The sequence below is a fragment of the Diadema setosum genome, chromosome 19, assembly GCF_964275005.1.
Source record: "Diadema setosum chromosome 19, eeDiaSeto1, whole genome shotgun sequence".
Classification (NCBI taxonomy): Eukaryota; Metazoa; Echinodermata; class Echinoidea; order Diadematoida; family Diadematidae; genus Diadema; species Diadema setosum.
Window position 1 is genome coordinate 1121315 of NC_092703.1, and position 144179 is coordinate 1265493.

The window sequence follows — 144179 nt, forward strand, 5'->3', positions numbered from 1 at the left end:
TGTATAAACAAATTTCATTTGTTTATATATCCTGTTGTGACAACAAGGAAACACAATAAAATTTCAGAAATATATATAAAGAAACACACACACACATATACAAAAAATAATAAGCATAAAGCCAAATACACGTATTGCTTCTGCTACTTCTATCATGACTGCTCAATAATCATATATTGATAACTCAAACAAACATGACAAAATACTGTCCTCACTACTAACCTAGTCAGCTTTGTTTTTTTTTCCTCTTATGTAATGACTGCAGCAAAAGAGAGTGGCAGTTTTATCAGCAGTCTTGCAATCAGAATGGTAAGAAGGAAAAGTTCCTTGGATTCTTACACCTCATTCTATAAGACGAACTTACACTGTGGCTATTTGCTGAGCTGTTGATACTTTGTATGAGAAATACGTAAGAGGACCTCTTTTTCACAAAAAAAAAAATATTAGAATAAGAACACAAGGCCACGGCAAGTGTTCGGCAATTACAAATCAACCCACATTCTCTTTTTCAAGTCGCTGGACCCGGTTACTATTCATGTTTCAAACAGAAAGAGCATACAAAAACAAACAAACAACAAATAAACAAACAAAATTGTTACTATAGAGTATCGTGTGCGTTGTCATGTTCTCATATCAGACGATACACATGCGACTGAAATTTTCTTATGTGATTTTGAAACTCGAGCAAAAAGAAATCGGGTCACAGCCTTAAGCCTGTATTTTTTTATTATTATTGTTGTTATTATTGCTATTTACATCTAGAGCGCAATGATTTTTTCTCTTATTAATGAAGTACAGCACAAATACGATTATATGAGACTGTCTCATTTCCAGGAACGACGAAGTAGGTAGATGTATTATACACAAAAAACACTCACTTACACCTACGCACACTCATACATACCGACATGTAAACATGCATGCCGATCATACTCTTTCTTTACTTGCACATACAGACATCAATAGAGACATACATAAACACATGTATGCATACATTATTATTACCTGAAATAAAAACTTGATTAGAAATGCCTCCACATACATGTATAATGTTAATGACAATTAATCTTATTTACGTGGTAAAAAAAAAATCAAACAATTTTGCCCATATAAAAAACAAAAATGGTTTGCGCCTCAGATTCGATGTGTATCTCTGTCCCTGTCTCTGTCTGTCTGTCTTTCTCTCTCTCTCTCTCTCTCTCTCTCTCTCTCTATATATATATATATATATTATAAGCCTATGATAATCCTTGTTATCACGAAGGAGTTTAAAGGAACCCATGCGTTTGTTCTAATGATATTCATTGTAGATATGCATTGTCTGCTGTCAAACATTTGTACAAAGGGGCACAACACCTTTTCATTGCATGCCGTCATGTTTAAAAACAGATCATGTCCGATACAGCTAATGGGGAGGGGCGTCATTCACCAAATCTCATCGGTCCGTGGCGCCGGGCCCCGCACCGGGTCAGAGTATAGACCAGTATATAGGTGGATGACTCTCCCCTGGTTCTAGCAACAGATGGGGAACTGCCACGTTCGCGGCTAAAAGCTACGATCCATCAATGGCTGAGCTAGGCTGAGGCAGCGGGTTGGGTTCGAGTTATACCCTCGCTTAATACTTCACACGTCTTTGTTTCCACTGATTTCGGTCTCAATTCACCTTTTCCTTTCGTCATGCTTTTTTCCTCCCTCCCTTTAGCATCTCCCTTAAACCATGCCCCACCCCGTTCTCCGCTTCGATGCGTTTCGGGTAACGATGCAAGTATACGTTTGGTTGTGATCGCACCATACACTAACGGACATTGTGCTGAGCATTGTATATATAATCATACATACTTACTTAAACAAATACACACATGGAACAGATTATTCTCAATCATGTCAAATACACAAGGCAATGCAGGACACACATGTTTTGATGTAGTCACATTCAAACATCAAATAATCTCATTCAAGTTATGTTGTTATGTTGATAATATTTCCTTAATTTCATTGCATAAAAACATGATGCATACTGATTGGGTCTGTCTTTTGTTGACATTATAACATCGGAACCCCTATAAAATCAATGATAAACAGACACAGAGGGAGTATTATTGTAATTGACTTCCATTCTCTAAAATCATGTCAACATTCAAACAGCAAATTTACTTTATCTAAGACTTATCAGGTGACAGAAACATCATTTTATGAGGCAAATATTTCGTCATTAGTAGTCTTGTTCTCAGCCATGATATGGATTATCATAAAATCATATAATATATAATTATACAATATTAAACATGTACGTTCTACAAATTCCACCAATAAGGACTTAATGTGCAAAAAGGGACGTGAAAATGCAGGAGTGTTATTTTGTATGCCTGTTTCCATTTGCTAACCTGTAATCAGTGTATTGTACAGGCGTGTAACTGAGGTAATTACGTGTGAACACCTGGGACAGGGAAACCTTCAAAACAAAACAAAACAACAACAGAAACACATCTTGGAATAAAGAGGATTTTGATTCGTCTACAAAAATGTGAACAGGGACTTTGAGACAATGATGGTAATTATGTTTACTGATTGGTTTTCGAATGTGAAGCGGTGACGGTTGGGCGAGAAGAATGTTACGAACGCGAATGTGAATGTCTACTACGTGATATGATGGTAGCCACGCTGTAGAAGATTTCCTTTCAGATGTGAACACAAACCATAGCTTTGTCTTCCTATAGGAACAGTGGTCGCAATTACTGGCAGCTATAGCATGATGAGGTTGATTGCCTAATTAGGAATATATTAACCCAGTTGTCTCTATGGACCGCACAAAGTCTTAGCACAAAATCAAGGCAAGGCGGAACCGGGAGATATCGCTTCCTTTACATTCAGGGAGTGTGGAAGTAAGAACGAACAAGAATCAAAGCCATTCGTACACATGTGCGACGGAATTACGCACCAACAGACGTTACCACACATGATGCCATTAATGGATGACGCCAAAAGTAAAGATAAGATGTGTGTATCTGGTGAATAGGGTAGGCCACAGACATAAATGATAAACAGACAATGATACAGAAAACCAACCTCATAAGCCATATCAACATGCATGTAGGATTAATATCATGATATAGAGTGTATAGATGTTCGTTATGTGTGTATAAATAAACATTATTATATCATACTGACACCCTTATATAAACAACATTGTAGTGATGACAGTGTTACATCTCCAAAAGCTACAGGGAACTGCTAGGGTTTTTTGAATTAACACGTTCTAACTCATCAAAGGCGAGGAACACAAAAACAGCCAACTTGATACAGGTAAAAAAAGCATGTGTATACGAAAATGTCAAAATCTTCTTACACCCATAATTCATATTTGAAAATTTGAAAAAGAATTGGAAATGTTGTCTTGGAAAATGCCATACACCTCCAGATGATTATTCCTGAACTAAAACACTTTTTTTTTTCAGGCCTGGACATCATTTTCATTAATTGTTTGTGTGTGCGTACATACAGAATACATGCATACATACAAACATACACATACATGTGTGTGCGTACATACAGAATACATGCATACATACAAACATACACATACACATACACACACATCATACGCACATACATACATAAACACATACATGCAGTATGAAGCCTACGTTAGTGAACAGAGAGTAGGGACAGTCATTAATCGGATCTCAATAGGGAGACACAAGGAAAAGGTAGAGGCGGTACCACATAAGACGAAAAGGAAGGTTGTTTAACAAGATTTGCTGTTAAGTCGGCAACAGTTGAGCAACGATATTTGGTATTTACCCCCACGATTACGTAATGACCGTGATTAATGACAGTGGGCTGGGTTCGGATAAACAACTCTCGGCCATCTATTGAATTATACATAATTAATTGCGATTGATTCTCGCTGGATCTTCTCATTTAAGTTCGGAGGGACTCGCTGGTCTCCTCCTCCTACACATGATGAGATCTTTTCACGCAGCCTATTGATCTCAGCATCATGGTTTACTAGTTTCCGGGAAAATACTAGTTCCGTTTATCTATTGTTGTGTACAAGACAGTGTTTCCGAATCTTTAAACATTTCATCATGGGACGATACTTTCAGTTCCTCTGTGGTATCAACAACGTAGTCAATAAAACAAATAAACAGACAGGTTAAACAAGTCAATAAATACAGTTGATGTTTTGTGGCATTATAGCTTCTTGATATAGCGAGGAAATGCCTCGTTGGTTGAAAAACAAAACAAAGGAATCCATTTGCAAGCACTACACGTGTATTCTGGACACCTTGCTGGAAGTGTTAAAACACCAACAGCCGAATTTGGGTGGCAGCTGATGTTTGCTTCCAAATGTGAATCTATTTGTGCGTCATACCAGGACATAATACCAACAATTTTCAGTATAAAAAAGAAACATTTCTCCATAGACTTTCACCACTCTTCCATAACGTTTAGTTCATTAAAGTTCCATATGCAGGGTCAATCATCTTTCGATAGAGCCCATCATAAAAAACTTCAGTTGGTATAATATTGAGTCATACATGATGAACATAATGGAGTAAGGGGAATTATGTAAAAAAAAATTGGGATACTTAATTACACCTAATTTTGCACTTGTGCAAGACCATAAAAATTATTCACGATAACGAAATTATATTTAAAATATTCAACATGTTTGGTTAAAATCAGCAGTTTAAAACAAGCAAACAATTCGTTTGAAGGAATTATCAAATGACATTTCGCGATTGATCAAGCACAACCCTTTTGTAGTTAAGTGCACCATTTTGCCTGTACACTCTGTAGATCATTTGGCTCACATCACAAAACAACTTTCAAAGTCATTTCGAACATACATTTTGTATTGTGGTGATTTTTGCGTCCTGAAAGCTTGGAAGGAGTCAGCATATGTAAAGGGAATTTTCCCTTTTGAATGAAACGAGAACTGAATGAAATAGAATTGGTTTTGATTCATTTAAGAAAAACAAAAACCCGTTGCGGTAGATGCAACGTGGTATTCACTCATTTAATCTCCTTTAGGCGTATAGAAAATAGGTGTTTCAAGGAAATTCTACAGTAAATGACGAAGTGAAAACAACACAAGACCCATGGGTTTACGTGGGTATAGTTTTCTGTATGATCATTCGTAAATAATGGAATATAACACGATAAACCACCAGGCATTCCAGCAAGTAAATTAAAAGAAAGATATATATTCATATCTTAGGTAGATGTTTGCTTTACGCGTTTTTTTTTTTTTGTGACAACATGCATGTACACTATTCTTCTGCTACTCTTTTTTTTTTTCTCAATCTCTCCTTGCTCGAAATGGCACAATGGGCTGTTCTTAATACTCTCTGGAGACCAAATTACGTCTGTGGAAATCTTGTTACGAGACCGCTATAGCTCCATCGTAGTCAGCGTGATATCTCGCCTGGAGGGAGCTCCGCCCTACCGACAGAACGACTGTGGAAAACGGACCGGTTGAAAACATCTATCTTTGATTTGGTTGTCTCTCTATTGTCCCTTTGTGTGTGTGTGTGTGTGTGTGTGTGGAGGGGGATGGGGATGGGGGAGAGTTAGAATGGAGGGTGGGACAGGGCTGTTAGATGGGGACTAAGGGGCCGAAGAGTCGGAGAGTTGTGAGGTTTGACAAACGCCTCCATGAAGACGAGAACGGTATGGCTTAAACCGCCATTCCACAGAGAATCTCCTCCGTCACTCGTCAGATGCAAAGTTTTTTGCTTCCGGCCACCCACAAAAATGCATAATGGATCACAGGCTGATGAACCCGATTAGTGTTGGTCGACTATCAGGTCAGTGTCAGACATGTCCGGCGTGATCTGGATCATGTGATCAAATGCCCCATAACTGACCATCGGAAACTCATCTGATCCCCAAATGTAACAATTTCGGGGTTCCGATGAAACTTCCAGGGATCTCCAGGAAACCTCCAGATACTCGCACCAAGGTTCCCCCAGGGTAATACCAATGCCAGAAGAGCCCCTTAGAGCCGAGACTCAAGTTAACCTGTCCGATGACTGTTTAATCGTCGGAAACTCAGCAGACTGTCATATGACGTCGGCTGGAAACGCTCGATAGTCTCACAAGACAAGTGTAACACATCTGATGGACTCGACACTAACCGGACTGCCTTAACACTTATCGGACTGACTCGACACTTATCCAACAATGACTCGACTTGCGACTGGAAATGGCGTCCTATGGTTAACTAATACCCCGTTCCACAGATTTTTTCCTCAACTGTCACTCGTATGAAGTTATTATTAAAGTTTGTTGCTTCCGGCCACCCAGCGAAGTGTATCGGATGACAGTTCAAGGAATCGTACATGTGTTGGTTGACGATCAGGTCAGTGTCAGACATGCCGGCGTGATCCAATGAGGCAAGATAGTTGCCATCGGACGCCATTTCCAGTCGCAAGTCCAGTCAGTGTTGGATAAGTCGAGACAGTCTGATAAGTGTCGGGTCAATCCGATGTGTGTTTAACTTGTGTCGTTGTGTCGTGCGACTATCGGGGGTACCGACAATCTGTTGAGCTGCCGAAGACAACAGTTGTCTTCGGCAGCTGAACAGGTTGTCGGTACCCACGATAGTCGCAAGGCACAACAACACAAGTGTAACACACATCGGTGAGCCTTGTTACGACATTCTGGATCTTGTTAGATCAGATTTCAGTCTACACTTGTATATATATATATATATATATATATATATATATATATATATATATATATATGTATATATATATATATATATATATATATATATATATATATATGTATATTATATATACATATATATCGGAATTATTGGGGGACTTGGAATTGCCCCTGCAACTATATAAATGAAATCTGCCCTATGAATCGGACTCTTTGGACAACACTGCCGAGTAGTGTGCCCTGCTCTTCGTATGGAAAATATCATAACCTAAAAATCATCTTAGTGATGTCATGTGGATATCAAATTTGAACATTATCATTCAATTCCACGAGATTGACTATTTTTGTCCTGAAGGTTGTGCAAGCAACAACGACAAAATGAGCATAAAAGCATACTGTGTCATTAGTGTTAATTAAACCAGCGTGCCAGGCTCAACAGGGACGTAATCATGGATTAAACATTTTACCCAATGATTGACCCAATTACACACAGGATTGGAGCCCGAGACCCTCTGTTCCAACTCCAAAGTTAATCAACCACACGCCATGGTGCACCCACCTCAAGGAACTGAAGACAAAGTTTGGTTTTGTCTGACTTTTGCAAGGCCATCGTATCGTGGCATTCTTGACGAAGTTCAAATTTTGGATGCCCTCCTCCTGTTGTCAGTCAAATCAGGGAGAGATTAGCACGCAGCTCGCCTTTCGCTGATGACGCCAACATAATGACATCCATTTGGATGACAATGGGGGACGGGCTGATAGAATAACAAGGATAAGCGGCACATTGATAAAACCCCCGTGACCCAAAAGGCTCCTGCAGTGGCATTGCTCATTGAGGATGCTGTGCGATGAGTTGGCAACATTCGTATTGATAACATGTTCAGGAATGCCTGAAGAGAAACTTTTTTCTTTCTTTTTGTCCCTCATGAGTCCCTCATTCTGGAGTTGGATGATTATAGGGGTTAACAGTCTTATTGTTTAAAACGCATTCCAGAATAACGTATAGGAACGAGTTTGTTTCTGGGGAGAGGTTGATAATTATTAGAATGTCGATCACAGATGAATATATTACAACACGCAATTATTCTGTCTTACATGGGAATGGTACTCACTTAAAAAAGAAAGTTAATTGGTGTGACTACCACCAGTCGTTTAGTTGGCCAACGCATCCAAAATAGAGAACACAATGCCTTACCACGCAATGTGTTTATGTTTGTCGCATTATATCAAGTATTATGAGCGACAAAATAATTGCTCTTGCTGCATATTCGTGCTTGCCAAACTAACAGCTATTCCCATAGCCCTTGATAGGCCTTAAAGTAACAAGATAAAACTAAGAATTGAGTTGAATACAAACATGCTTATAGTTTTATCTTTCACAAATTCCTCTGAGAAATGTGACGTTCTCTGCCCTTGCTCTTAGATAAAATTTGATATTAGACAATGTTGGAACCATCCAAGGGACTGCGACTCTAATGATATTGTTTACTGACACAGGACAAGAATTTCTTTTTTTCGCAGACAAAGTCACTGTCATGTGATGAAGGTAAATACTCTAACGGAGCCCTGTTGTTATTCAGCAAGAATAATTGAAAACCTCTTTTACATTTGTTATAAGCTACTAACATATCTAACGATCTTTTGATTTTGTTAATCAATGGGTCGAGGTAGTAGATACTTCTTATTTGAATACTTATTTTTGTGTTGTGAAGAATATGAGTTTGTTGTGTATTTTTTGAAAAAATACATCATGAAATTATGCTTTAAGGATTGTCATATCTGTCGTATCAAATCAGCTACTTATACGAAGTAGGGACCGTTGTGTAGAACAGAAGAAGAACTTTACAACAGATAACGAAAGACACTAAAACAGTAACAACATGAACCTCATTTTGTAATATAAAATGCCCAAGAGAACAATATCCCATGTGGGATAAAAAAAAACAACAACAACAAAGCTAACATAGGCAACAAAGCACTGCGACAGGTAACCCAAAATTGTCAGTGATTCATAGCATACAATAAGAATAACTGGAGTGCAGGGGTACAGCCTCAGATATGTGACATTAGGTGCCTATGCACTCTGCACCCGAAGAATGTACCACCATTTGTAATGATGTCACTGACAGCATAATCTGGTAAGCTGTTCCAGACACGTAAAATACTGATGTGTGTATGAAAGTCCTGCCAGTAGAGGTGGGAAGAACATAGATCAATTTAAATGAACATTAGAAAATTATGACCTATCTAAGGGAAAATGTATTCAGTAGATAGCATTGGTTGAGGTGTGGATATTCAGCTTTTAACTTTTGTTTTTGCGAGATACTTAGAATCCACTTTATGAATTGTTAAAGAGCATACAATTGTAAAAGGAACTTAAAGTTTATTTGATGAAAATGGATTTTGAAAAAAAATTAAAAAAAGAGATTCTAATAAATGGTGGGTCCCACCTCTTATCAGGATCGCTTTATTTTGGATATCTCAGCTTTTTCAAAACCAATTTTCATCAAATGAACTTTGAGTTCCTCATAGAATTATATGCTTTTTCCTATTTCATAACAGAATTCTCATTATCTTCAAAAATTACCATGAAAAGAAGTTAGAAACCTGAAATTCGACCTCAACCGAAACTGTAGCATCCCTTTAAAGCACGGAAAATGGAACAAGATTTTTCGTTAATCAATATCATTATTATCACTGTTCATGACTAGCCTTAGGCACCAATGAGACGAGAGATTTAGCAGGAGAAAGAGATACAGAGAGAATAAACTGATTATAAAGACAAACTCAATGGTTTGCCATGGCTGCGCGAACTAGGGCGGACGTTCGGTCTAATCTGCTATTACAGTAATTTCATTCCCTCGCTCTAATTTCTTCCTGTAGGTTTCAGGGAAACCGTTTTCTTGGCGATACCCTCTTCCAAGCGCTTGTCCATTTAATCGTTAAACGGAGACCTATACCACGCTAGATTTTCCCGTCAGAAGCCAACAACCCTTACATTTCTCCTGTACCGAGAGAATGAAAAAAAAAGGAGAGAAAACAGCTTTTTGCAATGAAAGTAATAACGTCATGGAAACGTGGTTAAGTGTAATATCAAGTGGAGAAGAAACGAAGTGATTTAAGAAATCAACATGGTCACTTGATGAAAAGGTTATTGAACATACTGTTTATCTTAAATATAGAAACAGTGAAAGAAGTTTTTAAACAATAGAAATGTTCTAAGTAGTTTTAGAGAAAGATACATTAGACAGCCTACAAAAGTTATTTATTTGTAATGATTTTAGTATCAATGATTTCAATTAAAACGTTTGGTTTAAGCGCCAGAGAAAATATGTAATTGGTGGTTATAACTGTCACTTCTTCCGCTAAACAGCATCTATGTTTAAATTCAGTTCCGTATTTCAAAGCACCTTCCCATTTCCTGGTTTGTCTGCTTTTCTTTCAGTTATGTATTTTTCATTTTTCTATTTCTCTGCCTGCAATGATGATGTTAATTCATTTTTTTTTTCATTTAATTTCCTTCTCATTTCCCTTTCTCATACGCTCACACACGCACTATCAAACATAGACGGCGGTAATTACTCTCTATATTTCTATCTGTTTCTCCCTCTTCTCTCTGTCCATCTCTCTCTATTTTTGTCCGCCTCTTCACGTTCCTTACGCTGGACTGATTTCTTATTCCGGGGGCGTTGTAAGCCGTCAATGTGATGAGATGAGCCCATTAATGTTCATCTTTACCTTCTTCCAATCGCCCGTTGATGATTCCCCTGATGACCCGGTGTCTTGTCGGCAAGAGCCCAAAGTACCGTGGGCACGGAGTTCAGACATCGGCTTTTTAATGGAAGCCTCACCGCACCCACGTGACCCGACCTAGGCAACCATTCCGGCACGTGACATCGACAACCACACGTCATCATTGTCTTTACAGGAAATAATACAGTCCCCTAATGTACACATAGTGCTGTACTATGTGCATGTGTGTGACTCCGCTCCTTCTCTCACTCTCTCTCCGTCTCTCTTTCTTTCTCTCCTTTTCTCTCCTCATTTCTCTGCCCTCCTCCCACTTTCCGTACCATCTCACTTGGGTCCAGCCTGCCCTATGAAGCGCACGCAGTCTTCATGAGCGTAATCAAAGTCAAGCAATGTTTACTCGACACTGGTAGTAGCAGAACGGCGTTTTCGCTTCTGTTTTTTCTTTCTTTCGGTTTTATTATCTAAACCCGGAAATTAAAGGCAAAAACTCAAAACAAGGGGGGGGGGGGCTGGATATAAGGATTTTGGGAAGAAGATGGTGATGTTGTTGATGTTACGTACCAAACATATCAAACTCGTACCGTTTAATGATCATTGTTCACAACCTATGAAACTCATTACAAGATGACCTGACTTGAAGAGTCGAACTAAATTAGGACGTACTATTGAAACTGATTGACAAATTGCCCTACATCGACGTAAATAAGCACTGAACTTATCAGTGTTTGAGTAGTAGCCATGATAAAAATCATGGACGCACAAGCTCTAGCAGGATTCGAACCCACGACCTCCTGATCACCGGACAGGCATCATCTCCACTAGACCACCGAACTTTCGCCCGACAGCAAGTGTTGGTTCTAATCCTTATATCATGCAGCGGGTACTGCGTAATCATTATTTCATGAATTTGAATAATTTTGATGAATTTGAATAATCAATGTATTTAACCTCTTCTTCAGTAGCAGTGAATGCACTTATGACATTTTGTTTTAGCAATGACACGTCGTCTGCTGCTGTTAGATTCGTCAACTTAATTACGTCAGTAAAAACTTCGCCGATTTTTCACGAATTCATCCGAATCCGAATTGTCTTAGCCATGATAGCTCTAGAGATATTTGTACCTACACTGTACCTACATTACGAACTCATACTTGAGATTTTTATTTTGTTTGTTTTTATTATTAAAAAGCAAAAACAAAAACAAAAACCGGCATTAAGAGCTGAGTGGGATCGTTTCTAATGTCATTATGAATTGAATGCACAAAATCGCAGGTTTCTAAAAATAATCTTCTTGTTGCTCCATCACCCTTCTTTAACAAGAGTCACTCATCGTTATTGCTAAGGACACATCCTATTGATATTCTCTTGTATGACCGCTTTCATGTCATGCGTAACTCCCTTAAACCATGATCAGGAATAATGCTGATACGGTTGAAAAGTGCTGATATGCATACTTGATTTTTATTTTAACAGAACATATTTAGAAGGCAAACGCTATTTCGCTTGAATCTGTCACATTTAACAGAATACTATATCAATTTCTCTCTTTCATCAAATTTTCACGTCCTGTTTATTTCTTCATGTGTTTTTCTTCTCTTTCGCCTTCATATACCAGCTACGTACGTCTTGCATTCCATATATATGATATTCATATATACCACAATGTTTTTAATGTTGTTTTTTTTTCCATCGTGTCATAATGATTAAGACGGTGAATAAACTGGGATATTAGAAGAATGTTCTTGAGGCATTGTTTCTCATAAAGTGCAGTTTTCCATCACATGCAAGCATCGTTTCCTGATAAAAGATTCCAAGAAAAATAATAGTAGAGATTTTATGAAATGATGGAACTAAACTTTAATAGCAAAGCATGGAATTTGATTTTTTTTTTTGTGTGTGTATTGAAGAATGATATACGTCACAGACACTCGTGCAAATTAATTGAGGTAAGACGAAGTGATAGTCTGCAATGACCTCGGCACAAATCTTAGTTCACTAAGTTTATTTTTTTTTTACTGCACGAGATAGGAAAGTGTGCTTCGTATTAACTAATGTAGCAGAGACAATGCCATGACAGCAATGGCGGTTGTCAATAAAGGATAACAAATAGTTTTTGACCGAAAACACAATTATTCTGATATTCTTGTGTTTAAACCAAATGGAAGCATGTAAGCCCACGACATCTTCACCTCGTTTGATTTGCATATTTGATTACCAGCAATGAAGACATTATTGGAGAAATTCCTCCTTTCTGTTTAGCTGATTTAGATACCTTTATATGTTTATTTATTCTTTCAAAGTGAACTTCCTGCGGATGCACTTTAAGGAGTTGAATACGAGCTACCAAAGTAGCAGAGAAGCAAAGGATAACGGTGATAAGGGTGAGAAAATGATGACAATGACTCCAATTTCAAATTAGCTTTTCCATTAGATATTTTTCAATCATTTATTTCATCAGCAACTGCTTCTCTTGGCAACACCGTTGTCTGCAAGTCATTACAGCCAGTTAACTTTGCCGTCGTTCTTTTCTTTTTTTTTTTGCTTCTAAAACCAACACGACGTACTTCAGGGCTACGTGGTTCATCAGAACGTGGTTTTGAAGTTCTCAAAAAGCAGGACGCTATGAAAACTACATGTCGAATTAATGCCATATTGACGTCAGATTAGGGGAAAGAGAGACCTAAAAGCAAAGGGGGAAAAAGACAAGAAAAGACAACGGGCCGACACAAGGGACCTGCCTGTCATAGAAGAGAGTGCATGGAGAATTCACTAATAATGGCCGTACTAACGAGATACAACATGAACACGTGCGGTCTTGACGATAGACTAATGAGCTGTAACCGATGCTCATCAGTAGTTGATGTTATCCAAAACGTGCGAGTGACGCGCGACCGACGCACCTCGTTCAAACCCAATGCGATCGCCAGTTTATCATGTTAGACCGTTCCCTTGCGACCAATTTCGGTGTTTCCTTTTTGGCTGTGTTACAGCCATGTAAATAAAGAAGATAACGCGAGGAGAAGGAAACGAAAGGGGGAAGGTTTAATGGGTAGATTCGGCTTATGAAGAACAATTCTCTTTTCCCAGAATCACCAAAGTATGGGCTCACACGTACTGTGGTTCACCCCTTCTGATTTTAAAGCTAGATACCATGAAAAAAATTATCATTTCTGGTTTACTCTCTCTCCCTCCCTCTTTCTCCCTCTCACACACACATACACATACACACACACACTCTATCCCACTATATATATATAATATATACATACAATAATATTCATTCATTCATTTATCTATCTAATCTGTCCATAGTATATAATATAATCCATTTAGCTTGATATCTAGCTGTCTATAGCTTTCTATGCCCCTCTTTAAGACACTTTTCTTTCATTTTCTCCTTTCTCATGTTTCTTATTCACATCGAACCCCTTTATCATTTCAAATTCTTTTTAGGAGCAAAAATCGAAAATAACAAGCCATCTATCGACATCTCCGCTCATCATAATAATCAGAACTCTTCGAAAAACAGCCGTTTTCTGAAATTTTCACCATAGCATGCCTAAACTTTTGAATTCTCCCTGTCCCATATTGAAAATGGATGCATTTTGGTAATATATGAAAGAGCAAACGATTTCAAACCACTTTGGCAGCTGCTCAAATGCGCGCAATTGTGGATAAGATGTTAAAGGTTAACGTGCAAGACGTCATGGTAACCGGCTGTAGTGGATGTAACGATTGATGCAAAGACGAATACTAAACAGGACCCCTTTATTTCTTTCTCTGTAGCTTTATTTTGTAAATCTAATTTTGTTGTCGAGCATTGAATAAACATTAGCATATGGTAAGAAGACACAAGCAATTTTAATAGCCAACCTACACTCAGTAAACTTTTAATTGACAATCTAGTAGCAGATGACTAATATAAAAAAAACCAAAAAAACCGAGGTCAACATAGCAACACCCCTGTGGAAAAAGAAGAAGAAACCAGAAAGGATAGTTCTAGATAGAAAACCACTATCAAATGCGCATCGGCTTTCGGCAATCCAAAACTGTCCACTCAGGTACCAAGTGTTGGTAATGCGCGGGAAATGGAATCTTGAATGAAAGGATGGTCTTCAGTTGCACTTCCCTGGTTGTACAGACGTTCAACAAGACCAATAGTCAAAAGAGCTGTTACTTCTTGCGTAATGTTTTACATTTTAATGTGTTTGCTTTAAAGCGTTGTATTGTGTAGAAAAAAATGATAACAATACACCATCCTCGAAGACCTTAGTGAAGAATTCAGTCATTCAGCGCAAAGACAGAAGAGCAGGGTGCGTAATCTGGTGAAGTAGTCCATCACAAAAACACAACACTGGACCCCATGGGAGACCAGCGAGTGCAGCTGAATAAGGACATTCAGCCATCTTGTCAGAGAGGGAAAATGAAAACAAAAAAGAAACAAACAGACAGAAAACAAACAAACAAACAAACAAACAAACAAACAAACAAACAAACAAACAAGCAAACAAACAAACAAACAAACACATAAAAGATAGTCCGAGGGAATCTTATGATGAATGGAAACGAAGGGGTTAATTTGTGTAACTTGTGTGAAAAGAGTGTCTTGTACAGTCCATGATCAGAAAAGCTACGTGATCGCAGGTCTTTGCAATTATAGATGAAGGGGAAGAAAGATGAAACTCGTCTAATAAGCTGTCACTCCTTTTTTTTTCTCTGTCTTTTTTTCTCCTCCCTGATTAACAGTCGACATAAATTGATTTTAACATCCCGTGTAATTGAGCGTAATTCGTCGATGCCTTAAACAATCCAAACCTGTTTGACAAAATGATTAGAAAGCCGAGCGTCGCCTTCGTTGGGTACCCCCTCCTCGAAGGCTAACTTCCGGATGCCATGTCTCTCCTCCTACTTGTAGACTGTTTACAGAACCCCGTATTTTTCCAAAGATAGTTGGAAATGGGGTTCTGGATGGTTAGTGTGCCGCCTTCGTATTGCGCTCTCCTCAACCTGCCAAGAGCGATTTAGCTTGGACTATGAGGGGAGGGTGGGGTCAGTGGGGAGGAATTTTTATGACCTGTAAAAGAAGAATAAGAGAGATGGCGGGGGAGGGGGAGAGGGGAGGGAGCGAGAGAAAGAAGGGGGTAGGGTTATGGGCTTCCAGGTGTGCTTATGTCATTAACCTAACATCAATTCAACTGATGTTCTCTACATCATTAGTATTTTTTGTGGTGACCTTATACTAATTTCAGACCGTTTGAATTGACATTGTCTGTAAAATTTAATGATTATAATTAGAATTACCATTCTTGATATTTCTACCACTATAACCATTCTCTTTCTTGCATAAGATGAACTAGATTCACCAGATCCCCACCCATCATTGCCGTGACGTAATGATAATCACGTGATTTCTGTATTATTGTTCATGGCCGCTTGACAAGCCTCATGTATTTAAATTCCAACCCAACCCCCGTTGGGAAGCTATGTCTGCAAAAACCATCGCCATCACGTCCATTTTATTCCAATTCTTTAAACTGTTTCACTCTAAGACGTAGAGCATGGTCTCTGTCAGTGAGTCTTTCTCCCTCCCCCCACCCTCTCTCTCATCCAACCCCTCTCCCTTTCTTACTCTATTCTGTCACACTTTCCCTCTGCCTGTCAGTGTTCCATCTCTTCCTTTTCATGTTCTCTTCACCTTCTCTGCTCGGCCCGGATGATGGTGTAGCGGCAAGACAAGGTCTCGTCGACTCCCGTCAGTGTTGCCACGCGAACATAACCCTCGCATGGCGCAGGTTTTTCACTCTCTGTTGTCACATCGCTTCACCGCTGTTGACATTTGCAACTTAATAAGAATGGCTGGACGAAATTAATATCTCCTCTACCATTCTCTCTTTTCAGCCCGCCTAGCTAACGCCACTTCAGAGCGTGCCGTTCCACGACCGCTGCGGAAGCGCCGAGTTTGTCTTTGTAATACGGAGCTGCCGAGAGGCTGTTTGCTGTGGTACCGTCTCTATGTCACTTGCGATGACTTCTCGCTCAATCTCTTTGTTTTCTATCAGGTGGATGTGATTTTTATAAGAGATAATGACATATGTGCGTTGTGTGATGTATGTCGGATGCGTCCTTCCTTAGTTCGGTATGTCGATTGTTTTTTGTCATTATCATCTTTGTAAAAACGTCTAGTCCAATCCACTATAAGCTTATTTCTGTGTTATCGAATTGAGTTTACTTAAAAAAGAACCCTTTTTTGGTTTCTTTCTTAATAATCCACCAATATGGAGCTACCTCGTGGTCGTATGCGTTTCACCTGACCAGAGAAGCACCCCAATTTACTTTTAGAGCTCGATTTAGCACCCCCCCCCCTTCATATATAGGAATGCCATGCCATATTCTGTGACATAAATCTGGATATATAGCGCCGCCTGGCGACAGGAATTGACTAATAATGTATGGTGTGTGCTGGCTGACAACGAGCGTGTAATTCCATTACTCTTTGATTCCACCATCAGTGTATTCAAAAATAGAATGAGAAAAGGAGGAAAGGCGGCAAGGTAGAGGGCGAAAGAGAGAGAGAGAAAAAAAAAGAAATTTCTTTCTCCAGATACTAGCAAAAAGCTTAAAAAGCCGTCGGGCAGTCGAAAAAGTGACAGCGTGCCCTAGCCGTAGGATTCAACATGCCCTTTTCGACTCGGCTTTCAGCTAAAGTAGCTTTCTTGCTGTCGTCTTCGCCGATTCCCTCGCAGCAACTAATTCCCCTCACGAACTGACCCGGGGAAGGGCTGGCGTGGCTTCGATCGAGGAGGAGCGGGGACGATGCCGTGTGCACTTGTGCCCTCTCCCGTCTGCCCGTCAGACAAATCTTACATCATTCCTTGTCAAGAGAGAGAAGTCCATGTCAAGGGTAGGGGCAAACAAACTTTGACTATGTCCAACCTGCCAACAGCACACGGGACGCAGTTGGTCGTCAATGAAAGGATACTACGCCGCTTTTCTGCGTGTGTGTGTGTGTGCGTGTGTGCGTGTGTGGGTGCGTGTGTGTGTGTGTGTGTGTGTGCACGTGAGTGCGTGTATGTATGTGTGTTCTATAAGGTGTCAAATACTGTTAACAGCAGATTAGATATTTATATATACATAAACCAACACAAACACACTTTTCCCTTGCATAATACGCTATATTTGTTTGTTTTCCTTTAATAATATAACATAATGCCATAACACAAAAATATTTCAGTTATGCCTAGGATGTTCACAAAAAGAACAATAAAAATTAGAATTAGATTTTTTTGAAGTGTGTATCAGCAATTGTGGTCTTGAAATTACATTGGTAGAGAGAGTGACAATATTGATTTAACTAATCTGTCTTAGCACATACTCACCTCTCCAACTTGATAATCCCTTTCTTTCATTTAAAAAAAATCATAAACAAGTCAAACATTCCATGTCCATAGTTACACAGAAATAAACTGAATAACTCAAAGGACTTGATGAATATCCAACACATCAAGGCAAAGAAGTGAACGAAATAACAGCAACAAGAAAATGACACACGTAATACACATGCACCATATCAAACACAAACATTATCACACACGGATGCGCCAAAATATACGCACGTGCAAACATTTTGAATGCACGCATCTATTCATGCGTAAATGTTCCCAGTTATTTAAAAAAAAGGAATTGAAGCAATAAATTGCATAATTCGCTTTCATCAGTTTTGCAGGAGTTGCTATGTCCGGTAAAACTTTGAAAATTCATTTGAACAATCCTTCCTAATTGCAGTATTGTTTTTATCAAATTTATTCGAATTGCTTTACAATATTGGATCGTACTTTTTAAGTAAGTAGTATAGAGAAATAAACTGGAATTTCCCCACAAACGCATTTCCTCTGATTCATAGAAAAAAATGATGAAAACCTAATTTTTACCAGCAAAAATGTCAATCATGATAAAGATGGAAGATTGTTAACTACGATAAAAACAAACAATCAATTGATTAAGATGTGGGGGGAAAAAAAGTTTGGTGTAGGAACCGTTTGTAAGGTGTGATAATGTAGACTACTAGACTGTGTTGTATAATATTTAGTGGGCAACTTAAAGGGTTCATTTCTGTCGGCTTTTTCTTTATTACTTCAATTTCAGAAGTATTTTCCAACTTGTAGGTCCATAATACAACACTTGTCAACTTGTATGAATTGATAGTTGTTGTTTTTTCGTTATTTCCTTCAGAAAGTCCGTGCGTATCACGAATGGAACCATTAAATGAACGGATTATTATTTTGAGAGGATCCTAAATTGGTCACAGTTAATGCACAGACCTATGAAGGTGTTGAAATGTATGTCTCTTGCTCCAAGGAGTATTTTCCTACTTACATTATTCTTTTATCTAACTTCGGATTAAATGAATTTGATTTGATTTGATTTGATTTGATTTGATTTGATTTGATTTATTTCTGTTTAATTCCGTTACATCAGATATGATTGTGTACAAGTCATTCATGACAAACAGTATATCGACGCATAGTTTTTAATACAAAATAAAACAAATACAAACAGCTTAGGGAACTTAAACAGAAGGGTCTCCAAAATAAGCCGAAGCTTGACGGTATGGAGACCCTACACTTAGCTACTCTGGATAGAATAAGGGATAGAGAAAGGGGGAAGGGTAGGGGGACAAGGGAAAATTACAGAGTGTATGTGTACCACTCCAACTACTTTACAGTAATGATATCAAATAAGTCTGCTATTAAAGTTAACACGTTCAGTTGCCTTTGCCGTAGTAATTTAGAATGGATTTCTGTATATTCATCATTATACATAATTTCAAGTTAACCCTTTCTGTACAATGGACCTTGGTCAGTGTGTACAACCATGTCATGGTACAACACTTGGGGGTTTCTGTGCAAATCCGCACACAAATGATATAAAACGCATGACTATAAAACTAGTCTATACAATTTCTGCCTCGTCCACGTGGCATGTTCCTTGCCATGGCAAATTGCATTGTGCTGAATGTTATTGACCATGCGTACTTTGATAAGGAGGGAAATGAGATGTTTTAAATATTTCTTTTCAGAATTAAACTTTCTCGAAATGCGTGGAATTTAGAGCTAGTTCTGGACATTAAAAAGGCCAAATTGTAATCGCCTTGATATTGCGGGAAGTAAAGTGGTGGGAAGGGGGGGGGGAGGGTCAAATATTGATTGGTGCTCTTGGTGATGCGATGAATTTATGTAATCCATTCTTTAGTGTGTAACTTAATTTTCACTCCTTTTTTGTGGTCGACAACCGCAAATTGCATTATATTCCAGTCCCGTCACCTTTCGTGTCGTTCCGCCTGAACTCTCCCCACGCCTCCAACTAAACTCTGGCAGTATTCATTATGGCATGCGAGTAAGCAAAACGTGTCCATTGGGTTCCTTCTTTGTTGTGGTCAACTCCAAGGCTAGCCACTAATAAACACTCCCATCCTTCCAGTTGACTCGACTTATCGCCATATTGGTTGGCCAATAATGTGAATTCCTTTTCAATTGGAGCTCTGCCTATGGAGGACATTTGGACGATGTGCTATATGCAAAGATGCAAATGATGAAAACAATACTGGAACCAAAATTGCTGCTAATCGACGTTCATTGTAAGACAGAAGGCCTGTGGTGGTGTACATGCAGCTAAGGGGTACGACATCTGTAAACCTCTCCCCTGCGTCTCGGCTTCCCCTATCCTTGGCCATCACGTCACGTCGTACGGGCGCAAAATAGAGCTAACTCGACATGCTTTACTGATCATAATAGGATGGTTAATGTGGCCATCTATCATTGGATGACATGTTTTCTTTCTCGCTCACTGACGGAGCTCCAACAGATTAGGACGGACAGAGAGAAAAGGCGGGAAATGAAAGAAAATAGAAAGCCACAATATGTGTGTGTGTGAGAGAGAGAGAGAGAGAGAGAGAGAGAGAGAGAGAAAGAGAGAGATAGACAGAAAGAGAAAGAGAGAAAAAGAGAAAGGACTGTATAAAGAGCTAGACAGATAGGGAGAGAGAAAGATAAAATGAGATAGATAGATAGATAGAGAGAGAGAGAGAGAGAGAAAAGAGATAAAAGGAGTAAGGGTTAGATAGAGGGACAGAGAGAGAGAGAGAGAGAGAGAGAGAGAGAAGAGAGAGAGGGAGAGGGAGAGAGAGAAAGGGGGGGGGGGGGAGAAAATGTACAGAGCCGCAAAGCAGCCCATAGCTCAGAAGCTGCTAAGTAGGAAGACTGCCCAAAGGCGTGTGCGCACGGCTTGTCGTGGCGTGGTGCCGTGACTTCGATTGGTTACTTTGCACCTTCAGAAGTTAACCGTGGTAATTGCAATACCATAGGTGTACACAGGCGTTTCTAGATGTTTGCCAACACAAAAAGAGAGCCAAATCTGATCAGTTCTGACGATACTGTCTTAAGTAGGCGTTAAATCTAGACAAACATGGGATTCTCTCGTTTAATATGCGTACTAATCAATCTTTGCCATTAGAATTTCTATTTTCCCTCGTCATACAATAATACTTTAGGTTAGTTTTCTTGTACTGCACCATATCCTTAGTGATAAAGCACTATAACCTGTCACATACTTGAAACGGTAGAAACTAGCGTTTATTATATCAAACTGTTCGCTTTTTTCTTTTTCTTTTTTTACTTGATAAAGACTTAAGTGGTATCTTTGGCTGTATGGCGATGTTACCCTTCTAATTATCGCATTTTCATATCCTGTTATCAGAAAATTGGCATAATAGCAAACACCGCTGACTGCTAAAGGTTCGATCCTTTTATCTAAGGATTGAACGAGAAACAATTTTTGTCCCAGGCAGACAAGCCCACAGACCAAACTCGCTGGATTTCTACTGGCAGTGTGTTGGTGTCTCAAACAGAAGACGTAAACAGACTGCTGTGTGATTATCAAAATTAATCATCAAATTCGTTGAAAACGTGTTGGAAAAAATGTGCGCATCCGGGCTTTACATTGAAAAGGCACGAATTATTGGTGGCGATGCAACAATGCGTTTGCTGCAGCATCCGAAAAAAAAAAACAAAACTTAAACCGCATGAGTGGGAACGCTCCTCACGACCCCAAGCGACGTACCTTGAAAATCGTCCCCCCGTCCATTCAGTACTGACACACCATGCGGTAACACGGAGTGACGCGGCACGCGACCCTCGCGCGAGCTCACAACCTGATGCTGTCCAATGAAAAGGTGTCCGGCCAGAGGAAAAGTGGCTTAAGGTAGGCCTTCATGTTTGATAAAGGAATTGGTCCCTCGTGTGTGACGTAGAACTGTCAATTTCTCTTTCCTGTAAACACAAGAACCATATTTTGACCCCTTACCTGGTTATAGTGCTATATTATATATTACGTGTTTTAGTATTGTCGCAAGATTTTCTAAATATGTTTTAATGTCGTTTATAGAAGTATGCAGAAATCATAATACTAGCTACGCATTGAAGACTTACTATCTTACCATGTTCATTGTTATAATGTTACGTTAGTGTGACATTAAATTATCCTCAACTCAAGACGTTGAGAGTAATCCCACTGAACTGAAATGGATTAAAGGTTCAAAAGTTATTCTGCTTTAAGCGAAATGACTGTAAATCTAAGCTCTCTCTACTTTGCATCTATTAAATACGGCCCGTACTTGTACTTTTTGGTCATCCCTACCTGCAGGCTTGTGGGCAGGACAATAAAATCGAGGTGGGACCAATTTTCGGCTCACATCCCTGTACGCATTCACGAGTGATCTCGTCTAGCCCGCTGCCCGTCACCGCAGCCACCTTGCTCGCCCATCACATCTCAGGAATCAAATTGAAAATGGCGCCCTTTGCAACTGTTACGAACTGTCAGCATCACACCCCCCCTTTTTTTTACACCATACTCGAAGTAATTGAGAAAAGAGCAATTCTCTTAATATACCATCCATTTACCACCTATGAAATGCGTTATACAACAGAAAGCAATTACATCGGCGCAGTCCTATAGCCTCTGTATTAATTTTGATCACACTTTCCATCCGCAGGGTTTTGAAATAGATTCATTTGACCGTTCTAATATAGACACCATGTGTTCGTGAAATAAAACATCTGAGTTTATCATTCTTAATGATTTATCTTTCCCTTAAAATCAAGAGGCAAAGGGATTCAAGAGGCAAAAAGAACAAACTAATTGAGATCTAATTGGAGAACCATATTACAAATGAAATTATCTGATCACAAATCCAGCAGAATTATTCTATGTTTTTAGAGAATCCCGGTGTTAAGCTCTTGTTTACCAAATGCTTATATCCCTTGTGATATGAGATTATAATCATTCCAGCTGCCACCAACACCAAAAATAATTCGACAACGAATATATCAATGTTACTTCTCGTATATACGTCTACTAGATATGCTAATAATTAAGTCAAATACCAATAACAATATCAATGATCGTGAAGCTAGTAACATTACAAATCATTATTCGCAAATAGCTATGCTAGATTTCCAGGTGTCCATATAAGGGGGATATAGTGTTCCAAACAACCACAGAAATTTGTAAATTCATTGCAGAGCATAACAACTTCAAAGCAACAGAGGTAGGCAAATATATCCAAACATCGACGACTCATGAATTCTGTTTCCCTTCGCAAAGACGCATATTGTCTGAAGAACAAAATCGTAATTTTGACGTTGTTTGTTTTGTTTTTGTTGTTGTTGTTGTTTTTTGAGGGGGCGCTGTGGCATAGTGGATAATACTCCCGACTCCCTATCGGGGGACCCGAGTTCGATTCCCGCCAGGTACTTACGTCCTTGGACAAGATGATTTTACCTACTATGTCCCTCTCGACCCAGGTGTATAAATGGGTACCTGGCAACGCTAGGGTAATGATAAAGGCAGGGCCCACTGGTAGAGCAGTGGCAACACTGAAGAGGCTACCCTCGATAACTAACACCTTATTATTTTTATTATTATTATTATTATTATTATTATTATTATTATTATTATTATTATTATTATTATTATCATCGTCATCATTATATCATTTTCATCCAAGGTTATGCCAGTCATTCGATAATAATGTGTAGCTGCAGAGTACATGCCACCCCCTATACCCGCAATACATACAAACACTAACAAACTTTAATACCAAGGCACACAAATACATAGTGGAGAATGAAATGTTCATGAGCAAAAGAATCGAAGATTATGTTAACGACGATCTAATCTCTTGGACCTGAACGAATTAAATGTTATGGAATAGATTTTTTTGCTCTCCTACAAGAATGGGTGTGCGTATGGATGATATGGGCTTCACTATGTTCATATCTTCCCAAGACGAAATGCCACATTTCAGTCATTCATAAATACAAGCGGAAAAAAAAATCGAGATAACTACTACATCATGTCGTATTTTAAGAATTGCTTTTTCCTAGGTCATAAATCGGATTCCCTAAGGATTTAAACATAATGAAACATTTACACACATCTTCATGTTTACTGTATCTAATCTATCTTTCTTTTATCTATCTATCTATCTATCTCTCTCTCTCTCTCTATCTCTCTGTCTATCTATATATCTATCTATTTATTTATATATTGATCTATCTGTCTATCTATCTATTTATCTCTTTATCTATCTATCTATCTATCTATTTATCTATATATTGATCTATCAATTTATCTATCTATCTATCTATCTATCTATTTATCTCTCTCTATCTGTCTATCTATTGATCTATCTCTCTATCTATCTATCTAATTATCTATCTATCTATCTATCTCTCATCCTCTTTTGTAGTCACCTCGTCTGACAGTCAGTTTTATAAGAGCTTGATTCATTGACAAATGTATTTTCTACACATGTATTCACCTGGCTTTAAAAACGTGTCTTTTAATGATACGTCGAGAAAATGACGTTCTAAGCTCGCAACAAATGAAAGGAAAGAAAAAAAATCTTCCACTGGGTTCCCTGCTGTCTGTCAAGCGAAATGACAAATAAACATTCATTGGATAGGATTGTAGTTGTTTTTGACACGTAATCACCTAGCTAAAACAAAGACTCGGACAACTTAACTTAGGAGAACGAAGTGTCCCTTCCCTCACCTGTAATACAGGATCCACGCATCGTCTACTTTCACATTTATCTCCCTATCGTGTCTGCGAATTGTGTCCCCCTGATTTTTCCGGTGGCTTAATGGCAACCAAAAACCTTATTTAAACATCGATTCGGGATTACAGTGAAACGGAGCTGTATCCCAGGTTTGTGTTCCTGAATTCCAAAGTGGGATATTGTGTGATTTTTTAGTCCTAGTAAGGTTGAAGTTTCCGATTTCAACATCAGCCAGCACAGTCCCGCTCGCATGATAAGATGAGGTGTGTTTCGTGACGGTACGACAAGTTTGGGTGATACTGATACCTCTTTCATGTATAAACATTGGCTGAACTGAGTAACCATTATTTAAACTGAAATGGTGAGGGGAAAAACTCACCACGAAATGCAGTGGCACACAAACACGTAAAGCATTTTCTTCTCTTTTTTTTAACTTCAACAAGACCATCAAGACATATGAACGTAGTGTATCAAAAGATATAAGACATTTCTTTCTTTTTTTTTCATTGCCCGCAAAATTAGTGACATGTAATTGGCAAAATACTGTTATATGTTATAATGTTAAATATGTGGGTTGCAACTGTCTCCTGAATTATCACTGCGTTATTCTCAATCAAAAAAGAGAACATAATGCTTAGTAAGTTTTGTTACTCTGTGACTTTTACATAAATATGAAACCGACAAAATTCTCGATTTGCTTGTTTTCTCTATGAGGCAAACTTCAGTGTCTATGTAGTGGTAAAGGTATAACTTGTATCACTCCCATAATACCTATTCAATACCTTTACAGATCCCTGTGTCAATCTTCACGTTTGTAGATCCACGTAAGGTAGTTCTTTGTTTTTTTGTTGTTGTTTTTTGCGAACCCTTAAATCAATCGACCTCGAAATACAAGTTTGATGTCAAAGAACCTTTTTGGAGTAATCACTGAGTGCTCTGCATTTTGTAAGATTTCATAATACAGGATGCCTTTCTAATCCAGTTTCATTTACGAAATGTGGTCATAAGAAAATGGAACACGTTGCAATGGATGTTATAGATATATCAAAACATGCTACCTGTGAATTATTTAGAACAAATTAAAACGGATACAAATAAAGGCAATTGTTTAATAGTGGATTTGCTTAAGGAACCATCGTAATGGAGTTTTCAGGATTCCCGCATTCAAAAATGAATGACATCTGGGAAATGAACTTTATGGTTCATGGTGACTCCAGTGAATGTACAGGGAATCTCGGTCGTGTTAAGATTAAAGTCGAATGACACATTTCTCTTTAGTTTCTCACAAACTGCTTGAGTCACCCAGTGTTCTAGTGATGGTGGGCACAGGGGTCGGAGATGGGGTGACACGTGTCACATGACTTGTAACAGCATTTCTGCCTCTAGTAATTTGATCTGATATCTCTTTCTCTTCTCCTCTCGAAGACAAAACCAGCTTTTTTTTCTCTCTCTGTCCCGCGCTTTGGGACCAGAAACAACAAAACACAAAGCGACAGAACTCTTTGCTTTAAATTAAAAAAAAATCCCTCTTTATCTTCGCTTTTGTGGTACCTTTTTCGACAAAGTGTCTGTTTTTCTGTCTTTTTGTCGCGTTAAAAAAAGTTTCTTTCCTCGAAAGTGTACATGACATCACGGGGTAGTTTATATAACCCACCCCTTCGATATGACACTCCACGCCGAACCTGCGCATGACTCGAGGCTAAAAAGGCGGCTCGCTTTCCACACCGTCGCTCGCATCTGTCAGAAACGCAATCGCCTGATGACGACGACGACGGTGAAAGAAGAAACTGGGAGGGCGAAGAAAGAGGAGAAGAAAAGAGAAGACGATAAGAAAGAGATAGAAGGACACACAAGAGTGACAGAGGGAAAATTGTGCGAAGTTCCTGGTGCTATTTCCGTTCTTTTTCTCAAACTAATTCCCGGCGTAATAGATAAATGAAACTCTGCCTGCCGATCATGTACTGTCATCATTGGCGCTTCAATCTCGGCTGCCTGCAACACCGTTAGTAGCGAGATTAGTGTTACGTTACGCACAGAAGTACTCTTCATGTCAACCCACTTTAATGGCGGAGTTCTTCGCCTTTTCTCGTCTCTTCTCTCCCTCTTTTATCTCGCTCTCTCTCTCTTCTTGCTTTATTTTTTTCTTTATCTCTCGCGGAAAATCAGTGAACCACCGAGTGCAGCTGAATATAGCGGCAAAATAATTTAGCCATGTATCGCCTTTTCGCGATCGGCTGTCATGATATCTCGTTGATAGTAGTCAACCGCACATCAAACGTGCATTAAGCCCCAGGCTAAACTGGGTATCCGCTGACGCACCGCGCTACTGCGCCTTCCCTGCGTGGTCCGGCCTCTTAATTGAAGATACGCCGGGATTTCTTTCGTTGCATACCATATGGGATTAATGCCTACGCGTGCGCAGAGAGGACGAGCGCACCGGGCGCACGCGTACAAAGTGGTAAGCTACGCGCAATGACGACCGCGCGAGTGTGTCACGCTCGTCGATTCCCTTTCGCCGCTAGTTGGATGTGTCATCTTTAGAAAGGGTGCAGTGACTGAGAACTTTCCAGGACGACTCGAATGATGTCTCAAGGTGTAAGTTACACTGGCACTCGATGCTGTCTAGGCGATTGAGCGACACTTCAACCCGTTAAATAGGTCAACGCATCTTCAGCTCCCATTGATCGGCCAAAATGATTAACGAAAGCCGTTCAAACATCCTCTTTGCTTACATTTCGTAACACGCGCCGTAGAACATTCCTTAATTTTGTTTCGGAAACAGCATTTATCGAATTCCCACAAAACCCGCTACAGTATAAGCACAACAGTGATAAATTCGTTTATAATTATTGTGTGGAAGATTTAGGCCCATAATGTCATAGAAAATTGTGGATACAACGGTAGCTGTTGTAACAAGATGATCACTGTTCAACTTCTATGGTTGAAATAGTATAGAGATTGATAGATGGATATATCAATACATAATGGAAAGATATGTAGATAGAAAGATGAAGAGATGTAGATAAAGATATCATATGGATAGAGAGATAACAAAAAGTAAATGACAGTGTTGGATCGGATTCTAACAACCATACTTTGTGTATGGTACGTAAGAAAATTGTAACAGGTAGGCCTACTTCAAATTTCTTGGTGGAATTCATGCAATGTGTATACACCAATTTTACTTGGAACAATACTAGTGTTGTTCCATACCGTAAGCTACAATCAAATAGATAATTCTTGGTTTCTTGGTTTCTAAGAATGATCCAGGACTCTTCAGGAGACTGACCTGGTTCAAAATTTCCCCTAGCACAATATTAGTTCTTACCACTATGTCCCAGTTTGACCCTCGCTGTGCGTGGTGTAAAAATAGCTTCTAGTACCTGTCACTCTTTTGATAATGGTATTGCTATAAGGCTGTACATGAGAGAGGCCATATGGGGACCATATCAGTATCAATCGACACCATTATCGTCCTTATCATCATCATCATCATCATCACCACCACCAACAACAACACCACCACCACCACATCATCGTCATCATCATCATCATCATCATCATCATCATCATCATCGTCATTATCATCGTCATCATCATCATCGTCAACTTCATCATCACCATCAGCATCATCATCATCATCACCACCACCACCACATCATCGTCATCATCGTCATCATCATCATCATCGTCATTATCATCGTCATCATCACCATCGTCAACTTCATCATCACCATCATCATCATCATCACCACCACCACATCATTGTCATCATCATCATCACATCATCATCGTCATTATCATCGTCATCATCATCATCATCATTAACATCATTAACATCATCATCACCATCATCACCATCATCACCATCATCACCATCACAATCATCAAGAACGTCGTCCTCTATTTTTCCTTCAGTGTCACCCTTTTCTATTCATTATCATCTCCTTCCCCTCAATCGCCATCACCATTAAAATCGTCATATCGTCATCATCGTCGTAATGATTAGTATCGTCTTTTATCATTGCCATTAGTTCTCTCGTTTCCTCCATATTTTCCTCTCCTGCCTCCCATCTTCGACTTTTATCTCTTCTTCCTCTCCCCTAACTCCTCTCGATCCTTCCTTCTTTCCATTCCTCAAACCTCCAGCCAGAGCCTTTCCTATCCACCAGGATACAGTGGGTCAAAGGTCACGCACTTAAAGGTGAACTGCGCTGCGGTGTCGCAGTTCATCTCGAGAAGTTCAGATCTGTTCCTTTATTTTTCACTACCCAACGTGCCGAAATAATAAGTAAACCAGTAAACAAACAAACACAGGCATTCCTCCCAAGAACCATAACAATGGTCAAAATCAGGAACTTGGGCGGCATATTTGATTTTTTTCCTGATGTAGCTTGAAGGAAAAATAGCTAAACATGTGTCTGTTTTACAGGTAGAGAGAAAAAAAAAAAATCTGCTGTTATATGCATACTGACAAAAACAAGGGGATTGTAACAAGAAATATGGGTGTATGCCCCTTGGTTATTTTGTGCTTCTCGCGTGAACTCGCCGAATCAGGCGAGAAGAATTATGTAAGGGGGCAAAAAGAGAGCAGAGGGCAAAAGCAGAGTGGGGAAAAATCCGGAACCGTTCGTTTCTACAGCTTCGAGGTAGATTGAGGAGAGGGAAAAGAAGAAACACTGAGAATTTCTCGCCTTCGTGTCTCTCACATTTCGATGATTGTTTACGGACAGCTTCCCCGTGACCTTCCAGAGAAATGGGGACCCATCGTACCTTTGTGAGCTTGGGGCCATGTTTGAAGTGTACCTCACATCACCTATACGGAAGAACGTAAATGTAGTATAAAGGGAGGGTGGGGGAGAAAGGGGTGTAAGCCTTGCACTAGATAAAGTCTTACTAGTCTTGGACTGACAGTGCAACGTGTATCAGATCTAGACTTGCATATCTTATTGCTATATAGGCTTATATCAATGCGAACTGCAAATCAATATCTACAGTAGATAATATATGCTCGAATATACATTGCAGATGTATAATAAAAAGCTCACTCACATTCAATGCCTGTATCACTCTCTCATTATCTATCTATCTATCTATCTATCTATCTATCTATCTATCTATCTATCTATCTATCTATCTATCTATCTATCTATCGGTATCGATCTACCTAACAATATGTAAATGAATAAATATGTATATGTCTACATACACAACTAATCGGAATTATATGTTTAGAAAGAGAAGAGAGGGAAGTGAAATAACCTATGGAAGAAAAGGAGGTGTCAAAAAATAACATTAATGCTCGTAATGGCACTTCATTCCAGCACAAACCTTGATTTTCTACCCATTCGTGCGATCTAGCCGGAAACAAATGTCTTATCTTGTCAGTGTTGCGACTAAGAGTACCCCTCCCCCTCCCCCCCCCCCCCCCCCCCTCGCCTCATGACCTCCTCTTCAGGGCTGCGATGGGGGCGCGCAGCCCAATACCTATTTCGATCATGCCACAGAAAATAACGCTGCTTCCCTTCAGGCGGTTTCCTTTTCCCGGCGTCCAATCTCCCTTCTTGTTCCAACCGCAACATGCTGCTCGCCACTCGTTTGAATCAACCTTAAGGTTTAGGAGAAAACATAGGCAGTGGAGGAGAGATTCTTGAGAGTGCGGTATTCTGAAATTTTTGCAAACGGTGGCGTTGAAACCTGCCGATTTCTCCTCACTTCGCTGTGTTTGCTTAGTTGTCCACGACATGCCGTGGTGTTGTTTGTGCTCGATCGTGTGTCGGGTGTTTGCTTTTAGCTTCTATTTGTTCATTTTGGATTTTTCCTTTCAGTGCGCAGAAAGCGCTGCTCACGACAAGGTTAAACGAGTTCACAAATAGAACACGTCTACTCTATTTGAAAGTTTAACAAGTACGTCTATTAATGTATCCTTTCTATCCGTCATCAGTACCCGCAGTGAAAGGTTATCTCTCGTGTGTTTACTCATATCACACGTTGGCAGTGTTAATAATATATGATTTAATACAATCTCGAAGAACTCTGCCTCTTTCTGCTCTTGTTTGGGGAATATTAGGCAGTTTTCATTTTACAAAATAACAGTAACAATGCAAATTGCTATGATCCAGAACACCCTAAGTCAGAATCCATGAAACGCTTCTCGTACAAAACAATACTTTTTTCAATATGACAAATGTAATTTCATGAACGTTTCAATTAAAAAAAAAGTTTTGTTGCAGAATTAGCGACAGATAAATTCAGTGACATATGCCATGTGACTTAAAGCAATCTAAATTCCTCATGAATTCTTAAAAGATGCAAAACAAAGATATCTTATATAACAGTAATAATTATATGTAGCAATATATTGGCAAACTGCAAACCCATAATTTGAAACAATAGCCCACTCCTCTGAACCTCTAAATCCGATATGAGGTGTAATATAATCTGCCATCACTGAGCGTACCTATCTATCTGTGACTGCATGCAATACCATTTTGACCTTAGACGCAACACTAACGCTGCGTGATACAAACTAGTTGCTCAGGTTCTCTCAAATTTATCGCAGAGGGCAGCTAACCTGGAACGAAAATCAGGCGACGGCGTTGACTGATGACCATGGACGCAGTGTTTGTAGGTACATTGTATGAATGTGAGTGTGTATGGATGTACATAAGGGAAGGTGAGTGTGTGTATGCTCAACGGAGCATGCACCAATTTGGACCTCGTTACTGGTGTGTTCGTTATAGGGAACAAGGAATTAATATGTGACAGAACTTATTCTAAATCTTAACCAGAATTTTTTGATAGTTAATCTGAAAGAAAGTACGATAGAAATGTGCTGGAACGAATATACTAGTGACATATGACAACTGAAGTAATCAATTCATAATGATATTGTACCGCTCTATGATGGATGTTTCAGCTAGACTTAGGTGTAGAGTTTTCTTTGATTCCATTTATAGCCGCCGATTGGGGAGAAAAAAATCATGACAAAGTGAAACAAATAAAACAAGCAAAACCTACTTGCAAATATGAATTTTTGAGTAAAAACAATTATCCACCGTAATGTTATGATTGAATTCAGCAACGGTATGTTTATAAATAGCTGACATGATTATTTTTTTTTTTTTACTGTAACTTACAATAATTTATTTACTGCTTAATTTTCATAATTACTCTAGTAAGTAAAATCTTATTAATCATATAATTTGTATTATGTATGTATGTATTTATAATATTTATTATTATACATTGTTAAATGGGATATGATTCCTTTTCTTATTATGATTATCATAGTTATAATCACTTTTTATCTTTAAAATTATCATTCACTATTTCATTACTTGCTATTACTTCTAGTTTAATATCAATCATATTATGGCACTTTCTCCAGAGCTGTGTACTCTTTTTTTTTTCTTCAGGTTTTCATTTTCCCCGTCACCAGAGCTACCATCACTCCCTTATCTCTCCTATTCATTCTCACTTTTTCCCCCGGCGAGTCATACTGCAGTAGATGGCGTCTCACCGCTAGGCTTTACCTGTCATCCACGGCTCCATTATGATGGATGAGGGGAGAAGATCTCGACCCCACATTCCTTTGTCCGAAAAACCCACCCCCTTCCTACACCCTTCCACCTCCGCCACACTCATCGTCCATTTTCTCCTGGCGTATTACGTTTTCAGATGTCGAGGCGCTGACAATAATATTTGTGAATAATACGTTCACAAACGGGGGCTGGGATAAGGCGACAAAATAATGGGAATTCGCACCCCGAATGTCAGGTAACAACGTAATTGAACTTTAGCAGATTAAATTGCAGTCTCCGCTCGTATTGTGAAATGTGTGAATGGTTGTCTGCAATATGCCGCGTATATATCGTAAATGCCGAAAATAACGGTCGGGCGTTATAAACTGAAGTTTTAAGCGAATTAAATGACCTTGGTTCGTTTGTATGAATGTGATACGAATGCATTATCTGCCGTTCAAGGTTTTGCATTGAACCTTGCATATTAAACATGTTCTTTGGGAATTAATTCTTCCAAGCAATCTAGCAATTTTGAAAGCCCATAAATCATTTTTGTGTCTGTTTATACTAGGTCAATTTTGTTGTGGCACCATCTGGCTTCTACAAGAAAAAAAAACCCCTAACTAAATGACAAGTAGTGACATCAAATATAAGCCATAATCTCCCGAACAATGATGAAATAGTTCCAATTATTTCAGCCACATGAAGACTGCATCGCTGGCGTTTGAAAGGAAAAATAACTCAGACAAACCTAAAAACACACGGTTATGCAAAATGAAGAGACAGTCTTTGGTTTGTTTGTTTGTTTGTTTTTTTAGTGTTTATCACCTGTGTTCTCTATATCGACTTTACACCATTGTTCTTTTATACACCATTCTTCTTTTTACATGCTAATGATATATAAATGCGTAATACAAGTGTAATAGATTACAAAGTGTATCAATAGGCCTACATGAAGATGATGAATCTATAAATTCATGTAAATGCACTCTGTGTGCGCGCGTGTGTATGTATGTGTAGCGTAATAGTAATGATGATGATAAAGGTTTTGAATGCGAAGAATCATCAACTTTCGATGACCACTGGATCAAAAAGGAAACTTAATATCAACACAGATTTTTTTTTTTCTTCTGCATCCCTTTTTTAATGTGTATACAATTATTCTCATTTCAGTGTATATGATATTCTTATCATTACGTATTGGACCGATAAATACGTTACTATCATTATCAAAGTTCAGAGGTATTTCACTCTTTTTTGAAGAAACATTTTGGAATTTCATGGCATCATAATTACCATATGTTTTAACCTGACCTGTTTTGTTCACAAACCTCATTTTTTTGCACTCTGCATCTATACAACAAAACTGATTTTATTTTACTACTCTAATGTGTGTGTGTGTGTTTTTTTTTTTTTTTTTTTTTTTTTTTTTTTTACTTCTTTCCCATCTCTACAGGCGGCTTTGGAAAATGAAATGGGACAATTGCTAATAATACATCTTCGGAAAGCGTATAGGTAATGTCGCGACAGTCATGAAGTATCATATTTGGCGGCTTTCTGAAGATTTTGTGGGACGGGTATATAATTTCAGAAGCACGTGGAGTGGCTATCTATACTGTTCAGAGTATTTATAGGCATATAAGTTACAAATGTCTTTCCGTGCCTGTCTGACCTTGGATAGTTTTCGTACTCGGCACGCATTGGAAATCTGGGACGGTATTGACAAAGGTCAGTTTACATGATTACCCCGTGCCATTGACACCGCATGTTTAACTTGTGTATTTACTTTTATTTGATCTGACTTCTTAAAGTTCTTTGTAAATGTTTCCGAAATATATTGGGGAAATGCAATATTGCAATGAATATGTATGACGACAATTTAATACAGTTGTCAACACAGACCGCCAGAACACCTTGAGATTTCCGTCTACACGTTTTACGTCAACATGCAGTATTTAAGGACTAGTGTAATGTAGCAGACAAGAACGTAAGTGTGGTCGCGCGTGTGAAAGTGTGCTTGTGTTTGTGCGTATGTGCGTTTGTGTGCGAGCTCGTGTGCATGTCTTATTGTTGAGGTAGTGCTGCTATTAAAAAAAGAAAAACAGGCAGAAGACTGAGAGAGAGAGTGTGTGTATGTATGTGTGCGTGTGTGTTCAAGAAAGAAAGGGAGAGGGAGGGGGAAATTTTGAGGCAGGGAGGTATTGACCTTTGTGCCAACTATTACATAGTAAATTATGTTTTACCTTTCGTGTACTTTAGATGCCTGTAATTGGCACAGAAAACCCCATAGCACTGTATACACTGTCCAAAGTCCTCGGCACAGAAGAGGTTAAACACAATTCATGAAGAAGACATGAGCTACTGATTTATTTTATCTTTTCTTGAAAAAAAATCTCCCCGTATAGCTCATATTTTAATATTATTCTCATTTTGCCTAAGCACGAACTCTGCCAACATCAAAACGAGAATGATGTACTGTACGTTTCTTATTACTATACACCAATAGCTGGCAGTGGAGTTTGTGAATATCTTTATTATAGATACATGCAAAAGTGGCCTGCGAAAATCACACACACACACAAGAGGCACTAGGCATACAGCAATGATAACGTAACACCTGCTTAAAGTGGTTGCTGTTGCTTTTCACAATAGGCCCTACTAAATTCAAATGAGACAGCTTCGAAAAAAAAAAAACAACAACAACACGGGGATACTGAAAATAAAGCACGCATACACACACTAGCAAGCACTATAAAACTGAACATAAGAACTTGAAGAATTCACACAAAAAGTGTGATACTCAGTTTCATTAAAATAACTTTTGTTTATATTGGTTCAAAATCCTCATTTTTATTACTTGTAAAGGGTATTTGTTTGTGTGATTGGGGCATAATGATTTCAGCTCGGTTTCCTTTTCTTTTTTTTATACTTAAAGAATTATCAAGTGCCAAGAAGGTACATATGGATGACTAGGCAGAAATAAAAAATTAAACACGGCATTTTTCTTTAATGGCTAAATAGTGCTGAACCTTTCTTCATCACATTAATTCTTAATGTGCCTTTCGCTTCACACACACACACACACACACACACTCTTGTCTTTTTTTCTTCTCTTTCTATCTCACTCTGTCTGCCTGTCTGTCTGTATGTCTGTCGGTCTGTGTGTTCACATTTCTTGCACTCTGTTTGCAACTTCCAACACGCGCGCACGCGCACAGGCGTGAGCACACACTGGAGCACACACGCACTCTGATCAGAGGCACCTAAAATCCGTCACGCTGGCAGCTCACTGCCGTGCCGCACGTATCGCGCGCTGAGCCCTCTGTCTCTATGCAAACAGTAAGGCGTAGTAAGCACACTGTGACGACAGAGAAAAGGTGCTAGCCCAAACACAACCCATGTCAATATGTGACGGCTATTAATGCAATATTTGCTTGCATTTTCCACCCCCTCCCATTTTTTTTTTCTCTTCTCCGTTCCTCGTTTTTGCAATGTCCCATACTACTTCCCTCCTTTGCCTTGACTTTACTACTGGATGCTGTCTAAACACAGATTGGTTCTAACCTGCCTATATTTATCCACATGGATTTCCGCCCGAGCGAGCTGGGCGCTATTGATCTATGTCACTTCCATGATCGGCCAAGTGTTTACCCCTGTGCCCTCCCAACAAACACGGCCAATCTCTAGATGGTGATTCAATTGCTTCCGATGATACCCTATTTCTGCCAAACGCCTTGCCGAAGATTCTCGAGTGCTAAACGTAATAGGTATCCACGAGTCCTTTCACCCGCGAAACATATAAAATTATCGTACCCGGAAGTAGAATGTCAAAGGTCATATTTGTACGTTTCTTTCGTTTTCAAGCTACACGTGTATACATTATAATTTGGAGAGGATTTCCACAGGATGTAAAAAGGTAAACACCCGTAACGCTTTTCGGAAATCATTACGAAAGTATCTCTTATCAAATAATGTATAAATGATTCCCTATTGAAAACCTGGAAATATGTACATAAAACATTGCTTATGTGAATATTGTAAAAACGTTATATAATCTATATCATTGAAAGGACTGGCCTCGACTAGCTTGCACGCTATTGCCGGTTCTTTCTTTTCTCTCTCTCCTTTTTTTTTTCTTTTTTTTTTGGCCAAAACTGTACTTTAACTATTGACTGTTTTGACTTTGGACTATGCTGACATTGGCAATGTGTATATTTTTATAAGTACGAATATGAACATCTCAGCAGTTTTTACTTGTAGATTTGAAGAGCTTATATCCCTACAGGACGTATAGCAGAAGGTTGACATTCCTGCATTTAAAATATTTTAGCTTAGAATCATATAATAATAATCTATGATCATTGCCTCACTACTCCCACTGCAGAACATAACCTACGAAAATTCACTGATAATGACCTGCGCATATCTTACCTCGTGTACTTGATTATGCCAAATAAGAAATTGATGTTGCAACAGCAAAAGAAGTTATGTTCGCTTATTGCGATCTAATTTCTTACCCCAGCGAACGTTTTTTTTTGGATATCTCATTTTTGTTTGTCTATTCTTCTAAAGAGTTCAGAGTTTAATCTAAATACTGTAATCTGTGAAGGCTTATATCGTGCTAAATGCTTCATTATTTCTCACTGAGTTATCGTCACTCAGTTAATGATTCTCATCGTCTTCTGCAAAGCAGCGGTGGATCAATCTGAAACGCCACAATGGGAAATCCCCCTAAAGTGTATAGACCCGTTAGGTTTGGACGCTCTTTCAGTATGCCTAACAATAGTTGATTTATGTACTGACATAGCAATGCACCTGTCTCATTACATAACCCATTGATCACCTTTTCTTATATTAGATCCCCCTCCCAGGTATGGTCGACATAAGTCACAGTGTTTTGAAACCGAATATTGTAGTTCTTTATCCAAACTGGCTGCTTTCCTTATATTGCAAAATATTACACCAATAATAATAACAAAAACAATAATGATAATAATAATGATAATGATAATAATAATAATAATAATAATAATAATAATAATAATAATAATAATAATAATAATAATAATAATAATAATAATAATAATAATAACAATAATAATAATAATAATAATAATAATAATAACAATAATAATGATAACAATAATAATAACAATAACAATAATAATAATAATAGTAATTATATATATATATATATATATATATATATATATATATATATAAAGAAAAAAAAAGAAGAAGACGAAGAAGAAGAAGAAGAAGAGGAAGAGGAAGAAAAAGCACTTCCGTTTACCAATTTTATCATACTGTGGTACTACCCTCACAGGAGTGCAAGGTAGCAAAATGTTCACATGGTGAATGAAGCGTTATATAACTCCCATACCCTGCCAGGAGGGAGTTTAGTAAGGCAGGGGTCATACTTGATATCAGTCAGCCTGCCCTGGAAGTGTGAGAGGAATTATGTATAATATTCAAACCGCGTGCCAGTCTCGTCAACCGTTTGCATGCAAATATGGCCACGGCAAATTCAGGTCCGATTATTATGTATGATGACCTGGGCAAGCCAGCTACGAGCATGCGTGCTCCTTCCCTGCCCTCCGAATACTGCATAATACAGCAAACACACACACACACACACACACACACACACACACCGCCAAGTTTCGGGCGCAATGGCAAGCTAATACTTTGTTGTCTGTCCGCACAAGACGTGATAAGTCGGCGCCACGCCAATTGTTGCATGCGTTGCTCCTACAGCTCCTCACTGGGTCATGAACTATTGGGTAGCCATACCAAGAGGAGGTCGTGAACTATGTCGTGTGCGCATCTTTTCTCGTCATCTCAGGTCACGTGCATCCGGCAGCCTTAGCAGGTAGGTCCACCCCGTCTTCCTCATCATTAGCCCTTAATGGTAAACTTTCTCGAGAATAGCTATCAAGTACACATTACCCGCCTGCATCTATCGCCGCGTCTATTGTGCTGGAGTCGTTAAGAATCTATGTAGGTTTTGATTGCGGCATAGCCCTGCCCGGGGGGCAGCGAAATGCCCTTTTCCTTTCTTGTCTTTTTTTACCTTTTCTAAACGAGGAAATCTCGACGACTCGTTCTTCATGGCGGTCGTTGCGAATAAAGAGAAGGAAGGAGAGGATCATTTCGATGAGAGATAAGGAGGAGAACGGGGGGAGATGTATTTATCTTGGCGGTATCATAGCATTTGTTGCGGCGCTCTTATCGTAACCCCGGGATGTTTGCTTATTACTGGGTTTGCTGGTCGCGACGAGAACTAACGGGTGAGGCCCGGGGGATGTGAAATGTTACCACTCTCCCTTAAATCTCTCGAAATCAGTTTTATCGGCTTTGGCGGATCAGCGATCTTTTTTTCGTATCATTTTCTTAAGCAACGCGAAAGTGGCTTGACTATTTCAACACTCCAGAAAGAAAGAAAACTTGTATAATAATAATAATAATAATAATAATAATAATAATAATAATAATAATAATAATAATAATAATAATGATATAGAGACAGAGGGAGAACGAGAGAGAGAGAGAGGGAGAGAGAAAGAGAGAGAGCGCGCGCGCGCGCGCGCGCGCGCGTGTGTGTGTGTGTGTGTGTGAAAGAAATAGATAAAGATATATATAGAGAGAGATGAGAAAGGCAAATGACAATGAGGTAGTGATTTCGAAATTTCACGTTATGAAACTCTTAGTCCCCATTAACTCAATGTTACTCGCTGGTATAGGTATACCAAACAATGACGAAACTTTAAAAGGGGTAAAAAAAAGCACCCCTCACCGACAGTGTTGATGTAATATTGAGAGTGCAGGTGATTTAAGATGTGGATTCTGATACAACGAAAGATATTACCGTTGTCAGATTCATCTTGGCGCCTGACCACAAAAAGACAGAGATTTGAAAAGAAGGGTAGATGCATTGGAGTGGGAGACCAAAATGCAAGGCCCAAGGCCAGAAAGATATAGTGGAAGAGAAAGAGGAGGAGCAGGAAGAGGTGGATGAGAAGGAGAAGGACGAGGAGGAGAGGGAGAGGAGGAGGAGGAGGAGGACGAAGAAAGCAAGGGGGTTGGAATCTACTGAGACTGCAAGGAGCAATGTTGAAAGAAACTGTTCCCCTTGCCTACCGAGATGAAGCGTGTTTTTTATCTGGTCGTACATCAGGCATGTGTGATGAAGGCTGAACGTAGAGTGCGGTGTATCAGTGCGCCGCCGCTCTTCAGGCCATTAGTGAGTCGGGGATGATATTGACTTTGATCACATGCACACACAGACAAACACACACACAACCAGACGCATAAGGCGATGTATGTAACCAAACAGTTCGGCGTATCTCGCCCTATACCCTTCCACAGACAGCAGTTACCAAGAACACTCGCTGATGCCGGAGTCTAGAGGCGTGCCTTGTTTTAGATTTGGTAGACAGGATTGGTACATTGCAGCACGACCTTATTTCTCAAGTTATATGTTTTTCGTACATGTACTATTGGCGCTGTATTACCTTTAACTGCATTATCTTCGATCCACGCATAATGTGGTTATTAATGATGTAGTTTGATGACGAACGAGCAAAACATACAAGACACCAATGTGAGTGTACAAAGAGAAACCAATCTACATACAACACACACACACACACACACAAACACACACACACACACAAATCCACGTGCATCGTTTCAATCATGTTTACTCAGCATATCCCACTATACGAACTTTCCCGTAAAGTCAAGTTTTTCATCTCGATATGTCATGATATCGTGGTAAAAGTTTTTGTCAGTTTTCATGCAGTCTTAATCTTTTATAATCTTAATTGTGGCAATGACTTTGTTACATTTGACAATGACAGTATTATGTAATATATATATATATATATATATATATATATATATATATATATATATATATATGCAGATATGCGTATATATGCATATGTATGTCTACATCATGTTTGTACGACTATAATTGTGTAGAAAACAGAGAAAATTGAATAAGTAAGGTTATAAGTAATCAATGAGATAGAGACAAATGCACCGTGTGTGTGTATTAGTGTGTGTTTGTTTATTCTTGGTGCAGAGTAAAAGATAGATAGAGAAATGGAGAGAGAAGAAGAGAACGAGTGAAAGAGAGACGGACAGATGCGCGAGGAAAAAAAAAGATATCAGCATTAAAAGAATGTTAAAAAAGGCAAGGAAGTTGCCCCAAAATCTCAAAATGGCTCACTTTTCTCTCAAACGGAATATCGGTGAGTGGCGTATTTTTCCTCTTTCTTTGGAGGCTGAGTTATCGGGGGGTGTAGAGAACCCGCAGTCATGCCACTGGGGACGGCCCGTCCTGCCTCGAATTGACTCGGGCCGGACTCACGCTCCAACGCCACGGGCCACCTTGAGAGCATTCTGCTGTTCTGGCTTGCTGCTTGCGGGCCGCAGTGGGGGCCCCCCGCCGCACAGAGCTGGCGAGCTGGCAGCATCACGTTACACGCCAGTAAAGCCAGGCGCGTAGCGCCGTGGTGGGTTTGGATTACTCCCCCGAGCCGCAGCCTACATTAGTGCGAACATCACCGGCCTCTCCATTTCTTCCCCCCTCTCCCGCCCTCTCTCACCGTCCCCTACTTCTCACAAGACTCCCTCCTCTCCCAAGGAATCACGCAGAGAATAGGAGAAACGAGAATGAAACTCCACAACAGGGTAACGCTCTCGTTATTTTACCCCCTCTACAAGCAAACTAAGAGTAACATGTGTCATGGTCGCAATGCGAACGAACGAGGCGCGAGGTACTGGTACAGAGCAAAGCGTAGAGGATAAAAAGTAGAAATGCGGACACACAGAATTCACAAATCTAAATGTGAGTATGTGTGTGTGGACATGAATATAAACAGACGTACATGCACACCTACATACATACATACATACATACATACATACATACATACATACATACATGTAGTTTTTGTGTGTATGTGTGCGTGCGCGTTTATTATCTATACACAATATTGCATCGCATTATAAGTCTGGACGGAGGGGCTATGCATACTGAGAAACAATACACTATATTCGTTATTATACTCTGTAGACGTATGCTCCATTCTACATGAGTTACAACAACGACAACATACATACGATAGTTGCCGTTTCCATGGTAACGGTCGATCTGCCGATATTTTGGTTGTTTGCGTCTAGAATGATGACACATGTCTTAATGAAGTGCAACCCTAGTCAGGAAGAGTTTAAAAATTGAAGAGAAGTAGAACAGGATGCCTGTGGAAATTTGATTTACGTGCAAAGCTGATGCCGCCATCATTTTTGGTTGATACTGTGCCCTTGTCATTCTCGGTGAATGCCATTACGGACTTTGAGAGTTAGTAAAGTCATACGTTGACAATGACACACTGGACGTATGTTCTACATGATCCATAGGAGAAGAGGGTGGGGTGTGGAAAGCAAAGACGAAAATAAAGCACCCCTAAAGAAACGGGAAAAGACAGGACGGGGGGGGGGGGGGGGTGTCCTCTGGGATTTTCCCTCAAGAGTTAGGCAGGGAACCGCTGTTCTGGTGTAGCCGCAGTAGAGTCAGGCGATGTGTGAAAAGCGACAGTCCGTACGCGAGAGAGCTTGACGGCACTGCCACCCAACACTGCAGGCTAACCGACCGTGGCCCGCGCGGACGATGTCTGCTGGGGCTACCCTGTAACACAACGCGGTTTCGCGCCTCCGAATAAGAACTCGTCATAACTCACACACCTCCCGATGTCGGCCAAAATAGTGTCCGATCCTGCTTCATTAATGTCCGTAGCGGAAAGACTGTCTTAATTCTTCCATTGTCATACTTGTTTTGTTTTTTCATCTTGTTCTCTTATTATATCAAATGAACGAATTAGTTTGAAGTGTAACATGCCTCTGTATTAGTTTCTGTTTGCTGATGGTTAGTAATCAACTAGCAGACTATCGTCCTACATTCTGTCCAATGGAGAGAGAGAGGGAGAGACATACCCGGGGCACTCTTGTATTCCATGGAAGAAATACGTCAGCAAAACTATTTTGAATGACTTTTGTAAAGTTCATGTGCTATATGCTGTTGTGATATAATAGAAAGAAATTCAAGTTCATATTTGTTTTCGTTCCAATTAAATGCAACATCACTTAGCACAATAGAAGCGATTTTAAGTTGGTTCTCAAAACAAAGGTAACCTCATAGAAACCCCCCCCCCCAACATTATCACAACGGAACCAGGTAGAAAAGAGTCATGAAAGCAACATTTTGTTAATTTAATTGTAAGTGTATAATCTTCACGATGTCGTTTGATTGGCTTCAAGGTCATGAACACCATTGGCCATCTTGGTGGATGTTACTGTGACGTAGCTTGATTTAGACGTTTGTTTGTTTGTTTGTTTTTTGAACGCATAACATCACAAGCTACGAGACGACGGTGTCAATAGGTCAGACAGTTCAGTTTTTATTTCCATATTTCATTGTGAGTACAGAATAAACAAATTTAACAAAGTGTTAGCATACTTATATGAATTATATTCGTCAATATAAGCCTGCATTAAACAATCGTAAGAAAATGTATAAAGAAAAATTTTTAAAGTAATGTCACGTTGAAGGTAAAGTATTGTAGACATTCGACCATCTTATAAGCAGAGCTTGATTATGAAGATGGTGCCAGGTAATGTTACAACAAAAAGCAGTCTATTTATAACGTACATTTTACATTTTGCCAGTCACTGAGTGAACTAGTTTCACAATTTCCACCATAATGACACCAACAATGATAACAGTAACAATAACACAAGCTTTATCATAGGTATTATCTTCTTCCATTTGCTCTGATTCGGAAGGTATTCATCTCGTTCATACACAGTCAAAGAAATCAATTTCTTTGCTCCATCATTAAAAGTACAAGTCAAAGGAGGGCTCTACCCAAGGGACCAAAAAGTTAGTATTTTACTGGTGATAGTTCAGAACCCCGTCACTACTTTGCTTTGTTTCGCCGAGGTTTTTGTCGAGTGTAACACTTTGTATATTTTCCTTGATTCGAGACACTTTCTACTCTCGGCAGTTTCCTCTTTAACCTTGGACGAACAGTCGTATCACGCGCAGACCTGTTTTTGATTTGAAATGACAGTTCTTCGTGAGACTGGAGTAGTCTTACCTTTACTTTACAATATCCGATCCAATATCATAAAATAATTGATATAAGGAAATACATTAAAAAAGGTGTAATGACGATATGGTCTTCTTTACCCAAGGATTCATCTTCAGTGTTGCCACTGCTCTACCAGAGGGCCCTGACATTATCATTGCCCGAGCGTTGCCAGGAACACTTTTTATACGCCTGGGTCGAGAGGGACATGGTGGGTAGAAATCATCTTGTCTAAAGTCGTGGGCACTTCACGGGATTCGAACTCAGGACCTCCGATTGAAAGTAAAGAGTCTTATCCATCATGGGAGATGATAGTGTCTGTTAAAAGGAGGCGACAATGCCATTTAAAGACAGTAATGTGATTCAACATGTGATTTTTTTCACAGCATCACAGGCAATGCGAAGAGTGTTTCATAATATTGAAGTTCGACTAAGGGGGTGGGGGTAAGGGATGGCAAGCAGCGGCGAATATCCTTTCTCGATATCATCAGAATATGTTTTTATTCTCGGACAAATATCAAACTTCGGTGGGGTTTTTTTTTGTGTGTTTTTTTTTTTTTTTTTTTTTTTAGAAATGAGGTAAGAATATCATCCTGAATAAGTAAATTAGGTTGCCTACTTCAATCGTGAAATACATGTACAAGAAAAAGGGAGGAATGGGGTTAAATCGCCCCATCCTCTTCTGTCTACGGGAAGTTTTCTGTCAGCGATCATGATCAGGCCAACTAGTCTTTCATTTTCCCAGCAATTTACTACGGAAGAATATAAAAGAACATTGAGTTATCCCCTTGTGAAAGCTCAAGTAATCTCTGTTAAATAAAAATATCATAACTATGGTACCATTTTTTTTTTATTTTTTTTTTTAGGCAGCGATAATCGTTAAGAGTGCCCCCTGTCTGAAAGTCGACCTTAGACAGAAGTATGATTATCATTAATGTACCATACCTTTATGACTATGAATGTTAAACACATTTTTCCCCTATAACGAAATCACCTTAACTGTCATTTGTTGCGATGTCCTTTCCAGTCACCCAGTACCCCCCCCCCCAACTCCCAACATAACTCACGGCTCACTTCAAGAACTTAGATTAAATGCCGCTAACTAGTCTGATTTATGTCGGGTCTTTCAGCAACCACTATGGTGGCGAATTTAAACTCACATCTGAACAAAAAAAAAGAATACGTCTTCAGAGAAATGTTCCCCACATCCGTCAGGTGATGGTCGTGGCAAAATTTTGCATAATTATTTTTCATCCTTATTTGTCATAATTTTATAACGATGCCCCGCCTATGATCGCAGACTCATGTATTTTCTTTCTTCCACTTGAACATACGTAAGTAGTGTTCATTTCGCTGCTTACTTTATCCTCTTCATTTTTGCAATGCTTACATTGCCATAAAATAGCTGATTTTGAGTTGCCCTGTAATACGTTTACATAATTCTTATCGCACATGTCACCATACTTGAATAAGAAAACATACCATTGAAGCTATAATAGAAATCAACAGCTTGATCAATATCGAGATCATTCAGCGTGGATTGATCCTCGCGCGCACGCTTGCGGACAGGATATTTACGGGGGACGCTTTTCGTCCCGCCACCGCGACGACCGAATGTGACGAATGAAAACCATAGCAGACGACAGCGGGAAGATCCATAGCATAGTCGTCAAAAGTTTAGCGGCATCCGGGTCACTCCTGTCATGCTTTTCCTGTAGCAAATAGAAAAGTCCTATCAAACCCATCACTATGGCAGCACTTTGTTTTTTTTTTTTTCATTCTCGATATTTTCAAGAAGTCGGTCTTTTTTTTCTAACCAAAGACACATTTTGCTTCCAAACTAGTATTGAATTGAAATTCTTCATATTGATTCCAATCAAGGTGGTTTCTCTGTGCTCCGCTACTATGATAATGTATATTTCCTTCTAAAATTTCATGTTAACATTGCATTTAAAAAGTTTATCTATAGAAATTTCTACTCGCAAATACATATGAAAATGTTAATGATGATGAATGCATTGAAATGAAGATTAACTTTAAAGTAATTTTGACGGCGTAGTGAGTCATGTATTAAGATAATATGCTTAACATTCACGATTGAGATAGTAGTACTGTATCATACGCATCGAGAAATCCCCACAAAGTAGACTGGAACGAAGACTACAAACAATAATTTGAAAGAACAAAAATATAGGGATACAAAACAAAAACATAAACAATAAAGGTATTATGTGCACCGTATGTTGCACCCTATAGGCATACTGACATTCAAATTAAGTAAGAAAGATTTCAGGGCAGAAAAAGACGGGAGAGATGCACTCAAACAGGTCTGCAGGCAAGAAGAGTGAGAGAAGGTAAGATATATCCAAAAGTAGAAAGATAGATGAATAGGAAAGGAGAAAGAGAGAGACAATGAAAGGAGAGAAGTAGGGAGAATGGAGAGAGAGAGAGGGAGAGATGGAGGGAGGGAGAGAGAGAGAGAAAAGGGCAAGGCTATTCACACTTCGATCGACACGACGTAAAATACCACGTACTTACTAACGGAAGATGAAATATATGTTTCCTGGAATCTTTTCACCAGCACAACATACTCTACCACCCTTGAATAAATAATGACGTCACACCATGGCAGCCTGCCCGACGACGTTATGTTCTTGGATGTCCGGCTAAAGTTTGTCTCTTTTCTGTATTCGCAGGGGACATTTTTTCCGGAAACAGTGAAATTCATGATAATTATCATGCGCTTTATAAATGTGAATTATCATTATTATCATTATTTCTATGAATACAAATATATGTTTTCCTTTGTCTCTCTCTCTCTCTTCACAATGCATTTTCTGTATATAAAATGCTAACATGTACATAGTCCAACAGGCATGATAAAGGAAGATCAAGTTCATGTACATGTAGTACATAGGGTCTATACAAGAAAACATTGTAGACTATTCCGTAGTTTAATGTAGCCTGAATCAAAATCTAGATTTACTTGCAATTCGCTGAGCCCTTATTAAATTAGGTATAATCTGTTATTGTCGAAAAACGGAAATAAATTTAAATTGAATTGAATTGAATTGAATTGAATTGAATTGAATTGAATTGAATTGAATTGAATTGAATTGAATTGAATTGAATTGAATTGAATTGAATTGAATTGAATTGAATTGAATTGAATTGAATTGAATTATACGCAGATCCATCTGCAATAAGTGCTCGTGCATTTTGATACATTTGAATACATGCAAGCATAATATAGATGTAATACTATGTTTGTATATTCCTGCCATGTCAGTGGCTTCGGGAATTTGGGGGGAAAATTATTGTAGGGGTAACTATAGCACCTATGAGTAGGACATGATAAAACTGTTATTCATTTCATGCATAAGTGGTACTGAAAAAAAAAATGTAATTATATGACTTATAGGAAGACTTTGTGAGAAGTATAAAAGAAAATGTCCTTAATGCTTCCCATAGCTGGCAAAAGACAAATAAATATATCACTTTGATTTGCTGGATATTGTTGTTTTTTCACTCTATTCGACAGTAGGCAAAATAACATCTCTTTGAGACCCGTTTACTAAAACCATCATACACACTGACTAACACGGAATTCAACGTACCTTGATAAGTTTGCTTGTCACTTTGCATTTGAATGAACTTCTCTGCAGAAACCGTGATTAATATAGTGAGATATGTGGACTTTATCTATTGAATGTTTCTTCTTCTTCCTTCACTTTCCCTACCTCTCCTCTTTCCTCCTCCTCCTCCTCCTCTTCCTCCTCCTCAACCTCCTTCTTCTTCTTTCACCAGAACAGGATGGCTAGATTACAATAAAAAACAAAGTCTTTATACAGAGATTATTTCGATATTATCTTGTCCACATACTGGCGTCTGTATTGGACTGGTTTCGCATCTACATTCTGTTCAGTGTCAGTGGAGTGATGTCGCCTTTCTTTCATGGTCGCACCAATTCCCGATTTCACGGCCGACTCTCTAGCCGTCGCGCGCCGAGGTAACGCAGGGAGAAAGAAGGGGAGAGCACGCGGGGCTACTCGCGTGAATTATTCATCACCACACATTGTGGTTCAACACTCTCCCCTCAGTGTGCACACACAACCAAGCATGCGGCGATTAATAAAATACACACACAAAAGAGAAACAAAAACAAAACACACAATTTCTCCCCCTTGGAGCTAGCCTATGCTACCCCGTTTATTTCTGCAGGAGGATGGAATCGTGGCGAATGTAATTATGTTTCAATTATGCGTCCCCCGCCTGATAAAAAATAAGTTATAACGAAGTGGGAAAAACTCGACACGGGGGCACCATCGATCGCTAATTTGTTATGGCCGAGCGATGGAATGCTTTGATTTAATCTTATGTCGGTGTCTTTTCCTAATTAGTTATCATGATTGTGAGCTTAATTCGAATGATTCGCCATTGTGGAGGGTGTACATAGGACGGACATACACTCCTGGCGTAATGATGGAACTTTTATTTCGACTTTATGTGCCCCAACGGTGTCTGGATAAATACAACAAACTCGTAATCTTTGATCCTGATGTGATGTATTCTTTTCTCTTTCCATCCACTGTCTATCTGACGGGATCTATTAGCGAAGCGGACCTAGATTAAAGATTAAGGTTTGCTTTCACCGCCATGGTGTCAAGACACTTTCACTCCTTTTTTATTTACTTTGATTTTTTTTTCACTTTACAAGAGTAAATAGTTTGACGGTGTCAGGATTCTTTGGCTCATTAGCGAAGAGATTCTCTAATAATTCTTGTCCACACAAGTAGCCATCCATGTATCAAAACACATAAATACACACGCACAAACTTCAAACAAAACTGTCGTTGCTTTCCTTTGTTCTGCTCCTTAAAACATTTTTTTTTTCATTTTCCACTTCTCCCTACAATCCTCCATCCCTTCTTTCCTCGAAATCTTTTTCTCTTTTAGCTGGTTTCCATGCTGCCCACACTTTCATGCCACATTAGATTGTTCAATCCTACCAAAAAAAAAAAAGTTGACTCTGTTATGAAGAAGATGATGAAGATTCAATAATGATGATAATAATGATGATAATAAGAGTAAAGAGTTTTAACTTATGAATAAGATTAATTGATTGGGATAGATTACAGGATGTTATCGGTGCTGACAGTGTTTCTAATCTCTCATCATTTCGACAAAGGACCATTTCTTTCTTCTTTTTTCAGATGTTAAGTTTACATCTTATGAGAGATTCTATGAATTTCTCTGAGACATTTGTTTTATCATGTTTGTTTTGTTGTGTAGATTAAAGGGAATGACACACTTTCGGTGGGAATGTTTGTCAATACCATAGAAATCCTTCCTCAGGCCTAGCGAAGCAAACGATAACACTGGCCAACATGGTCAACAGCGAAACGATTATGTGGATTGCGCAATGATTACGATCTAGAACAATTCTGAAAACCTACACTGAGATACATGTCTTTTTGTTTTATTTCCGAATCGCATCAGACGTTGGAGACAAGGTTCACAGAGAATAAAAATACAAATAAATGAATAAAACAGGGTCTTGCCGATGTTGCATAGTTTATGATGTCAGCTGTTATACAATAATGTGTCAAGAGTATTATGACTAGAACACATCATACCAGCAATAGCAACCATGTAATGACGTCCAATTGGTAAAGAGAATATAACAAGAAAATCACATGAGACAATATAAGGAACGAAACATAATACACCATTACGTTATATCCAAATGAAAGCAGATGAAAAATGAAGGTCCTCTGACATGATAAATTTCTGAGTTGGATATTGACAGACTATCCGTAGATATTGATTGGATCATAAAAAGTTCCGGTAAAAAAACAACAACAACAACAACACCCAAAACATCATAGCGAATAAATAACAACTACACCAGTTACCATTAATAAAGACCTTTGTCAAGATGTACTCTTGAATATACTGAATTTCAGTTTAATCGAGCATGGCCTTTCATAAAGCTCTCTTTTGATTTGTCGATTTGTTTAACACATTCTTGATTTTTCCCCCCCCCCCCCTTTCTCTTACACTTTTGATGCTATGTTTTCAAGTATTCTCGGTAAAGACTTCTCTGTATAATATAGCTGTGACTGTGTAAAAGAAAAAAAACCGTATGGTATTTGTACAGAATATCTCTTCCCATAAATCTGTACAAGCTACGAAAGGTTTATTTTTTGATACTTTTTAACATGCAAATTCCTTTTGATATAGGCCCTACTTACCACAATGTTTTCAATAACATCAATTGGAACATGCGACTGCTCCTTTTTTTTAAATCCATTGAATAAAATTTCTATTCTATTTACTTTTTTAGCATTCTCATTCCACGTTACACAATAATGTGTGTCTCATAATTGTGTACGCGTGTTTGTAGGGGTGCGTTTTTCTCTTTCACTTTCTTCTTCATTATAGTCTCTTTCTATCTCTGTCTTGTTTTCTTTCTTTCTTTCTTTCCTTCTCTACCGTTCCTTCTTTCCCCTGTATGGCTGTGACAGACATGTATAAGTGGCATGCAAGCATCCCCGTGAGCCCGGGGTGAATTCAGTCTTGTACAAATAATTGCTTCCCCCACTGCCCGCGGTGTTCCTCTCACACCGACTCTCCGCCTCTCCCCGCCGTCTCACCTCCCTTAGACGGCGGGCCCTTCAGACGGGCATATGGCAACAAGGCGAACGTGCCTCGAACGCCTGCCCGAATCTACCGGGGGGCTGAGGTTACGATGCACCGCTGTTTCCGCGGCTTCGAGCGGTCGTCTGTGCAGGTCCAATATTATACAGGTCTTACCATAACTTTCCCTCTTCTTCTTTTCTTTTCCCTCTTCTACTTTTTTCTTTCTTTCAAGGAGCCACGCTCTTGAGCATTTTTCATTTTTTCCTCGTTTCCCGAAGGCAATTCGAGCAGCATTGTTTTGCGTTTTTGCTGATTTTGATTTATTTACTCTTTACAAAAACGAGAGGGGCAACTGCCCTACATTATGCCTGCATTGTTTATAAACGCTTAGTATTAACTCTAGAATCTCTTGTCCGAATTTTCAGCACTCAAATAAGAACTTTCCTCACATCACCTGTTGCGTACTTTCTGAGCTGCAATCTTAAATTTAAGACCTACATTAACTTCCGTTGGGTTCACGCTGCGTTAAAACCAATTATTCAAGCAACAACGACAACAAACCAAGGGTGGTAAGCACCTAGTACACTTCGACGTTATACGTACACACATGTATTGCTTGCTTTCGTGTTTCTATTACGTTCGTTACCTCAAAATGTACACCGCAGTAAGTAATGACGCGTTTTCACGTGGATTGATGATGTGCTTTTCCATCAAAAATCATCAAAAAAGAATCCACTGCTTGTGCGTCTATCCTTATTTGCAGATATTCCACTCCAACACAAAACGCACAAACACCAAAACGTGCATACTTAGGACAAGGAATCGTAATGCATTCCATTTTATTTGATAGAACCGACTGCTTCTCACATTCTAGTTCAGATGAGATTTGATCTATCCGATTTAGCTTTGCCTCGCCTACTGGACAATGCGTCAGGTACACACCTCACCAAAATGCATTATAGATAACGGTATGGGAACAGCGTGAGCGAACAAAATAATGATAGAAAACGTATTAACACATAAAATCAAGGGAAAGAATGAGTTTATCGGATGCTTTCTTCGACATTGAATTGAGATGCAAATGGATGATTTTGGAGCGGTGAAATTGATCGATTCGAGAGAAGTAGGACGCTTTCGCACGATGCCAGTTAGTACTCCCACCCCCCATCGCTTCCTTCCGCTTCTACGAGATCGCCGCATCTCACCGAAAGAGGCGCTAGACCACTTTTGTGGTGGATATCTCATCCTAGAAGGGTTCTTTGCAGTTCGTAGTGTGCCTTTCAGACCCCTAATCAGATGCTATAGTGTAACACACAAGAAACGATGTTTTACTGTCGTAACAAAAGGAATACGAAAATGCTGAAAGGGATCAAGGGATCGTATAGACACCTGTTTAGAAACAATGCACTTTGTTTACATCGTCATGAGATCACGTGTTCCCTGATTCTTACAAGAGTGGTATACGTCAATAGCGGACAACGTGTACCGCAGTCAGAATGGAAAGAAAAAACAAGTTGTATTTCGTGTATTTGTGTATTTTTGGGTATATATCATTTTCCAAAAATTATATAGGCCCTATATTTCTATGGATATGATTATTGTGATTACTGTGTTACGTTGAATAGGATGTATAGAATAAAAATTAGATATAAAATGGAGGTATCGAATGTTGCAGGGTTACAGATCATTTCACTTGGGTATAGATAAATTGGTGTCCTGTAAAAAGTTGATCGTAATGCAATGCTTATTTAAAAGATGTATAAATTGTGGGTATATGGTAATATCTCATCTGCAATAATTAGCACTAACTTTTTAGCGTATAGGAGTCTAGAAAACATTTTCATCTCATGGCCATTTCAAAATGTAGCCAAGTTAAAACGATGCTTTTTGTGTTACGTAATCTTATTCTTATTCAGCTAACATTACTATTAAACTCGAAGCATACAACAGGTACGATACGCGACGTGAACTGGATTTATTCCATTCCTGGCAGTGAAACAAAAACCTGTTTGACAACCTTAGCGTTGCTGCATCTTTGAGGACGAGACATTATTTTCGATGCATTTCTGTGGGAGTCGTATCAAGTGCGTAAAGAACATACTCCGTACACCCTATGTGTGTGTGCTTGTGCGTGTGTGTGTGTGTGTGTGTGTGTGTGTGTTTGTTTATGAGTGTGTGTCTGCATGTTTGTATGTCTTTGTAGTATTGATTTGTACACCCGCTACCAAAATTTCTGAACATTTATATTCTAAATGATCTCACTTTCTTGATGTATTTCTTCACATTAAACTTTGTAACAAAATACACCTGTTATAATAATTGTCTTGATGGGGTCTTTGTGAAAACTCATCTCTAAAAAGGTGGCCGTTCTCCAAGTTTTACCCATCTACAGTGATCAAAACCTAAACTCACCAAGGCAACACGTTGATCTATGTCAGAATCGACCACTCAGTCGTTTTGTTTTCCTTTTTAACCATGTCTTCATTTTCTTCTTGAGAAAATCGCTGCAGCAATATCGAAGGCTGTAAGATTATCAAATGGTATTAATGAATCCTTGAGAGAATTGGCCAGGAAAAATTGCCTTTGTAGTCGGTCTTGGCAATTCCCCCATCGAGCAGTGTTAATCTTTCTGGGATGAATTTAGCCACATTTCATCAAATGAATTATCTATTAGCTTAATTTAGCCCGCGGTGATTGCGGTATGATGCGCTGAAACGTGCGCTGCATACGGCCGCCACTCAGCCACTATTCGAAACTTGCTGTTGATGTAGACACACACATATATACACACACACACCCACACGCACGCACACTGTATGTACACACATAATAATACACTCATAGGCACACAGGGCACCGATACACATGCACAAACCCACGCACGCGCAAAATCCCGAATACTGTTTCATCAACTGGAATCAGATCCATCACATCCCTATACAGTCTTCTTCTTATCAATCTTTCCTTATCAATGTTGTAATCAAATCTGACCTCTTCCTTTCGGATTAATTATTTTCTGCTTTCTATCATGTTTCCATGACTACCTCGTCAATCTGATTTTGATAATGAAAACAGGATCGATGTGATATACAAAACATTTGGTGATTTTCTGTTCTTGGTACCGGTATGATATTATGAATATAAGAATATGTCATTCACCATTCTTCATGAGGTATACATCAAATTAACTTCAGTTCAGTTTTATTTAACTTTCGTCTCATTCGTCATCTGTGACAGCAAAAAATCAACAACAAAAACGAAACTAATACAGTATTATATAATCAGGGCAATTACCAAATTGTGGATGGTTTATCATGCAATAATTCTTTTTTTTTCTCCTGAGGATATAATATCTGTGGAGAAAAAGATAATATGGTAGAATTCACATGAAATCCGTGAAGAAAAAATGTTGATCCTCAAAGGAAGTCTAATCCGATATCCCATTTATCATTTTGCTTTAGTTCAATAATATTGAACTAAAGTTGTGTATATTATATTATTATATTTGTAAATATAAATATAATATTATCATATTTGTATATTATAATAAATATAATATTATTATATTCGTCACAATGTACACAACTATATATAAATCATTTTCATATGTAATTATGTAAAGGGGTGTATAATATATCTTACTCACGTAATACTTAAACTAAAATAAAAATACTGAGAGAAAAGTAAGTATATGGTACAAAAAGAGCAAACTAAATTGTTACATAATTTAAAGAAGAAGGAAATAGTTACATGAGTACAATCGCCTCCACAGAAAGAGACCTATACACTGTCTTTCTTGACTACTGATTGGAATGGGACGCACGCACATCGAGCACGGGTGCCTCGTTGTAATTCTGATGGACCAGCAGCGCACACGTGCTTCGATGTGCACAGCGCGTGAGCCCCGCTCCCCGCTTTAGCACGCATGGTTGTGTTCGTGCTCAAAAATCACTCACTAGTTTTTCCCCCATAGCCTTGCTTCTATTATGTTTTATAAATGTTGTCATGAATGAAGACGATCAGACTTTCGGAAGGCTGCCCCGGACAGACTGGACTGTGGTAACAAAAAAAAAAAAAATGAACATATGAGGGGCGAGAGGCAAGGTAACCAACCGAGGATGACCAATACACCTACCCTCTACCCTCCCGTGAGATACTTCCTTCCCAGAGGCAAAACTCTCAGACTGACACTCAATTGACCTTTCTAAGCTGCCTTCCTTAACCTTTTCACGGTCATAAGTGTGACTATTATAGAATAACACTGGGGAATTGACAGAATGGTAGTGACAGGAGTATCATGATCCATGCGTGTTGGCAGAAGAAACCGTCATTTTGACAAGGAGACAGTGAAAAGTCTAGCTTGCTCAATGTAATACTCATAACTACGCTGAGCTGCGCAGATGGTCTCTTATTGGCTTGGAAAGTATACTTGTCTTACGTCAGAATCATTATAGCTTACATAACAGGCATTAACTATTTACAAACGATGCCTTCATCGTAATTTGTTTACATCTTTTTTTTTGTATTTTCCTTTGATAATGTAGCACAGTGTTTTGCTTCTCTCTTTGATTATTGTGATTTGCGGCAAGATATTCGATGTTCCCTAGCTGGGTAGCGAGGGCTTTAAGTTTATTCTAGAATTAAAATGACATGAACAATCTTTTTTTTTTTCCATAATGCTTACAATATCACTTTGTTACGATTATGATAACAACCTCAGAATTTTACTGGATAAAAAATAAGTTAATGGTGGGGCATGTACGCATGCGCACATCAACACCCCTATACAGGAAGTTATCATCATTACAATTTTTTTTTCTATGTATCACTTTAACCTAAACACAACCACACACACATACATACACCCTCCCTCACACACACGCGCTCGCGAGCGCACACACACACACACCCTCACACACACATACACTTACAAACATACTCAAGCATGCTGTCATGTTCCAGCTTGTTTGAAGCCCTTTTAATTAAGACAAGGCAACCACTGAATGCAAACAAAACTTCGAACACCGTCTTGAAATCATTAAGACCTTTAGCAGCAAAAGCGCGCTTTAATGATACTTTGTGAAGTCAATTTAACATGGAGTCTGACATTACGTGCTTTCATCATTTATAGATTAACACGAAGTTTATTTTCTTTTCTTAGTAAATCTTATGAAAAAAAGAAGGTCATTATGGGCCCCACGCCTACTCTCCGCAAAATGAGTTTGAGGGTAAAGCTAGTAGCTGGTAGCTGGCCCAGGCAGGCATTACGTGTTGTACGCAGGCGCCTCATCAAAACAATGTGCCGAGACGTAATCAGCGATGCCAATAACACGCCGGAAAGGACTCATTTCGTGTCACGTGACTGGAATCCAGCCAGTTCTCCCTATCTCTCTCAAACTCTCTCTTTTCATTTGGTCTGTCGGTGTAAACTGCAGCGTCTTTCTGTCGTAATACTATATTTGATTTACCGTTTAACAGGCAGGCAGTGCTTGCCTTGCGTTAGGTTGAACGATATCAGGCCTGCCCGATAAGCATCCATGTGTGTGTGTGTGTTTGCTTGTGTTTGTGTTTATGTTTGTTGGAAGAAAGGTAGACAACAAAGCAATAAAAAAGACGTACATTGAGTAGACAATAGAAAATGGTTATTCAATAGGCAACACAAATCATCAGAAGCACTAATAGAAATATCAAAAGAAACAAGTTGTTACTATGATACGGTTGCTACTCATTTGACTAATTATACTGTTACTGCTACTTCTACTACCCATCCTCCTCCTCCACCACCTCCTCCTCCTCCTTCTCCTGATACTAATACCACCACTAGCTACCACTACTAACACTACTACTATGCCGCTGCTCTCTCAGGCTGTGTCTCAGTCAAATCAATGATAGTGTTGTTTGTAACAATCATTAATGTTGGCATTAATGTTGTCAATAAAATCGCTGGTAACAAAAGTAACGGCAAGACTTGTGGTAGTAGTATTAGCAGTGAAAGTAGCAAAACTTTCATTGCAACAGTGCTTTGTCTCATTAGGAATGAGATGAAAATGCTTAGATTGCAGAACCAAGCAAGATATGAGAGAAACAGAACGTTACACGGGAACAACAAAGTATTCTCCCCCCCCCCCAAAAAAAAAAAACAAACAAACGATAACTTTCATTTTAGAATTGATCCCGTATCTCGATAGCTTGTCCTTAAGCTATCCAACACGTCGCCCAACTTCTTTGTTCGTTTGACTTCATTCGCTAACACCATCATGCTAAAGGCGCAAGGAATGAAACAGGTTACGTGGATACTGTTCAGACTTTCCAGAATACAATAGAAAACGTTGGAGTGCGGCTAGTTAAATAAAAGGTAGATTTCTCGTCGGCGAAGAAATCTGGGGGGGGGGGGGGTAAGGTTGGAAGAATGGCCTGAGAGGAAGGAAGCAAAGCATCAATGGAGACTAGGCAAATATTATCGGTATCTTTCAGGCGGATCGTCTGCACCGGGCTGATTTGGCGGTAAAGCGGGCTGTTGCTCATTGGTCCGAGTGTGGTCACGCTTGGGGTATCCCAGTTACCCTCTCTTCTCAGTTTTCTCACTTTTTTTTTTCTTTTCGGGTTTTTTTTTTTTTTTTTTGCTCACTTTCACCATCTCTCTACATCCCCTCTTTCATTCTCTTCTTCCGTTTCCATATTATCTGTTTTCAATCAAACTTCTTTACATTTCCGAAGGTAAGTCTCTGACACCATCTCCCTCTCCGTTTTCAAGTCAAATTTCCATCAATGTCCATCATTATGGTTATCTCTGTCCCTCCCCGCCCTGTCTCTCTTTCTCTCATTCTCCGTCTGTCGATGATTAGCGAGACTGGTTCTCTGTCTTCCGTTCTTCCTCTTTCTTGCTCAGTTCGCTTTACACCCCTCTCTCCGTCTCCTTCTCCCTGTTAGCTCAGTATGCATTCCTCTCACTCACACACACTCTCTCTCTCTCTTTCTCCTACTTTATCTTACTTTCTTTTCCTATTCTCTCCATCATTTTGTTATCCTTCCTTTCTCTCTCTCCCTCTCTCTCTCTACATTCCAGTTCCATCTCATGTTTTCTTTTTTTAATGAGTTTCGCTTATTTTCAGAAGCATATACTTCATCTGTTCCTGTACCTACCATGATTTTCTTTCTTTTTCCTCCCTCTAACCCTATCCCTCTGAGTGTATGCCTGTCTGTGTTCGTCACTCTCCCCCTCTCTCCTTTGAGTGTACATTATATCAAAACTTTGTTAATATTTTCTTCTTACTTTTAAGACCTGTGAAATAAGTTATCATCATACGTATAAGATGTCGCATGTAGTAACAGTTGTCATGAAATCTGTTCCAAAGAGCCCTTCTCATGTGAACACAATGGTCATGTTCATCTCCTCAACACTCATGCACTTGTTAGTTTAACAGTCTGAGTACTGATTGGCACATAAAACTCCTTAGCGTTGTATATACACTGTCCAAAGTGCGCGACACAGAAGGGTTAAGATGCGTCTATCTTGTCTCCACTTTGACCTTTTGACTCTGCCTGAATCTTCCCTCTACCCCATAATCACATATTTCCCCCAAGTCTCTCTCCCGCTACTATTTCTTTCTTCAGGTAATACTTTCCATTGTTTAGATCAAAGTTTGTTTCAAAATTTGCTTCCCACCGTTCATGATCTAAGGTGAAAGACTACCCGCTTTGACGCTAATAGAATTGCTACCATAATGCTAGAAGAATGAATGAATTTGACTGCCCAGTAGTTATCACGACAATTCTTCAAAGTTAAATGGTTGTTGCAGTGTAGCAAAAGTCATGGACTTCAGCGAAAGCGAGAGCATAAGCCCTAAGCCTTAATACTCCTCTCCCCTTCTTCCCCCTCCCTCTCTTTCCTATTCCAGCTCCTTAACCCCTCCTTCTCTTCGATATCTATCCATCCCTTTCCTCTCTATTATCCTCTTTCTACATAGCTCTTTTTATCTCTCCTTCTTCTAGTCATTGTCACATATTGGCACACACTCCTTATTCTCATCCCTATTTTGTGTCCCCTTTGTTTCCTAGGCACACGTGTATCTTCCACGTATTATATAGTACCCTATGGTAGATCTCTCTTTTAAGGTCCCCGCTCCAGAGTGTGTCTAAGATGGCGATCTCTCTCCTCCCCTGGATCTTTACATCAAAGCCGAGCCGCCTGATATGTACTTAGGCTCTGTGTCATGTCCCAGTCTAAAACCCGCGACTTATCCCTGCCTTGCCACCTTACAGCACGCCCTCCATCTCTCTGCGCCTAGCCTCAGGTCAGACCGTTGTCGTTTATTGTTGGTTTCAGCTGTTTGGTCGAAATTTCACTTTCACAAGTACGAAAATGTTTCCTATACCGTATATATATATATATATATATATATATATATATATACATATACATATAAGTAAGTGTATGTGTGTACAGTTCTGTCTACATTTGAATAGGATGAGGAAAAGACACAGAGAAAGAGAGAGAGAGAGAGAGTGATTTAACCATAGTGTCACTTCCCCTCTTGCAAAAACAAAAACAACTAAACAAACATTGAAAATAGGTTATGTATGTTTCTAAAGAACTAATCGGAAGGTAAATCACTAATTCCTGAAAAAAAACCCCACAAAATTTACCCCGCAGCCATCATTACGTAGTTTGAATTTGCCTACGAAATGTTTGTGATTGACGTAGGGATCTTGATGTTCTTGCTTGGACATTGTTTTGGCTAAATTAATCGAAAAAAACAACAACATTGCAACACGCATCTTTTTTTAAGTTTTCTATATAAGTGTAAAAAAAGGATTTGCTACATTTGTTTAGTCACAGGAAAAAAAAAATCAAATCATGTTGTAAGCCTAGTTTGATGTGTTTGTGCCAACACCAAGTGCAAGTTTAAGCACACGATGTGAAAAGACACGCAGACGTAAGAACGGACTGTCATGGGAACGCATTGACTATACAGAAACAACATAGTGATCTACGGTAGATGGTAACACACCGGTCTTCAGTTTGCATGCATAAATCATCTCTATCGCAAGTGGCGCTCTTCTAACGTATTCTCCCGACGACTCTATGTCTTTTACTTTGTCTGTTCTTAAATCACCTTGCCCTTTAGTTCAACTCCGAGTATTGTCCCACCGTGAGATATTTTCACCTATATATTGGAAGAATGAAATGCATCGAAAGAGGATTAGGAAAAAGAGTAAGAGAGATTAAGAAAAAGGGGAGGATAAAGAGAAGATGAAAAGTGGTGTTAGATCTTGGAGAAAAACAAAAATGTGTTTGACAGAAGATCTGTGTCAACTTAAAGAATGATTGATTTCCTCTGTCTTTTATTCTCTTTCTCTCTCTCTCCCTCTTCCATCAGCTCTCTCTCTATCTATTTGTCTATCTCTTCTCCTTCGTTGACTATATGCACTGCTTTGTTAGAGAAATTGCAATAGACGGAGCACAAAGTAAAGAAAAGAGAGAGAGAGAGAAGTGAAAAGGAAGGAAGTGACTACATCAAGGAAGAAGAAGAAAAAGAGTGATATCAAGATAAAGTAACAATAATGATGAGAAGGATACTTGGATATGAAGGGGAAGAGGACAAGGATGTAGAATAAGAAGAAGGAGAGAGCAGAACTGGTAAGGACGTTTGAAATGACACTGGAGTTTAAAGATAACACAGGCCGTGTTTTCATAGCAATTTAAGCTTGACGAGAAGGCCCGAGCCCCTACTTTGTCCCTGCGAGAAACATACCCCTATCGTAACGTAAGATGGAGGCAAACTACGGGATCACGGCGTGGACTTACAGGGGCTACTTCGGTTAGGGAAACGAAAACCAATCTAGCGTTGCTTCAGTGGCCTGATTAGTTGAAAGATAACCAGCGGTATTTAATACACTCATTAGGCACAGCGCGTCGCTATACGGAGATCGTTTTCTCTACGGCCATGGAACCCAGCGAAGTCCATCTCTCCTGCTTCCCGCATCTCTCCCCCCCCCCCCGTCTTTTCCCCATCGTCTCTTTCCATGTGTTAACTATCCCCATGGGTTTATTTTCCCTCTGTGAAGAGACTTAAATGATAACGATCGAAGGATGAATAGCCCGACTTGACCTTCGAGCGGCCTTCCTAAAACCGTGCACTGATTTCCGGAGTGAGAACAAAAGCCGCAGCTCGTTACTTCGTGAAGGCGTAGACACGTTAGTAAGGCATCTAGATGAGATCTACATGTATGAAGGATTGCAGAGAACGTAAAAAAAAAAAAAAAAAAATCTTTGTGACAAAAGATAATGTATGACATTCAAATGCAAAAAATGACTTGGCAGCGTTCTCATTATTCTGGATACAATGATGATAATACATTCTAAGTGCCGATATCGCAACAGTCAGGTATATTTTTTTCCTTTTTATTTTTCATTGTACTTTTTTTTTCAAAGATCAGTCAGTTTGATATTGCTTTTAAAGGAAATTTATATCGAATGGACTGATGAAAGTATTTGTGTCATTACATTTTATGATCGTAATAACCATCAATTTCATTACCATTGCTCTAGCTTTTACTTCAGTTAGTCTTGTTTCCATTTGTTTCCTTTTTCACCACTATTAGTTTTATCTTTATTGCTTTTTAACTTTATTGGTATACAATCGCTTCTCGTGGTACTGCGGAACAAAGTAACTTTACTTTATCATATCATTTCTATAGATTCTTGTGCATTTTCAAACAAAACCGTAAATATTTCGCTGATCCGATTGAACTCCTTGAACAACTTTAATCAGTAGGGTGCCGTTCCAGCTGAGTGAATACAATATCATATAATATGTGAGATGACTCAATATACGCAGGAATGCGGCTGCGATAGAAAAAGAAAACAATTCTCCAAAGTCAATTAAAAATAACACATATTCATTTTGTTTCCACCGTGTTGCTCTCAACAGAATACTATGATATGTTCTCATTTTCTTCCCGAGTAAACCTACTTGATACGCGCCCTCTATTGTTACTGTAGGAACTGACAGTAATCCTTGAAGAGGCTGTGATGACGCAATGATAAAAATAAACTAAATACAGGACAAAAGAACGAAGGAGAAAAGGGGAAAATAGCGTGATGGAAACCAATAAATCTTTCCTTTAAAATCAAATACACACAAACTCTCTCCCTCTCTCCGTAGTCACTCTCTCCCTCTCTCGCTCTCTCTCTCTCTCTCTCTCTCACTCAGCAATCACAGTCTCACTTACTACACACCTTCACAAAAATATGAACAGAAAGAGAGAAAAAGACAAAGAGGACTATTAAGAAAGAGGGGCAGAGATGGAGATACGAAGAAGAGAATTTGATATCCGGACTTGTTTCCATAAATGGTTAGCTAATATGCCCTATTTAGCTAATATGTCATATCGTCGTGGATTTGTAGTGAGCAGTCTGGTGATCTAATCACGCAGTAAAAAAAAAAAACAAAAACAAAAAAAAGAATACAAATTCCTGTTAGCAATAATAAATCACAACATAATATCATCATTCATTTTTTCTTTTTGCTCCCCGGAACTAATGTTACTAGAGTTCTTTCGAGATCTCCTTTTTGTTTTCTATACCGCTCAGTATTGAGAGGTCTATCACCACACATGCAAATAAAACAGGAAAACCTCTCGCATTTGTATTTTTTTCCTTCTTCGGAAGGAGGGAAATCGGTGTGTAGATCTGTTTGGTTTAAGATCGTGATTTGTGACGCCAATATATCGATCGTAGCGCCATTCCACAACCACACATCCCAGTAGGCTGTTAGACAATGTTTGTAGAGGTACGCCTATTGAAGCCCTGTTTCGTCTCCTTCCTTTCAGCCCTCTAGATATGCCAATTGAAAAACACATCAATATTCATGTGATACAGTTACTCGCACTCAAACTTTTGTTCGAGGGAATGTGCGCGACACAGATTGTCATTTCTTCCTTTTTTTTTTATCTCTCCACTTATCCACCCCCATTTTTCTTTCCTCCAAGTCCTTCTCCGGTACAATCATAATTTTCAGTATTTTTTCGTCTCTTTTTCTTCCTGTTTCTCACTTCCTCTTCCGCTTTCTTTTTCTTTTTTTTTTTCTTGTTGATCCCTTTTGTGTGTTTTTAATGACAGTACTGGTTCCTGCAGCGTTGGAAGAGAATGCATTTAAAGGTGCAAAGAGTACAGAAATATATCAATTGCATTCTTGTAGGCTATGTTAGTGCTGTCTGTATTGTTACTTGCAGAAAAGTCAAATTAGGTTAATTTGACATTTGTTTATGACTCATATATTTATAAGTATAAATCAATGAATAAATAAATAAATAAATAGATAAATAAATAAATAAATAATAAATAAATATATATATATATATATATATATATATATATATATATATATATATTTACATTTTGATATATTGAATACTTATAAGTCATTTGCATTACACCTTATCTGATCATTCTCCTAGCCAAGAAATATCTGTCATACTCTATCTCTTTCTTCTTGTAGCATTCGGCTTCTCGGAAAGTAGTATTTGCTGGCTGCCAGTGACAGAATACTGGGACATTCTCATATCTTAAGTTTGTGCTTAAACTTAAATATTAAATCCTTCTCTCTATGGGTCACAGGATGGACACGTACCATCCGCCTGTTGCCTCCTATATGAGGACCATGGCACTTTATCATCTTCGTTCGCACGCACTTTAATTGAAATCAGCTATTCCCACAAATTTACCACTTGGCAATCTGGCTTTCAAGAACGAATGCTGAACAATGATTTTTGCAATTTCCCATGATTGTTCTTTATCATTACTTTGATCATGCTTCCATAAGTGTGATTGAAATTGTCCATCCATTTTTGTATCACATTTCTTTCTGATTTTCTTTCACGCCTCCTTTAATGTTGGAGTCACCCCCTCCCTCTAAAAACACACACACACACACACACACACACACACACAAACAAACAAACAATAAAATGAAAAAAAGCGTGCTTGCTTGTATCCTCATTTGTCTCATGAAGATCTCTGCTACGCCTGTTTCTTATATTGCACCTTTTAAACCGTTTGACTATACCTTCGCTGTGTTTATTCAGTCTGTATTCTTATGTTCATTCTTAAGAAGAGGTTCGGTGTTATCTCTATTCTATCTTAGCCTAACATTCGTCTCTCTCTCTCTCTCTCTCTCTCTCTCTGTCTCCATCTCTCTCTTTCTCTTAATCTTTCTGTCTCTTTGAATCTGTTCGTCTGTAAGTCAGTCTCTCTTTCCGTATATTACGCAGTGTTTATCTAATATGTAATCATAAGTTCATTCTTCTGCAATCGTTTCCTATTTCTCTTTATTCTATCTAGGTCTTCACGTCATCTCTCTGTTTCTCTTTTGTCTCTTTGTGTCTGTCCGTCCGTAAGTCGGTCAGTCAGTCTCTTTTTTCCTAATTCTACACAGTGTTTATTTAATCTTTCTGGAATCGTTTGTTATTTCTCTCTCTCTCCTGTTTAAGTCTTGTCTTCATCTGTCTCTGTCTTCTGTCTATAAGCTGTCCGTCCATCAGTCAGTCAGTCAATCTGTCTCTCTTTTTCTTTCTTTCTTTCTCTCACTCTCTCTCTCTCTCTCTTTACTCCTTTATTCGGTCCAATTTCTTTCCAAATCTGTATGTTTGTTTCTGTTCTTTCCCCTCCCCACAATATGATCATCTTCAATTCCCTCTTCATTTGCATGCTGTCCAACCACGAACCCCCCACGGCCACCCCCTTTTGACACGTCCTGAAACGGGCAAGTCTCGGCAGGGGGAAAAGTCTCTTTCTCCCATTACAATAATTGGTGCTGAAATAAGCTATTGAATTTCCTCCTCCTCCCTCCCCCGTATCGCTTTCTGCGAGATATTGCTCAAAGCTCTTTCCATTAAAAACAATGGAAGTCATGAGCGATTTTCGCCGCTTGTCGGTTAAAGTTTGTCACAAAGATGAGGCAGTGTTCTGCCTACATTAGTGTGTTTCAGGTAACAAGCTCGTGTGCTTACATCAAAACATCATCCCAAAAGGTTTTCAAGCAACTATCACCTTGCTTCTGGTTGTTATCTACATCAAAGAAAGTCTTTTGGGGACGAAAGAATGTAAGGGATAAAACTAGCCATAGGTAGTGCCCGGCAAACTGTCTATTCTGGAGAATCTGGTCATATTGTTAGGATGATCACTTCTCCTTTTCATTCTAACTCTCTTCATAAATCATAATCGTCAAAACATCATTTCGCTTTCGAGGAAAGTTCATACCATGTTCTCTTTCACGACATTAAAGTTCTCACCCAAACAGGTATTTGCATCTTCCTGTCTGCCCTTTATTTTCTACTTACTAGTACTCTGTACTCTTTCGTGGAACGCGCGAGGGATTGGACAACTTGATGCATAATCCTACACAGTTACGTGAGCGGATAGTTAAACCCCATTTCCGATGAGCACTGTGCATAGTATTCATGAGTAAATGCACGGATATTTATTTGCATAAGTGTAAGATTGTCTGGAATCGCACACTCATACACTTTACAGAGATGTATTCGTATGCATAGTGTATGTTTACACAGGCAAAAAAAAAAATCACACCCTGAAATTGACACAATCACGGGTGTACACATATATACACACCACCCAACTCACATTACAGACATGGGTAAAAATATGCATACCGACATACTTAGGCATACAAAATATATTAGCACAGAAAATTATGTTTTACGTACATACATACAATACACACATATTTACACACACACATTTATACATACGTAAGTACTTGACCCAATCGTACAGTAACTTTAGCGGAATTTATCTTATATAGAAAGATTTTCCCATTTAGGAAACCCAAACGGTAATGATAAAAAACCCTCCCAAAATACACCAAAACTAAATACCAAATGATGAAAATTTTGAAGACACGCCCATAGCGAAAAATGTGTCTCACCAATGAGTTTTCAGCCCGAATTATTTCGTAGTTTCATTAAAGCAGAGATTGGCAAATGATATCAACTCTAAATTTTTCCAGTCTGCAGTGTTTGGAGTACAGGTGTAGCAATGAGTTAGATGCATTAAGCATCTCAATAATGCTTGTAAATTGACAGGATGGTATAGATAGAAGACAGGTAGTGTGTACGGGTGTGATCATCACTTTTGAATTCAGCCTTAACATTCTCCTTGTTTACACTCAATCTCGAATGAACACTAATTCACACGCGCACAGCGCACACGCACGCACTCTGAAGGCTCGCCCGTTCGCCCCTTCACCAGCACCAATGACAAGTACGCGCTACCATTTTGCAACAAGTCTCATATTTCCAAATAAAATTGGGCTATCATCAAGTGATATCGGCTGACGATAAAATATGGCCCACTTTCAAGGGGATAGGAAGGAAAGAGGAGGGGGCAAAGGAGGAAGAAGGTGGAGAAGAAGAAAACTCAGGGACTAAGACAGTAAGGAGCTTCAAAGAGGTAATATGGAGGGAAGAGAGAAACGGAAAGATGGGAGAGGGGGCAATCATTTCCCGGCATATTGGAGTTGATTTACCCATCGACGGGGCCAGAACTGTTTAATTTAACCCGGCTAATGGAGACGGGGGAGCGGCGAGTGGGGAAAGGTGTCCCAACAAAGACATAATTTCAAGGATACGGGCGAATTGGCTGCGGGTGTTACACCCCTGTGGACCATGACTGCTGTATTACTGTGTCTAGAAATGGGATGAGGATTGATTATGAAAGAAAAAGTCAATTAGCAAAAATGTTGTTGTATGACTAGAATATATCGGTCGACGGTAAGTTTACCATATCCTTCAGGCACAAAGGATTCATTGTCATTACTTCACAGATGAACAAAGAGTCCATACTCAATATTTAATCCATTAATCACTTGACCTTTCTGATTCAACCGTTCTGGAATATTCGCAACGCTCCCATTCTCCAAATTAAAGCAAGGCATGTACGTGAATGCACGATATATGTTAAGCATTATCAACAGGGACAACTCGAGAAACGGTCGTACACTTTTCCTTTTCTTCTTCCACCCCCGCACAAATTAATCAAAGTAAACAAAAGAAAACACGCACACACACATACACACATTAAAAAAAACTTGCCATTCTAGTTTTCTACAGTATTGCTTCTTTTATTCTCTTACCAATTTCTATGTTTTACACCCGTCATATCGCACACTGGTTACTCGAGACGTATATTGATTCTGCAAGTATAGTATTATCGACATCAGCGTCAACTCACGAAAGAAAAAAAAAAGAAAAACCTTTGTCAGATCACTGCGCATGCGCACGGCAATATGCAAATCTACCAAATCAAAACACAGAGGTATGATATTGTAGATCGTTTCAAAAAGGTGCATAACCTTGAAAATCAGTGGAGGCGAAAGGAATATTTTTTTTTCATAGGTATCTATTTTGATGTAAGGGCATTGAATAAAAAGGGCAATATGTCATCACACGAAAAAAGAGCAAGTGCAACTATGTTGTCAGTCTCAGATGAAATAATCAATGTGTATCTAGTTAAGGTCGATCTTTGATGATTCTTACTTTGACCCAGCTTATCTTTACTTTTCTGAAATACACGTGCACGACATCAAATTCCCGACAAATTTATTTGGACTCTTAAACTACATCAGGAGTAACTGGTGTAAGGAGATTTCATGTCAAAGTAACCAGTGAGTTGATTTCTACTTTCCAGGAACCAAGAAATTTATCACGATGTCATTTTACAACATTATCCTGTTACAACAACATTTATAAGTAGCGGAATGATTAAGCCGTTAATGTAAACCTCCTAGTGTTCACTTCTTCTGATATACAAGCTTTTAGATTACATTCCTTTTATGGCAGATGGCAAGATATATTTCCTTGTGTCGGTTGATGCTTGCTAGTAATGTGTGCAAGTAGCTTAATCAGTTTATGAGCAGTTGAAATGCTTTTCTGCAAAGGACATAGGACCCATGCTGTTCTGGTTTAATAACACTTATCAAACCTCATGTTCTTTCTTTTGCATTTCCAGGCCTTTGTCGACGGAGAGATAAGTCGCTTCGTTCCTATCGGCGCCATTTCCTGCTCTCTGATTTTTTGAGACACTCTGGATTGGCCACCACATTTTCGACGTTAGTGATGATGTTATCTTTACTCTTCTGAGCTTACAGCAAACAGCGTCAATTTTAGCGGGGTATTTGCCTGAGACAAGAGCAAGCAGGCCTTTTCCCGCTTAGAGTCCTCATTCGCACTTCCACCCCTCCCTCCTCTCTTCCCGCCTCATCCAACCGAACCATCTTCGTGGTCTTCTTTTTTTCTCCACCTCAAGAGGGCCGAGGATCGTTGTAATACACGACAATTGGCCCATCAAACACGGCAGTTCCCCCCAAAATCTAATCTTGAAGCTACAAGTGGCAAGCAATCACGCCTCTAGTGCACGATAGATTTTGATCTAGCGCGTCCATTCGGCAACCGCCGAAAATTGGGTTCGTAATAATAGCGGGGTCTGCGTAATGTGTGTTGAGCCGACAAGGTCCGAAGTGTGCCAGTGGGCGGGAGAGGGGTTTGGGAGGAGAGCGGAGCAGGGAATGAAGGGATCTCTACGATTGCTTTTGATTGAACTAGAGTTTAATTGGTGAGGAAAAGGAGTTTGCCGATAAGGGTCAGGAGAACTCCTGGCCGTCCTAAGCAGAAAATTATCGAGATAACAAAATATCCTGAAATATCCTAAAAACCCTTCCAGTTACTTTCCTATAAAAGCATAGTATTTTATCATTGCTCCTGTAAGTAGATTAGTGGTATAAGTACAAAAAAGAAAAAAAAAGTTTGCCGGTTGTAGTTCGATGAAAAAAATCTGTTATGATGCAAAAAAAAAAAAACATAATGTAGAAAAACACAGCTGAAATGAGATCTTATTCATGTTTTGTAGTTAATCGTAACTCATTAATTTTGGAGGTGGTCGGAGATGCGTTCCTGATAAGACAATTAATGATTTAAATTGCATCATATGCTGATAAAAACGCTTCATGAATAATACTTACTTCTTGTTCGGTATATAATTCCCTTTAACAGCCAAGGTTGTTAAAATTGGTTACAGACAGCCGCTAACTTTTCCCCTTTTGCTTCATGGAGCTGTCGAGGGGCTTTTCAGGAGTCAGGGCACGTACTATCATTACAGAAGTTTAAGATTTAAACATACATAATTTTGAAGAAGTTTTACCAATGTTGTCAAGATTGTTATGCTGTGGTAATCTGTTGATAATGTGCAGTACAGAAATGTTTATAATCTACCCGTACTGGTAGATCTCCATTAAATCCTGGCCATGTAAACTTCAAACTATTCAAATCGAATGTCCTCTTGTGATGTGGTGTCTGTAAATGCCTCACACTAACTGGGAGGATGAAGATTTTGTTCTTTCATCTATTCTTTGGTTACACTTCGTTATTTCTAAGGTTCATTTATCATAAAATGAAATAAGGTTAGTTATTCCTAAGGTTCGTTCGTCCGAATATGAAATAAGGTTCGTATAACTCCGAAGGGTCGTTAATACGCACCTTTTTGTCATTTTCGAATTGACAAATCGTATTTCATTTTCGGATTAAAAAACCTTCGGAATAACAATCATAACCACTATCCTTTGAAAACTTTATCATCAATTATTATTGACAGTAGTCCTGGTAGTAGTGGTCGGAGTAGTAGTAGAAATAGTAGTAGTAGTAGTAGTAGTAGTAGTAGTAGTAGAAATAGTAGTAGTAGTAGTAGTAGTAGTAGTAGTAGTAGTAGTAGTAGTAGTAGTAGTAGTAGTAGTAGTAGTAGTTGTAGTAGTAGTAGTAGTAGTAGTAGTAGTAGTAGTAGTAGTAGTAGTAGTAGTAGTAGTAGTAGTAGTAGTAGTAGCAACAGGAACAGCAGCAGCAGCAGTAGTAGTAATAATAGTAGTGGATAGTCACGTGGAAGTTGTAGTGGTAGCAGTAGTGGTAGAAGTAGAGGTAGATGTAGCAGTAGTGATGTTGTTTCGAATCACTGTCCTCCCAACCTGTCGTACAAAGACCTATAATTACCACCTGTTTAATGTGGAGGAGTGGAGGAGAGTAGTGGGGTTGACACGTTCACCTAATTGATGGAGAACTTAGTGTTCACGGCCTGCATTAATGCATCTCCACTAAAATAAATAGACCTATTCTATAGGGTATATCCTAAAGGAGTGTTGCACATATAAGAGATGGAGATCTGAATGACAAACTGGAAACGAGTGGGGATGGAGGCGATTTAAAGTCACAACTAATTTGAAGATACCTTTAAAAGCGGCTTTTGACAGTTCGATGATTTCTTCATCTGTGCATACTATTGCGCCCTGGTGCATCGTCTAGGTGTAGGGGGGGGGGGGAGTGGGGGAGAGGTATGCACTGACGTACTTGTTCACTTACAGTCATACGAACACACGTCGCTGTGTGCTGTGTGAGCAATGCAACAATCTGACAGGTGGTAGAAGGGGAGAGGGAAGGGGGAAACGCGAAAGCGGAAAGACAGAAACAGAAATCGAGTTGCTTTGAGGAAGGAAAAAAAAAAACACGTAGAAAAATGTTTGGGATGGGTACAATCACTGGTCGTCGTGGACACCGGATCGCCGATGCAAAAACAAGTCATCTTCACAGCTCGCTGCCTAGGAAACCGCAGGAAATGACTCAAAATGTGGTAAATTTGCCCAATCTACGGGACACACAAGCAAACACACAGATGCACACACACACACATGCTCACACATACACACGCGCAACACGCTCTCTTAAACGTTGTCACCTACTCTCCCGTGTGACTGTAATGGCCGAACGCGTACGTCTTTCGTCAGGGCCTGTCCACACCGTTAGTGCAGCGAACCGGCTTTTAACCATATTAGTCTTGTGAGTCGCGCTCGATTTGTCGGATTTGACGCTCCCGCGCTTTCGGGGTGTTCCCAAGTTGTCTGCTATTATACACGCATCATCATACCTTTGATTTTGGCCTTTCGTCTAATCACGCGCGGTTACTTCTCACAATCATTTCTCGAACTGTCTCTGTCTAAAGTCCTGTCTCCCTCCCGTTCTTTATTATATCTCTATTCTCCCCTTTCTCTCTCTCTCATACACACACATCCAATGTTACGTCTATGTACTGAGTATACTTACCCCTCTCTGTCGCTGTTTTCTTATATAAACATACATTTGCCCCTTTATCGTCTCTGTGTTCTCTTCATTTCTTCTGTAAGCAGGTGTACTAGTCAGTACCTGTCCCATCTCCTTCCTGCTCTTTTGTATATATTTTATAAAAACTTTCTTTTCCTTTTTACTCCCTTATCTCTCCCTCTCTCTCACACACACACACACACACACACCCACACACACACACAAACACATGCACATTTCATGTTATGTCTTAAATAGAGCACAGGTGTGTGTGTGTGTGTGTGTGTGTGTGTGTATGTACGTGCGTGTCGGTATACTTGTAGAGGCAATTATTATGTCTCCACTGCATAATTCTTCACCTATATGTTATTATATTCATATGTCTATATGTTTTCTCTCACCCATTCATATACCATTCTGCCCTACTTTGGCAAAAGGAAGCAAGTGACATACCATCCGAATTTGACTTTTGATACTTTATAATTCACATAATGAGCTCTTCTTCCAGGCCAAATTTCATGCAGAAACACTCGTCCTACTAAGAGATATGTTAGATAAGACATCATGATAGTCCATTGACGTCAGTGTAAATGACAGACACATTTTGCTCTTTTACGAGAAATGTAACTTTTGTCACTTGCTTCCTTTTGCCAAAGTAGGGCAGCATTGTCCCCCTCCTCTCTCTAACTATTCCCAATATGCCTTCTCTCTGTCAATCGTATATCACTATCAGGGCTCAACAGCAGCATAACTGCAACCAGGTAGATTGATGCTATATCTACTCCGTTTTCTGTGCCATGCGTAGCAAAGACATCCATGTAAGTTTGTATGCCAGATTTGCGGAGAGCGAACATGGTGAAGGGGATGAGTATTTCTTTGAGTGTGTGTGTGTGTGTGTGTGTGTGTGTGTGTGTGTTTGAGTGAACAAGTCTTGCAATGTCATGCGTGTATAAGAAATGTCTTCCAGCCTAGCGAAGAAATAATGAGTCAGCGTGTTGTTGAAGGAAATATGAACAAACAAGAAATGCGTTAAGTGCCTGATATCTCTACTATAGTGTAGGCATATGTCATTATGCAGCACTTTTTTTTTTCTTTTTATGCAAAGTACTGTCTTCCATTATGTATAATTGCCTTCGACGTAAGTACTTCTGAGTCGTTAGTAGTTCTGCCATGTAATAAGAAAAACGCACAAAAAACAAGATATTATGTATACATATTATACATACACACATGCACACCACATACATACATACATACATACATACATACATACATACATACATACATACATACAAACACATACACACACACACACACACCCACATACACATATACACACACACACACACACACACACACACACATACTTATATACATACATCCTTGCAATCATCATTATACCGGTGCACGTATTGTAGGCCTAAAAGCATGAAACAGAATCAGTTACATTTACATTACATTGCTGTGGAATATGAGAGCAAGCCTTCGAACATCATAAAAAGAGTCTTTTTTTTTCTTTATTTCCATGGTTGCTGCAGTTTCTTTGTATGTACAGTCTTTTTTCCCCCATTTTCAGTCTTTTTCCACATTTCTTCCTCGCAAGTTTTACATTTTCAGTCGAGTTTTGTTTGTTTTTTTGTTTTGTATTGTTTTTTTTTGGGGGGGGGGAGATAGGGCATTTTTTTTTTTTAATCTCATATCATTCCAAATTACAACTATCTTCGTTTCTGTCACTGTCTTGGGTTGAGATAATAAAGTCAGTTATTGTATCTGCTGTTCATTTTTACTTTGTGTTTATCTGGTCAAAAGGCAGTAAAAACTAAATTTTCTATCATCTTTTAGAGCTCAACTTATCTTAAAGATTCTTCTTCTTTCTCCCCTATCCTCTCTTCTTTCGTTTTACCCGATGTCGAAAAGTGAGTGGGGGCGCTAGAGCAGTCTGTAAAACAAAGGGATTTCCTTGAGATTAGCAGTAGGTCGCCTCCTTGACTCGGCGTACGGTTCATCATTTGGTGCACCCAGCAGCAGGCCTGTGCGAAGTGAAAAACTACACACGTCTTTACCGGAGGTTTGAAAGTATTGTTTGGTTGCTGTGACGTAATGACATTAATTTTCCCCCCGATTTGTCAGGAGAAAGAAAGATAGATGGAGAGATGGATAGGGAGAGAGAAAAATACAGGGAAGAAATAAACAAGTGTGCGTGTGAGTGTGTGTGTATGTCTGAGATTGTATGTATGTGTGAGTGTGCATGAGCACATGCACCGTAACCATGTTTATCATTACCTGATTACGTGTGTAATGAATTGTGTGCGTGTAACGCAAAAAAGACGATCTGTAACAAAGCATTTTTCTTTCTCCTTGCCACAGTATGGTATGAGGATTGAAAGTTGAAGACTGTGTTAATATCTTACAAAGACAATGTGATCACCATTTGACTACAGCTAGCATCGGCTTTTCAGTCCTCAAATCAAAGTTAATTAAATTAAACCAAACCAAATCACATCATGCTGCAACAAGTCTTTTAACTCTTTCTATCCCAATAAGTCGTTTAATATGAACTAATTTCACGCACATCCCTATGGAGGGAACATTAATGTGACGTCCAGAGGGTTAAACTGATATCTTGATGTGCTGAATAGTAATTCTCAGCCTCGTGACTTAGGATGAATGAACGTCATCCGCATCATGCATTACGTCATCACTCTCGTATCTGCGTGTGTTTGTTTGCGTGTTTCACAATAAGGCAATGACAAACTTACCTGTCCATGTCTACTGTGTTATGTCTTCTAATGACTGCCTCTAGTTTCCAGAATTAGCATCAATCTGAAGAATGAAGGAAGTCTTTCTAATGGAACCTCAGTATCGCATCACTCATTTTAAATCTTGATTATTCGATTGGATTGAATTATTGACTATATACTTTCAATGGACAGGAATTGCTTATCTGGCTGTTTATCGGTTTATCAACCACTATAACGTTATAGTTAAACAATATAGGCTTCACAATCTATTGTATGTTTATACTGATTATCATATTTCGATATAGTCTATGTAGATATGTATATTGCTTTTTTGCATGACATGTTTTGTACACTTGTATTCTGTGTTGAAAATGAAATCAATAAATGAACAAACTAATGAATGAATAGTTCGAGTTAAGTAGCGTCTATGCTTTGTTTGTTGACTATTATATAGACTGTTTCATGCTAGAATTGTTTTCGTATTCTCATGTAGATAGTCTATTTCCGTCACTTGTTCATTGAAATCCATGTTAAGCCACCTCAGTCTACTGCTGGTCTACCTATTATAAATGATTTTTTCCTGTGGTAAGCGCAGTAAATGTATTTCACTTCCTGTGCCCATTTTTCAAATTTTCACTCCGTACATCAGGGTTTACCATTCTCTCTTTCTTCTTCTCTGTCTGTCTGTCTGTCTTTCTTTTCTTCTCATTCTTTCTGTCTCGCTCCCATTACTCCTTCTCTCTTTTCAAATCTTTCTCCTTTTCGTCTTTCGTTCTTCCTTTCTCCCCTTCATTCCATCCTTCTACCCCTCTCCTCCTCTTCCTCCTCACCATCCTTTAGAAGAGATGATTTGGGTGTGAAGATCCCCCAGAGGGCGGAGTATCACCTTTTCCTCTTTTTCTTCTCCCTCGTCCTTCTCTCTCTCCCACACTTTCTCCTCTCTCCCTCTCCCACTCTCTCTTTTTTTTCCACGCTGTCGTCTCTTTGTGGCGTTGGAGTATCTGGCTACTCGAGTGCTAGCCGCTTGAGCGCGGGGGATAGCGCTCCGGGGTTACCGCTGGTCAAATCCGCCGCGTCGAGTTCAGAGCTCCGTGGCTCGCGGGCGACAAGCGGAACAGACAGACGTAGCTCTTGATATGAACACTCGTCTTAGTATTCCCCTTCCGACATCGAACAAAACAAGAAGAAGAAGAAGAAGAGAAGAAGAAAAAGACAGGGGAAAAAAAAAACTCTCACGCGAAATTCTCGCTTTCTTGAAGTATCCGAAGAATAAAACAGACAAGCCTGGCTTAACGGGAGATGCTTGCTTACGAAGATATATATTATCACACGTCTCGCCAAAGCTTTCCGTCACCGACTCTCCCTTACCCCTCAGGTGAAAATGACTTGTATGGTGATCCCTCCCCCTTCCCCCTTACCCCCTTCTCCTTATTCCGGCATCCGTGACGGAGGCGAGTGATGGGATGGAAGGGAGGTGTAGCACCTGTGATCAACTTTGTTTTTCTCCTCTTATCCCAACTCTCTCTCCTTTTTCATCTTCTTTTGATTAGTTCACTGGTAAGAGAGGAATGATTAGATAGAAATAATGAAAGAAAGACCGAGAGAGAGAGAGAGAGAGGAAGACAGAGTGAGAGAAGGGGGTGGGAGAGAGATGGGAGAGAGGGAAGAGAGAGGTGAACATGAGTTGAAGAGATGCTTGCAATGGTGGAAGCAGGAAGACTCATCCAAGCCAACTTGGGGCGGACCGTGTAGTCAATCAAGAAAGCACGTGCACTCGATTATCTGAGGGGTGGGGCTTCTTTGGTGGTCGTCCACCAGCTCGAGTCAGACCATGGATGACACTCGATCATGGATGCGATAACCTTGCGGTGATTGTGGTCATCCGATCGTATACCACCTTTGGGTGATGATGCGTACGAGCGAGTCGTCGGAAAAGACACTCCCTTTCGTTGCCATGGAAACGGACTTGGGTAAGCAGCCTCGTCTAACACGCTTGGACGACCGTATGACACCAGCGTACGCCACACAGGTCGATATTAGGTGAGGTCGTCGCGTTTTGCAGAACATTTTCGCTGTCCGTCAGAATAATTCAAAAGTTATGCAAGTGCGAAATTGAGCTGAAAGGGGCCAGGGCTCCTCACCTCACTTAACGCGCTTCAACGTCGGTGGCGCTGTCATTTTGAAATAATTTTAAAAAGGCCTGATGTCACGATCTTCACACTCAAACCGTCCGAGCTGCAAACTGACAAAGACGAGACGCGTCGATATCTTAGCAGTCAATGCCATACAAGCACACAAAGACGAAATATGCACGAAAAGACAACCACTTACCAAACTTTCCCGCATCATGAACTCGCTTACAAAATATGCACACACGCATACAGACGTACTATACATTCGCAGAGTTATTTGATTTACGATGAGGCAATAACATCTTTGAAAAGAATAAGTACAGCTTGACAAAGGTCAAGACAGATAAAAACAGTTACAAGAGAGAGAAAATTAGGGGGTTGACGAAGAGAGGAAAAGAAAAAGTGAGAAAACTGAAGAGGGAAGAGAGTTATTGCAAGAACATGGTTGGATAGTCTTAAAGATATATTAAGAGACACGACAAACAGATAACTGTTTATCTATCTATCTATCTATCTATCTATCTATCTATCTATCTATCTATCTATCTATCTATCTATCTATCTATCTATCTATCTATCCATCTATCTATCATTATAGTCTTTTCAGTGTTGTTACTGCTCTACCAGAGGGCCCTGCTTTTCTTATTACCCTGTATAACTTTTTCAAGTACCCATTTGTTATCTACTTGCGTCAAAAGAGTTGATTATGGTGGGTATAACACAACTTGTCCAGTCCAAGAACGTTAGGCACTTAACGGGATTCGAACTCGGGACCTCCGATTGAAAGTCATGAGTTCTACATTATGCCACATCAGTGCCGCCACTTAATTATAAAAGAAGAGAGTTTTTAGAAAAAGGAGTATCGATGCAATGAAGAAGTGACTGTTTAGAAGGAAAAGGTCCCATGATAATAGCTACATCGCATGATGAGGTGACTTAAAATCATCATTCTTAAAAAACCATTTTGTGGGTTTTTTTTTTCGAAAAATTACGTACAGGATCCTATGTATTAAGAACTTTTCATCTCAGAGGAGGCCTTTTATTACCGTTAACATACCAATTTCACACCATTATGCTTAAAAGACGTCTTTTTGGTTTCCATTCCGTGTGATATCAGTATAATGAGAGATATTATACCGAGTTTACTAACGATAAAATTGACGCAAATATAATTGGTACAATGTCCTTGCATAAGTCTGTGACAACCTTACATACATTGCAGGGTAACGAGGCAGACAGGTTAAGCCGCTCCCCAAGATGGAACCATTTCGGTAACCATGGTAATGTAGTTCTGTTTACAACCAAGGCAATGTGATTCCAATACTTCCCATGATTACCTTGCACTGTTTTCATCGTTTCGCAGAACTAGTCGGGATGGGAGAGCGTTATGTTAAACATGACTTCAGCATTACTCTACCGATTTATAATTCTATGCAAGAACTTCGTATTTAAAAAAAAAAATCGCTAGTGAGCATCAATTTTTGCGACAAAATGCGTGCATTTTAGTGTGTCAGAGCAAGGCAGTGACTCGTGATGCAGTTTAGTTTACTTGTGAGTAGCTAGGAAACTAGTCGAACTACACAGCAGACTAGAAGCATGTATAGATCGACCTATTCACACATTGTTTCCTATCCCTTGTACTGTCCATGAGTTTAATTATCACATTGACTATATTGGTTTTGCTATTAACTTTAGTGAAGAGTTCGTTTCTGGGAACTAACATTTCGTAAAATTAAACCAGTACAAAAGAAAGTGCTTCTGGTCCTTTGGCTGTTATCGCGTATTTTGATAAATCTGTTTGTTTTTCATCTATGAAAGAAACAAAACAAAGTAAGCTTCCAAAGGTTAAGAACATCTCGATCCACCTATCCCCTTTCAAGCTCCTTAATAGGTTTAAATAAGAGCATATACCCGTGTCCCTCTGAAATATACCGACTGGGGTCTTTGTCAAGTCGTTTTTAGTATATAATCGATTTAATGTATAAACTAACCGCGGGCTAAGTTTTTTGTTTGTTTGTTGATATCTCAGGATGTTCAACAATTGAGAAATCATACTCTTTATCTTATTGCTGTTGTTTTTAGATGATTAACGGCGGCCTGCATTAGCTAACAAATAAATAAAACGATGCCGTTGTAATATGGTTAATCAGAATTATGGCTTTCGGTTTGCTTCAAAAGGCAAATAATTTGAACACTCAAATACTAGAGGAGTTCTTGCTTTATTCTTTTCACCTACCGGGGTTTTTCGCCCATCAATAGAGGATGCCGCTGCCACAAATGAAGGTAATAATCTTGATGAGCCTCGATTTAGCAGAAAGAGAAGACGGACAGATCTTCAACTTGTCAGCCCCGCCGTCAGACCCAGAGACGAAGATGCTGACACGGGGGGTATAATTGCCTACTACAAATATTGAAATATGAACGAAATGCGACCACAAATGTGCTAATAGCTCGCCGATATTTTTCAGCTATTGCGAAACCGACCCGGGGTATTTGATTTCACACCAAGCAGGCAGACAACCAGAGAACACACACCCGTACTCAATTGCGAACCAAGATTAGTCTATTTGTCTTTTGATCGCAGCCCTCCTCGGAGGCATGAATCCAAGCTTCCTCCTCATTCTCCGCCGTATTATGTCCTCCATCTTTGGTGGATGTTTCTCATCCTCTCTATCTCCATCTCCCCCTCTCCTCTTCCACCCTTCTCTTTCTCTCCCCCTTCTCCATCTCATCTCCCACTATCTCTTTACTTTTTCAATCATAATTAAAAGAAAGAGGCAAGGTATCTCCCCGGCATCACACCTTGCAGAGCTCTCCACCAAGACACATCTCCCAGCATCATCATGGATCCTTGACACACACCGGAGCAAAAATCTTTGTCCGCGTCACATCTCGGCTAGCCACTTCTACCCACCAATAAAAACTGCATGGGAAGGAAAGAGACATAAGAGAAGAGGAAAACTGGAAATAAAGAGAAACGCCACCGATATGTCACGTGATATCTCGACCTACTTGAGGGGTTTGTTAATAAGCGGACGATTAATCCCGTCTATCAATTTCATCTTGAGCAAAATTGCTTCCTAAAAACTCTCAAGTTTGCCCGTCGACCCTCGTGCTCCATTCGATTACTAGATTACCCCCCCCCCCCAAATCCACTTCGCTCGTCACCATCACAAGCCTATGACGCATTCTTGGCGCTGATTAGCACTATCGGTGGTTTCTCTCCCGAGTCCGCCAAAAAGAAGGTGGCTTCTAATAGCAAATGATTATCGAATCCTTCTCGTCTGCCAGTCTAGCTCTTTCGAGGACGCTCCTGCCGTCACTCTTTCTTTAATCATAACAGTTTGTGGGCAAAAGTCCTTTAGCCTAAACCAAACGCCCGTTGGCGATGAGGCCATTCCGTCATATTCATCTGACCAGTCGCTTCTGCCTCTTGCTAGTTCAAGTTTGTCATACCTGAAATGACTGTCCGCCTGTTTAGTTTTTTTTTTTCCTACATAAGAAACGGGAGTTCGATCTCTCGAAATGTTTGTTTTTCCCCTCCATCCTTCGGTGGTGAGATGAGCCCCCAGTGGGCCGGAGCCAGTCACAGTTTGACATGCTGTCAAGTGGACTTTGTCACTCAAAAATCGCTGTCAGTCTCCGACATACTTTATCATCCTTTCCTGTCTTTTTCATTATTGTCGTCTTTCTCTTTTTTTCTTCTTTCTTCTTGTTAGTTGGAGGGGGGGGGGGGCAATCTTTGGCGAATTTCAAATTCGGACAGTACTCGAACCGGCGCCTGGCGGACCACTCCGGAATCTCGACCCTAAGATATCATTTTGGGTATTTTATTGAGCCGGCTGCAACACCTCTTGATGGCCACGCTCGTCATTTGACTTCTTGAAGGGCATGGACCGTTGCAAGATGGCTGACTGGCAGAAATATTCTCGGGCAGCAATGAATACTGATCAAAAGATTGCATAATAGCTGCGATTCTGAAATCGCAATGAATCACTAAAGTTTTTCTCGTTTTGCTCCTTCTTCCTCTTGGATAAGGGGTGAAAATGTTTCGGAGTTTCGGTCATACTCATCAAATAACCTGCAGTGCACATACCGTTGTCAAGTATTGTCACTGTAGACCCCTCAAGAGGCGAGAAATCACAGAGTTCGAAGACCCTTCGCGCTGCCAAAGCTCGAGCCAGTCCCCCGGGACCTGTCTGATATTGAGTTGGAATTTATTGTATGTTTTCTTGAAATAAGATTGTGTTTGCTTTTCGATGCGCATAAATCTCACAATCGAATGTAAAATCCCGAATCTAGGGACGGTGATGTGGATATGTCTTTTTTTTTCTGTCAGTTGCGAATGTAAACAATCAGGTATTCTTAGATTGAGCAGAAAATTTTGTCCACAAATCCATGAAATCCTAAGTACTGGTGTCACACTACGTCAATATAGCTTGATGCGTTACAACATCAGTAACATCAATAGATTTCATCAAAACTTCTACCAACTTGATCGAAATGCAATTTTGTCCTTTCCATACCCTCCATCACTGACCACGGGCCACAATCATCCAAGTTCTTAGAGTGCACGTCTTCGTTAGTATCGAGGATCACTTTTAGCCCCATACCTCTTTGATATTTGTCTTTGATAAATACAGATTTGAAATGACTGTCAAATGGTTCTTAATTCACATACAATTGTAACTTGCCCTTGGTTTATGTCGGTGACTTTTGACCCTTTGTTGCAAGGTATAGGAGAGAGAAAACATCAAAAGCACTAATAGTCTTAAAGAGAAAAATACTCTTTTTTTTAACTGGCTGGGAGAATTAAACATTATGTTAATTCAAGACAATTGTCTCAAAGGCAGAGTTTGGCGTCGATCGCTTGCACTGTTTTTGAGGAATTTTAGTCAATAGTGTGTCTGTGTGAATCATGCATGTATTAAATGAACAGCAACGCAAAAGGAATGTTCCTGTGCTTTCCGACTAACCAAAAGCGTTATTCAAAGCGCTGGGTAAGATCATATAGGGCCTAGGCTAGCTATTTGATTTGGTTTATTTCGTCTATCACTCTTGTGCTCATTGGATTCGCCTCAAATCTTTTAGTGAGAGAAATTATATCGTTGATCTGGATACAGCAACAACAAGATAACGATACAATGCAAAATGATAATAATGAACATTATCCAAATAATAATCACAATAGTAACCTTATCAAAATGATAATCATGACGAGCATTGTCATCATCATCATCATCATCACCACCACTACCATCATCATCATCATCATCATCATCACCACCACTACCATCATCATCATCATCATCATCATCATCACCATCATCAACATCATCACCATCATCACCATCACCATCACCATGACCATCACCATCACCATCATCATCATCATCATCACCATCATCATCATCATCATCTTCATCATCATCACCATCACCACCACCACCATCATCATCATCATCATCATCATCATCAACATCATCATCATCATCATCAACATCATCGTCATCATCGTCATCATCATCATCATCATCATCATAATACAAGTGCACAATACTCGCAATGGTAGAATTTCGAAACGTGACCCCCCAAAAAAAAGCGCTGAGAAATCTTCAAGTTAGCATCTTACGATAACAAGTCAAGCTGGCTAGTTGTCATGACTCAGTCCTCAACGCCCATCTTAAAAAAGAAGTATCAAGTACTCCTCCTCTTTCGGAGACAAGGTGACAAAAAATATCATTAGCTATTCAATGACGCAGTGCCGATGAATAGACTCTGAAGTAGCAAAATATCCAGTGCATCAATAAAAAAGCACGGCCATATAAACATGACAGAGCCCTGTGATCTATCAACGCATAATATGCCAGTAACTATGATTTGCTCTCTCACAAATGCCACAAGTCAGAGTGTCGAAAACACACACACCAAACAAACAGCATCAAACGGGGAAAAGTTTAAATCAGTCCACATCAAACAGAGGATAAAAGTAAGGGAAGAAACGTTGAGTCTGTATACCTCTTTTTTTTTGTTCTTACCCTCCTTTCTTTAAGTCTTGTTGTTAACAAGAAAATTGCGTGAGGTAATTGTTATGTATATACACCTATGCTTAGAACACACAAAAATACACTAATTGGGATGCATTATTTTTTTTTCCATTAATATTCAAGATGTGGTTGTGTAACACGACTAGTTCCTTGAAACAATATGCTTTCTTCAGGACCTATTAAATGACATCCCTGCATGGTTCTTTTTAGTGTGTCTAGAATGACTCAGCATCGCTCTGTCTTTGTTAAAGGTGGATGTGGGATGCGGGGTTTTGGGAGTACCCCTTTCGACCCCCTTTGCTCCACCTTTACCGGACCCCATCTAACCCCACCGCGCCACCTTCTTCATGCCCTATCTCAAGCGGCTGCGATCTTTCGCCCATCAAGAGCTCTCGCTGGGTTTGGAGTGCGAGTCCGGATATTGCTTTCAAAATGTTGACAACGAGAGAAGTCACCTGTGAGCATTGACCCCGCGCCGTCCAGTTCACCTTTTATGTTTCACCCCCGCGAAACGGTGAACAAGCCTTGTGTAAACCTGACATCGTTTTCTTCTTCGCTGTTAAACATTTAGCTGGTTTGTTTTAGAGATTTTTGGTGTCGCCCTGTCTTCTTCTTTCCTCTCCTTCTTTTAATGCTACTCATTTCTTCTTCCTCATTCTTCTCTTCTCCTTCTCTTTCTTTTCCTTCTTCTGTTCGTTTTCTACTCTACTGTCAATCTTCTTTGCTGCTTCTACCACTCTTCTTCACTATCATCTTCACCGTATTCGTCCCTTTCATCTTCTCATTTACCCTTCCTTCTTTTTGTTACTCCTTCTCTTCTTCCCATCCTTTCTCCTGTCACTCCAACTCTCACAAGGTACATGTTATTCGTTGATGCCTTTTCAAACAAGATAATTGCAGATTATCATGAACTTATTTACAAGTTAAGACCGCTTGGTATCATGATGAAGAATTCCCTCAATGTTCTATAATTAAGAGAGGATGGATAGATAGACCTTTATCGGAAATGCGCACATTTGACGTCACGACCAACATTAAGATGAATTTCCGGCCAGATGCATAATACTTATAGACACAAACACAACCACAGACACAACCACAAACACACATAATGCAAAACACTTTAAGATGAAAACGCGTCGAAGAAAAGAAACGAGATCGCTGGTATAGGAAGGAAGTGAGTGGGACAAAAAGGGAGGAAAAGAATAAGGGGTGTAAAAGACAAACAACCAGTCTAAACACCCCGCGAAAATCGACTACGACATTTTGTATGATTTTGTCATAAAAATAACAAACTTCCCATGTTCTTCTTCCTTACTTATTCGATGGATCTTTCTGCCATCAAGGTTAGTATACAATTCACGTCAAAAGGTATTTCTTTTGTTTTGGACAGAAAACAGATTAGCATTATCACGATGGTCGTCGTCGTTGTCGGGTTCGTTGCCATCCTCGTCTCACTACAGGTATCATCTGACTCCACGCATCATCCTCTCGGAACCGCCTCTATGCTTGTTAACGTAGTCCACTGTTCCAATGCCTTTCAACATGCATTTTGATGTAATAAATCGTGACGTTGAATGATAGAGGTTCAGAATGTGCATCTACTTCAGTATCTCGCTGGAAGTTTATATAAAATCTCACATGATGATACTGCCCGATGGGCTGATAGTTCGTGTAAGTAGAACAATCTATGAAATGTTTCAAATTAGTTTGTTCCCTACTGATTCTTCTTCCAATTTTCATTTTAGTCGATTAATGAATGCCGTAACGCTCGTTGTGCGCCGATAAATTTTAAATAACGTAACGCAGTTTTTCTTGTTTTCCTGCGATAACTGATGACGTATGAATAACATATGAAAGAATTAATATTCACATTGTAACATTAATGTGGTATATTATTCTAGTTATCGGATTATTTAAGAGCATATTGTTGGTGTATCCAATTCAAAGCATTCGAAATCATATCGTGTCGTATTTTATCGTTATACACTTTTATTACCATACAAAGCGGTCAGGACGTAGATTTCAATTCATGATTTATGAAATTTTGATTTCAGACAGCATTGAGTCACGGGCGGGCAATTTCAAGATATTGGGCAACGTAATTCTTGTACTCAGCATGAAAATTGATACACAGTCACATTTACTAACGGTAGAGGATTATCATTATTGTTATGAGGGAAAGGCAAAATTCTTTTATGCACAGCAACAGCAGATAGCCGTATGCTTGAAAAAGTTCAATTGCATTACCCAATTTTTCACAATTATATGATTAGTTGAGAAAACATTTGAGAAACTCGAGTCCTAATTTTATCTTTACCCACCGCCAAGTACGCCATCTGATATGCCTGCGTATTGTTTACCTTTTGTGCGGTCTGCGCAGCATCCAGCATACGATAGCAGACGCCTCGCGCTTCGCCCGTGGCATGCGCACTTAAATTGACGTGTAAAATATGCTCATCACATTTCGGTAGTGAGTAATGCGGACGGCACTGGCTAGGAGAAGAAGGAGGGGGAAAGGGGGAGAGTAGGAATGAGATAGAGAGAAAAAGGAAAAGGCCAGGGAGATGGAGCAATGAAAGAACTAGAATGAAATATGTCCGCCGGTTTTAAACCAACCCAGTAATTTTAGTCGATTGCTTCATTTACACACATCTACACCCTTGAGCCAGGGGTGTTCGCAATATCGGTGCACGGGAGAGAACCACAGGGCATGTTTGCGGGCTGAATGGATGTACAAATAGGAAGAAAGATAGAGAGAATGGGTTAGGCAGAGACAGAAAGGGAGGGAGAAAGAAAGAGAGAGAACTTGCAACAATGTTAAGAGATCTATAAAGTAAGTAGCATAATTGAGCCAGCAGCGGAAGATGGCGAGCGACACGCTGCGATCTGCGACGCGGCTAGCTTGGCGCGTTTTCCGCGCCATAAATGGAAGCGTGCTGTGGCAATACAATTAAATGTTTTCGCTTGACGAGTGACAGACAGCCAAATATGGCTGCCGCAAAAGGAAGGAAAAGACGGGAAAATAATAATATTTGTTCAACAGTATTGATTTTCGGCCGTTTACTTTCGTTCATTTGTCGACCTCACATCCAACCCCACCTTGTGCTCACCCCAAATTGTCCTTTTTATCGTCGATTAACGGACCACTGTAGGAGCCTTTTTATGGCCACTTCTCCCACTGATTCTGCGTTGGGTTTTCTCATTTTACTTTAAGGTATTCAGCTCCATGGGATGGTCTGCACCTTTGTTAGGTTGCTGTCCTTTTCCATTCGTTGTCTCCAAGCTATAGTCTTCAGTGGTAAACAGTGCTTCCCGTAGGCGATGGATTTGTTATTTCTTTTCACATGTGCACATTTTGACTCGTTAGGAGACTGTGGGGGCGCTGTGGTATAGTGGATAAGACTCCCGACTCCCGATCGGAGGACCCGAGTTCGAATCCCGCCCAGTGCTTACATCCTTGGACAAGATGTTTTTACCCACTATGTCCCTCTCGACCCAGGCGTATAAATGGGTACCTGGCAATGCTAGGGTAATAATAATAGCAGGGCCCTCTGGTAGAACAGTGGCAACACTTAAGAGGCTACCCTGGGTAAATAAGACCTTATTATTATTATTATTATTATTATTATTATTATTATTATTATTATACGCAGGGCCGGACAACAGTATTCCAAGTGACCATTGCCAACGAAATTATGGGCTCTGAAGCATGATTTGAAGCAACAATGACCGCTACTACATCATGTAAAACACGGTTATTACTTTGTTTATTAAAGCTGTCTATCTTCCACTCTTTCCTCATCTCTTTGTCTCTTTCTTTATTTCACTATACGATATAATATGCTAGACATAGGCCATTGAACTTAAAAGAGCTGCTAAGAAACTGTTATGGAACAGCGGATGACACCACTGACTTCCAATGTTAAGGTCTCTGGTTCGACTCCACTGACGCAGCATTAGCCCAAGACCAGGAATTCTACTCTCATGGGATAGAAGGAGTAACTACTTACCTTGATACCAGGTGGGTTCTGTATAGAATCTAGTGGGGTTTAAGATCTAGTAGCGAACGGGTGAAAAAAAAAAGACATTGGGTCAGTTTCAATTTGCTTTGAATATCTAAATCAATTTAATCATGTTTATTTGTATTTATTTTGTTCCATTGTTTTCTTTGTATATTTTTATTGATTTCCATCAATATGGAAAATGAAATGCACAATACAAGGGGATTCATTTATCAATTCAACTGTTAGGCAATTTGGAACGGCAATTCATTGAATACAATACAAAACGTAGGAATGAATGATAATTTAGTGAAAAAATGGACAATGCTCACTTTACCATTGTAACAAAAAAAAAGTAAACATGGCGAAGTAAAAGCGTGTTCCACTAAAAAGCAGAGTTTGCAGAACATGGATCACTACAAAAGAAAACAAACAGAAACACCAATTTACCAACATTGAACATGTGTATGTTATATTCATCTATGTACCACTGGAGCATTTGTTCATTGATATGATGATGCTACTTAACATTTTACGAAGTATACTATTTACAGTATACTTGTTTGAACATTTAAACGAAATACCAACACAAGATATCATAGCAATGCTACAGCACAGACGCAATTCATCCGATTCGGGCCGTGTGTACCAGGAAAATGTGGTAACCAAAGCAGAAGACACAGAGGTGGTCACGCAAAACAACAACAACAACAACAACAACAACAACAACAACAACAACAACAACAACAACAACAACAACAACAACAACAATAAATGTGAACAACTATGAACAGTCCATAGCTGCCAGTGACCACGTAAAATAAACCATTAGTAAACTCAACCTAACCTTCTACCAGAGAGGATATAGGAGATAAAGAAGGCCATTACAGTTGCAAGAAGGAAACGGTAAAATTTGAAAGTAACTGAGCATTTCAGAAGGGAATATGATAGGAACATACACATGTGCTCTCGTAACCGCACGCACACACGCACGTAAACACACAGAGACACACCGACACACGCGCAGAAACGACACATAGAAACCCGAAGGAAATCAGTGTATAGGGAGCTGAAGCGACGCTCAAAGTGTACTCTAATGAAAGTTCATCATGTTGCGCGTTGTGAAAAAAACAAAAACACAAATGCTCAGTTATTTTGTTTATCTGATAGTTTGCTATTTGGTAATTCTGGAAACACAAACAGACAGCCACATGATGGTCTCCAGCCTCGATTGTTTGAAATCCCTGACATTAACTATTAACTCGCTAAATTGTCGTCATGTTCTTGTTCCTCAACAACACCAACAGCTCCCGTCTTTATACTACTCGAGGATCTATTATAAATTTAAGCTTTCACAGATATATTTTATGTAAAGTAGTGAAATACATTCGTGTTCTCTCATAATTATATCAAGACATCACTGGCATTCGGCATGGTAGCCTACGACTTTGTATTCATCTGGCAAAACGGCGTCCAGGAGATATTTGCGACAAAATCAACCTTTGCAACTGATTGACAAATTGCTCTACATCGACGTAAATAATATCATGGCTACTACTACTAAAACACTGATCAGTTCAGTGCTTATTTATCGATGTAGGGCAATTTGTCAATCAGTTGCAATGAAAACATCTCGACGGAAGAATTTCATGAATTGGAAAAAATCAACCTTACCATCTAAATTGATACTGATGAAGTGGGTGTTATTTAGCCCTGATGCATGAATATCGTAACACGGCAAACTCGACTGCAGGTTTGTTAAGTTCCACGTTTTCATGTGTTTGTGTGTGTGTGTGTGTGTGTGTGTGTGTTTCATCAGGTACATAAGTGTTACTGCTTTTCTTTATTTAGTGTATTATTCTTTCTATCATTTTCAACTCTATATTTCATTTCTTGCTGTATGCATAATGACACAAAAATAAAACAAAAATGATTGGATGAAATGACAAGCTGGATATGAAATTTTTTCTTATTTTTTTCTATTTCCCCTTCATGTCTGTTTTTATCAGCACACTGTACCATGACAGTAATAAAGCTTTGCTATGTATATGTATAAGACGAGATAATCTTGATGCCTCTTAACATGACCAGCGATTTACCATTCTAGCTGTCTTCATCACTCTCTCGTCCTCTTTCTTTCTTCCTTTCTCCCCTCTACCTCCCACCCCCTCTCTCCCTGGTCCTTTTTCATTCGTTAGTTATGCATGCCATTATGATGGCCAAGTTGATCAAGTTAGAGTTAATTGTGTGTTTTTATTGTTACAATTTCCTCCATATTAGTCTAGTTACGACGTCCTTCAACACGTAATCGTAGCTCTTTTTTTTTTTTTTGCTCTATCATCTGTCACCACCTTCTGCCTATCATCCTCCTCCTCCTCCTCCTCCTCCTTCTTTTCCATCCTGTCCTCTTCTCCAATCTCTCCATCTCGCCTCATCAACCTCCATCATCGCTGTCCCGACACCATCCTTCCTCTCATCTCGCACGCCAGAGTGCGCGGCGATTCGTCCTGTCCTGATCGGGTTAATGTCCCGTACACTCCCCGCCAATCTTCATCAGCCTACTACGGGTTGACAGGTAAGTCGTGTAAATTGTTTATTCTCTCTCCCAGGCTCCCCTCCTCCCCTTCATCTGGCACACAGAATATCTCTCTCCCTCTCCCTCCTTCGTCAGAAGAAGCAACCAAAACGTTGCGGAACTCCGTTGATTTGTCGAGTCAGGCAATAGAGAAAACATTTTTTTTTTTTTACTTCATTGTTTACGCTTTTACACAGTATGAGGAGAAAATATTCGTGGAAAGGTAGGAGAAGAGTACACACACACACACACACACACACACACACACATATATATATATATATATATATATATATATATATATATATATATATATATATGTCATATGTTCACACATGAATGTTGCATATCGTAAAAATACGTATAAAGTAAATGATTTGATGTTTAGTAGTTCCAGCAGAGAAACATAGACAGAGAATATGACTGAACAATTGATGTAAATAATATGTATGTATGTAAAAAGTAAAAATATGATGCATTATCTATCTCTTTATTATATCTATATATCTATATATACATACTTATATTTATGTATACAAATATAAATGGTTTTATAAAAATATACAGAGAAAAATAGAAAGAGAGAGGGAGGGAGGGAGAAAGGGAGGAAGAAAGAGAGGGAGAGATGGACAAATAACATAGAAGTTGGACTGTTAAAAAAAAAAAAAGTATTGATGCACTTTCGCCGAGGCGAATCCATCCCTAGCCCCGCTTAATTTGACACGTATTTTCTGTCTTTTGAACAACTGACAAAACGAGAGGGCGACTTGTCACCCAATTTCCTCCCGCCTTATACTTTCGAATCAGCGAAAATTGCAATGTTTGGTCAGTCCACCATTATACCAACACTTCCCGCCCAATTTCTACAGCGAATGACTGCACTTTTCTTAAAGAGGGGACTGGAAGGTAACAAGAGTGGGGTCGTGGAGGGAAAGCCAGAAGGCATGGAAGAGTGCGTTGAGTTACAGATGAATACACACACACATATACACACACATCATACACATGCACTCACGCGCACACACATGCGTACATACACACATACACAAACACAACAAAACGGACACCTTTGAATTCACGGTTACGCTTTCATACACATTTAGAGAAGAATCGATTCCGATTTTTACCTTGTAAAAAGAAAGAGATTCTACCTGGACCACAAATCAAAGACAGAACACAGAAGGATGAGGGGAAAAAGCAATAGGTAGCTGAAATACATAGCAAACGTATTTTGATATTACGAATGTTGATTTCATGCGATCGATAATTATTCATATTGGTTACGACGATAATAACCCCAAACCATTTCCACCACTGCTACAATAATTACTCTAACTTCTACGTCAAGCGAGCTTACTTTAAATGTCATAGGTCATTAAAAATTACTTGAAAAAGAGATTCATCTCTCTATTCATGTTCTCGCGGGCGTCAAGTGTTATCACGTTATGTTGGTATTATGACGTTTTGATCACATGGCAATTTAAGAAATCATTTTGTGATCACATGGAAAGCATAGAACAGGAACAAGAAAGTGTACAAGTACCCTACCCCCTCCTTTATCTAAACGTCACAACAACAACAAAAACAAAACTTGCTTGTTTATGGCTTAAAGGGGATGGCTAGTAACTGATCAGTGGGAATCAGTGGGAATGCTTGGGGATGATTGTTTCAATCCTTATGGGATTCATTAAGAGTACATTATATATCTATTATTGTGTGAAATCGTTAACTGGCCATTAAAGATCGTCCCGTCACTGTTCAGGCATGCTAACCTGGAAACATTAAACTGCACATTACTTGAATATGAGACCATTCTGAAGCAAATAATTTTCACACAATAATAGGTATACAATGTACTCTTAAATTAATCCCACAAGGATTGAAACAATCATCCCCCAGCATTCCCACTGATTCCCATCGATCAGTTACTAGCCATCGCCTTTAAAGTCCAAGTGCACGTATATCAATAGAGATACATTGTGCAATGAGTGAAAATGTTTATAGTGGGCATACTATCTAACCAAGGCTACATTAATACGTAGTAAAGAAAGAAAGAGAAATACTAAAAGAAAGACAACAAAAGAAAATAGGAAAGATAGACGGGGGGGGGGTGAGGGACATTCATAAGAAATCAGGCAAGAAACGAGAGAGTGTAACATCCATGTTTGCAAGCCACATGAAGACCACGGATATAGTGTAAGCAAAGACCAGCAATAAGGTAGCGGGGTATTATTGGTTTTCGAGAAAGAAATATTTCCCTTTATAAGAGCTATATGAGAAATAGTATTGACAAGTAATACTTATCAATAGATTGAGATTGAGATAAGGAAACTGTAAAAACCTCGAAAGAAGTGCCCTAAGAGATAAATAAATAGATGAGTGGATACGGATAGATGGATAGATAGATAGATGGATAGACAGACAGACAGAGAGATAGATAGATAGATAGATAGATAGACAGATAGATAGATGCATACATACATATATACATACATACATACATACGTACATACATACATGCATACATACATGCATACATACATACATACATGAATAGATGGATTGATAGATAGATAGATAGATAGATAGATAGATAGATAGATAGGTAGGTAGGTAGGTAGGTAGATAGATAGATAGATAGATAGATAGATAGATAGATAGATAGATAGATAAATAGATAGGTAGAGACAAAGGGATACACAGACAGGCAGACAGACATACATACATATAAACAGACAGACAGACAGGTGTATCCAGTCATAACGTATCAATACATTTATACATATTCTACATTCATACAATTAGTGGTCAGTGTGAATGGTGTGTGTATGCGTGCTTGTGTTTTCTGTACCGATTAACCTCTTTTGAAAGGAAAAGGAAAACTGAGGAAGCCTCTAGTGTTATCGACTTTGATTTGATCCATCAGTTTTCTTACCCTTAGCCTTCTTCCGCTTGAACCCTGGCGCGTGAAAATTTAGGGTAACTCGGGACCCCACCAGGAAATATCAACGAGAGAAATTGGATCACGAGTGTAGTTAGGCATATCTCGTCCAAGCGTGCCGGAGGAAACCAAGCTAACATGTACAAAATGATCATTCCTGAAGAAAAACAAACAAACAAACGATACAACAACAGATAGAAACTCAAGATCCAAATATTGGCAATCGCCTGTTCATCTTTCTCCCAGCCAATGAACCCATCCCTTACCAGAACCGACTGATGTAAAAGATAAAAATCTGTTGGTCCGAAAACAAGGAAGAGCCGAAACACGAATTTTGTACATACGCAAGTGTGAAAATGTACACACCAAAAGATCACCACAAGAATTATCTTATGGAATTCATAGACCAAAGTAGGCTACGATTTTCTGAAATTATGCAAACACAAATATTCCATAGTAATCAGCTGGTAATTTTATCTGCATTCAAAGCGAAATCTGAACTTGAGATAAAAACCCTCATCATGAGGATAAACAATGCTTAGGAGTTAACGACCACGGGGAATATCTAAGCTCGTATACATATTTAGACGTATGTTCATTCCATAATTCTAAAAAAAAAAAAAAAAAATGAGAGAAGAATTTTAATCAGGCTTGTATCTCCATCTGCCTCAAAATGTTTTCATGGGAGTCCGCTGACAGTACTAGTTGTGAATACAACATAGTGTGAAGAGCGGTTAATCGAAAGTACATGACTGAATCATATTCGTCGGAATGGTGGACAACATCAAGGAAAAGGCGCCATTAATTTAACATATTTTATTATGACACTCTGCAACTGCATCTGGAGACAAAAAATGACAACTACACATATTTTAGAACATCAAAAAAGGAGCAAAGAAGATGTATGGAAATATGCAACTTTGAATGATCATTGACTGGAAAATATTGATTATGTTTTCGATAACTCCCTGCACAAACAAACATATACACATGATTTGTGAGAGAGACATATTTTCAAAATGTTTTCCGTTTCTTGGAATCAACAAGAAACGTGAATGCAAAACCTGATTCCTAATCCAAGTCTTGAATAATAATTTATCCTCTTCCAGCCAAGTTAGATAAAAGTTTGTTTTGCAAAGCTCCAATGCATAGAGCTAACTTTTGAATGTAGTGTTAATTAATGTTTACACAAAAACGGTCGATGACATAATTATATATTACAAAATTAATATTTCTTTATCTCAGTGCTTGTTTATATTGGGCTTACTTCTAGCGCTGAAAAATCTTAGTCATATCTTTGCAATTGATTCGAGTAAATGAAAAATCCCAATTGATCGTGCATCCAGATACAGCTGTGTAAGCGCAGTCGAATCATACTGCCCTCTAATTATTGACAACCTGATGAATATTTCATGTGTACATTCTTTTTAATGAATTTTGATCGCTATACGGATATCAGAAATTAGGTCGGAGAGCGTTACTCACTTTCCCCCACTTCTTGAAAGTACTTGAAATGAATTGAATAACATAACAGGCCGGATCGCGGTGTCAAAAACAGCTCACGGTGAAATGGCGGGAAGGAGAAGCTGATCGTCTGCTCGGTAATGCTTGCGCACTGCCGGCCTATCGATACTCGTGTTTATACTGATTGTATTTGCATTTCTAACGTGTGACAGGAAAAACCATGGCGAAAGTTTGGAGGTTGAGAGGAAGAAAGAGGCAAAAAGTGTCGATTTTTTGTGAAAGGGATTTTTTTTTCCTCTTCTCGTGTTCTTTCTTTTCGCACCAGCACTGCGAGTTGTGGTCTCGGAAATAAGATGTTATTGTTTTTAGCTTGGGTTTGTGTTAATGGAAAGACGCGCGATCAATCAATACTAGCGGAAGGTGACGCTGTGAGTGCAGTCTGCTTACTCACTGAATCAACCCAAGGGATGAGTCCTTGTCGTCCATTCATTTCGTCGCCATTCCCTCCTCTTTCACCATGGCATCACTTGTTACAGCTTGAATGAATATGACTTTTATCTTTGTTTCCTTTTAAGTAGATATTACATCTGTAGATGACCTATAGTTATCCTTATCCGTGCCTTGCTATAGGTTTTTTTTTTGTTGTTGTTTCAATAAATCTGATGATCTTTTGATGCATGACTCAAACTTATGTATTGCTACAAGTTTTTGTCTGCATTCTCTTGAAGGCAATGACTATTTTGTAATGAAGAAAGTTTCGTTAATCCGAAAATACAAAGAAAAGGAAAGAAAAAGATAAAAGAAAGAAAAAAGAGTAAATTATCGAACCTCCGGAATGACGAATCTTATTTCGCTTTCAGATCAACAACCCTTCGTAATAACGAACCTACGGAATACCGAACCTTGTCTAATTTTCGGACTAACGAACCTTCGGAATAACGAACTGTAACCCACTAAGCCGTAGCTTAGCAATATTGACAGGTAGTGGTGGTAGAAAACTGAGTCTTAGCAAATATAATCATTGACAGGGGCGGATCAAGGAATTCCGTAAAGAGGGGGCGTGTTTACAAAAATAAAGGGGGGGGGGGCGCACGCACCCCTCCCCCCATTTATTTTCTTTTTATTTCTTTTGTTTCAACAAAAAATAAAGGGGGGGGGGGCGTGCGCCGGTTGCTGTCCTCCCTGGATCCGCCCCTGATTGAGCATAACATTAACATGTGCATTAATGACAAGCGTTCATATCTTTTTTTTTTTTTATAGACGAAAAGATAATAGTTAATATCTGTTTTTGTTACCGATTGAGATCATTACGTATTTTTTAGTAGTCGTTAGTTTTAGTACAAAATTGATAGGTATAGTTATTTTTTATATCAGTGGAAGGAGATGTGGAATGCATGGCATTATTGTAGCGCTGAAAAAGTTGTTATGCTGCAGTGCTGTTATGTTCTATACTTTTTTTTTGTACGGGTATTATGATACTGTGGTACCTTTGATTGCTTTAAAAAGGGTACAGTTGTTCGGTTTTTCTCTCTACCCAAATCGGATATGCAGGAAAACAAAAACAACGGCAAATCAGAACATAGGTCAATCACAAATTCATGCAATAAGTTTGTAAAGTTTAAATTCAGCTCAGACATTAATTTCGCCCGTGGGTCAGTCGTGCTGAACGATTCGAACCTGTTTTATGACCAAGCGGCGGAATTTCTCATCAAAGTAGCAGAAAGGTCTGGCGCATTTAGGCAATTTCTCTTGCCTAATATGTTTACGTTCGCGACAGTTTTACCAAGGCATGAACGGCTCAAAACTAAGAGAACAAAAGGAATATAAAAGAAAGAAAGAGACAGATAGATAAATAGAGAGAGAAGATGAAGGACAAGCTTGGACGTACATAGAATACAAGCGAAATGAATAACAAAATATAAGAAGGGAAAGTGAAACGGAGGGAGAAGAAGAAGTGCAAGCTATAGGTTGCGCATTTGAATTTGTAATTGTTTTCGCTTCAAGTCAAGTTTGTTTGCGCAAAACTGTCCCGACGGATGCATGAGAAGCCAATGCAGAAGCTGTTGGTATTCCAAACAGGGGGCGGTAAATGATACAGCACAGTAGGCTAATATCTTCCCCATCAATCTTCTTAATACTTTTAATAGCGTTGTCAGATTTTTGCACTCCCCGTGCCTCGCTGATGGCCCATGTTTGTTGGTGGACTTGCTCAACAGATGAGATGTGCTTTTTCCGTCCCCTTTGAGGATGAACCATTAAATCTAAAGAAATAAAACTTTTGTTATCACTCGGTCAGCATTCTGTGCACTCACATAACTTATTAACGCTTTGATTAATTGAACCTAAGAGTATTTTCTTCGCTATATCGCATTAAAAAAGACAACCTATATTTCGTTTTTATGAGCATCTTGGCTATCGTTTCCCAGACTTTGGCATTTCCTCTTTTTCTGCTTTTCGTGTTTTCTCTCTCTCCTCCTGCTTCTTCTCATCCCTCTTCATCTCGTACAGCCTTCATAATCATCATCTTCTTCCTCTTTAGTCCGTTATTTTCTTGAATTTTGAAAAAAAAAAAGACCTTGGCAGCGAATATAGTATGATAATTTTAAGACAAACAAATATTTAATCTTGTACGTAATACAAGAAATGACACGGAGTAATGCTGACAGGTTAAAGAGAGTCAAGTAACAAGGCTGCGTTGCAAGTACGACACCAGTTTATACACACACGCACACACACACACACGCACATACGAACTCACAGACATACATGCATACACACAGATATCAAGAGTTACCAGTTTCTATTGAGAGCACTGCTACAACTGCCGAATTCTACCATCTGTTTACTGCGAGGGCTCGCTCGTAGCGAGCAATAGGTAAACCAGATGATAATATTTTGACATCATTTATAACATTGAAAAACAAACTAAGATTACAAATACTTCACAGTTTTCTTCTTTGAAGTGCTTTTTTCAGCAATGACAGTGTACATGGACAAAGAATAATACATATCTACGACTGACATTCTTGTACCGATGTAAGAGTTGGTATATTAAGCTCTGCGAATTCTGACATTTACCCTGTGCCACCGTTGATGGTGCTATTTCGTTCACGCCGTCGACGGATCATGACCTTTGTCTCCTTGGGCGGCGGATGATCGTACATGATGATAACTATATCCGTCATTTTTATACATATATATGCTAGTATCGAGCATACTAACTCACATTTTTTTAAGGAAATATCTGTTTTCTTTTTAATAAATCATCACTTGTTAGGACAAACAACTTTTCAATGGCGAAGTGCAATCTTCAGACGAAAATCAAACCACAAAACTCCCATGAAGGTAAAATTTGTTAAAGCGGCGACTTTCTGAAGGCTTACAAAATAAATAATTTCTACCAGCAACAGAAAGGAATTACACTGGAAAGGAAATTGCCTAAACAAGAAATTCAAATAATTGCATCCTTCCATCCTTTCAATATCTCTTCATTATTGCCTTCTGTGACACGGCTCTGGAACAAACATCCCTGCCATGTGAAGGTGACGACATTCTCAGATATCTACTCACGTAGTCTGACTAATCCTTTTTAAATGAATAAACATGTAATAAATAGAAAGGTAGGTACATACATAACATAGGGAAGTTAGTGAATGATTTTGATATGTTTTGGACAGGACTTCATTGGTTCAAGATTTTACACAAGTCCTGAAAGTAAGTAAGAAAATTAGAGACATTTGTCATTCAAAATGGTGTATCTTAATTTGATATTTTATCTTTAGATTTCACCAGCACATAGTGCAAAGACACATGCACACGCACACAATCTCACAACCTCATTCTCAGTTTCACGTACACTTGTTGCGCTTCTATTTTTTTTCCAATGATTTCCACGATCCCAAAGGGAGGAAAAGAGCTTAACCTCCCCGTCAACCAGCTCCTGATGAAATCGCCTCCTCTCCGAAGATAGCAACAGTGACAGCTTTTTCTTTCTTACCTTTTGATAAGCACACCACCTCCCAGTTGGCTTTAATTCTCTAGGCAAGGAACGGGTTAATGACCTCCTAGACGAAAGATACGTGGTGCCCTGAAGATGCTGTCACTGCTAAAGTTCTAAGCGCTTTTTGCTATCACTCCCATGCTGGACTGTGTCGGCGTTTTACTGTCAAGGCAACGAGAACTTGCATTACTGTCGATGGTAATTAGAGTCGAATCGGCGTATACTCAGATACGGTCTATTTCTGTTTCACAACTAATTATCTTCGGCAGCTTTGCATTATACTGCTGCCACTTTCTGTTTCGTGGCATAATTCCCATTTTTCGGAGGTTACACAACAAGAACAAACTCTGTAGATTGATGGAAGTCAATGGGAAGACCAACATAGGTGATGATGTTATGTGTAGCAAGTTCACCCCGGAAGTACTTTGCCTTTTTCCTTCTTTTGATCTTCCGTGTTTTATCTTCGTCCTCCTATCATTTTCCCTCCTCTTTCTTCGTCTCCACTCCTCTTCTGTTTTATGCCTCCTATTCCTTTATCATTGTCCCCTCTTCATTGTCATTTACGGTATGACTAAAATCTCAGTCTTTTTTTATTTTCTGAATATTTTGACTTTTTTTTTCTCTAGTGCTCTACAGAATATATAACTGCATACGTCAGAACCATGCCTGTCTGCCTTTCTTCGGGTGTAAATAGTTTCAGCATTCATAAAGACTACACGCCGTGTCCTCCTACTGCTTTCTAACGTCAGTGCGTTTTGAAAATCATAATACCATCGACATGCGCTTGTTTTTTTTTTCTCATAATACGGCCTATGTATAACAATGTAAAACATTGTTAACGTTTTATATATTTATATATGTATACATATTTGCAAATATAACAATGAATGATTATCAAATAATGATAGATAGATAGATAGATAGATAGGTAGGTAGATAGATGTATGGATAGATAGATAGATAGATGGATGGATAGATAATTAGAAAAATGAATAGATAAACAGACAGATGAATAGATAGATAGATAAATCTATGTCCTCCTATATCAGTTTTACAATATCTTACACAAATTATTATGGACGATGTGAATACCATGCAATGGAAATGATGCAGTCTTTTTTTTTACTTACTTCTGATCAAAATCTGACGTGAATAAAGTAACAGGCGAGTTGAAATCTCCATTTTAGGTAAGACAGGAGAGAAACCTTATGATTAATGCATATCCAGTGAGCCATCCTGTTATGTCGTTTTACGACTGCTTCTAAATATCTCATTTTCTACGCAAGCTTTAGTAATCTTTACATTTAAAGCTGTGTATTTTGTTTTTATAATTTCTCACATTACTGCGGTGTGCACCATCAGCACATTGAATAAAGAACCCTCGTGTTGCCGCTTCCGCATAAATCATATTTGTCATATACAATATGTATGTATGCGTATTTGTATACCAGTGGTCAAACCTATTTTAGGGAGTGCTTATGTGTTGAAGACGATGATGTAACAATACCTGTGTCGAATTTTGTCATAGCTCAAACCAACAGCAATCTCATTGGTGTGACCTAGGACTCCCTCCATATTCCCCCTTATTGAACGTAAAGAACAACCATAACAAAATGGCACAAAAAACAAAAAACAAATATATTCATTCCGTAATAGTTTCGACGTCAGATCCCATCAATTAGTGCATAACATCTCTCCGCCGCACTCAATCAGGTTGAATGAGTTTGTTTTATATCCATCCGTCAAGACTTCAACAATCTTATCTGTAAATATCTCTATCTATCTATCTATCTATCTATCTATCTATCTATCTATCTATCTATCTATCTATATGATATATATATAATCGAGACAATAATTAGGACAGAAGTGGGAGGGTAGAGAGACTCTTCGGAAGATATGTGACCTGAAGAAGGTTGTGGGTTTATGATTCTATAATTCACGTTTGCTTGAATGAATGTAGTGTATAAGGAAACGGGTTGAAAATGACGCATAGACTTCTACTATAGGAGATAAAGCAAAACATAGCAGCGTCAAAAACAACAACAAACTAATGCTTACACACGACGCTACATGGACAGATGGGGGACTTAAAAATTGGGGCTAATTAAAAGAGAGGGCCAAATATTACTGTTATAATTGCAACACATTTTTTTTTTCATTTTGGATATTATAGATTATGATTGTTTTCTGAGTCTGTGGGGCAGTTTGTATGTTTCTATAATGCGTCTCTTACTCTCTCTCTCTCTCTCTCTCTCTTTCGTTCTCTCTCTATTTCCTTCTAATTGCATCCACGGAGCCTAGGACGTATGACAGTTCCCGATGACTTCATTTACTCCTTGGAAATGAATGTGGAGTAGAGATTTCGACCTAAAAGCTGAGATCGAGCCGGAGTTTTATCGCTGCACGGGAGGTTCAATTCCCAGGAGACAGCCGGGCGCCCACCCCGAGCGGGCTCCGCCGAGAAAAGAAGCCCACACTAGCCCGGAGGCACGCGAGCGGTTCGTTGCAGGGCAGAGAGGGACGTGCCGGGGATTTGGCCTGTCAACGGTGGCCCCAGACGCCAGTGAGCCCCTATCGCCTGATAGCCGAGACCGACCGACTAGTGTTTCCAACTCGCGATGGCTCGACAGTAGCTCACGCGCCCGTAACCGACTCTTTTGCAGGGATTTGTATCTTAACACTTTTTGTCCCAGTCTGTCGTCATCCTTTTGCGAGTGTATGTGCATTTCTCCTTCTTTTTTTTTCAACCTCTTCGGAGACACTCACCCTGGATCTCGACCTCCTCCTCTCTCCTCTCTCCCTCTCTCTTCTTCTCCTTCTCTCTTTCTTCTTTCTTCTTATCTTTTATATTAAACTGAGGACGGGCTCCAGGGAATATTTTGCCCGTGCGCTCCGTGCAGGGTTTTAAGGACTAGCCGGGGATACGACCCGTAATCCGGTAGAAACCGCGGGGATCACACTCCGGCGAGGGCGACCGTGTTTACGGGATGTCGAGCGAATTAGCGGCAAGGCGATTTGCAGACGATGAATGTAACGCGCGCGTCGACAACGCCAAAGCGACCAGTCGAGGGTAGATGGAGAACTGTTGAGAGCGTGGTATAGACAAGGTGTAAAGATGAAGGCTTGGCTGGACAGAGAGGGAGAGGGAGAGAAGGAAAGGGGGGGGGGGGGTCGAGCTGCGGGAAATACACCTCCAAATCGAGAATGCAAGCGATAAGATATCCCACGGATAACATGCAGACATTGCGTCAGCTAGACAGCCAGACAGTAGCTGAAAGTTATAGCCAAAACCAGAAACATTTTAAACGAAAGACAAGAGGAAGAGACACTCTCATAAAAAGATAAGGCGAAGACAAGGAAATAGGATGGGGGAATATGAGAGATAATCACAGAGACTGGGAAAGACATGGAGAATGTGATTAAACGAAAGAAAAAGAATAAAACATGAGGGAATTGTGAGATTGGAAAGCACGAACACAATGAAGGAAAAAGAAGACCAAAAAAAAAAAAACAACAACAAAAAAAAAACAAACAAATCTCAGCCCAATATAGGAATAAGAGAACTATAAATGAAAACTCAAGGATTAAAAAAAGGAAGAAAAAGGTCTGCAAAACAGAGCAAGTTATGTTCTTGTATACAGGAAAAAAAAAGAGTAAGAAGAAAATCAAGAGAAGAAATAAAACAAAGAACAAGAAGTAGAAGGAGATTAAACAAGATTGGTAAAAAGTTAACAACAGTTGTGTTAAAGAACAAAAAAAAAGGGGGTGCAGAAGTCATCACGACGTAGTAAAAGTATCAGAAGGTATCATGCTGTCTTTGCGAATTCAAGTTAAGTTAACAAAACAAACAAAGTACACCAGCAAACACAAAACAAACAACAAAAAACAAAGGATATCTCCCTGGCGCAGTAAGTCTAAAATACTGTCTAACAATCTCTATCAGATTTTATTAGGTTTGGGAAAACAATTATTATTGTTTTTTTATAATTATAGAGGAACTGACAATGTGAGTGATTTTTTATTTTATTTTTGACGCTCGCAGACATCTCATATCACGAATTTCTCTCTTTTATCATGTTTATATTGGGTTGGATTTTGAAAGTGGGGAGGGGGGGGGGGGTTCCAAGCCTGAAGGCGAATATAGATCTCATGAAAACAATATGTTCAAACCCATTGACATAAGTATGAAACAAAGTTTGTAGTTAGCTTCGAGTAGAATGAACTGACTATCAATATTCAATGTCATTTCTCATACTCATAAAGCGCATCATTTTTTTTTTTTAGTTGCTATTTCATTTTTTTTCTAAGATACCAGAATTATTGCCTACTGTTTCATAATACTTTTAGATGTTTCTGTGTTTTCTATCATCCACTTCACGGGTTTGAAAACAAAGACCCCCCCCCCCAGTCAATTTATTCCTTAATCCTTAATCAACATTGTGTTGAACGAACTACATAATTACCAAGTAGCTTTGGTGGAGTTGAAAAAATGTGTTAACATGATAATATTTTTTAACTAAAAAAAACAACAAAACTATCGGTATAAAAAGCTGTCAAAACTGTCAAAATCTGTCAAAAGGCTCTTCTAGTTTGCGTTAAGTTTGAATTAAATACTTGATTAAAATACAGATTGAAAGTCACATGAAAAATATAAACGCATAATTTCCGATGATAGTATATGGCATTGAGAGATTAATAGTGGGAAGAGGAGAGGTAGTAGAAATTCAACAGGTTTGTGAGATAAATCATCTTTGGTATTAAAGTAACAAATAAATTTGTGTTAGACCCATATCCTGCCTTTCTGTTTGGTTTTCTTTTTTCCTGTCTTTAAGACTACAGGAAGAAATGGTGTTTATGACAATTAAATTCATCATCAACCCCCTCTCTCTCATCCTCTAGTTCCTTTACTCCCCCTCCCCTTAGGCAAGTAGGATGGAGTGCCTTTGATTTAAAAAAAAAAAAAAAAAAAGCTTGTTTCTGTTTCTATCACTCGTTTTATTTTTCTCTGGTAAATTGATTTGTTTCCCCTCAGTCTCAGATTCTTTTTCCAATTATTTCCGTTATTCGTCTTTCTTTTTAGATCTTATTTTCTCCTTGAACGAAATGTTAATACCTCAATCCATCTATTTCTCTAGAAATAATTTTCCTATACTCTGTCCTTTATTCGCAACATTTTCTAAAATTGCCTGAATTATCTCTCCTCCTGTCTGAAACATGGTCGTTAATTTCGTTCCTCTCTCTGCCTCTTCTCATATTTAATCAATGTATTTCTTTCTTTCTTTCTATCTATATTTCCCTTATCTCATTATCCGCCCAAACTTCCTTCCTAAACTAGCTCTAGATTTGTCACACTTTCAGTCTGTCTGTCTGTCTGTCTGTCTCCTTTATCTCTCTCTCCTCTCCCTTTCTCGATGTTCAATCAACTCTCCATTGTGTCTTGGATAGGCCTACATCTCTAATCTTGTCTCCTCCTCCTCCCCTACTTCTCTTCACCTCCAGGGTATGAGGACGGGGAGGGAAGTGGATCCCGAAACAGGGGGATCAAGAAGATGATGCGGGATAAAAATTGGTCCCGAATGGTGATGAGAAGACTAACACCAGCCTCGGGCGGCGGGAAGGTGAAGGAAGGATGGAGTGTGGGAGAGAGATGGAAAGTGATAGATAGAGAGAGGTATAGAGGAAACTATATATCATACATTCATACTTCTATGTTGTATAATATCTACAGTATGTATATTATCATCGTATATTATAGTAAGGATACGCGCCATTGTCTCTCCGGAAGTATGTGCGTCTTCAGCCTCCCTTTCCGGTGTGTCTGTGTAGTTTGGTATACGAAGAATTCTACACAGACCGACAAAATCCGGTAGGTTTCCATGGGAGAATACAACTGGGTTGACTGCAGACAGAAGTGAATTTTCATCATTTGATATCATCACTATCATTACTACCTTATATATCAAGATAATGATATTTTTCATGAAATACAATGGAGGCACGGAAAAAAAACTGATGATGTTCGTATTTTCGAAAAACACAAATTCCTTAAACTTACATGTTCGTAAATCAGAAAATAAACTACGTTTCGATAATCCAAACACGAGTGGCATTGTTCCGAGGGTTCGTTGTTTCGAAGGTTCGTCAGTCCAAAAAAGGAAATAAGGCTCATTATTCCCAAGGTTCGTTAATCCGAAAATGGAATATGGTTTGTTAATCAGAAAGCGAAAAGAAGTTGCGTACAAACGAACCTTCGGAATTACCACCTTATTTCGTTTTCTGATTAACGAACCTCCGGCATAGCAAAATCTTATTGGAACCCCCCCCCCCCCCTCCCGACAAAGAAAAAGAGAGAGAGAGAAAAAAAAAAGAAAAAGGAGGAGCAGGAGAAGAAAAAGAAGAAGAGAAAAGAAGGAGAAGAAGAAGAAGTAGAGTAGGACATCATCATCAGAGAAAGAGATTTGAATCCCTGAAGCATAAAACAGCAAAAATATTGCCTGCATAGACTGATTTCATCGCCGATCACCAAAATACGAAATAAACTTGAACTTTAAACACCCACTGTCTAAATCCAGCTTGTTGTTTTCTATTTTTGACACATGATAAAACTTCTGCTCATGTTGATGCGGACTTCACGTTTCTACCCCAAAGATTGATTGAATGAATGAAATTCAATTTTGATTGCACATAGAAATATATGTCAGTGCACAAATTGTATATCACGTTACTGCCCACACTGTTCGACAACCTAACTCAACCTAAACTCAGATATCCGCACAAATCCACCTCACCGTTCGACATACAGTGACACCCCCACGTTGCTTCAGACCTGACTAGATGAATTTAAACAGTGTATCAGTGTAACAGTGTTCAGGCAAATTAAACATGATTATAAAGAGTTTCATAGCAAAATGGGCTAAGCGCCGCTTTTAAACATTTTAAAGTAAGTCCATCATTGAACGAAATAAAACTTTTCCAGTGATACCTCACTTACAACAAATGGAACAAGGGACATTCTTGAAGTTGTGATCAAAAATATCCCATATCTTCTTATTGTTTTTTTTTCCTTTAGCAGCATTAGTGGCAAATATCTCAGTTCAACAAGAATGGATATAGCATGTTTTGAGATAAGACTCTTCATATTACATATAAATATAGTATATATATATGTATATATATATATATATATATATATATATATATATATATATATATATATATATATATATATATTGTGTGTGTGTGTGTGTGTGTGTGTTTGTGTGTGTGTGTGTGTGTGTGTGTTTGCTGTTTAACAAGCCAATACTAGTATCCTTCTATTTATTTTTCTTCATGTTTTCGTCGTATCTCAACTTTAATGGAAATATTTTAGTGATTTTAGAAATATGCCCCATTCTCATTGTGAAGATTATAAAAGGACCACTACGGCATGTTATTACCAACGCAGGAGCAAACTTAAGACCAAGGACAGGCAAATTCAAAACTCATGCTATCTAATTGTACTGTCACACTTGTATCATCCACATTGTATTCTCATTCATTGACTGATAATGCGACTCCATCGAGACCATCCACCCCAAGCCCCTCCTGCACGCACTCATTCAAAGAGAACTCATCTTCAGCATCATTCATTTGTCACTGTTCTCTTCGGATTATACGTCTCACATTGTAATGTATATGTATTAGCAAATATTAATTTGTTTTTATGTTCCATCCGAGTCGAATTCTGATTATGGTCCCGGGTCCCCTGTATTGTCTGCTCTATCTTTCACCTGCGATGATCGAATGTAGTATCTTTGCTTCCCTGTATATTGTGTTGTTGGCGTAGTGTTGACGAAATTGAAAATGCATAATGTATTGATTCGTATCTTCTACTGCAATGTGTTCGCATATTTATTTCCGCTTGTCACTGTAGCTGAAAAAAATAATAAAACAAACTGAGCAACAATACTTCTGTCTGTTAATGATCTTGTTTACAGGATCTCAATTCATATTTTTCATTTCTTTCAGAATCTCGATTTGATCTTAGTAGCGGTAATAGTTGGAGGAATATTCATTTACAATAAGGGTATACACAGCTATTAGTAAAATGACATCATGAATGTAAGTTGTGAGATCTAACATGATGACATAAAATAATGATTATTGCATGTATTTATTTACGTGGTAGAAACATAGCTGGAGAAGAGAGAGAGAGAAAAAAAAAATGAGAGAGAGGTATGTAGTTAATATGATAACAGTAAGATACAATGCTAAAATATAGATTGATGGATTTCATAGCTTGACAATCTAAATTTTGATATTCTCTGCTAAGGAGAAGATGCATTTGAAATAGATCTCTTTCATTTTAACTCTTGACAAAATTAAGATGAAAATAGAAGGCAAGAAATACTAGCACAGCAAAAGAAAAATAATCAACCATATGCCGCACGAGCCGTGTTATAGTCAGGCATAAAGAGTAGAAGCAACGCCGGCGGTTTTATCTTTCTTTTTCCCTATTCTACCACACCAAACATCAGGTCATCCACCATTTAACTCCCAGGTGAAAATCGGGGTATAGCGTTCACTCGACTAGCACAACTTTGGTGTAATATCAGAGATGAGATATCAAAGGGACTCGAATGACAATCAGTGTCTTCAACGTGTTATGCCTCACATCAGTCTCGGAGTAACTATACGAATGGGGAAGAAAATGAGAAAAGGAGGAAGGAAGAGAATTTCCAAGAATAAGATGGAGGAACAGAGAAGAAGAAGAACATTATCTTTTCCGAGTTATGCCTACTCGTAACCCAAGCTGGGGATCATTTGATGGATTAATAGCGTTCCCCAGTGAAGACGAACTACCGCTGAACAAACATTCATCTATCACGCAGCGGTTCTATTCGTTCTTTGTGCTGTATGCGTGCTGTTGTGTGAGCGTGTTCAGACGGGAGTGGTGCTTGACCGGTGTGCGGAAAAAGTGCTGTTGCGGTTAAAAAAAAAAAGTGAGTATTTTCACAGCGACGTTGACAAATCGTGGTTGTGTTGATTGTTAGCAACATCTTTTAATACGCAAAGTTTCATTTATCTGCGCATTTTGCCTTAACAAAATTTATAGGTCCAATTAAGATACATGATTTTACATTTTAGAACAGATTGACAGTTTCCTGCAAGACGAAAAAAAAAAAAAACAACCCACATATTCAACATAACACACAAGCATCGTACCAACCTTGTAGGATGCATGTTACACGTTTGTTCAGGTCAGGTTCGTATTGATAGCTTTGAAGGGGCTCGGAAAGAGTAGGTTTAACTAAGCTTTGCTCATGGAAACGTCACAGGAGCACAAAACTAAGCCCAGGTGGTGTAGCCAGATGTGAAAATTGGTTCTCAGGTTAAAATGTTATATATCTAATTACAACTCGATGTTCTGACCCAACAGAAAAGGTATAGGATAAAAATCCCAACTCTTGTGATTTTACTTGCAAAGAAAGTGGCTTTGAAGACCAGGGACTATCAAAGCCACTGAATCACTCTTTCTTGTGCCCCGACCAAAAGAAGATCTGCGATTTCATATCAACAGCGTGTTATACGAGGAAGAAAACAAAGAAGCGATCACATAAAGTGGTCATTGGATTATTATGAAACTTGGCAAACTGATGAGTGCATCGATCTATTACAATTCCGAAGTTTCGTAGTTTGTTGAAGGGTTGTTGTATCTCGTACACTGCCAAGTCCCTAGCAATGGCAATTTAATAAAGAACGTTGGAAAGGTGAGTTGTATGTCTTCAAATATAAATGAATAAAATGGACATTGGTATTGAAACTATATTTTTATCAAGTGTCTAGTTTTTTTGTCTAAGTTATCAATAGTGACACTTTTTGTGATAGAGGGGATACGATTATATCTGAAATCAAACTCAACACAACTGTGAGTTAGCGAAGCAGAGACAGTTTCAAGTTAAACATACGTGAAATTAAAGATTCATTAAATTCTGTTGCCGAAATGAAAAGTTATGGATTAACACAGAGATGCAAGCTAGGATTAATGATTTTCTCCGGAATAATCTGTTGTTAAATGATAACAGCTTCCCATTCTTGAAAATGTGAACGCTAAATGTGAATGCTAAACAAACCGAAAAAACCTCGAGAATATATGGTGCAAAAATACTTTCTTTCATAATTCATTCTAGAAAGGAAATAAACCAAAGATTTTGTATGCGACTAGACGAAAGTATTGAAAGGCGATAGCATTATCAACTCCACAATAAAACATTTTGATTGTGATAGATCTCATAGTGGCGTGGAAACACATGACTTTTTTACTCTCATTTCATTCTTTTTATTTGTTTTGTCCAATTCTTGTGGAACCCTCACTGTTCTCATTGGGTTTAAATCTGTCAATCAAAATCAACTAAAAAATACACTGTAGTTTTACTGACTTTGTCAAGTTACCAAAAGTTTGCACCCCCCCCCCCCAGCCAATACCCCTATTCATGCTTGCACGGTATACGTTAAGGGTATTAACTTCGTTGATTGTTTTATTTTATCCCTCTTTCTTTAGGGGGGTAGGAGTGGGGAAAGTTGACAAGAACGTTTACATTTTTAACATAAGATAGTTTTCACATGGCATCTATCCATTAGCAAAGTCATAACCCTATGTACGGGTATATATGGGTAAAATCTCTGTGACCTGACAATAATCTATGCTTAATGCAATAAATTAACTATGATATAACAACATATGCTTTTAATATTTATTATCTTATATATGAAATCATATTCTCCAAATGAATTATTACAAGAATGTAGATTAAAGATTTGCATGGATGGAAAGAAATCACTTTCGAGATCTTTAAATATCATACACCGTCTAAAACCAGTTCACTGGTCGTAAGATGGGCTTGATATTCAACTAGCCTGATCTTGATTAATTGAAATTTGTTCATATCTTCTGAAGACTCTAGATATGACATGTCTCCCTACCACCATCCTCTTCTCTTGGTTGCTTTCTCTTTTCTTGCCATCGTGACATCTCCATCTTAACTCAAACCAAGACTCAATTAAAAGGTTCTGACAATTATGTTGAATCTACTAGATAATTGTCTTATGTTCACCTGATATTACTCTATCAACTGAACTGGTCGTAAACAGTGGAAGTTGGTCCGATATTTTGATACACATTATAGCAATCAGGAGATGAAACTGTCCCCTTCCTTCAAAAAAAAAATTCCAAAAAGTACACTTAAAATACTTATTTGTAATTTGAAGATCTTGCAACAAGAACTAAACTTGAAACGTGTAATAGATTACGAAGACGTCAATTTGATAAGTAGTCAATCAATGCATCAGACAGATTTCTTGCGAAAATCGTTATCAAAAGCCACGTACCAACTTTATCATCTTGACCAATTAGAATTAAAGTAAAATTAGAATTGAAATATGAAATGAAATATGAAGTTGGATTAACGAGTCATTGAATTTTATTTATTCATAAAACTCACTAATCATTGTATAGACATATCCAGTTGATCCAGGCATATGAATTCTTCCTGTCACTGCTTCTAGCAGTCTAGTCGATTTGAAATAAAGGTTAGGATCGGGAGATTTGCTAGCAATATGTAATATGCATAATATCATCACTTATCTTCAGCATCAAAATCACAATTATTAGTATCACCACTGACATTGTTGTCAATGTGAATGCCATTATTATCATCGCTGTATAATCACCTTTCAGTCCTTCTTTCGCTCACATGCCAACATACGTCACTAATTAAAATTGATAAGATTGATGATAATTGATTAAATGAAGATAAAGAAAGGGGATCTCAGTAAGATGAGATGTTAAGTCAAGTTTTATTTGGTGTTTTTTTTTTAATCACAAATAAAGGGTAGACGACGCAGTTGGCGTCACTTTTGAGTGAACTGATTTGTTAATTTTAGGTAACCAAGAACTCCATTACATTATTAAAAACAAGACACTGAGCATCTGCATGTTCTGGATAAAAAAATAAAAAATTAACTATTTGTTTTTACCTTCCCCCTGCCACACACTGCTTTTATTTCAAACATCATGAGTGTTTTTTGTTTTCTCTTTCTCTCCTATAACTTCTCTCCTTGAGTTCCGAAATGATGTGAATTATATGGACTGAAAATCGATGTCCCACAGATGCACTGGCTTTTTTTTTTTTTTTTTGAAGACTTGCCCTGCTGTATTTAGCTTCACATCGATGCGAACAATGGTACACAGCGCCGGAAAATCATCGACGGGGGGAAAAAGAAGAAGACCAATGCCAAGGAGGCAGCGTTCGATAGCGAATAGGATCATGACCTGTCAAATGGAGATTTTCGCCTCATTTTTGGGTCTCCGAACGAACATGACCTCTTCCCCGAATTCCCCGTAGACCTGGCGACGCGCGCAGTTCACACGCGCATGACTTATTACAGGTGCAAGGACCTTATACGACGCATTCTCGCCAGATTTATGCGCGCGTTTTGCTTCCATACTCAATGAATGGACTCCAAGTGGCGGTTTACGGATACTTACAGAGCTTGGATGATATTGTTCAAAACCACAGACTTTTTTTTTCAGTCATTCACCCCCATCCCACTTGCCAACTTCAACATTGAAGCTGTCGTTTATTCCCTGTGTGAGCGAGGTATAAATGTATCTTTCTCCCTCTCTTGCTCTCTCTCTCTCCAACTTTCTACCTCCTACCGTCTTTCTCAGTTCACATGATTTTTTTAAATGCTTTTAATTCTTTGTCTTTCATTCCTCATCTTGATGATGCTTGGTGATAATTTCCAAATCCTTCTTCTACTCTTATCTTTCAAAACTTTCTCACACTCTGCCTTTTCCTCATTAGAAAAGTCCATTAGCATTTTTAAAGAAATTCAAGATCACAGTATATCTGATGATCCTCAGAAATTCATGGACAACAGTAACAATGATGAAAAAGCACAAATTTCAATCTCAATTTCACTTTCAATTTAAATTCATTAAAATCAAATTAAATACCAATGTTAATAACAATATAATCTTGAACAGACCAATACGGTACTGTTTGTTATCATAGAGTACCATCAACAGATTCTCTAAATGAATTTGACTATAGTGATTATAGAAAGTGGAAAAAGAACAAGAGGAGAGTAAACACACCCACCAAAAGAACTTCATTTAACTTAGGATATGATGCTTTCAATCTTGATTTCAAAGTCAATGGTTCTATAAGCGTTAATTTTTATCTCCTTTCCTCTTGAATCTCTCTTCTCTCCCGCACTCTCTCAACCTCCTATCTTTCTTTCTTTTTCCTTTAGCCATTCCTTTTCTGGGGGCGGTCTTTTGCTCTCTCTTTCCTCAGTAGGAATAACTTCTACTGTTGCTACTAAGGTTTGAAGAGTTTTTGTTGTGCTTAGACTCCGCTAAACTTCATCGTCCGCCACGCAGCTCCTTGTCTGGACACGCGTACGCCGAAACACGCTTTCTCGGCGACCGCTCCGGCCCGAGCTGGGAGGCAAACCCGATCTCTTGCTGCGTATCGGTGACGACGCAATGGGGCTCGCCTGACTGATGGCGAGTTTGTATAGCGGCCTATGATTTGATACGCTCGCTGGAAATATTAGCTGGCAAAAAGTCTTCGCAACCGAGGCGCGACTATGACTGATGATAAAGGGTGAGAAGATCTACTCGGCTAGCTGTAAGAGAATGTATGCATGTGAGAATGTTTGCTAGTTCATGTAGAGGTTTGCTTGTGTGTGTTTGTGTGTATGTGTGAGTGTATTGTGTGTTTGCATTTATGTCAGTGTTTGTATATGTGTGTGTGCGTGTGTGAGATGTGTGCGTGCATGTGTGTCTGTCTTCTACGTGAGTGCGCATGCGTACTTGTGCACTTGTAAGCGGTTACTCTCGCGCAACAAGACTTCAGCTTGCATAAGAAAGGACCTGTTTTTGGAGAGATCGCAAGTGGTCGCACCAAAGGCGAAATGAGGACCAATGTGAATGAAGAAATTGACTCGTGGATTCGACTCTCAAACCAGATTATCTTAAAGTCTTTTCGGAAATACTGCGTATATCAAAGAGAAATCTTTACTGAGCAATGAAGGAGATAACAATATCTCTCTCGACAGAAGCAGACTGTAGCGCAGATCAAAGATTAATTAAATTCCACCTTACTTTCTGATTCTCCTAGCTATAGATACTAAAAAGAGAACGAATTCTTAACTTTTCAACATCATGCTTTGTGCTGCTGTTGTAGTTCTTTCTTAATGTCATTCAGGGTCAATCACCAGAGATATCGGATCTAGTGGCTCGGGCGGTCAGTACACATTTTCATTAAATGATAGTTGTTAATAGGAAGTCCAGATGGGATAGTGATTGTCCAAAAGTATTTTCCTTACGTGTTTTATTGAAAGTGAGCCAGACAAAGTCGAATACAAGCTATGTAATTCCGGACCTTACTCACATTACTGATTGGGTAAAAGTGAACCATATTTTGTCACCCTTTGTCTCTGACCACAGACAAGACATAAAAAATAACAAGTACTGTAATCCAGACATGCAGCCCCATTGGCTTTAAGTAGATTATCTTTTATAAAACTTTATGCCATTTGTATCATTGTGGGGAGGAGTGGATAATGCTGATTTGCTGACCTCAGGTCATTTCTTCCTAACTTTCCCTTTATAAAAAACAATGTATGTATAACTTAAAGTTTGCTGACGATCGATTCGGCAGATTATTTTACTGTAACTTTGTTTCGGTATTTATCATTATTATTTCACTGTGGCAAATGTCCCAAACCATATAAAAAAAGGTGTCATTGGATGTGAATCTCCTCAGACGAGGAAGACGAGGAGAAAGCTTGTGTGAATTTAAGCTGAGGTCGTCTCAACATAGCTTTATGACGCAATAACTCTCACAATAAACCCGGCAGGAAAGTGATCAACTGTTAACATGAACTGCTTTGTGTTCTGCTGTTTCTTTCATGTGCTAATGTGGCTTAGATGGTTGTGATCGTTTGAATAACTCTGTCAGAGACAAATCGAGTGTCAGCTCTGCCACACAAGAACACGTCGATGTAATGTGTACTTATTATGAATGATGAAATTTATGGAATTCTTCTTATATTTTCTGTGTATATTTTACAGTGTATATCATTGTCCATTATGACGTCACGAGGTGTAGTTGTCTCCTTATCCAGCGATGACTTTACCCAAACTTCCATGATTATTTTATTCGATTGTCCGATTTTGCTTGAGCTTTCGCTTATGTGAACTACTCATATTCCTGTTTTAATTCACTCAAGCCACATTTGTATCTGGGCTGTGGCTTCTTTCTCGAACCTCCAAAATGGTGGGATCTCAAAAGATTATGAATGAATAACAATTTTAGCTATAACCGAAGAAGATGAAAAAACAACTAAGAGCACAACTTGTCTATCCCTCTCTTTCTTGCCCCCCCCCCTCTCTCTCTCTGAATCTCTCTTTCACACACACACACACACACTCATACACAAACATGTACGTACAGTATACATATACAGTATATAGGTATATTATATATATATAGATATATATATATATATATATATATATATATATATATATATATATACATCGCATAATATACATATTGTGTATATAACCTCCGTGTGAACTACATAATGCAAAATCCACATATATTATACACATCCATATATACATATACATATATAAATGCATACATATGGATTGTTTGTATATCTTCACAGTATTGATGTTTAAACTTTAAAATCAGAGGGCTGTATAAACTTTCCGGAAACAGAGTATGATTGAAGATACTTTATTGTGTAACATAAGGCTACGCGTCACAAAAGCTCATAGAAATCCACTAGACTACCAGCAGCGGTCTGCAGTTTTTAAAAGGGGGCCGAACCTCCACCAATTCTTCCCTACCCCCCCCCCCCCCCCGAATAGTACACATTGGAAAAGAAAAATTTAGAACAAATAGCAACTTAAGATGTAAAGAAATTACTCTCGGAGAATTCCCATTTCTAAACGTCCGTATGTCTGCCGTACTTAACGAATCCATAACATCATTAACTGAGCGGTGCCAAATGACAAAACCGGCACAGACAAATCAATGTCAAACGGCGAATTTATATAATTTGTAAGGCGATATTACAGCAGTTTCTTTTAAGTAAATATCTACCGTATCAAATTTCCCGTACTCCACATGGAGGGGTTCTTTCTTCTTGTATAAAAAGCATAAACCTTAGATTCAGAGTTCTATCTGCCACCTACTCTTTTCTTCCTACTTTTTCTTACAGATTCTGAGCAATCACTATTTCATTTGTTTGTTTCACAACTGGCAGCAGTTTTCTTAACCAATTGTTAAATTCGTTGTGCCTTACTGCGAAGCATAAGGAAATTGCCTGGTTCTGTGCGAAGTCAAACGAAAAACACCAACCAATCAATTGTAGCAACAATGTCCCCGCAGCGTCAATGGTGGGAGGGGGAAAAAAGATACATTTTTGACATTCTGTATAAAGCCGGGGGAACAACGCACATACAAACAACAGCGTGAAAAATTTACATGCTAAAGCATGTGTTAAAATGTAAATTTGCCAGGGAAATTGTTTAATTTGAGCCTAATTTTTCTCCCCCCTGAGAGCGCACTTTTTCCCCCGCTCTACGGCATGAGTGGCTGTATAGCAGTCGAGAGTGATTTGTTCGCTGCGGACCTATTGCCCGAGGTACACACTCGCTACTTCTCACGCAGTCTGACGGACTGTAATGCCCACACCAATTAATTCGTTTATTTTCATTTTTTTTTTTCGCTACTAGTGCACCCCTCCATCAACTTTTATCTTCTCGCATTCTTCACTCTCTCTCACTCTTTCTCTCTCTTCCAGTTTCGCTCGGAATACCCTTAAGTGCAGAAAAACGGAATAACTGAATTAATTCCCCGTCCATAAGTCGACACATGTTGATGGAATATGCTTCTCCTTCCGGGTCATCGCGGAAGCCAAACGCCTTGAGGTGAAAGATTGAGTTAACGGACTGTGGCTAAATCCAGAAACAGATTCTCTTCCTTGTCTTAGAGACGCTCTTCCGCCAATCCACCTTATGAAATTTCCCTCCATCTCTCCATCTTTCTTTCTCTCTATTATATATTCCTCTTTCTCTTTCGATCTTAATCTATCTATCTATCCATCTATATACTGTATCTATCTATCTATCTATCTATCTATCTATTTATCCATTATTGAACATTCTCTATATATATTTACATCTCTAAAAACATCATTCACTGCTCACAGTAACTATGGCAACAAGACATGAGAACATAATCCTTACCTGGTATGTAATAATGATTGTGTATAATATACACATATGCAAACACAGATGAATATAAAAGAATATAGTGTATATAATATATGTAACATATACAATGGTGTATAATGTATTACTAATTCCCTTTCACTCTTAAAACGTACACTTCTTATTGGCCTGAAGAGATGATCCATTTCAATCTTTCAGAGCGCAGTGACCATCATCGGAGTCAGTGGATGCTCTATAGTCCCTTCTTCTTGGATGTTTTCTTTACTGCATGCGTCCAAAGCAGCCATCACGATGATAATTGAGGCAGTACTTCATGTTCTGTGTTTCTATCTATCTATCTATCTATCTATCTATCTATCTATCTATCTATCTTTCTATCTATTTATTTATCTGTTTATTTATCTATCTATCTATCTCTTTCTCTATCTATCTATCTATCTATCTATCTATCTATCTATCTATTCATCTATTCATCTCTTCCTCTCTCTCCCTATCTATCTACTTCTGTCTTTCTCTCTTCAGCTGTCCCTCCCTCCCACTCTATATCTCTACCTCCCCTCTCCCTTTCCCTCTCTCTACCCATATCTTTGCTTGCTCTTCCGTCTATTGTCCATCTTGTCCATTTCTCCTTAGTGTATCTTTCACTCACTGTATGTTGGCAGATTGTCGAGGGATTTCATTAGGACAGCGGATAGTTCATTTCTAATTCATGATGTCAATTGGATGAACCGAGCAGCAGAGGAAGAAAAGTAACCCTGTCATGTAATGTTCCCGTGCACATAATCGAATCAACTCACCGTCCATTGGTCAAAACCCAACGGAGAGAAAAAGACCGATACGCGAATCGGCGAGGCAGAAAAATTCTTAACAGTCAAATTCTCTGAAAGAACAAATGTCGACAACGCCGTGTACAGGGCGCGTCGGGAGATCGATATATGGGAAGAAATCACAGGGGTGGTAGTCTGTTAGTCATGGCTGGTATCACCATGTATGACGGCTTTTCTCGCGGACTAATATTGATTCGAGAAGGTACACATCAGAGCCGAAAGCCACCTCAATTTCTTTGGCAGGCATTGAAAGTTTTGTCGTATCTGTATGGGATTTTTCACACATCTTATAATAACTTTATTTGCCCACTACTGCCTTTACCATGCAGGGAGGCAACTTGCACGACAATTCACTGGTCTATTCTTTTTTTCTTTTTTTTTTTTTGCTATTCTCTTCAATCTTATAATCATATTTTTACATAAAAGGTGTAGTTTGAATGACGAAGGAATTGCCGTGAATGCTATCACCCCATTATGAGCTTTTACCTAAAATCAACCTTTACGGACATTTACAAGTCATTTGCCATGACAACTCCAATACGGATGGGGTATTGGACACAATAATGTTGCAGACTACACGAAGGAGGTGATCTTAGGTTCCAATAATACAATCATATTCATAGTCTCATCATGAGAAAGAAAAAGGATGTAAGATCAGATTAAGTTGTCAATAAAAGACTGGTATCGTGATACTGGTGTCGTGATACTGTTATTGTGGCTTCTAGACCATTTTTGTTCTTTTATTTCAGGGTTTCAACCTATTTTCCACTGATGTTGTTCTCCGGAGGGGACCACATCCTACTAGCTTTGTCTTTTCAGTGGGTCCCTCCATTTTTCGCACTTTGGGTGTGGTTTACTTCATTTTGATCACTTCAGTATTCATGACAATGCATGATTATTACTGCAAGGTTCCACAATTGTATACTCTTTTCATTTTACATTGATTTGCTTACTTTGTTTTCTGTAATATGTAATAAGTATATGTTTTTGTCAAAAAAATGAAATAAAGTTAGAATTGAATTAAATAGCGAAACTAATGATGCTGATTCTTGTGTAAGGGGTGCGGAATGCAATCTTTTCAAGCTGGCTACAGAGGATAATGACACTTGTAATGCTAATAACACCACAGAGTTAATTCTGCAAAAGGACAGTCGTTCAAGGGTAAACAGAAGCAGGAGAAAAATAAACTTTATGAGAAAAGGGGGAAGCTTACGCATTCGATTTATTAGTTCTGGCAAATGAGTCACGATGTAAGAAATAAAACGAAACACTGGCAGAAAAGTATTGATTTGAAAGTATTCAATTGTGTCCTTCAAAAGAGATTAAAGGAAATGTAATAATTCATGCCATATAGATGTAAGGCTTTTTTATCTTTTTTTTTTTAAGCGCAAGAAACCTTTGATAAAAAGAAATATGACAAACAGCGACTACAAAAAGGTAGGTCGGAGATAAAAATAAGAGCGAAGAGACAGAAAAAGGAGCGAAAAGTCGTATTTTTTTAATGGATTGAGGCTTGAGGACAGAACTTTGCCAACTTTAAAATGCGCATTTTAATGTAATTTTCGGTTGATTTCCATATGCCCCGCTCCGGGCATTCCATATAAGGAAATGTCTGTGTGTAGTGTTATCTTTGGTCGGAGCCCCACGCGATGAGACTCCCGTTCCCAGACCTCTCGTCTGTATAGCCATATACGTCCCGCTGAATTTGGCTCGAAGACTCATTCTATCTATTTCACTCATGTCTTTTCCTCCTTTAACCACCTTCTCTTTCTCCTGCTGTGAGATATCGTTCTCCTTTTGCTTTTAACCAGCCAACTTGTCTTAGACAAGTCAGATGTATCCGTTACTCTACTCTCGGATTCTCTACTTTTATTCTTTTTTTTTTTAATATTATCTTCCTTTCCTGCCCTGATCTCTTTTTCTCTCAACCTCTTTCCCCTTTCGAACTACTTCTCTCTACCCCTCTTTCATTTGACCTTTTCCGTTTTGACTTAACCAGTTCAATTTACTTTCTCATTGAACTTGTTATCTTACTGCTCTTCAAATCTCAAGGAATTTTGAACAACCTGATATCCAGAGTATATCTAAAGGAAAAAAGAAAGGCATTACTCCAGCAATATGATTTTTTTTCTTGTCCCTGCTCCGAACGCAAATTTACTCTCCTTACGAATCAGCAATTATTCTTAACTAATACCATTTATCGTTCCCTTGCTTTGATTTACAATGTGTTATAACATAACGCGTAATTTAAGTGCTGGTATGATATCCTCAGATCAGATCTAATTTGGGTTTTAAATGTTTACGGGAACATCATACAACAAGGAGGAAAATGCGTGTGATAGCACCATCAAACTATCATTATCATTAAATGCATTATGATGGTTAACCTTTTTATCATTGCTTTCGCTCTTTCGTGTATTAGGCTATAATCATGTCATTAGGACTGCCTAAGAGGGAAATTTTAGGCGGAAAGCAAGCTTAAGATGACAAAAGCACTTGTAGGTTGGCATCAAGTGCGAAGGAACAATGGATGGAATTAGATATCACATTCAGTCCCCCCCCCCCCCAATTTTCTCTCAATCTCAACTTAAACACACACATATAGGGACATTTTTAAACGTTTCTATATCTATATTCATGAACATCTTCCTATATCTTTGAAATGTTCCGTGAACCTTAATGAAGTGTAATAGGAGGTTTGAACTTGATGTCTCTAACCGATGCAATGACGCAGTATATACTTCGTAACCAGATGATAACTAAACCTGTCTCGCTTTCGTATGTCATGTTATAATCGTTGAACTTTATACGCGTGTTTATCTTCTTCAACAACAAACATATAGCCGGTGAGGAATTCCTGTAGAAATCATTTTTCCAGTCTGTGTGAAGCTTTGAAATCAAAGGCCACCACCTTAAGAGTTTAAGGGGAGAAGGAAAGAGATGGAGAGGAAGGGGGAGGAATGAAAGGTTTATGTACGCGGAGGAAAGGGGATGGGGAGGGGATCAATGATCATTCAGGTTCATAGAGTACAGATTTCAGATATAAAACGAATACGACAAATGGACCGAGTGCTGCATAAATCATATTGGCAGCCAGTGAAAGGATACATTAAGTGTAAGGAAGAAACGTGCGGAAAAATAATTCCTGCTTTAAAAAAATGCATATGCCTTTCTATATTCTCTAAAGAAGGAAGTGGTGACCAGAAAAAAAAAAGAAAAAAAAAAGCCCGCTATTTCAGACTCACCTCATGCCGTCCGACAGGTGAATGTGAGTGGACAGTATTAAAGTGGATCGCATTGGCCTGATGATGACGCATGAATCAGCACGGACCTCTATCGGCGGGTTTGAGGAAGTGTGACCAATGCGGTTCGGCGAAACAAGAGAGGTAATGGCAAGTGTCAAACAGTCGTTTCATAGAAGTATCAATTTCAATTTGATGACGGGGAAAAGGGTGATTTCTGGGCATTATCGCTGAAACGGCGATGACTTAATGGGATTCTCTTGAGTGTCTGTGACGACTTCATGTGGGTCACTCGAAGTAGCAACAAGATTCCTGAATCGATTTTGAATGAAGAGGAAGAATGAAGGAGCAATGGGTTCATCTCCATCTCTCTGACCTCCAATGAATTCAGTGACTAATATGAGGCACATCTATCGTTTAAATCTGACTTCACTTTGCTCTATTGTCTGTCTCTTTCTCTCCTACTCACATTCTTTGTTTCTTAATGACTGCCTTTAAATGTTACAGACCTGTATCAATAGCCCTATCGTAGGTCAAAAGATGCAATCGTCATCTGTTTAAGAGATTCTTTTATTATTGAGTCTCTTTCATCTCAAGTTTCTTTTCAACCCTTTATTTTTTTAATCTCAGCGGTATAACACACACACACACACGCTCACACTCACAGACATACACGCATACAGTATACAAGCTTACATGCATGTATATGATGTAATTAAAAACTAATAGGCTAATCATGTGAGTCTTTGTGATGCATTTTCATCGCATTTCATCGAATGAAAGTAATATGTTGACGTTTTAAACTTTCTTTTTGATAGAATACTTGGGAATGTTGAATATTTTTTTTTTCTTGAGCAACGTTCATTGCTGTTCTTGCCCTTGGCAGAAGGAGATGTACAAAAACAAACAAACAAACAAACAAACAAACAAACAAACAAACAAACAAACAAAAAACAACGGAACACTATGCCCGGAAGCACGAAGGTGGTTTAAACTTAGACCATGGTCTAAACAATAAGAGTGAAATAGACCTACCTTTGACATGCGCGTATGAACGCGCGTTTGTTACTGAAGCTATGTTTTCGTTCGCAATCTTTCAATTGTTTAGGCAGAAGAAATTTGCATAAACCAGAGTTTGATGATTTTAAACCACCTTCGTGAATATGGGCCAATTTCCATTGTTTTTTTTTTTGTTTTTTTCCTCTCTCGCTTTTTTCCTTTGTCGTCATTTCTATATCATCATCACAAAAACTTGCCAACGAACAGTTTCTTATACAGGCCATCTATTTTTCTTTTTACTATTTTCTCCTTTCTCATTCCTTTTTTTATACATATCTAACATTGTCGAGGACTCATTCCTACCATCTTACCCATGTGAGCACACCTTCATTAAACCCTGCGCACTTGTCTAGATCAGTTATACCACTTTCCGCTATCACCATGGTGTCCAATGTAAATGCATCACCATGCCTGTTCCTAATAGACCAAGTCGGGGCTAAACGGATTATATCCCTTCCCCCACGAAGCGGGAGTCGACCTGATGACGAGATTCCAGCGCTGAATTAACAAGGTTTCCATGACGAAGGGTTGATGCGGATGCACAAAAACGAGATGGATAGGGGGAAAAAAACACCCTGGAAATCTCTGACTTCCATTTCCTTCCATCCCTCAATCTTAAGCCGGAAACAGAGATGACAACTCATGAATAAACAGTGGGCAACCCTCCGCATATTTTTTGGTCTTCTCTGCGTTTACCAAAACGTGATCAACTTTATCCTTCAATATTGTCTTCATTTCTTTTCTCTTTTCCCCCTTTTTTTTCCGGATTTTTCCACATGTCTCCGAAAAACACCTTTGGTGTTAAACAACATCAACAAGTGGAGGGACTGGGGAAGGCTACCTCTAATGATTCGGGAGCATTTGACAGACTATTTTACGAGATTGCGCTTTGGTTTTTTTATTTAATAAATTCCGAATTTGATCTGGCCGTCAGAATTGAGCAGCGGGTAAATCTGGCTGCTCCAGGGTTAGTTTACATGGCGAGATCAAAGAAGAAAATACTCGAGGAAGAGAAGCGAGGATTTGGGAGGTTTTATTTCAGATGTTAGGAAAGCACTGATCGATAATGTTTGTGTTTAGCGTGACAGAGTCGCTCCATCCTGGAATAACACATGAGGCAAATTGTCATTGGACCTGTGTGGGAGGGAAAACAAGTACTCACATAGCTCCTCTTCCAACCCTAGTCTTGCGTCGGTACCACACAATGAAATATGTGGGGGTATTTTGTCCTCGTTTCTTGTCCCCTCTTCTCTTTTATTATTTTGTTTATGATATGAAAAGGGTAGGACAGAGAGAGATAGAATAAACTTTATGCATGCAGAAAATATATAAAAATGCATAAATGATGCTCATAATCACACTAACATACATAAATCCCCTATTAGATTTTCTGCGTCGACGCTCGATATCCTTTAGGAATAGCTTCATGATTTACTTTGTAATTCAAGAAAACGAGAGTAAAGAGAACAAATGCGTTTTATCAAGCTTTGAATTGAAGCCTCTATAAGCCTTCGATGATTAATTTATAATTGAACTGAACATTTTATCCATTATGTTCTTTCACTCTCTTTGCCAGCAAATCTTTGAACCGAGGTGTGGGTGTATTCCTTCTGAATTAATACCAATAACGTTCTCACGTCAGCTACATGAAGACAAAATCCCCACACCGTTTTAGCTACATGCGCAGACAAAGACTTTCACAAAGTTCTCTCTCCTTCTCCTAGGATTTCTTCTGGAAAAAAAAATGATATTACACTCTTGTTGCAATGCATGAACAAACATTCAACTCAGCTTTTTTTTTTTTTTTTTTTTTTTTTTGTTGTCGTTGCCGCTGCCATTTCGATCAAGTTCCGCTCAAGATGGCGATCTTCTGTGCCTGTATAGTTTTTCCCACTTTGTACTCATGATCAATATGTAACAGTAATACTTCGCTTTTATTATAACAGATAACAACCTTCTATACAATATGACATTCATAGTTATTTCCTCATCGCCACATTCTCGACAAATAAAGAAAATGATTAAAAAGTAGGAATTTATAGCAGTAATATTTTCATCATCAGATGATTTCTTTTACATGTCACATTATAGTTTCTATAATTGTTCTTTTTTTATTGTTTCCAAGCAACGGCGAAAGTTCTTGTTTTGTTGTTGCTGTTGTTGTTGTTTTCCTAGACACTCTAGACGAGGGCGTGGTCCTAACCCCAGCTGAGAATCTCTTCCACCGATCTCGCCATGAGGCGCCATGGCGGTTGATCGCCTTCTTCATGCTCCGACACGAGGTATCGACCTGCTCAATAAGTTCACCGAAGCTCGCACAAAAAGGCCAACACATATTGCTGAATCTATTTACATACATTCCGGGACGGACAGCGGATCGAGAGGCGAAGAGGTGTGCGCTTTGTTATTAGCGCAGTATGTGAGATTCCTGCGTTTTCTCATCGAGTCGCATTAAAAAACTATCTCAAGGAATCGGGCAGAGCGGGAAAATAAGCATTACAATTTATTGGATCGGTCACTCTGTCACATTTCCTGTTCCCTCTCTCCCTCCCTCTCCCTCTCTCTCTCTCTCTCTCTCTTTGTCCATCTATCACACACACACACACACACACACACACACACACACACACACACACACACACACACACACACATACACTATCTACTTGCATATCTAACTGGCTACCTTTTTCTATCTTTCCTTCTGTGTTGCTCATTAAATGACTCGGACTTCCATAGAGTGCATATATATTCACACACTATGTATATGCCCGACTTTTGTTATTTTTGTTGGTTTGTTATTTTTTTTTTTTTTTTTTTGCGTCTGTGACTGCCAGGGGAATATTAACGTCAGTAACCTTTTAAACTTTTACCGCTAAAACGTTTGCCAAGGAAGGATCAAGATTTGCACCCTACCCTTTGTTTATGACCTAAATATATGCTAATTTACATAATTATACCATAAATATTTCTACTATTGTTCATTGTCCAATTTTTGCAGGGTGAGCTTGAGGCAATTTGAAAAGCCCGGTGATACTTTTTTGTATTAATTACAGTATTATATATCTCTCTCATGGTAGTCTCCGGGTTCATCTTATATTCTTTCACACACACACACACACACAAAGGATTTGCCTCAATAAACTGTGCACAAAAAGTGTATGTGGTGAAAAAAAAAAGTCTGTCGTAACAGCATCGTTCCTTGTTTTTAGTTCCAAATTCCTAAATCATAATCCTAATCCATAATGATTATACATAAATTTATTAAGGATAATTATACTCTTATCACTTTATTTGCGGCAAGTATCATGTTGGTAAGATTATCATTATTTCACTTTGTTGATATAGACAGAGATAGATGGATCAAAAAAACATCAAATCAAATAAATTGTTATCAAATCTTAATCATCTTATAAAACTGAGAATTCCCTTTCTCTTCCAAATAGCGACGTCTGTCAATAAAGTTGTGCTCACGTGTATGTGTCTGTCATTTTATATAGCTTTCAATGTTAATATATGTATAGTTCATTAATTGTGGATATATTTTCTTCAATGACTTTTGAGTAAGTGGATTTTTCCCCTTGTCGTCAATGTTCATTTGTTCCTGCAAAATAAGAAGTAAATTCGCTCTGACCTTAATCTAATGATATAATTATGGTTACAACAATCCTATATTCCCTATTCCCCTTATTTCCACTACCCCCTTTTATCCCCCCCCCCCCCCCATATTCTGCGAGACTCCAAGCCGCCTGTGCTTTTCCGACCGTGGTCGGAATGCGTGGGGAATTGAACCAGGTATACCATAATCTGTGCGCCATCTCACGGACGGCTTGGGCGCAGCAAAAGAGGCGCTGGTCCCACGAGACAGCAGCCACAGTACACGCACCGACGGTGGAGCCCGTCCAACCGTGTGGAGATCGTATGGAGAGATACATTTTTTAAACAATCGCGGTCGTGATTTTTTCCCCCTTTCTCTTTAAGTTTCTTTTCTTTTCATTCCTGAAATCGTGGCGGACCACGTGAAAGTCTTGCCATCTTTCTGAGAGCAAAGACAGAAAAAAGAGAAAACAGAATAGCACTACAAACACTGCTGGAAGGATATAGGCGACAATGAAGACTAGGAAAAAATAAAAGCCCTGCACATTGCCGTAAAGCGGAAAAAATTCTAACTAGCAATAAGTCTGGAGAAATCAGTCGTAACAGATTGTGCAGATAGAGGTTTGACGATCTTTTTCGCATATTACCCTTTCTCTCTCTCTCTCTCTCTTCTATCTGCGCCCGGAAATTTATGCAGATGAGTCTCCGAGATACAGATTGCAATAAATCAGACGTGTGTAAGGGTCGGGTGGGGATTCAATGCAATAAGACTTGGGGCTTTCTTTTTATACATCCATTTCTCCCACCATTAAATGCAAAGTCTGCGATATATTTCGCTGATATAGACCAATGCCGATGATGTGTTTATCCCAATGAATAATTTTGAGATGAGCTAGACCGTAGAAGAAGGCTGGTAGTTTGGTTCACTGTGCTGGCTGAGAGTGACGCTAACTCATGGTAGCTATATTTCTGATTGAGAGACACGGGGTATTTTGTGCCAGTACCTTTTTGTTTTCTCTTTCTTTTACCTTTCTTTTCTTTTTTCCTTACAAGAATAATCAAACAAACATGAAAGAAGGACGTGAATACTTCAATTCAATTTAATTTGATTCAATTCAAATCTTATTTCATTTTCAACGAGAACACATATATTTCACTTTCAGCAGAGAATAAGGTTCCATAAGCAAAACAAAACAAACTGAGAAGAGAGTACAATAATTGTGAAACCTTCTCATTTCATGAGTCATTTTGTACTGGTTGATATACCTGGTTTGTTTCCGCTTGCACTAATTGCGTTGTTATCATTCCATGTGGACGTTTCCCCACATGAAATTGAGAGCATGTGAATATGTGTTACAGGAACCACCCACATTCCTATATTTATTTCTGCCGAGATGTGAAAATATAGGAAGAGAAAAACGAAGTCACTGTTGATGCGTTTCCCGTCAAAAACTCCAATATAGGGAACATGCAAATAGTGCTACCGTCCTGGTTGTAGGTGGAACTTTGCCATATTTTCCGACTTTAAGTTTGCAAGAGCACAAAAATTATGTCAATTATTACTTTCCAAGTATACTTGGATACGTTGCGTTTACAAAACAGGACAAAACTAAAATAAATGATGTTCAGCGAAGGTTTGTAATAATACAACCATAATATCATATCATTCCATTTGGCGCAGCAGAAAGAGGTCCGCTTTTTAGAATGTACACACCGACAATTCTCTTTCTAAAATATACAACCAATTCTCAATAATATTTTCCTGCCGTAACAGGCGCCCCGAAGCATACATAATGTAGAAGGGCAATTATTTCGTTCGGTCGATATAAGCACGAAACTACACATGACACAGCATAACACAATTTCTGTACAACTCAGAATCATTACGTAAACATGAAAATATTCCATTACCCTCATTCACAACTCCCGTGCAGAGCAGATTCAAAATAATAATCTCTATGAATCAGATAAGTTCGGTTTTGGTGGGTTATGAATAAATATAAGGCGGCCTCCTATTTGCCCATTCTCATAATATCGCACGCAAGTGCAATTGCGCAAATTGAGGATTTCACCATGCCGTTTTATTTTGTGGTGATAACATTTGACTGTATGATTGAGATTGAAACAATTTTATCTGATAAGTCTTGTGCGCTTCTGTCTGTCTGTCTGTCTGTCTGTCTGTCTGTCTGTCTATGTGTGAAGGTATGTGCGTGTCTGTACACGTGCGTTTCTCCCTCGGTCTATCCGTTTGTCCAGCTATACCTGTCTGTCATTAATTGCTTTGGTGATGATTTCCTTCTTTTCATTTTTTCAGACCTTCTGTCTATCTCTCAGTCCTCCCCCTCTATTTCCCACATCATATCTGTCTCCATGACACTACACATGTAATGTAATGTAAAAAATGTTACCTTGTGTTTCTTGTTTGTTGGTTTGTTTGTTGGTATCTATTTCTTTGTTTTCAATTCCGTGTGCTGGTTTTCTTTCCTGGTCCTTGTAATTTTATACTACTTCTGTATGAAGTGAAGGATGTGCGCGATAATACCTGCATCCAATGATATTGTGACAACACCTCAGTGCAGTATAATGCATGTCATATGTTTACTGCTTTCATCCTTCTAAAGTGATCGACTTCGCTAAAATGTCGATCATGTTGGAAGAAGACATGAGTGGTATTTACACATCGTAGCCTTCTTTAACTCACTAGCCTTCTCAATATGATAACACTTTAAGGAGTGTTTATCCCAGGATTTCAGTGGCTTGAGCAGAATGACGCATCTCGGCTGCAGACTTGGTTTCCCAATGCCATTATCCAATGCAACCGGATCACACCTCCTGTCAGCTTGTCTGCAAAACGCTTTTACGCCAACCAAGATAAATCCTCGCAGCATTCAACGATTAGCATGGATCTAGAAGTTTCCAAGCTTGTCTTATTTCTTTATGTCATCTGTTCCTGCTGTAGTTGTTGTGCTTTTCTTTGTTTTCCCCATCCATTTCCATCCTTCCTGTGCATTAGCTAGAAAGCATAAAACATAAAACAAACAACTGTGACAGAACCCCTAATACCATTAGGCTGACTCATGCTGTAATAATGATGAGAAAGTGAGTTACAGTTGCCTTTATAGTTATATTCACTAAGATATCTTCTAAAACACCAAAGAATTCATTCAAAGGTATAGTACAGTTTCTGTACTGTCTTATCTATCTACTCTCTTAGCCAAGACGGTCCACTCCCTGCGGAGTTTTTCCATGCCTTGCGTTAACAGTGAATATTGTATTAGATTACGTGAAGTGAGAAGCAAGCATGGAGAATGGGAGACAAGAAAAAGAAACAAACCAATAAAGGAGCAGATAAAACTACAAGAACACACACTCACACACATGCGCGCACACACAGAAACAAACTAGATCTAAGGGAGTGTGTCGTAACGGATTCGATCAAGTGTTTGACTCTTCAAAGTAGACGGATGCTCCATTCATTCTGATGGTCCGATTTCAGATGACCCATACAGACTAAAGTTACAGTTATTCAACGCAATTGATTCCGTTAAAGGCAAACAAATCACTTTTCATCATCCGTCTAACTTACATGATGAGAAAGAGGGGGTGATTAATAGGCAAACATGAAGTGGAGAAATGTGTATACAAATTTAATGTACAATGGAAGTGGAGATAGGGAGAGAAAAAGAGAGACATACAACAGACAGACGGGCAGACAGAAATACACATGGACACACAGACAGACAGTGAGAATTTGATGTATAATTTCAGTCGAGAAACAGGTACGATATAGTTGGAAATGCAGGATTCAAAGAAGAATGTAAGTTTTGATCTCATCTGTCACGTTACTTGTACTCTGTCACGATATTGCATTAGATCTTTCGGTCATAATCTCACTTCTCGGTATTTCATATTAAACAAACAGCAGAAAGCAATTACTTTCCCCATTAATCATTGCTGCGTTCCGGCATTGGTATTTTAACAGATTATGGGCATTATTATTTTTTTTTTTTGCTCCTTTTGCAGATGGTTGTGTGATAAGACCTTATGACCTTGACACAGCTCGGCTTGTTATTAAAAAAAAAAAGAAAGAAGAAAACATCCAGAAACATTATATTCTTGCTACTTCTTTTCTTTGGTAATACAGACCACCGTTTATACAAAAAAAAAGAGAGCAATAAATAGATAAATGATAAATAAATGAGCAAATAACTATATTTAGATGCACAAAGAATCGATACGTTTTTTCTCCAGTAAATGTTCAGTGCAACATGTTTTGTTCTACTTCTGAATCATGATTTTGGAAAGCCAGATGATCTAAGATAGATTTTTTTTTTCTTTTTAGTCTGTTGTATTTGATCACTCGTACAAATAAAAAAAAGCAACAGCAAAGGTAATGGATCAACAATTTGATTATAATGTGACAAAACCATTTAAAACAGAACTTAGTGACTCCCAACATTATAGAGATATATTTACAGGCATATGAAAGAAACAACATATTGTACGTGTAAACACTAACATATTTCGAGATGAAAGTGGAAAAGACCGTCATCAATAAGCAGTACGCTTGACTGGAATGGCGACCTCGGAGTAACATAGTGTATAAACAAAAATACAAATTATGATGGGAACTGAAGGAGCAGCGGCAGTTGCTGTTTCATTCTTGACGTAGCTCCTAATAATTGAGGTAGCAACTTGATCATCCATAATCCAAGAAGTTAAAATGTTACTACTTTCTTCCAACAAATCTTAACCGAATAATCAGTTGTAGGAATAAATTGAAGAGGAAAATTCATTCAATTATGTCACCTTCACCTAGCCTTAAGAAATCAAAAAGGTTAAAGAGGAATGTTTTGAAGTTCATTCGAAATTGTTTGAGGGGCGTATGAAGCGTCAAGAATTTGTTTTGAAGAAAATGCGTACCTAAAGGAGGCTGTAAAGAAGGGGAAAATGTATGCGGGGTTACCGTCCGGAATTAGATTAGAAGGGAAAAACGGTGAAAGGCGAGAAGAATTCCGGAGACCTTACGAAAACAAAACAAATGACAGAAGTATAAAAAGCGGCATCGAGTCCAGTATAGGCGCCGTACAGGAGGGGAAAAAAAAGAGGAGGGAGAGAGAGAGTGTGTGTGTGTGGGTTAAAAAAAAAGAAAAGAAAGAAAGCTACCTTCCTTCTTAAGAATTCGAGCGAGAAGTGTTGTCAGACCAGTTGAAGATGTTGTGATTTCGCTCTCCTCAGCCCGGTGGTGCGGCGGGCACTTCGCACTCCACAACAACGGCTTGAAGAGGGAAGAGAGATCGAGAGAATGAATAAAAACAAAACAAAACAGAACAAAGCAAAACAAGCATCCCTCTCCGACGCTTGTTTGCACAAAGAAAACCTTAGGAAAAAAAAAGAAGGGTCTGAGGGGTTAAATCTCGTCGTTTTAAAGACGAAATCAATGATTTTTTCCCCCAACTATCTTCCGGCATTAGATGTCGTCAAGTGGAGCGCACGACGCCTGTAAACCGCGAAAAAGACATCCCACGCGTGCCTTGCTTGTGTTACTATTTTCCTATAATATGAGATGAACCAAGGAGTTATGGTTTTCTGTTTTTTGTTGGATTTACATGTTGTGGTCATGGTGGCCATGCAAATACTGGGAATATGCTTTTGACTCTTTGAAAAAAAAAAAAAAGATAGTCATAAACACATACGTATGTATAATAAAACTCTGGAATAACCTCCCCCCCCCCTCAATCAGACATACATCATCAATCAACAGGTTCAAAAATCTCCTTAAAACACATCTATTTCACGAAAGTTTCCCATAGTCACAGTTTAGTACATTATCTACATGGTTCCCATATATCGGATATTTTTTATGAATTATGATTATGCAATTATCAGTCCTTTAATTGTATTCTTTTTTATGATTTTCAGTTAAGAATTAGATTGTGTTACTTCCTTATGAATCTGATTTTCTTTCTTTGAATATATCTTATTCTTATGCGCTGTTGAGTATATGTGCTTCACAGAAACTGTTCAATATAAATTCACAATTATTATTATTATTATTATAATCATTCACCATACCTGTAAAATCTCTGTATGGCTAGAATTCATTATAATAGTCACATTCCTGACAAGAATTTTTGACTGATTCTACGTTTACACGAATGTAACGAAAACTGAGCAACAGCATGGTCTGGTATTTTGGAAAAACATGCGTAGGAATTATGGTCCTGAATCACTTATTTGGATACTAGGTGATCAACGTAATATATGAGAAAGTTATTAGTTGCAATGTATGTTATAAACCTCAGCGTCAAGTTAAATTACTATCTTTCTCTCAAGAGAATCAAGAATTCGTATGTGTATATGTGAACGTGTGTTCAAATTTGTGTTCATGCATGTGTGTGTGTGTGTAATCGTCGTGTGTGTTTGTGTGGGTGTGTGTGTGTGTGTGTGTGTGTGCGCGTGTGTGTGTGTGTGTGTATGTGACAGAGTACCTCCCTATTTGTCTGTTTGTGTGCCTGTTTGTGTGTGTAGATTATATAGGGTACCTGTTCACCTGCCTTTTCCTTCAGTTCAATGTGTCTGTTATAGTAATGGCTGAGATGAGGATTCAGCTTTTAACTTTTTGAGAGATACTTAGAAACCACCTCATGAAATGTTTAAGAACTTATATTCTAAGAGGAATTCACAGTTTCTTTGATGAAACTTGATTTTGATATGGCTGAGATATCCAAAAATAAAGTAAAACAAATACGCTCTTCTCATTTCATGAGAAGTATTTAATTATCTAAAATATATATATATATATATATATATATATATATATATATATATATATATATATATCATCAGTACCACCTCAAACAAAACTGCACCATCTCTTTAAAAGTGAATTTCCAAACAGTAATTCTGAAGTCAGAAAGATGTGACTTCGGTATTTCTTTTTAATTGTGTGTTGTTTTATTCGGATTTATATTTGTTTTCTATTTTTGTTTACTGGTTTTGTTTGTTGTTTGCTCCCCCGCGAGAGAAGTATCCAAATGAATGATATCAATATTGCATAAGTATTGTTTAAACCTTATCGATATCTGCGCATCTTTTTCCTTGAGTAGACAATCAACGACATTATATGGGATTCGATCAGCCCCAGCTGTAGTTCGATGCCCTCGATACTTTGATGCATGAGATGCAGTGATGAGGTTTGATGTATTATATAGCCACACCCGATGGGTCATCCAGGGATGCGATCCCAGGTGTCCAGTGATGCTGCGCGTTACCAGGTTACCTGGATCCGGGATCATGTGATGATTTTATTGTTATATTTCAGCCCAAAGATGAATCGTATTTCACTTTCCTATGCTCGGTTTTGCTGTATCCTTAATGATTATATTGTCTATTCCATTACTGTATTCTTGTTCCATAAATGGTGTCTATTCCACTGTGCTGATACAAATGGATGGCCGAGTAGGTTACATATTATACGCACATATAGATACAATTCATGCACAACCAGAAGAATGATTATTTTTTCCTTGATTCACCATTAATTTTGTCATTTTATTCTTTTCTTTCATTACCACTAAGACTTATGTGTATGAATAGAGTATACGTTCTTTTATAGGCATACGTTGCTCACGTTTATATTTTGATTACATTTTTTGTTGTTGTGGTGGTGGGGAGCCATTCGAATTAAAGCAGTACTTTTTTAGTTTGTAGTTTGTAATTATGAACTTTTCTCTATTGTGCAACTCGTCGCTCAGTTTTAAGTGACGAATAACAGTCACCACTTCCATTTGTCTATTGCTATTCATTTTGTTGGGTATATTTTGCATATGTTTGCATTTTTTCAGAGGGGATTGATAGCAATCTCCTCTTGTTCATGTCACTGTTTTTGAATAGACTGCATAATCACAGAATTTGCTTCAGTCATTGTCAATGACTGAACTTTTTCCTGACCCCGCCCTTTTTTTATTTTTTTTTTAACTTTAACGCTGTTTATTAATGCTCCCTTTTGTCTTGATTTTCAAAGTAGAATCTATTTATTCAACTTATTGGATAAGTACTGATACAATACAGAAAGTTTGTAGAAGGATCAATGATTCGGTACTAAACCGTTGAAATCTTTCAGTAATTTGAGATAAAACACACCAATATCATCATGCGGCAACGAAATGAATGCATTTTATAGTAAGTTGTATCATACAATGAATATACTAATAGCCCCCATCACATCCATTTACCACTGTCAGAACAAGACCTACTGATCATTAACAAATTCTAACCAATATTGAGGAAAAGCTAATATCAGTCATTTCATCTTTCATCCTTATTTTTTCTCCCTAGCTAGGCGTCTCTTTTTGATTTGACAGAAGAAAAACACCAAAACTGCTTATTCAATCCTCAATTTTCGACCGGCAATTGTCAATTTATCTGAAGTGACGATTGAGTGGTATTTTTCCCAGTCCGAGGCTATTGGTCTCACCCAGCCCTTTGTGTTTAAGCAGAAATAGCAATTAATGTGGTTAGGTGGCTTATTCCTATTCTGTGGATGCAAACTGGTGCGTGAAATTGCCAATGGTTGATGGTTTAGGACGATTATCATCAACTGTGCTTCGCCCGGCGTCCAATCTCGTGCGGCACGGGGAACGATGGCTGTCGGACGGGGGAGGCGCGGGAGAAAGAAATCTTGAGGGCCGACAACACAATCTGCAAGTGAGTGTGGTACAACAAGCGACCATCAATTCAAGTCAAAATCACACTAACATGTCTGCATTAGAAGCCAAGAAATGAAGTGAATCTACATAATAATCATAGCGTAGTTACGTTCAATAGAAACATATTCACGATGCTTTATTGAATTTAAGTGAATAAATTGACATTTAACATGTCGAAGATATACTCATTTAATCTCCCGTATGGCATTGGTTCATTTGGAGATGAAGTCAGGACACAACACATAATTATGCAATCTGCTACCATAAATAGTTGTGATATCGAGATTGACACGCGATACGTTTTGCCGAACACCAAGTGAATAGAACTTACAACATTAGATTGGATCACGATAAAATTAGAATATCAGACAACTGCAAGCATAACAAAAGCTGACCTTTTTTCAACTACATCATGAACATAAGATTGCAAATAGGACTTTACATGGCGACTGCATCACAAGCGCGTGTACATAATTATCCTTATTTCCATGTTTGGACATTATTTGTTACAGACATTATAGCGTGTGTAATGGATTGCCGTATTGATTGGTTGATGGGTAAATAGATAAGTGATAGCTAATAGCTGCATAAATGGATGGTGAATTCGTTTGAAGAAAGAAACTATAGAAAAAAAAAATAATTTAGATAGAAGAATAATGGATGGAATGACTGATGAAAGGTTGTATAGGAATACCAGAGGAAGGACAGCTGAATTTCGGGAAGAATAATTTCATCACTGGGTTATGATCAGTTTCATCATGACTGTATTCAAGTTCAAGCAATGCGGATGCTATTACATACATACATAAAAGAACCAGGTCCACCTTTTCGTGCAACTGCAAACTGCAACATGGGCTTACCAAAAAAAAAAAAAAAAAAAAAAAAATAAAAATATATATATATATATATATATATATATATATATATATATATATATATATATATATATATCTATATATATATTGAAAGTTACAATACTACAACAACAAAAAATACACCCTAAATTTTTTTCATACACACTTATATCTAGAAATAATAATATTGCTGCAATATGATGGCAACAATGATATAATCCGCCACAATATCATAGAAATAGAAATGTGAAAAAATCAATATAGAACAAAATGTTTAATAATATATACGTATCGTAAGGACATATCTTTGCCATCTCAATCTTAATCTTATACTTTCATATGACCTTTTACCCCTGCCCCTTGACTCCAGGGCCCATAAACCTCCCCTACAGACATCAGTCACCAACTAATACTAGTAACATAAAACCAATCGTTACAACTGTACTATGAATGATTTTCAAAACGTAGTAAAAAAAAAAATACTCTTTGTAAATTCATTGATTTGATGGAATGGTTTCAAAATAAACAAACAGCAAAAACAAAAATAAACGCAAATAAAAAAGGTAAAAGTAGGAAAAATACATCTTGACAGTTGATGGATGATGTACAGTGAATGAAGAAAACAAAACAGATGTGAAGAGTAGAGGTGTGCTAGATCAATCAAGACAAGTGCAGAGCTGAAATGATAAATGAATTAGAAATGAAGCCGGAGGTGCCACGTTGTAAATAATTTCATTACACACTTAACTGTGTCCTATAGTCTTTTCAGCTTATGTCTTTGTGTTTGTTTGTTTGTCTTTTTTTTTGTATCTCGTAATGTCAGTCTTTAATGTAGTGTTGCGTTGTGCCATACTACTGTGAGGTATGAATCTATTATTAACTTGTTACTTCCTTTTCATTGTTATTCCGGCCCCGTGAGTTGATTTAATCGAAGAAAAAAAAAAACAATGTGCACTTCATTATTTTTATGTTTTAGAGAATACGATTCGCGAATACTGAGGAGAGGAAAATTTTGATGGAATATCACTGCTATAGAAGTAGGATGTATCCATAAAACTTTGGTGGTATAATCATTACTATTTCTTTCTTTGTTAAAGTTGGAGAAATTATGTTTAAGTCGATGTTTCTGTGAACTTTCATGCTGATATTTTTTCTGATGAACAAAGGCTTACATTCATCAATAAGAAGGAATATCTATCATATTCCCTACAGTTTGCAGAAAATGCCCAATAGAAGTTTAGCAGCTTTAATTCTTTCTACATGTATTTTTTTTCTTTCTTTTTTTTAATTTTTTAGCAAAGTGACTCACGGATGGTGTCATCTTAATTTTCATTTTCAGTATCAATAGATATTATCAATATTATCAACAGTAGCTGTTCAGATGGCAGCAGCAGGGTCTCTATCTTCAATATTAGACATGGGCGGATCCAGGTATTTCGTAAAAGGGGAAGCGCTTTTATAAAAATCACAGGGGGCGCAAGCTCCCCCCCCCCCTATGATTTTATTTTTATTTCTTTTGTTTAAACAAAAAATAAAGAGGGGGCACGCGCCCGGTGCACCCCTCTGGATCCGCCTCTGCTGAAGCATTGAAAATAGAAGTAGCACATCAAGTTGAACATCATTATCATATGGATAGATGATATAATCATATAGATAGATAATCTAGCTCAAAGATCAATGATTAGAGGATACGGATTTTATTGTAAGGGTTTGCACTGAAAAATCTTTTGGTAAATCACTTGCCTTGGTGTCAACCCTCATAATCAGTCAATCCAGTTCAAATGAAATCCTTTGAAATCAGAATGAAATGTTCTACATACTTGACTACTCACACACATACCAAACAAACATAGGAGTTCTCTTGTATCAATCATTATACATGTACTGGATATCACCTCACAGGAGTAGCTCTTACTCTCATTGTTGTGGTTGTTGTTGGCTTTATTATACTTTATTCTGGAGCGGCCACTGCAAGTGTATCTACTCCATATGTATAGTTAAGTTTTTGAAGACATTTATTTCTTAGGAAAGCAAACTTTGTCTGAAATGAGGTTTTTACGACACCATAAAATTTTATACTTCAAAGCTGTTAACGATTGATTTCTCTTATTTTGAAACAGGTTGCTTGAACACAGCCGAAGAACATGTATCTTTATAAGATTACAAATCGATGTTTTCATATTCTGCAGGCATTCATCACTTTTTGGTTGTGAAAATTAGAACGTGTGGGTAATCCTTAGAGAGCTCATTTTTGGACTTGTAGCATATTCTTATCTCGCACAAACATGCAGTGAGTATTAAATATCAAATGCACTTACAAGAGATTTACTCTCAGGAAGAGCTATGTTGATATTGGAAAAATTGCACAGCCCAATAAACCAACCTCTGCTATCATAACACGTTGCAGAGCACATGTCATTTTTAGAATATTGTTTTACATTTAAAAACCTTTTTGCATGAAAAGAATTCACAAACCCAACGATATCCAATTGCATGAGGAATCAACACTTCAAACAATTTGGTTACATCTATATGTACATTGTTTTGTGAACATTTAAGCAATGTATAGTTGTAAGAAGAATCATTTCGTTGAGTTGTGTTGATTGCTTACACTTTACTTTTCAGCAGTTGACATTAAACTAGTGGTAAATAGAGATTTAAGTATATTTTAAAGGGTATTCTATTTCAGTTTTATCACACATTGACAATATTATGTTGTACTCATTATCGTGCATTGTGATTCTCTTAAGGAAATGTTAGGATTGTTGTCACTTTTTTCTACATGAATAGGAGAAAAGAATGGATGACAGCAATGAAAATAATACAGACAAAAGAAGAATACTTTGGTTACAGAACGTTACCATAGTTACGGAAAACTGCTAGCCATGAGCATGGAAATATTTTGTCATGTCATCCGAGACTGACTGCGAGTATAGTTTTAAGCTTCCTATATGTCTTCCGTGCTTGAAACCAAAATCAAGCCTTACCCTGCCCGACGCTTAGCCAACGTTCTGGGGACATTAGAAGAGTGTGTCTGTAGGAATCCGCCGGGTTCAGTCGGGGTAATCTGCTCTATTCTATATCTTCATTGTTTCGGATTACATTCTTAGATTTATAACTAAATATTGTATATCTTTTCTGTGGATTCCAACCTATATATTTAAAATTATTTTGACACACGTGAATCACATCTCATACAAATGAATACCCATTGCCATTTTTTCCTTGCATATCTATTTATTGGAGGGAACAGTGAGAGACGCGTATTAATCATTATTTGCATGTCAGATGTACTGACATGCATGTCATCCACTCTCACTGTTAGAAGAAAAGGAGTCCCACTTTCAAAGACAAAAAGAGTCATTTGATTCTGATGTGCTATTTCTGATACGGGACAAAATTGTATTCACTGATAAAGCAATTTCTGCATCAAACTGCAGCAACGTGGCATAATTCCCTCCCCATGCACGGCAATAGTAGTGGTGATCATTGTTAGCAGAGGCGCAGACTATATGAAGAGTTTAAACGCCATTTTTAAACAACTTAAAGTAAGTCCATCATTTATAGAGCAAAATAGAACCTTTTCAGTGATACCTCATTTGTTACGTCAAAAAGAAATATTCTTGAAAGTTCTGATTAAGAATGTCCCATATTTTCTTATTATTTTCTTTAATTTTCTTAGGAGCTCTTATCTCAAATATCTCAAATCAACAAAGATAGAGTTAACACGTTTTACGATTAAACCCTTCATGTTTTTGCAATTTTACCTTCTTGTCGTAAATAATTTTATTGTTTCCAACATAGCGCTGTTTCTTTGCATTCTCTCTAACTCTTTCCCCCAAAACCTTCGACACAAATATCATGCGAATATTTTTGAATGTAATAAGAAACTGTTTTTAAAGCTATGTGATTTAATTTTGACCTATTTTCCTTTGCACATTTGAATGCATGGTGTTCGATAGACATCATGATTATAAAACGAGATATGAAATGAAGCAGTATAGAATATCAGTATTCCAGTAAACCAGGCTACGAGAAAGTCCTGAATAACGAATGCATTGACTGTGCCGTGACGTCATATTGGCAATTAGTCATTACACATGTAAGGACAAATGCTGGCAAGCTGTCTTATTGGATCGTTGTCTATACAGATACGAGGACGAAAGCTGTTTCTTCAGAAGTAGAGATGTTAAAAGTCGTATCTCCCTTTTGCAAACGTCATGAACTTTTGCATGGTTGAACACTGTAAAAACATGGGTGTTAGATTTAACACCACGGGTGTTAAATCTAACACCGATCAAACTTCAATAAAGGACCACACCCACAGGTGTTAAAAATGCACTGTGATGGTGTTGAAAAGTGTTCACCTGACACTTCGTGGTGTTAATTTGACACTGTACCTGGTGTTATTTTGACACTGTACTGGTGTTAATTAAAAAATGACACCACATGGTGTTGATTTGATACTTGTTGGTGTTAATATCAATGGTTTAACACCCGTCCAGCTTCAATAAGGGACCACACCAGCTGGTGTTACTTTGGTGTAAAATTATTTTCACATTTTTTCAGAAATCTAGTATTTTAATGTAAAATTCTTGATCGTCTTGTTTAAATTAAAAATCAACAAGAAGTGCAGTTACTAAGAAACTCTTCAAAAAAACAGTTTAAAATTTGGAAATGACACCCGGGGGTGTTAATTTAACACCATAAATGAGCACCGAAAATTTAACACCAGCTCGGTGTTCACTATTTAACACCGGACTTTTTGCAGTGAAGTATGTCTTCAAACACAGTGTATGAAATCTTGAGGTAATATACCTCAGAGATTTTAGAAACGATATGAAAAAAAAAAGAAATTAACTCCGTGTCACTCGAGAGTACACTTCCTTTTTGTATGTAGAATAACGATTAGATTCTTTCTTTTTTTTTTTAGTATAGATAACCTTCTCTTCAAATGTAAAGTATTTATTCCCCCTCCATCATGAGTTTCCAGCTTCATCATTTGAAAAAAAAAAAAAAAAACAGGTCAGAATCACCCCTACAATATACCAGCATAGTGTTGATGAAAGGAATATAATTTGCAAGGAATATAATTTCCTCACGATGGCATATAATATATGCCATCGTGAGGAAAATAACTTTAAATTCGTGTGTCCCTTTTGATACCTTGCAAATTATTACAAGAAATTATTACAAGAAATTATTACAAGAAAAGTTACACTATATTCAACTATATTGCACACACGATATCAAAGAGATGAAGTAATTGACGACTGTGTGTAAAATCTTTAGACATGTATATTATACATGTCTAAAGATTTTACACACAGTCGTCAATTACTTCATCTCTTTGATATCGTGTGTGCAATATAGTTGAATATAGTGTAACTTTTCTTGTAGTTTCAAGTAAATGTGTTCTGGGTGAAAAGAGGGAAGAAATTTCCTTCTTTTTTCCTGTGTATCACCATCTAAGCGATATAATCTTATCTGATACATAATTTTGACGAGGCAATTGATATATATTAAGTTATGCTTATAAGCAATAGTCCTCCTGCATACAATGCGATGCCCTTAATCAATGTTAATTGTTAATACAAAAATATAGGATACTAAAAGTATGAACCCTTGTATAAATGACATTGTTGCTTATACCTCTCATGCAAATACTAATAAATCAAAGCCAAGTCAAGATAATTAAAATGAAAGTATTATTCAAGGGAAATGTTATTGTCAGTAATCTTAAACAACGGCTTGGATGTATACGGTAAAACAGAATTATAACACAATAATGATATGAGTAACAACCACAAAATTATCACAAGCAGTTAGGTCGTGTGAAATGCCTAGTAGCAATAGTAACAGCAGTTGCGATAGAAATAATGATAGTTGTAATCACAATAATGATAATGAAAATGATGATTTTGGCATTATTAATTAAATTCAAACTGACGGACTAGAGAGTAAAGTTTAAGTTTACTGTTGCACAATATAATCTCTACCAGAATCAAATCCAAATTTCGATTTCTTAATCTCCTCTTATGAGAAAAGAAGAAAAGAAGAAGAAGAAGAAGAAGAAGAAGAAGAAGAACAACAACAACAGCAAAAGTAAATCTAGTCACAATATCATCAGACTTGCATTCAATACAGTAAGCAGAATCGAAGCACGGGGAATCGAATGTGAAGCATGCTGCTTACATCATTGCTGGTCTCGAACCCTATATCCCCATTCTTTTTCCGCGAAAGCATCGTGCGCAATCTACCTTAACGGGACTATGTGTCAATTATAAAATTATTATTATGTACTATCCCGACTGCATTTCAAATCTCATTTGTATAACAGCTTCTATAAAGCTGGATAGAACTGCACCCTTTAAGCTACTTTGTTGTTGTTGTGTTTTCACCCTTCCCCCCCCCCCCCCCAATATGGTATCTGATGAGGAATTTGGCCAGTCACGCACGTCATTATGACGTTTCTGGTGAAATTCGTGCGTATTGAACGCGCGCAAATTTGCACTCTTTCATAAACCAGACAACCACGATGGAATTGTGGCTGTAAGCAACGCAGTTGCGCCCTGTGCTAAGGCCCATTTTCAACTATGGAAGGAAACGCCAAAGACAATTTAAAGTTTCTGAGACTTTGAAGAAACGATCAGAAATCGATACTCTTTTTCTCTGTCTCTCTCCTTGCTCTTTTTTCTTTCTGAAAAGGAAGAAAAGGAAAACAGCTTTATTTGCACAGCGGTTCTTCCGTCGTCAGACGAGGCGCGCTCGTTGTGTTGAAAGGGGAACATGTATCCCTTCGTGGAGCCAGCAAAATCTCCTTAATTCCATTATTTCCAAGGACGAAGTCGACGAACAGAGAATGATGTTATGGTATCCCTCCATATACCTCCCGTAGATTGAGGCCTTGTGTGTAATATCACTGCCGCAGAACCTGAGATCTTCTACCGTTATTCGACATCACTCCTGAAGGGGGGTTATCCAAATTTAATATTCCCGCCGCTTTCGTGAACTTGCGTTGGCTTATGTTGCAAACTGATGAAACCAAAGAAATAAATCAGCCAAATTTCTCCAAGAACAATAGTCAAGTTTTGATTGTTTCTTCACGGTTGACTGTAGCATTTCGTAATATCCTACGTTGACATGACAACTCATACTACTTTATCAGGCGCGAGAAACTGTGAAATATACAGGCAGAGTTAAAGAGAAAGAAAGGGAGAGAGAGAGAGAGAGAAGGAGAGAAAAGAAGAAATCCCATCACACCTACCAATACCCAATGTTCCAGCTGCACCCCTACAGATCCCAAACGAAGAAATGAGCCCCCTACCACGGGATCGAAACATTTTTATACCAAATTCGGAGGCAATTTGACGCAAGTAATCCGACTTTGACTTGTATATTTTCCCCACTTTCTTTCCTTTCTTGTATATTTATGTTTCATCAGCGGCGTTCATGGTGTATCTATCTACATATTGTACTCCTGCAGGCATGGCGATTTTGGCGTGCCCGCTGTATCTATGAATGGCGTTAAGTCCTTTTGTCGCTCCACGTGCATTTTTTATTAATCCATTGTCGCCTAGTCTGATGTATAGCAAATTAAATCTTACTTTCATACAACCGCATTATTCCCCTTCTCCATCGGTCCCGTTCTTACACTGACGTACACATCCAAGAAGGCAGATTCGAGAGTGGAGGGGAAAAAATTACCTTTTGTATATTTCATGAGCCCTTACGACCTTGGTTTCTAAAGCGATTTAACTCTCCATTTGGCTTTAACAGTTATTTTTATTCCACAAACGGGTTCTCCCTTCATCCTATCCCACTCCTTCTCTTCTGTTCTTCTCTCTTTCGTTCTGTCAATCCCTTCTATATCTTCCTGTCTGTTTTTTTTCCATTCCTCTCCTTCTGTCGTGATATCTTCCACGTCATCTCCTACACCATAACATCCAACGTTTGGCGTCTGTAACAACTGTCTGGATTTTTATTTTCCTTTTGTCATTGTACTAATTCTGTATGGCGGATAAGCCAACATGTTTTCTGCTATTCTGCCCATCTCTTCATCTCTTCTATCTTCCTATATCTCTTCCTCCTCTTTTCTATCTACATATCTTCTCATTCCATCGCGTTCATCCCAATATTGTCATCATCCTACAGTGATGGTGAGAAGACTTAATCGTGCGTGTGTGTGTGTGTGTGTGCGCGTGTGTGTGTGTGTGTGTGTGTGTGTGTGTGTGAGTTTGTCTGTATGTAGTTGTGTGATAGTAGCAATGGATGAAGATGGAGACAGAGCGGAAAAAAAAAATGTTAGAACGAATAGACAGAGAGGAAGAGGGAGAGAAAAAGGGAGAGGTGGATAAAGAGAGACCAGGGGGAAGATTTTATCAACTCCAACATCAGCTCTTTGCATTCGCAACTGCCTCATGTTTATGGATTCGTCGACAGATTCTAATCAGCTTTTCCCCCCTCGTCTCCCCCTTTTTTGTGTGCGTGATTCCTGAGCAAATGTATATTTCTCTGTGCGGACGAATTCTTCTGCCAAATGAATCAATTAGTAGTAATCGGGAGTGCAATAGTGAGAGCAGGGGATACCTTCACGCTAGCTTTTTTTATCCCCCTTTTCTACAGGATCTTGTTCAAATCATCCGGCCCCCGCGGCTGAGAGGTACAGCTTCATAATTCCTCTCCCCTTCCAACTATCTTTTTGTTTTCATCTACTCCAGTGAAAATAACCATCTACCGCATTTTCCGACGAATTAAGTTTCTCTTCAAAGTGTTGGAAGTTCCCAAGAATCTGGGATAGGTTTTAAGGTTCTTTTTTCTTTTTTTTTTTTTGGTTGGCCTGATCTCCGTAACCATAGTAACGGATGAAGAGCATGAAGCACATTCAACTTTTAATCCTCCTCTCCCTACATTCCAACCTAACTGGTTTATAGTACTATTTTCGACAGCGCTCTCTCTTTCTTTGTCTTGATCTCCTCTCCCTGCACATCTACTAAGTATAAACCGCAACACATTATAACTAAAATAGCACTCGGAGAGCTCAGACCTCCTCCAAGCTGCTCATTTCCACATATTATACACGCATGCTGAAAATCGCCCAATTTCCGAATATAGAAGCCTTTTGTTCAAGTCATCAGCTTCCAGCTGCGCGGCGCCTCGCCCGAGCAGAGCACGCGCTTTAGAGCGCGTATGCAAACCCAAAATACGCGCAGCTTAAACAAACAAACAAACAAGCAAACAAACAAACAAACAAATAAACAAACGCCGATGAAAACATAACTTCCTTCCTTGGCGGAGGCAACGAGGAGGTTCGTAGCTATATCGATTTATTAATTCAAGTCTCCATTAATTTACCTTTTAAATGCTTTGTCGGTGTTAGTTGATTTCATTGTTTGTTTGTCAGTGTGCAAAATAACTCAAAAATTTGTTAACGGATTTGGATGAAACTTGTAGGAAAAGTTCATAAAGCTGATGACGTAAAACAAAAGGCTTCTATATTGGGAAATTGGGCGATTTTCAGCATGCGTGTATGGGTGGAAATAAACTGGTCTGCGCTCTACGAGTGCTTTTCTAGTTTCTTATACTTCTGTACTTCATCAATCGATCTACTTTGATACTTTCTTATTCGTTCTTGGATTTATTTGTCAATCTATCCATGCACTTAGTTAGTAAGTCATCTGTCAACCATGGCGATGGATCTGATTTCTTTCAACTATTTCTTCTTTAAATAAATTGCCAAATGATATATGATATATATATATATATATATATATATATATATATATATATATATATATATATATATATATATATATAGATAGATAATATACATCTAACAATGACATTGGCCCATATTTCTGAAATACTATTCTCGGTATCATACCTCCCTCGTGACTGTAATAATCTTATATGTCTTCAAAGAAAAAAAAAAAACCGAGGGTGGTTTGATGGCACTTGCGATTGAAAATCTGAATCAGAAGCTCAGGAAAAGGCGATTGTATCTCCGAAGGGCCGAGAGATGTATAGCTAAGACTCCTGCTCCGCCCCTTGCAAGTGATGAGGAATATTCGCCACAGGGGCCATCTACGAAATCCTATAGCAATCCTCAATCTCCTGTACACTCAATATGTCACTGCCTAATGCTCGCATGATTTGCTATCAAAGGAGATTTATGATTCTCTCTTACTTCTTCATAGATTCTTGCATCGATATTAATTTGTTTGTCTCATAGCGGATACATTTATCTATGCATGAAAATTAGAACGGCAAAGTGAGACGGACCATGGCATTTTTATGATAGGGGAAATAAGGGGATAGAAAGCACGATATCAGTGCTTACTGAACTTGAAATGTATTATATGGGCTCATATTATATCTAATGATAACAGTAATGTATTATATATATATATATATATATATATATATATATATAGAGAGAGAGAGAGAGAGAGAGAGAGAGAGAGAGAGAGAGAAAGAGAGAGAGAGAGCTAAGTCCGCCTCAACCTTGATTATACGTATATAGTGTAATAATTATATATGATGTATATGATATAATATATATTTGTATAATATGGCGTGCATATGGCAAAAGGCAACAGTGAAATAATTACTTTTGTGAGCCCATGTGTTGCTTCCCTGTTCATACTATTTGTATTGTTATCATGGTTATACGTCAACTGTGTCATCTCCGTGTGAATGTATGTTATGAAACTGCTATTGACATTTTCATTTGGCTGAAAAGATAAATAATAATAATAATAATAATAATAATAATAATAATAATAATAATAATAATAATAATAATAATAATAATAATAACAATAATAATAATAATAATAATAACAATAGTAATGTGTGTTTGTGTGTGTAGTAAAAAAAATGTTCTTCACTCTGCCATGACATACAAGAAATATGTTACAATTTCACAGTGTACCGGCTAGAATTGACAAGGATCATGTTTACAAGACCAAAGTTCCACATCATATGAAGAACAAAAAAAAAACCAAAACAAAACAAACCACAAAATAAACAAACAGACAAACAGAAAAACAAGAAAGAGACATCCACACTCTCTCAAAAATCAACTTTTTTGAAATGCAAACCTTAGCTAAAATCCCCACGAGGCCATCACCCCAGCCATGCCATGCTTATGCTGACCGTGCCCTTCTTCCTGGTTGATTCGAATGCGCTGACATTTTTTTTTATTCATACAACCACAAACTGTTTCATGATAAACATGCTGTAGCCTTACGTGAGGTTCCTTCGTTGTGCTCTTTTGTAATTAAGCTGTATTTTGGTTAATTCCTTACAAAAATTTACTTTCATTTTGTTTCATTTTGAGAATCAGAATATATGCAAACAAACAATCAGAAAAATATCGTGCATTTACTTTACCGTACAGATTTTCGACAATACATTATTAATGATGAATATTTCTCTTAGATTACACCATTGTCTTAATTGAAGAATGTTATTAATGTGATTCTGAAAGTAAACATGACTGTTTCGGAGACTGACAAACGATAACATTCTGTTATAATATAGTACTTTTTTCATACATTGTATATATATCAGATATCGATTGCACTAACGGTACATAATAATTCATTGTAAATAAATCTAAACATATAAACCTTACGGTACATGATAATTTATTGTATATTAATCTTGGATATAATGATATTGCCATATTGTTTTCCGAGTTATTCATTTCTTACAAGTGTATCAGTGTATCACTCTTTTCCATCGCTATATTTCCTTTTTGTCACCATTGCGAAATCATTATGAATAGTTTTTCTTATTGCTTATCATATTCATTCTTACATTATCATTTTGTATTTTACTTTATACTTCTTACGAATTGTTGAACTATAGAATTTTTCCGATGTATTCTTTGTATTGATTTATGTATTACATTTTACCTTTTCTTGGATTGAAATAAAGATTCACTAAATTGAATTAAATTATATCGAACTGAAGGGAATTGAATAACATGTGATCACGTTCAGGCCATACACAAGAAGTTAACTTTTAACAAGCAAAATCTTTCATTCAGAAAAGAAACCGAAACATACAAACAACTCACGGTATTTGAAAAAAAAAAATTAAAATAAGAAGAATATTGCACCAAGTTGAAAAAAAGGGACAAAACAAACAATCAAACAAACAAACAATTAAACAAACAAGCAAAGCCAAAAACCAAGAGACCTCCGTTTCATAAGCGAGTCCTCCCAAAGGTTAGAGTCCATGCCGAAGGAAATGCTACTCACACTCTCGCTCTCTCATAAGTGGGCTTTTTTTTTTGTTAATTTAGATAAAATCTGCAATCAAATCAGGGATAGAAAATTCCCATGCTCATCCCCTCAAGAAAATCCGACATTTCAAAAATGTTAAAGTGTATTGCTTAAGCCAAGTCAGTCTTACGTATTAAGCAGTGAGAATTAGATGGCATGCTCGTGCGGGCTTTGTAGACGGATGTGACGTGTACGACTGAAGGTAACCATGGTAACTCTCCTTGAGTCTGCTAACTTTTATTTTCTTTAATACGAGTTGGCGGTAAAACTGCGGGTCTGGGTCAGCTTGGTTATGGATTATAGAGAGTAGGGGTTCAACTTTAGACACACATCGCTATCTCGTAATATCCGCGGATTTTCTCACCG